Below are 121,896 nucleotides of genomic sequence, written 5' to 3'. Positions count from 1 at the left end.
TTGGCATTGTCGCTGCATTGGCATTGCTGCTGCATTGGCATTGCTGCTGCATTGACATTGCTGCTGCATTGACATTGCTGCTGCATTGACATTGCTGCTGCATTGGCATTGCTGCTGCATTGGCATTGCTGCTGCATTGGCATTGTCGCTGCATTGGCATTGCTGCTGCATTGGTATTGTCGCTACATTGGCATTGCTGCTGCATTGGCATTGTTGCTGCATTGGCATTGTTGCTGCATTGGCATTGCTGCCTGCATTGGCATTGCTGCTGCATTGGCATTGTTGCTGCATTGGCATTGTCGCTGCATTGGCATTACTGCTGCATTGGCATTGCTGCTGCATTGACATTGTCGCTGCATTGGTATTGTCGCTACATTGGCATTGCTGCTGCATTGGCATTGCTGCTGCATTGGTATTGTCGCTACATTGGCATTGCTGCTGCATTGGCATTGCTGCTGCATTGACATTGTCGCTGCATTGGTATTGTCGCTACATTGGCATTGCTGCTGCATTGGCATTGCTGCTGCATTGACATTGCTGCTGCATTGGCATTGCTGCTGCATTGGCATTGTCGCTGCATTGGCATTGCTGCCCGCCCATGCTGCTGGTTCTGCTGATGCACTTGGGCTACGCCCATCTCCTAAACCTTTACAGTATAAACCTTTTTGCCTTTAGAGGCTGACTCCTTTGCCTGATGACGACCACTTGTGTTGCGATCGAAACGTCGTGATATTTTTATTTAGATTTAAAGCTTTTGCGACTGCAATGATTCACATTCTTGGTTCTTTCGGTAAAGTCACGTAGAAGGGAAATAATGAAAACATAAAACAAGAAAAATTATCACGACGTTTCGACTGCAACACAAGCAATCGTCATCAGGTGTGAAATCCACAGCAAGACAATTTGAAGTATGAACATTGTTTTAACGGGCGTGGCTTCAGAGCGGGGCGGAGTCAAAGGTGGGCGGAGTCACGGGTCGCCGCTGACGACGTCATCGATTTCACGACAAGGTCGTGAAGTCGTTGGGGTAAAAAAGGGGGGGCGGTGCAAAACCGCATCCCCCGCCCACCCCGAAGCGGATACCCAGGCCCCGCCCCCCGTCATCGCTTTACGGCAGCCTGGTTACGGCCATTTGTGCGACATCAGGAAGCGGACGCTGAGGGGAGCGAGCGAGCGAGCGGGCGAAGTTTTTTTTTGTTAACGGCGTAAAACTAAAAAACACACCACCACCAACACCACACACACACACAGAGCGCCGACACAGGGAGAAGGTTGGGCGGGGGTAGTCGATCACTTGCCCAAAAGTCGTCGCCATGGGGAACCGCGGCATGGAGGACCTCATCCCGCTCGTCAACAAGCTACAAGACGCCTTCTCCGCCATCGGCCAGAACTGCAGCCTCGACCTGCCGCAGATCGCCGTGGTGGGAGGGCAGAGCGCGGGCAAGAGCTCGGTGCTCGAGAACTTCGTGGGGCGGTGAGCGAGCTCGATCTTGTGTGGTTTTTTATGTAATAATTCTCTTGCCCTCCTCACCCTCCATCGGCTGTGTGACGGATGGAGAGAGACGCGAGGGGGGTGGGGGGGGACACGGGCGCGAACGATTTCAGATTCCCTAGTCCGCATCGGAGCTGAGCTCGCGTCTGATTGGCGGGCGTGCGTTTGAAGGCCCGAGCCGGGAGCCAATCGGAAGCGTCGATGGTGGATTTTGCGGGCGACGCCCTCGACCAATCGGGAGCCCGCGCGATGCTTATCTGCTCTACGGAATGTGAAGGCGGTGGTGGTGGTGGAATGGCAGCGGCCTGCATGGGGGGGACCCCCCCACGATGGGAGCCACCGCCACCACCGTGGAGATGGAGCCGCGATTCAATTAAGATCGGGTGTAGGTGGATGGTAGTGGCGCTGGGCTGTTGAGGAGGGGTGGGTGGAGGGTAGTGATGGGCATTGAGAAGCTTTCGTCGGTGGATGAGACAATGGATGATGATGATGCAGCTGTCTCGGCCACCCACAACCACCACCCCCGTGTTGTTGTTGAGCGGGAATCGATTATAATCGAAGCGTGCGTGTTACAAGGGGATATTTCCCAATACCTGTCAACCTCATCCGATTTCCACGTATTCTTGTGCAGGGAAATTGAGTGTTCAAGCCCATACGGCGTACAGCCGTTTTAATACGGGCAAGACATTTTTGTCTATTTGTTTGTGTTTCTCCCTTGTGAATGGACTTTGTAGGATAAACGTTGAGATTTATAAGGGCACGGGGTGACTAATAAGGTGTGAATTGGCCTGTAATAAGGTAGGCACTGATAAGGGGTTGACAGCTACGATTTCCTCATAAAAAATGTAGACCTCTTTAGCTCCACGGGACGCTACATTTTTAGATACGTACGGTACGGACGACGTAGACAGTACCGAAGATACATCAAAGGAGTCCTTTATCTCCAGACAACACTTTCAGTATAGATATTACAGACAAGACAGACGAGACACGACAGAATAGGTCGACATTGCAGTACAAGCGAGATAAACTTCGTAGGCGGACTAGGCAAGACGCAGTACAGAAGAGCCTGGCCTCGGACAATGCAGTACAGACGAAACAGTACAGTAGCTTTAGACCAGACACTGCATGCCGGTTTGATGGAGTCGTGTAGCCCAGACAGCACTGAGAAAACAGAATCAACACTGTGCAAACGAGAACAAACGCGACAGAGACTGGAAGGGGGTAATGCGGATGGAAAGGTTATACGTGAGACGGCACAAACGAAACGGACCAAAACGAGAGGCAAACACCAGCCAGAACACAGTGCAAACAAGACAGGACGTAGTGCACACGGTACACGTAAACTCTCCACAAATGAGACTAAGAAAATCGATTACTCAATTGAATCCGGATGGGTTACGGAATCAGAGAGGCAAAGCTGTCAATTGTTACACGTATACACCTGAGAAGTGACCCACTTACACACGAAGCTATATATATATAAAAACTTGCTGAGCATGTACACTTCTTGAAAGCGGATCCACCCAACATGCACATGAAAGACATTCTCCAGCACGGTCAACGCCACGTACAGTCCCACGTTTTCGCGACAAATGCGTGTCATAAAAAAACACGCACACTTTTAATTGGAGGATGGTGTTGATGATGATGGGTTACAACTCAAGAGTTGTGTCAAGATTGTATCTGGTAAGGGTTATTCTTTCGCGCCCTCGTCTCCTTCTTCCGTGAAACTTGTCAACGCACGTAGTCCGGAAGCCCCGTGCTGTTTTCAGTGTTGACTTCCTGCCCCTATTCAAGTTCAGATTCACGACCTTCCCTTTCTTGCCCACTGTATGGCTGGCTGGCTTGGCTCCCTTTCACAACAAAGGGACATACCACTGTCTTTACAGTGTCTTGATATGCAGTTGCATTTAGATCCCAAATATCATTAATTGTAATTCGTAAAATAATGTAGCTTCATTGGGAACTTCAGCTTTTCTTGATGCGTGCCCAGATCCACCATTCACACACCCAGTATAGTCCAAACAAAAACCCAAATTGTCACACTTGGCCCATACCTAGAACTCAAATTAAAACATAGTTTAAACTGACACATGCTTGGTTTGCTTACTTTTGAATTGCCTTATGGGTATTCTAAATTAATACATCAACAATATACCCTCGTGTACAGTATTTTCGTCAATCCACTGCTGGATGAGGGCGTCTGCACACCGTGTGGGTCTTATTTAACCATACTTCACCATGCTGGTCCGTGCGATTCTGTGAGGGCAGGGAATGTAGGGGTCGGCATAGAAGTTCAGTATAACAACACAATTTAATGCACTGCCCTCTGACATCCACCACGGTAACCATGTAGCTGATAGCAACCTGTCATGCACGGTGTTGGCCCATCCAAGCACTGTTCAGACTCACCCCTGCTTAGCTTCTGATATTTGATGAGATCGGGTGTCTTTTGGGTGATTTGGCCAGAGTTTTATCCTTATAAAAGGTTAAAAATTGCATCGTTATAATGTCATGTATCTCAAGATGAGGTGGATCATTTGGTGTATGCACTTTTCACTTGTAATTTACAAGCACGATACATCCAGCTGTGTGGTACAGGCGTTTGCGCAATATTTAATCGAAGTCTACTAATCAGTGTGCACTTTCCAATCTTGCGGTGTGACGATAAAACATTTTTCCTGTGATAGTCGCCAACAAAAAAGAAAAAAAAAACCTAGGGTACAGTGTTAGGTGGTTTTTCCAGTTTCCTCCAGTAGCTTGCTTGCAGTTCATATTAATAAGATAGGGGCGAGGTTATTTTTGACGTAAGTGAGTCATGTGGCTGGCTCAGGACAGAGGCCAAAGCATAAACAGCAGATGTTTACAGTTAAGAGCTATCTTCAGGTATATTGAACGAAGTCCACTGAATACAAATGCCACGTGAAATGTTCACATTTGTGCGTGCCATTTAATCAGAATGCACACTCACCAGTGGCTTTGAGTTCTCAAGTTTGAAATGTAATGCCATCTTGGTGCTGTGCAACAGACTGAGCGTCATTTGAACTCCCTTTCTTTTGGTGGGCATCATACGCTTGTTTGGAAACCTGTTTGTAGTATTTGAAGATTTCACAACTTTGTTTTATAAGAAAGGTACTATTGTGTAGCGTTTACACACTGGCTTTACCACCTGTTAGGAAGTTAAGGTCTAACCAAAAGCCAAACAGTCTTTGTAAACCAGCAGCTTGAAAGTTGATGGAGGTATGTTGCATAAGCGTCAACACATAACAATAGTGTGAAAAAGAATATTTACAATGGTCTTGTGGCATGAAGGTATCATGGCAGGAAAAAACATTGTGACCATGAGGTACAAACAAATTGCATAGAGTTTTTAAGGCATACAGTACTCTTAGATTTCTATACTCACCATAAAACATAGATTATGAGTCTAACTTTTAATGCCTAAAACATATTTACATTCCTCCAAAGAATCTAATATCCTTCATCAGGCAAAATGTAAAAATAGCTTCACAAGCTAGTGTTATGTTGTTTGTAATCACATTGAAATTGTAACACTTCATTGAAAGATAGCAGTGCCCATTACTTGTATACATGGGTGGTTCTTTTCGTGAATTCTTGACACATCTGTCATGTGTCGGCTTATATCAGACATGTCTGTGGTGGCATGTTATTAGCTAATACACAAAAAGTATTCACAATGGCATTGTTTACAATTTGCTTACTTGTAAATATCCCCCCTCACCTGTTGACCTCTGCACTTGCATGCTCTCAAACATGTGTTCTGGTCTGACAGCTGCTCCCCAACACACACACCACCCGCCAGCTACTATATTATAATATCAGTGCTTTCTATACACCAGTGCTTGGTATTGTGATGGGGATTCCGTTTTGTTGAGTGGGTTACCACAACTGGGCTCCCATGCCTCATTCACTCAGCCATCTGTGCCACTGCAAAGCAGCATGGGCAACGTTAAATAATAGGTTTTGCAGACACAGCCATTGTCCTCATGTGAAAGAACTGTGGCCCAGTGCCCTGCAATTGTGCAATTTCCCCTGGGACATTTCCTTTTCAAGACATGCCTACTGATCCGCTCAGGACCTGCATTTTTAAACAATGGTTATGCACACAAGTGCAGATCTCGATGTATGTATGCAGTGTTGGGGCCTTTTTTGTTGCTAACATCCTCTTCAGTCTATAAAAGAGTATTTTAGCCCGCTTTCTTGATCTTTGCCATAAAATCATTAGACCTAATCTTATCAAAGCCTCTTATTGTCGTTTGATATCTATTTTTTCTTGTAAATTTCGACAAGCGCAATTGTTTAGTTCCCAAAAACATTGAGTCAGGCTGGTTGGAGCTTTTATATTTTCACTAATTAAGCTCTGACTTTGCCATATATCACCTAGTCCGTGCAAGACCTCGGAAGCTAAGCAAAGTTGAGCTTGAACAGCGCATGTATGTGCGACGACCATCCACAACAGATGTTATAGGCTGTGGCCTATGTTCTCGGCCACAAAATACAGTGAAGAAAATCCATTGTTGTTACAGTACTGTGTTCCAACAATTGTTCCACGCCTTCATAAAACCTACACTGACCACTATGGTAAAGTATGGTCAGATAATTCCATAACCAGGATAATAATACGAGAAAAAACCTAAGAATATGAATCCTTGCAGTCACGAAAGCTTAAAATCTAGAAATAATAATACGAATTGCATTTTATATAGCCTCATTCATGCATTTGCATCCCACAACACCGCACATGAATGATCAAAAATAAAAACCCACTACTTAGCAAAATAAATGAATACACTAATAACGAGAGAAAAATGCACGTGAGAAAATAATTTAAAATTAATAAATCCGTTCGGTCACAATCCCAACATTTTGACAGATTTTGGAGAACCTTCACTGGAGAGGTGTGGGGATGCCTTCACCCAGCAGCGAATTTACAAAAGGCTGTCGTACATTTACACATTTACATGCCAATACCAATACCAACACCCACCATTCACCACTAAGTGACGGTGGCGTCACCACATCGCCTGTGGCGTCACCACGTTGCCTTTGGCAGGCCAGGTGCCCTTTGAGGCCACGTGAAGTGTCGAAAACTCGCTGACAGGAGGTCCACAGCACCAGACCCAGGTGCCATGGGTTCGCTGACTGAGATGACCGGTAGATGCACCAGTTGTACTCCCTTAATGCACAATTCCACTCGCACACATGTATTGTTCTGATTTAAGCTCACCCTTGGTTTAAAAATTGCCCTAGTGTGGGTTTTTCTTATCCAGCTTTCTTATCCATAACCATGACTTTTGTAATGCACTTTGTTAACTCTATGAACCAATCTTGCCTAAAGCAAACTGGAAAACTAGACTTGACCCTATTTGAATTAATCAAAGTAAAATTCAGTATGAACTCCAGATACTAACAATGCTGTATTATTTATAATCATTTAGCAGTATGTCATAGATATTGGTCGTTATTTTTTCTTAAACTTGATCTGTGGGTTGCCTATTTATTAAATACTGCAGTGAAATTTCGATACTATCATGAGTGTTTAAACAGTTGTTGGTTACAAGCAAAGCTGATGTCCTTAACAACACAAGGGTCATATTTAAGTGGCCTGCATTGTTAACCTCCCAGTGTGTGGTTAAAAACAAGACTTGTGACCAGCTACCCTATGATTTTAATTGATACATCCATCAATACAGACACTTGTGTCAATTTCAGCACTGTCTTCCATTCCTAAATCTTATTTGATTGTATTTACATTTAAACAACATACAAAAAAGCACATAGCGCTCACCATTTTGACGACCAGCACAAACAGGATAATAGCAATAATAATTGTCTCGGGCTTGATCTGGAAACTACAGAAAAAGGAAATGGAGAGAAAGGGAAGAACAGGAAGAGACAACTTTATATATTATTTATTACCACATCATTCTGTAGGGGTGTCATGATTCATTATTTTTTTATCGTGGCCATTGTGAGATAGGGGACCTACTCTACCATACTGGTCGGTTGCAGGTGAGTGAAGATACCTGACAAGCAGCATGAGATTGGGCATGGTTGGTGGTGATGATGATGCAGTGAATGCTGTGGCTGCTGCTGCTTGCCTGGGTCATAGGAGATCATTATAATAGTGATGTACAGCCCTTTGTCAGTGCACTGATGGATGAAGGACCCTCCCCACGCCGATGTATGACTTGTGTATAGAAAGATATATTGAATCGTACATTGCACACATGAGCTCGGAAATCAATGTATATTGACAAATCAAGGCACCATTACACATCTATTATACTGCGAGTCAACGTTAATGAAGGTGATGTCAACATGTGCGATGGTTTAAAGAGTCCTCTGTCCGTGAATCGCATTTTACCTTTTGCGTGAGATTTGCACATGTTTGGTGTCCTTGACTATTTTGCCAGCGGGGAATGTTGAAACGGTTGTGGCACACACACACACACACCCTGATCTTTGAGAAAAACCCGACGCGAAGCGTTTGCGTACAGTGTTTGCCGGAGGCGTCAGTAACGCACCACGCATTCGTTCTCTTTGAACGCCATCGTCGTTCTCTTGACAGTTTTAGGTTTGGCTTTGAATACTCTTATGAATGCAGTTTTAAACAAAAATATATTACAAATAGTATGTAAAAATATCCTTAGTGTATATAATCATTATTTTTTTCACGTGACGCTTATTCTCTTGGCATTGTTAGTTTTTTGGCTTTGAATGCTCTCATAAATGCAAATTTTTTTTTACAAATTAAATGTAAAAATACCCTTAGAATATATAATCTTGCTTTTTTTCATGTGACACTTGCACACTTTGGAACAAAAGCCCTGTTGACCTTGTTCGTTACTGAGGACACGCATGCTGCTGGAATTTGATAAGTGCGTACCATTTAACGTGTACATCCTTATATTGATTTTTATTCTTCACTGCCAGCAGCTGAACACGTTGCCTGGCACTGAAGCAATGACCTTTGAAATTGTCCGTCAGCTTGTGGCTTTCAAGCATTGTTGCGTCCTAACTAGTGTGCCTGCCACATGGGCTACAGCTTTGGGTGGAAGAGGGGAATTGAAGACTGTTGCTGATAATTGTAGTGATCTATATTTAATTAATTTCCACGCCGAGTAACGGAGAAGTCGTCTGTAGTGCGATGCCTGTCGTGTGTTTTTGTTGTCACACAAAGGAGAAATTGTACGTTTTTAAGGCGTTATATAACAAATCATTATATACATTATATATTCTAGATAAAAACGGTACCTGTTGGGATATTACTCTGTTTATAAATAACGTAATTAAATCACAATTTTAATTTGTGCCTGTGATCAAATCACCTGAAATGGGCCCAGTCTCGTCATATCAGCACCTCCAATTAACACGGTTGGGATACATACGGTGCAAAAGAAGTTCTACGTACATACATCAGACTCAGTTTGGACAGTGGTTGGATCGGTGACCACCGTGCATTAAAGGCGTCACAGGCTGTGGGCAGGACGAACATTGTGAGCAGTAGAGGACAGTGCAATAACATCCATTGTTTCACTTCTCTGCTCCCCCCCCCACCCTTCACCAACCGCGCTGGACCACCGAGGCGAAACGTTGCCATATACCCTTTACGGCAGTGATGGTCCAACCCATGTGAGACTAGGCTCTAAGGAAAGCTGTCTCGGGTGTGGACCAATCAACTTCAAGGACAGTGCACATTATCAGAGTTATGTTTTTTGTTTGTATTATGACTGCAGGTATTGCGGTCTATGCAAACATGACTCCTTGTAAAAAGGTGTCAGTTTTGTTGCCAGATAGAAGGGTAAAAAACCAATTATCAACCCTACACTAGTTCGTAGGCGACATGCGCGGCCCTCCTTTACCTCGGTGGGCTGCAAGCTTGAAATCATGCGTGTGCATTCATTGTAACCCCACGCATCGCCTTAGACAAACTTAGACCAGGCCACCACGAGTGGTTCCAACACGACGCATGCGGCCCGTGAGCCCGCAGGATGCCCACCACTGCTCTACCTACGGTATATGGAGGCTCTCATCCAGCAGTGGATTGAAAATGGGCTGAACATGAACATATCAGTGCTATTCACAAACATATATTTATGTCCTTGCCTCATTTAAAAAGTATATCTTTTGTTCATTTCAGCATGAAGATCTTTTATTTTTTTCATATTTTGCAGGGACTTCCTTCCCCGTGGGTCTGGAATTGTCACCCGCAGACCTCTCATCCTGCAGCTGATGTTCTGTAAAGCAGGTAAAGGGAGAACTGTCAGATGCATACTGACATCACAGTTTACTTGCATTCCTGTTGAATATTGTTTCATTTTACCTTTAGACTAAGTTACATATTGACAGCTCATTTGTTATACGTATTATCGCTTGAGTACATTTTAACTAACCTTTAAATTATAATACCTGATGACTTTTTACCTTTGTCAATATTCATGTTTTTGCTGTATTCTTCAGCAAAAAATCTGCAGAGGAATAGCACCACAAGGACTTTTGATCAGATTGCATGTACAAATCTTTATTCATGGTCTACTAACTGCTGGCAAGAATTCCTCTCCACTTATCTTTCCATCCCTCATCGTCTGGCAATACCACAATCCATCTCACTCATGCATATGAACTGATCTGATTTTCTGTCTCTTTGAAGATCACACTACCAGGCATGTTTTCCTTTGACAGCCATTCCTTTCAAACTGTATATGCACTTATTTTTATTTTCATATTTTTTGGGGGCTTTTCACATGTCTGGCACTTACAGAAAACGTTGTGGTCGGAGGATATGGGGGGACAGAACAGTTTGTGTTTCACTAAAACTAAACTATAAACAATTTTTTATTATATCAGGTAAGGCCCACTATATAACTCTTTTTCAGAAATGACCTGGCCACAAATGATGACTCGGTGAAGTGGCTTATGTGGAAATGCATAGCAGCCAAATACTCGAAACGCATGTTTCTTAATCTGGACGTAAAAACTGGAGGACCCAGAGAAAGATCCATGCTGTCACTGGGAGAACATGCAAACTCCAAATATACAGGTGTCAGGGTCGGGAATGAACCCACAATCGCCTGTATACCAGGCGAGGTAGTTAACATCTTGCCACTGTGGCACCCTCGCCACTGTGGGTTGGGTCCTCTGGGCTACAAATTCCCCCAGGAGTGGTATGTCCATGTGTGGGAGGCCCACTTGTGTATGAACTTATTAAATGGAAAGCAATTATACTATTTTGACAATATTCCCTCTATGTCAGTCTTACTTTAAATTAAAACTTGGTTAATATTTTTGGGTCTTCCGGTAAAGCCACGTAGATAGAACAAATAATGTTTTTCTCTGTGGCTTTACCAAAAGACCCAAATAATATGAATTCCTGCAGTCACGAAAGCTTTAAGTCAAGATTTAAAACTTACTTGTTTGTCAGTCCACTGATGGATGAAGGCCTTATCACTCTGTGACAGTCATGGGGGTAGTTTTACTATACTTCACCACGCTGGTCAGTTTAGGATGATGAAGGGAGGGTGCAGAACTTCTTCACTCCCTGCTGATGTTGTCTGTGGCCGGTAATCAAACTCAAGTCATGTGATGCATAGTACAGTGGACACTAATCAAGGTACTAACACTCCGTCCCATTTCTCTACATGATTTAAAATATAAACCAATGGTGTCCTGTGAATTTCGCAATGTGAATGACGGTGACATAGACAGTGACATCAAAGTGGCGACGGAGCACGAATTCGCTCTTGCAAATTGCTGATAGCTTTGATTATAGACCGCTGGCAGTGCTTTTGAGCAATCGGTAACAGTGCTCTGACGTGTGATTCCAGAATATGCCGAGTTCCTGCACTGCAAGGGGAAGAAGTTCACGGACTTTGAGGAGGTTCGAGCGGAGATCGAGGCGGAGACGGATCGACTGACAGGCAGCAACAAGGGGATCTCACCGATTCCCATCAACCTGCGCGTCTACTCCCCGCACGGTAAGGCACAGCACCCTCGTACAGAAAGAACCGCACTAGGTTATCTCGATTATTTAACAGTTCTTTATCAATCCACTGCTTGACAAAGGCCTGGCCATGCCATGCTGAGCATGGCGGGTGGGGGGAGGTGTTTCACCATACTTTACGACACTTGTGATTGCGAGTTGTGAGGGGGTGTCCAGCACTAGTTCAGATATTACAGGGTACTGATGTTGCCCCTTCGCCAGGAATTGGGCAAAGGTCACCAGGTTAGGAGCACAGTGTGGCAACAACTGTGCTGCCGCTCCACTTTTCCAGATTAAGCATGTGAAATACTCAAGTGTTATTTTGACCGTTGCAATGCATTATGGGTTCATATAACATCTGCATCTGAAGTCACTCTGTGAATAGTAGGACATGCATCCTGAGACTGTAAAGGAGGCATGTGTGTACTGTGTGTGTATTTATATACAGTATTTATAAATATAAAATAAACTTGATTTGAAGCTTTCGTGACTGCAGGAATTACTCTTTGGTTCTTTTGGTAAAGTCGCGTAGAAAGAAAATAAATGTAATGATAGAATACGACGTTTCCATTGCAACATAAGCAATCGTCATCAGGTAGAAAACGAACCTCGTGAACTTAGAAATACATTGCAATCCAACACAGAGTTGGCTAAAACAACAGTTAGCACCTTACCTGGTTGAATTACATTCTTCCAAAGATTGCTAAATTTGAGAGAGAGACAAAACACAGACACACACACAGACACACAAGCAGAGAGACAACACAGAGACACAGAGAGAGAGACACACAACATAGACACAGTTTTGTGTCTATGTTGTATATCTCTCTCTGTGTTGTCTCTCTCTGCTTGTGTGTCTGTCTGTTTAGTTTCTCTCTCAAATTTAGCAATCTTTGGAAGAATGTAATCAATCAGGTAAGGTGCTGACTGTTGTGTTAGCCGACTGTGTGTTGTATTGCAATGTATTTCTAAGTTCACGAGGTTTGTTTTCTACCCGATGACGATTGCTTGTGTTGCAATCGAAACGTCGTATTCTATTATTTAATTTATTTTCTTCCTACGTGACTTTACCGAAAGAATCAAAGAGAAATATAAAATAGTCACAGGCAGAGGGGAAGAGGAAGGACTTGAGTCTGGATTATAATGGGGCCAGGGTAGTCGGCAGTATTGATGACCAGGTGGGGGAAGGTTGTTTCAGACATTTGACAGCAGAAAAGGAGGAATAATGACCTCCCGCTGATTGAAGGTTGACAAAGCCTTGGGGTGATGAGAGGAGAGAGGTAGGCAGCGACGGACGGTTCCAAGGAGGATCCTGAAGATGGTGTGTTGTTCAATCATTGAAATTGATCGTAGATTGTATTGGGAGACAGTGGGTGCAATATGGATCGCATCAGAAGCTTGAGTAAACAAGGTGCAGGTGCAGGAGATGTTGCACAGATGCAGTTAGGAGGTCCCATAGTGTTGATATCTGAAAAGAGAATGTTATTTCTGTATCCAATGACGATTTCAAGTTTAAACGCACTGTTAGCCAGTGCAATGTCAGCAGTTACAGTCCCATTGCAATATCTGGGAGCGCCAGCGCGTTAAATTCACATTGCATCCCGTGTTGGTTGGCAGTGGGGAGGGAGAGGCAGGCGGTGGTTAACACGTCGAACTGTAGACGCGTGTGAGAACAGCATGTGTTTTTGCGTGCGAATAGTCTTGTTCACATGCAAAATTTAGTCCGTTGGGTTTTTTTTACAAGGAAGGAGATGGCCGTGAACGTGTGCGTGGTAAAATGTGAGATGCTTGTGTGGGCGAGTAAAATCGTCTACTTGTAACCAGACAATAGCCCATTGGCCCTGCGAGTCTTGTTCAAGTACATGTACAGCCCTTTTATCAATCCACTGCGAGGGAGTTATTTGAGTACCTGATCACACTCGTCCGTATGGATTGGTGAATATGCATTGGAGAATGATGGATTTGGCTGCAGTTCCATCCTGAGAATGTAGCTCTTCAGCAACAACTTTCATTCATGATGGTCGTTCTTTCAAACACTGTTCAGGCTCATCCCTGCTTATCTTCCGAGATATGATGATTTCAGGGGTGAGTTTAGTATGATATTGGCATAGGCTAAACGGTTCGTGTTTATGTTTAAGTATGAAATGCTCACCTGTTTACAAATTCCCCTGGTGATCCTGGCTTTTCCCATGTGTGATTCAGTGCTGAACCTGACGCTGATCGACTTGCCGGGCATGACCAAGGTGCCTGTTGGAGATCAGCCGGTAGACATCGAGTACCAGATCCGCGAAATGCTCATGCAGTTTGTGACCAAGGAGAACTGCCTCATTTTGGCTGTGTCGCCCGCCAACACTGACTTGGCCAACTCGGACGCTCTGAAGATCGCCAAGGAAGTCGACCCTCAAGGTGGCTGGCTGTTTTTAATAATTGCTACTCACTGTTGCTGAAACCGTAGTGAGACTGTGCAAGTTTACGATGTACTCTGAATGTGCCCTTGTTGCGTTTTATTTTGTCATAGGTCTTCGTACTATTGGCGTCATCACAAAGCTGGATCTAATGGATGATGGCACAGATGCACGAGATATTCTGGAGAACAAACTCCTGCCACTTCGTCGGGGTAAGTGCAACTTTGGCTGTTGTTTTGCTGCTCTTAGTGCATTCATGGGTGACACCACTCATCTGGCCGCACTGGCAATGTTCCTTCCAATGAGACACCGTATACAGGTTTAATTATTTACATCGAACAACTACCAGGAATATCATTGCCAAATTACGCAATCCCTAAATGGTCGAGTGACTCGGAGGGTAGAGTACTTAGCTGGCACCGTTGAGACCCTGGGTTTGAACCGGGCCAACTGTCAATGATTATACTGGGTTCTCAAAGTGTTGTGCATTAATGGTCTCAGTCTCTTCACCAATGACTGTACAAAACCCCCAGGATCAATAAGTGGTCACTTGAGATGTGAAATCTGCTCTAACGGACCCTTTTAACTAAGGGGAAGCACCGCTCCAAGAGTTCCAAATGGATGCATTCTTCATCGCAAGACATGCTGCCAGTAGCACAATTGGGATAAGTTAAGGAAAACATTTTTTTAAATGAGCCAAGGTAAAAAATTACACATTCTGTAAAGTGTATGTCATAGAACCATTGACATCAGTAGCAAGGGAAGGTTATTGCCGGATGGAGTTATCACACAGTGACTCATTTTTGTTATAAAATAATCCCCTTTTGGCACTCGCTGTCCTGCAATATATAAACACAGCCAGATGGAATGATAGATGTTCTTTGTTTCAGGCCAGATAAGAATTTATTGAGATCGGTAGGTTTTGTCCGCTTGTTTACAGAGATCTGTGAATAAAAGAAGCTGAACAACGTTGTGCCTAGATAATGCTTGGATAGCGTGCATGCCAGGTTGCCATAGGTATCTGTGAGGCTCCGTGGCGGGTAGCAAAGGGAAGTGCAAAGTATTACACCGTACTGCAATGCTCCCACGGCTGCTTTCCGCCTTCACCAACCCGCATTGACCAGCGTGGTTAAATATGGTTAAAAAAAAACTCCCTACAACCCACATAGTGTGGGGAGAGAGGCCCTCTTATAGCAGGGGATTGACAAAAGGGTTGTACATGCACTTCAGCAGCCTTGATCAATCCAGTCCTGGGTTGGCAGTACATCGATAATATTTAAGTAAATTATTCTTAAAGCTAGGCTACTCTGCAAAACAGCCCTCCTAGTCTGTGTTGTCTAACCATGATTGTGAAATGTTTTAGAATTATTGTAACAAGGAAATTGCTCTTTATAATAGTTTTTTTGGGTTAGATTGCGTAAATATATAAATGTGTTGTTAAACACGCCACCATCCGACACAGCCAACTAGTAAGGTTTGTCACCTAAACAGAACATGCCAATTCGTCACTAGTACAGCACACTGGTGTGTTGGCTGTGTCGGGTGGTGGCGGGTTTAACGACACATATATTTACACGATCTAACCGAAAAAAAACCTCTCATGGATGATATTGGTCACGAAAGCCTACGTGTTAAACTTATATACGTGTCTCAAACTTTGGTTTGGCAATTGTCACACGTTTCTTACATTTGCAGGGTACATTGGAGTTGTGAACCGCAGCCAGAAGGATATCGATGGCCGAAAAGACATCAATGCAGCAATGGCTGCCGAGAGGAAATTCTTTCTATCCCATCCTTCTTACCGGCACATGGCTGATCGCATGGGAACACCCTACTTGCAGAAAACCCTCAACCAGGTAAGATGGCTCGTTTCCTCTTTCAGCGATGACATTATCATCGGCTTTCTTCTTTCTACTGTTGGATGAAGGCCTCCCTACGTTATTTACACAACCCACACCCCCACCCGACTGCCAATGGCCCAGCATGTTCACAATACAACTCCCACCTGCAATGCGCTAACACCATTGCTCGCTCCATCTCCGTGTTGGTTGTACTTTCAGGCCTGTTGCCTTGCCCGATTGGTCGATCTGTCATTAAACTTGTCCATCAGCCATCAAACCTTCTTGCAATGTATCCTACCGAAGCTCGCTTTCTTTTCCTTAGACACTACAATGTCTCAAATTTGCATATGTTCCCTGATCAATGCGTCCCATCTTATCTCGGTAAACGAGGGACTTTGAGCTCTGGGTCCAAGCCTCCCGAGTTCTCATTCATGCAATGCTTTTGATTCGTGAAATAGACGCACGTTATAAATCGTGGTTATTATTCTTGTTCAAGTGCCACTAAAAATTCAAGTTTTTTTTTCAACGTCACACCTGGTTACATTCAATTGCCTGTTAAACTGAATCACTGCAAGTTTAAATACAATCCCTAAGTATTTTCCGGTTGCATCAATGGAGTTGAAAAATGCACTTAAGTCAATCCAGAGTTATTTATACTCTATCCCACCTGAGGATGATCGCTTGTGTGGCGATCGAAACGTCGTGATCTATTATTTTTCTACGTGACTTTACCGAAAGAACCAAAGAGTATGGATTCCTGCAGTTAAGAAAGCTTCAAATCAACATAAAGAGTTATATTATAAGTGTGTATACAGAGAACAAGATGATTCTCAGCAACCTGTAAATTTCAACATTAGAATGAGATTCTCAGCCGTTGACTTTGTAATTAAATGTGTAATGAGTTCCGGAGACACTTGTAGAGGTAACTTCTTTATTACTCTGTAACAGCACTCCAACAGTCCAACACTCCAACAGTCCAACAGTTCTGATACTCTGTAACAACTCCTAGGTACACAGCCTAGATACACAGCCTAGATACTCTACTCTGGCTACGCTCTGGAACTCGCCCTCACAAGGTCGTAGAGTCGGGAGTTCCAGAGTCCCACCACTGGCTCTCACAGCGTCCCACCACTGGCTCTCACAGCGTCCCAGGGTCCTCAGGTCTTGGGTCTTGGGTCTTGAGCTACGACTGGCCCTGATCGTCCAGGGAGCTCCCCTTTTATGCCTAGTCCCCAACGAGGGGTGGGGCCGTGTGCACCCCCAGATATCCCACAGCACACACAACCCCCCCCGTTGGTGGCGCCAAGCGGCTTAAGCGCCTGGGCCACCTGGGAACCCAACGCCTGGCGCCAAGAGGCTTAAGCGTCTGACCCACCTGGGAACCCAGCGCCTGGCGCCAAGAGGCTTAAGGGCCTGGCCCGCCCAGGGTCCCAGAGCCCCCAGCAGCCCCTCCCTTCTTATGTCACTACATATGTATCAAATTGAGAGTGCGATCACAGAAAACATAAGCTTCACTTGCCCACACGCATTCGGAGTTGCACCCTAATATGTTGAACTTCTATCGCACCATACGTAGCCAACTGTGCTAATCCGAGTTGTGGAACAAAAAAAACATTCTCTTCAATAAGCAAGGAAAAGTAAACATTTGATATTGGTAGTTAACCTTCAAATACGATTTTTAATGTTATGAAAACTACAAATAGTGGTACACAGAATTTACCGCATTGCTTTAACTGCGTTGAGAGGCTTTTTAATGACTATTACAAACCTCGTTTAATGCTTGAACTTTAGTTGTTGCAGTACTGCTTTGTAGCACAACAAAGTCTGGTCAACTTTGAGTCCTTATGATCAAGATAACCTTGGGGGGTATATAGATTGACCGTAACATAATGAATCTGTGACATGCTAATCGGGCCCTATTTTTGCCGATTAGTTGCTCATGAATGTTTTTTTCTTGACAGCAACTCACCAACCACATTCGTGACACACTGCCTGCGCTAAGGAACAAGCTGCAGGGCCAGATGCTGAGCATGGAGAAGGAGGTGGAGGAATACAAGAACTTTCGTCCTGACGACCCCACTCGCAAGACCAAAGCTCTCCTCCAGTAAGCGTGTGGTTGACCCTTTAAAAACATATCCCTGTTATTTCCGAAGCCTTCCTTTGATAAACTTCTGCTTTTGTATGTACTTTTTGTTTGTTTGTTTTAAAAGTTATGGGTTTTTTGCGGTTGTCTTTGGTGGCTTAAGAGATCCAAATGCTTAGCCGGTTACCGCTAAGAAATCCTCGTTTCGAGTATGGGTGACCACCCTTGGGTTTAACCATGTTCTCAAGGCTAGTTGAGTTGATGATCTCAGCCTACTTGCCAATGGCTGCATAAAAAAAAAACTCATCCCAGTAAGTTTTTTTGCTCGTTTGTTTGGTGAAATTGCAGCTCTTAAAAGAAAATATTAGTTTGATTGCTATGTGGTGAACGTTGGTCTGGAGGTCGTGCTTCCATGAACACTTCTTTAACACGGGTGACCCACTGCAAGATTATAATTGATTCTTAACCCCGAAACAACATGACAATCACACAATTCCAATACATTTTTGGGAAAAAAAAATACTCAAGTTGAACAAAATACTCGTACAAGGTTTGTTTTTCTGTGCACAATATGCTTTGTACCTCAAAGGCACAGAAATTGATTGAAAATAATAAATAAAACAAGTCTGTGCTTGTACAGAAAAAAACCCATTCTGTTCCCCCTCAGCAATAAAATAATGTCATTTAATATACAGTGATTTTCAGATACAGGGAGTTTCAATTATATTTGAGATGTTCAAGTGTTTCAGGTTAACCCTGTATATATGTTGGCAACTGTGTGAGCTTTAAATTTCGATTTAAAGCTTTCATGACTGCAGGGATTCATCTTCTTGGTTCTTTTGGTAAAGTCACGTAGAAGGGAAATAGTAAAATAATAAAAATAAAACATTATAAAATAATTCTCACGACGTTTCGGAAAGACAGCGTCATTCAGACGCTGTCTTTCCGACAGACCTGTTCTTCACCTGAGGATGGCTGCTTGCGTTGTGGCCGAAACGTCGTGAGAATTATTTTATTATGTTTAATTTTTATTATTTTATTATTTCCCTTCTACGTGATGACTTTACCGAAAGAACCAGCGAGAATTATATAATATTATTTTATTATGTTTTATTTTTATTATTTTATGATTTCCCTTCTACGTGATGACTTTACCGAAAGAACCAAGAAGATGTGTGAGCTTTGTTGTTGTTGTTTTTTTGTTATGTCGTGTGGCTTTGCAGGATGGTGCAGCAGTTTGCCTTTGATTTTGAGAAGAGGATCGAGGGTTCCGGAGACCAGATCGACACCGTGGAGCTGTCGGGTGGCGCTCGCATCAATCGCATCTTTCACGAGCGCTTTCCCTTTGAGCTCGTCAAGGTGACTCAACCTGAACACAAACAACGGTGCCGGCCAATCTGAATTCTGTCGACGGTGCCATCTATCTGAGTGCTTTTTTAAAAATAGATTAAATGCTCAGTTTGACCTTTGGCTTGTTTACAATGTTGGTACGCATTTGTGAAACCTGTGAAACCCGTGAAACCCATCGTGGCCGTAGATTAAATGCATAACGTTTGTATCTTCGCCCATCCACTGCTAGATGAAGGCTTCCTCAGTCCATGTCTGTCGTGGATTTTTTGTTCTCCATACTTGAACACACTGGTCCGTGTGAGTTGGCGAAGAAGGGCTACCGAGGAATGATTCAGTTTCCACTTACCACCTGACGTTAGCCATGGCTATGAATTATTGAACGTAGGTTTACTGGGTTCAAAGTGCAGTGTGCTAACGGCTTAATAATCTGTTGCATTTGAATAACATCTGTGTTCCAGTGTACAGCTTCATTTCTAGTAATTTGATTTGAAAATGTTACAAACTGTTTTATTGTAAGCTATTAAAACAAATTCAAAATACCTGTTTATACATTTTACAGAGTTAAGAAGCTTTTGGCTCCAAGATAATTCCATGGCTTGAAGTGAACTGCGGTTAAATTCATTCCTCAGGCTACCCAAGTAAAACAAATATTGCAAATTCATATGTAGGCATTCTAACCCAGTTTAACAAGTAGGCTTTCGTGACCAATATCATCCATAATAGAGGTTTTTTTTGGGTTAAATGTCGTTAAAACCTGCCACCACCTGACACAGCCAACTAGTACGGGTTGTCATGTTAACAGAACCAAACGTGCCAATTGATCACTAGTACAGCACACCTGATGAAGCGAGTTATAATTACTGGCGAAATGTCATACTCAGATTGTAAATGTTATGGCTTGGCTCTTCAACACGGGCGTGCTGTACTAGTGACTAATTGGCATGTTCTGTTTACGTGACAACCTTCACTCGTTGGCTATGTCGGGTGGTGGCAGGTTTTTAGAACACATTTATATATTTACGCGATCTAACCCAAAAAAATACTTATGGATTCTAACCCAGTGTTTTCAATATTCTCACTCACTGAGAAACACATGATTTGTCATCGGTAAGTTTTGGTTTTCTACGAGATTACAAAACAGGCATCTATTGACGAATTAAACGTTTATCTGACATGTCTGTCGAGTGTCCTCGTTAAAACTGTAATTTTGCATTTTTTTGTTCATGATGACAGAACAGAAGGTGCATTTATATTATTTCACCGGTGTCAGTATATATAGACTTAAGATGCATAGATGCAGTATACATAATAAATGTACGTAATATTAATTTATATCCTAAACAGTGTACATTATAGCTACATCATGGGACCTTTTTGCCAATATAAAAGTATGAAAAATAAGAATAGCTTTTACCCTTTTAGGCAATAAAACAGGTGTTAAGATGTTCAAACACCAAATAGAAACCTTTTTAGCAAGGATTCAAGTCTGCATTAACCACACGTGCTTGTGGTGAACATGCAAACAAACATGCTGCGATTCAGTTTCAGTTTAATTTATTAGGATTCACCCTGTGAGCCATTCGGCTCTTGATTTGGGTTCAACCGCAACAAACAATACAATTACAAGATACAACTAAACAATTCATTGTACACAAATCTGAACATCACATACGTAAACAATAACATCCTACAGAAAAAGCACAACGCGTCCATGCTGCATACAGAAAGTGCAAAAAAATATGCATTGTCACCCCGAGCTCTCAAATGCTCTGATACGTGTGGCATTGTATTTGTACTGGTCATCCTTTGCCGTTCTCTGGTCTGACACTGGTGAGACTAGGCCATCAAGAAGGCTGTCTCTGGTGTAGCCCAATCAGTTTCAAAGACGATGCAAATATTATTCGAGCATGGTAATCAAAAGTAGGTGTGGTTAATGCAGACTTGACTCCTTGTAAAAGGTTTCTGTTCGGTGTTGAACATCTTTATAGCTGTTTTATTGCAAGAAAATAATAAAAACCTATAATTTTTCATGCATTATAGCTGCTTTTATTGGCCTTCTTACAAAGCGATGACTGTATCATAAGTTCCACTAAAATGACAATCTGGCTGCTTATAAAAACATGTTTACATTGATCATTGTTTTTATTTTTCCAGATGGAGTTTGATGAAAAGGAGTTGCGCCGAGAGATCAGCTATGCTATCCGTAACATAAACGGCATCAGGCAAGTGACGATGTTATTCAGAGCAATGTTATTTCATCTTGCATCCTGTGTGGGGTGTCTCATCGTGTGCATTTAAAAAATATATATTTGCGCGCGTCATTTTATTAACTGGACCAAGCAAGCAACCCGGAAGAGATCTCTTTATTTTTGGTATAGCGAGCACATTTCCGTTAAGATAGTTATATATTTTTTAAAATTTCCTCTCTGTTGGAGGTGACCATTGTTCTGTGTTCATGAGGCAAACGGGGGGGGCATACCACGTTTTTCATGGTGACGTTTTGGGAGCAGATCGCTCCAGCTTAGGGTGTGGAAGCTTCTCACTGAAGTAATTTGGTAACAGTTGATGGAATGGTATAAATAATTGGATTTCAGTTGCTTAGCATATAGTACAGGCCAGTAATATCTACCTCTCCTAAAAAACGTAGTGAATGATACCACGTGCTTCATGTTGATAGAGATACGCCGCAGCAGTCGATTATTTCTGCTTGATAATGCAGAATATATACTATTCAATAAAATCTACAAATATTAGAACAAAGTAAGTTTTCATTGAAATGCTATTTTGTTAGGCTTCTTAAATACAAGAGCCGTTTACTTTTCTTGATTGTTTTCGCTCAAGAGTTGCAGTGATCGGTGAGGAGATATCAGCTCAGTACGATAACAATACCAGACACTTGGGTGTATTAAAACAACCCTAAATAAGACAATAACAGTACAATTTGGATTTATGTAGCGTCTAAATACAACCGCATATCCAGACGCTGTATACATACGGCATGCATTTTTGACATATAGTTGTGGGTCAGGCTTTTGTCCAAGCCTTCATGCCTGGTTGGTACTGCAGTTGCTATGAGAAAACCCAGTTGGGACCCCCCATCACATTGGTTTGTGTGGCATTGAGTTCTTCTGCCCTCTTCCTGCTGTGTTTTGTGTTTTGTCTTGTAGAACGGGCATCTTCACGCCCGACCTGGCATTCGAAACCATTGTAAAAAAGCTCATCATCAAGCTGAAAGAGCCGTGCCTGAAATGTGTCGACATGGTTATTGGCCAGTTGATAGTGACTGTTAGACAATGTTCCGAAAAGGTATTTAGTACCGGCAATTGATCTCGTACCTCTTAGCGATGTTGTAATCCTGAGATGTCCTGGCTTTCAGTACAGAGTACAGTGCAAGCTGTGCCACCGTTTGCGTTAAAGCAACATTGGGGCTCATGCTGTGAAATCGCCTTTTGTAATCTTGAGAAGTAAAACAAAAAACCCAACAAAATTATATTTTTTTCGAGTCGCAGTACATGCAATGTACATAATGCTGTGAGCCAGCTCTAGACTGAAAGCATGAGGAGTAGCCAGCGTATAATAGTGTATCTCTGTGCATGAGTTGGCATGTTTCTGCAGGTGCATCGTGGAAAAGGAGAATGTATGCTGTGCATTGTGTACTAACGTGCCTCTCGGGACATGTGGCCGTAAAGAACACTCAGTGGTGATGGCATGTAAATGTGCTGTACGAATTGACATTCTTTCATCTAGCTAAGCAATGCACTGTATCCAACTGTGGAGGTTTTCGGTGCATTTTTGGGTTGTGTTAGCATGTTGTTCGGCGCGATGTCTGACGTTTCACTCCCACGCGCTGGCAACTTGTTCGTCGAGAAAGCAATTGCACGTGGAGTCAAAAATCCGCACACGCCAAACAATATGCGGCTGCAACCTGAAAACTCGCCGGAGACCAAATGCACTGCGCCGTCATTGACATTTATTTATGGCCGGCAAAAGCCACCGGCCGCCTGTCAATGGTGTCGAATAACATGCCAGTGTTCTTCAAAAGTCATATTGCTGAGTTAGCACTTTGAATGTACCTTAACCAATTGAATGGAGCATTGCTCGTTTGAACAAAAATAAGTGTTGACTAACACCTGGTATCGATCTCTCCCCACTTCCCAATCCCACCCCTGCCCTGTAACCTCAAATTATTTTAAGCTATCTTTCAACTCTTTTTTTGCCTTTACCATTGCAATGCTTCTTTTTAACCCCCCCCTCCCAACCTTGTCTCTTATTTTTCTTTTCTTCATACAATCAAAATCTGTCACCTATTTAACATGTCATGCCTTCAACGCACAAATATTTCTCTACCTTGCATCCTTTTGCTCCACCACTGCTGCCCCCTCACATTTCCTTACCCCCACCGCTACCTTGCATCTCTTTTCGAATTTCTGCCTGAACATTACCTCCCCCCCCCCCCCAAACCCATGCTGTGCTATAGAACGGGACTTTTCACCCCTGACCTTGCCTTTGAAGCCATAGTGAAAAAGCAGATCCAAAAGCTGAAGGAACCCTGCCTGAAATGTGTAGACTTGGTGGTGGGTGAACTCACCACTGTGATCAGAAAGTGCAGCGAAAAGGTAACTCGCAGTGCCCATTGGGAGCTACTGTGGTTTGACCGTGAAACACAACCCCCCACTCTCTCTTTAATCTGACACTTGAAGTCCACCTCTCTCTTGCTCTCATAAGTGTTCAATTGAAGCTGTTTAGCTCACGGTTATGTTTTTTTGTTTAGAGTCTTTTTGTTTTTTGTTCTTCCAATTGGTTTTGGAACGTTTGCATAATTATTCATCGAAACACTTGTTTTCCGCCTCCAAGATATGTTAACGGAGGGCAATAGTCATCTAAATTAGTCTTCGAAAACTTTTAACGGACTTTTTAATTTAATAAAAAATCATATTTGTTAAATTTTTTCGGCGGTGCTGATGTGTAAAATATGGTATATTCTTTAGAGTGATCTTCTGTTGAGTTTCTTCACGATTGCTTTGTCCTCTGCTCTTTGTTTCTCATTGCCGAGTGACTAATTTATTCAGATCTCATGCATGGAACTAAAACTGCTTGTGTTTGCCTGATTTTTTTGATAACACATGCATGGGAAATGGCACAAACGCTACCTGATGGCATGGTTGGTTGGCATAAGGCTTCAAACAGTAATGTATTATATAATCTGAATCTTTTGGTAATGTAAAATGGCTAAAATATTTTGTGTAGGCATGTAAAAATTCACTATTCACCATACATCCATGCACAATTGATTATATACAATTCATACAAACGCTATGCTGGTGTTTCATTTATGCTCGGGAGCGGGGGTGTGGGTTACAACACTTACAAATTAAACAGGACACAAAAAAACCCCGCAAAATTAAGGTGGCAAATTTACACAAACTGATCTTTAAATTTGAATCGCTATGTTTGATTGTGACAGTTCATTCAACTGCTTTGGCTGTGCAGTTGAGTCATTACATGCCTACTTAATATTCTGGTGCCACTTTAGAGAAGTTGTGAACAGACACTTTTTAATATTCGAAACATACTGCAGATTTGCACTGCTCTACCTGGTACTGCAGTGTCTCCCCCCCCTTTCTGTGTTGCCCGCGTAGTTGGGCAGCTACCCCAGGCTGCGTGACGACACAGACCGGATAGTGACAACGTACATCCGCGAGCGGGAGGGGCGTACCAAGGACCAGGTAACTCTAGTACAGGCCCTGTACTGCTTGTTATAACGTTGAAGACGTGGGCTAAAATTAATCCACTATTATTTGTAAACCGCATGCACTCGTGTACTTGACTTTTTGCTCGAATGAGCATGGGAGAGTGATCATTGTTTTAGAAAGCTTGTGCACTTATTGCTGTAGAATTGAAATCGCAGAAAAATGGAACATGATAATTGTAAGTAGAAGGTTTTTGTTTTCTATTTGGACCAACGAAGTAGCATTGTTTCAAGTTAAATTGTTAGAAAGCCAAGCAATTTTGACTTTATTGTAGAAATTGTCATGTCTCGCATCGCTGACTTTATTCAACATTGGGGTCTCGTAGATGCCTTCATTCTCATTCCATGTCAAAATGGAAAGAAAGTTACGTACACTATATTACACCATGACACGCAATGTTGTGGGCTCGTGGTTATTCTATCTTCTTGATCGCAGTAGCAGTTATTTATTTTACACTGTGAGATATGGGGTGCCTAAGTGTGCCTAAAATATTCTCGGGCACAAGGATGGGTGCTTTTATAATTAACGTTGGAATGTGAGCATTGTATGACTCGCCAGCCACCGACAATCATCTTTAACAAGCGACTTGTACCATAATAGCTTTGATGTTAAGGCCTGTGTCCTGTTATAAAATAACATGCGAATTATACTAGAAAAAAAGTTTCATACAGCCCTTTTGTCAATCCACTGATGTATTTCTCGCAGCGACTTTTGCCGAGCTATCGAACAAAGATGGTAACTGCATCGCACGCCTTCAGATGCGTTTCTGCGGCCGTCTGGAATGCTCTTCCTATCGATATTAGGAAGCCACTGGAGCAATGCACTTTTAAATATAGATTGAAAACTAATTTCTTCACAACTGCTGTTAGTGTATAGTTTGTTGTACTTCCCCACCTCACCTCCGATTAGCATGGTTGGCTACGTATAGTGCAAAATAAATTCAACATGCATACAAATTATGATATTTATTTTTCCCCAACCAGGTGTTGCTTCTAATTGACATCCAGCTGGCGTACATGAACACCAACCATGAGGATTTCATTGGATTTTCCAAGTGAGTGAGAACATCCTTTCAGTGTCCTTGGTCACTGTCTCAGTCACCAGACTCATTGCGTTCATCTCCAAGAGTTATATGTGTGAGGAGAAGGTGGCCGGGTGGTAATCGTCTTTCACCGCTGAGGTCCTGGGCTCGAATGCAGGTGATTAAAGTATGTTCTCAAGTGTAGCGAGTCGGTCTCAGCCAATGACTGTACAAAATAACTCGTCACTTCGTCTGGCGAAATTCCAGCCCCAAGAGAAAAAAAACATCTATATTATCACCGTGTACTGATAATTTATTTGTAGCAGGCCATGTGAGAGAGTGCCTCAGTATGTGGATCAACCGGATACTTTCAGAGACCTCAAGTCGTTCAGAGTCGTTTTCTGCCGAAAGTTGCACTCGAATATGGGGTTATGTACGGCTCGGCGAGAGTTCACAATGATTGCTTGGTCTCATGATAAGAGATACCTATGCCACAACTGGGACAAACATGAAAACACATTTTTTTTAATATTGCTTTTGTGTATGACTTAAGTCGGTGCAACATGACAGTGAAGATGCAATGGACGCCTACATTTTTCCATTTAACCGGTGACACATTTTATCGCAGCTGACCTCTTAACTGTTGCTTGTTATTATTGTAAATCATGGACAATTTGTCCAAAATTTTAAATGGATGGACTAAACTACAGTTAGAGCTGCAGCTGCGTTGAGGTATTATTCTGTTACATACTCTTTGGTTCTTTCGGTAAAGTCGCGTAGGTATGAAATAAGATTCTGTTGCATGTTTTGTGTGATATATTTTCTTGTCTGATGGTGCCATTTTTATGCTCCAGTGCCCAGCAGCGAACCAGCCAGCCCGTTGCTAAGAAGAAGGCACCTGGCAATCAGGTAATTGACTGGTGTACAGCAGGTAAAATAAAAAAAAACCAATAAGCAACTTGTGAGGCTTTACCAGATGCCACACTGCCACACTGTGGCCAAAACGAGTATAACATGTTTTTTGTACAGGGTGCTCAATTGTTTAACACGCGGGCATTTCTTCAAAGTGACACGTGGTGTTCCCAGCCACTTTACAAAGGCTCACTTCACCTCTGGTAACTGGGGTTGAGAAAATCCCCAAGAAGATCATCGCATTGCTGATTAAGGAACCCTTAACTGCATGATTTTGCCGTGTTTGCCAAACTATTTCCTGTGGTCAAAATCTTTTTGTTAATTTGCTCATCTTATTTTTTGTTGTTTGCAATGGTTGCTATCAACCTACATTCTTGCTGTGTGCATGGTGCTGTCAGGATGAACTAATGGTGAGTACTTAACGCTAAAAGGCATGCTTCTCTGTAGGTCCTTTCATTTCAAGGTGACAGTGCTCCCATTGCCAACACTGATCTTAAGTTCAACATTAATGCATGTACATTAGCCTCAGCTGATGTTGGAAGTGGCTAGGTTGGACGTGTGACGAATGCACACCATAAAAAATGAACATTCAATCTACCTGGCCACATTTTATTGTTGGTGTTCTAACAAAACAAAACCTGGCTTGCTCGTGATTGGTCAGTCAGACCGATCTGGGCCCCACTTATAAAAGTCATTGTCTCCGCCATAATTTCATTGCCATAGCATTGTAATCATTATTTCGGCTTATGATAATTGTTGCTATTTTTTATTTTATATTTAAATGGATCATTCAACAGGGTAGTTGTTTTATTTAATACATTTTCAATAAGTATATTAATAGAATACATTAAGTAAAACATGAAAACGTTTGACTTTTTGATCAGTGTTACATTGTCATAAGCCATAAGGCAATGGAGCATGTGTACATTGTTAGACGCCTTATTTGGCCAAATATACAAATGCATAAGCACCGTCCAAACAGTATAGAAATATAATTTGTATTTGCTTTTTTCAGTTGCCAAAATTGTAGAATAGATGATGTTTTCATGTATTCTACGCACACAACTTTTTTTAAAATTTAGGTTTTGCTTTTTCAGTAGTTGTAGATGCAGTCTACATACATAAAATACAGATATATGTATTCATGTGCGTACGTCAACAGCGTCTACGTGTTCAATTTGTTGTAGTAAGAACTATGTTGCCTGCCGTTTTTTTTCTTTGGTTATATCTTTCTTGTGACTGCATGTAATTTGAAACAGCTAAATTTGACTGCTCTAATCAGGCAAATCCTTCAAAAAAATGAACTGACTTAAGCCTTTTGTGTGCTCTCCCCCCTTACGCCCTACATAATCCTTTGCAATGAGGTCACTTGGGCTCAATGGGCATGATCAGTTTTCGTGTTGTACTTTTTCCAGCTGCAGGGTGCCCGCCCCTCTCTTCCAGAGCAAATTGTATGAGCTAAGTAAAGCTTGTAAATGTCTGCCCCCTCGCTATTAATTTGCGTTTAGCCCGAGTCTATGCGCAGCGGCTCCCGTCTTTGCTACAGCTGATTCCAGGATGATTGAGCATTGATCGATGAAGCCACGTTTATAGAAAGTGTATAAAGAGGACCAATTTAGGCTCAGAGGCGACCGAATTGCAGTTCTCTCCCCCCCCCTGCATACCACAGCTGTATCAAAGCCCTGTGGCTGTCTCCCTGCCCTCTAACAACCAGCGCAAGCCCACAATTGTTCTAATATTTTGACGTACAAATGGCTATACTGGCTCATGCCTACTTCATGCCTTAAAATGTCTTATTGCGTATTAATGAGAAACTAACCAGCCTCCATCTAAAAAGTGGCTTTTCGTTAACCAACTAACCAAAAGGCTTTGAGTTTATTAAAGTTCATTTTGCATGCCCTTACAAGACTAACCATAAAAAACGTTAGCCCTGCTTCATCACAAATTGTAGACAATACATCAATGTCTTGTCCAAAGGTATATATTTTTTACTAAACCAAATGAAGACTTGGGGTTATTATCATTATCTAATAGGCATTCTTCATTGAGTAAATTAACGTTTAAAATATATATTTTATTTTCATCCACCACCCTTCCACCACCTCCAATCAAAGGTCCTTGGAGATGGGGTGTGTATGAACTACATATGTGATTACAGGTCAACTCGACATCACCACTTGTGGCTCGTTTACACGGACTGCCTGTTTGTACTGTGGATAAATATGAGACAGGATTGGGCAGTGATTTCATCCATGCCTCGGCAGCAGGGCACAGTGGTCACGCTTATGGAGAGTGTTGTTTTGTCGAACGTTTAACATCTGCAAGTAAGCAGACATGCTTAACCAAGTCCCCAGCTAACACTGGACACATGACCTGAAGGGGCAAGTGGTAAGATTGGTCAAGTTTTTTTTATTTTGTTTTTGGAATGGAAAATTCCAAACACTGCCCCAATCCCCCCCTCCCCCTCACCAATTCCCCTGCCATTTCTCACACCCTGACAAGTTAAACGGTCAAACAATCTTGGCATCACAAACTCTGAAAGTGAAAGCAAATGAATGAATAAATAAATGACGATTGAAATGGGGTACACGTAGGAGAGTGTATAGATGTCACGTTTTGAGTTCACCTTTGGTTGAGCCGCATTCTTTTTTTGGACATTGTGTGTGTGTGTGTGTTATGTTTTCAGCATTGTGTGTTGTAGAAAGGCTTCCACATGTGTGTGTTCAGTCTTCAGTTAACATAGTTTCATGATATTAAAATCTACGTGGATCATTGTCAGATGTAGCACAGTGGCATTTGCTTATGTTGCCGACATTACTGTGTTTTTAATATGTGCATTCCGTGATTGTAGTGTTCTCTGTTAGGTAGTGCATAGGAAGTGGCCATTATTAAATGTAAATGTTTGGTAATTTGAGAAAAGAACAGGACTTGGTAAATTATCCAAAGCAACTTATTGAAGCAATTGCCCTTTATTGCACTAGCAGATGCTAATGTTTACTAGACATTTATACCACTGCATTTTACATCAATTCATAACAATCAGACATTGTTGCCAAGTTCTACGTGTTTTTCTAAGTGAATTATCACTTATTTTTTTGCATTGAAACGTGGCTGTTAAAATAATGTTTTGTTTTACTAAAAGAAGGTATTTCATGAGTGACATGCCCCATCGCTGTACAATTCAAATACAGCTGTCACTCGGAGGACCTGTAGTCAGGGCCGCCCAGATTGGTGACAGGGTGGTGGTGGGGGTGGCCGGGAATTTGCTCTCACAAAATAGGGCCCCGCAACAACAACAATGTTTTTTTGTTGCTCATAAACAATTGCGCCCTTCGTGGAATTCTGTCCAGGGCCTCCATGCCCACCCTGGGCCTTCAGGAACTTCTTGAGCAGCCCTGCCTGCAGACATCGCCATGATTTGTGTATGCCGCTGATGATCGTTTTGGAACTCATCGCCACCGTTGTGCCATGCTTTCCGTTGTACCTTCCTTGCCCACGGTCCTTATCCCTTACCTGCGAACCTTTGTAGGTGATCAGAAAGGGCTGGCTCACAATTAACAACATTGGCATCATGAAAGGTGGCTCGAAGGAGTACTGGTTTGTGCTGTCCGCCGAAAGTCTCTCCTGGTACAAGGACGAGGAGGTACGTTCTCCTCCGCACCTACTCGTGTGTGTCGTGCTTGTGCGCGTGCGTGCGTGCACATGCCCAACCCTCTATATATGTTAGTCTTGGTTGCATTCACACGTGTTTGTATATCCCCACAGCATGCTGGCTGTGCGCATCATAAAGGTTTCTCAAGTACCCTCATGGGGTGGAGAAAATACAAGCGTTTGCTGTGTGGGCTGTGCTAAAATGCAAACATTTAACGTGTGTACAGATGGTGGAATTGTTGATTCATTTTAATGTTGGTGCTGCTGCTGCTGCAATGTGTTCAATTGTGTCTGGAGTATGTGTCACAGATCTGTTACCATTACCGTTTTAGAGCATTTTGAGACAGGAAGTTTGTATAGCCAGAATACCTGGAACCAATGCAGAGAATTAACAACAGTGTATATATTACAGCTTATCACAATACGTTACTTTGGCCACATTTCAGGGTTTTTTTCCCCAAGCTGTACAGTCTTCCATCCATGACTCCTTTGTGAAAGTTTTGTAACCATAATTGATCTCTAATTATGGTTATCTCATGATTCACGCAGGCTGAAGATGCTCGCTTGCTTTGATTTGTCACCATTTCACAAATGATGTGGTTGGACTGCACCACAAAGGTCATTTAAATTTGGCCATTGCGGAGGTGTTCCTTTGTCCCCGTGCCTTTCAAATCATGCACCCTGGGGTACAATGACAATTTCCTGAGTGCGCGCTTACCGTTTATCAGTGCACGGCCAGGCGTGATGTGTGGTGAAATCACTTGCTCTAGTTCGTCCTCGTCAGGTGAGAGGCGGCGTGGTGGCTCCTGGATTATTGGATGACTAAAATTTACAGTGTTCATAATGTATGCCGCTATAGCAAGGATATATTTAGGCTATCTCAAGAATTATGTTGTGTGAATTGAATTCAAATGATTACAGTGTGCTGTAATTCTTTTGTTTTATAGTACTGTATCTCTCCTTACCTGTTGTCGCAATGATTACTAACCTCACCCTTGTGGTTTGATATCACAAGTCTGCACGTTCAGATACATCTCAGCTGCTTTGTTTTAATCTTTTTAAAATTCTCTCCGATAAAACCCGATATTTTTAAAATTTTAAACCCTTTCATTTAAACCAGTTTGTCGTTTGGGATTGGAAAAGCACAAATAAGAAAAAAAACCTCCCATCACCTTTGGTGGGTCACCAGCAGTTGTTAACCAGACAATGATTTTTCCATCGCGAAGACTCTGCACAGTTTATTTTGGCGACTGTGCGCTTTAAATTGTGATCTTTCCACTGAAAGTCACACAAATTGTGCTTTGTTACATGGTGAGAAGAAAGGAATGTATAAACGGCACAATATTTGTGGTGAGGTTCAGCCCAAGTGCACCCCGCACGGAGGCCTCACGAGGAACCAGCCAGAGAGGCAGAGAGGAAAGGGAGAGGGGGAGGAAAGACAGGAAATTGTTCAGCAGAAAGAAAAGCAAACTGCTCACTCTTCTGAGAATGGCTCATTTTATTCCCCCCTCCTCCTCCTTCCATGATTTAGGTTGATTTTTTTACAGTGAGCTGCAGCGATTGAGAGATTCCATATTTATAGCCATTGTTGAGACTATGCCTCTTATTTACATTTTGTCTTGAGAATCTGTCAAAGTTAATCCACAAAACCCATAGATAACTATGGCAGTAAAGGATGGCTGCAGAAGTTAAACATCTGCTCCCTCCTCCTTCAAACATGCAGTCCAAGCTATCTAATGTCATTTTCCTTTGTTCTTCTTAAGTTACGTAGCTTTATCATGACATTTTTTCCCCCACAAATGAATACACTTAAAACTTTCCCTTTTTTGCGTTACTTTATAACATCAGAAAATGTGCGTGTACACCGAGTAGTATATCTCGAAAAATGAATACTGCGAAAACAAGTAAAAAGAAAATCACATATTTCATGAGGCATTTTCAAAATATATTTTTTATTTTGTCACAACTCATAATAAAAAGCACGACTCTAGTGGACGCATTCAATTGTTTTAGCGACTCGTAAAGCATTCCCGAGTGCGGTTAAGTAACTAGCCGTTTTGAAAATGGAGCTATCTCATGAATAGCATATGTGGTCTCGTAATTGCCTTGTGCACCCACTGGGGAGCTACATTGTTGATGAGCTGTGGAGGAGAACACTGCAGGCGTTGGGTTTGGAGGTCTTCGTTGGGGATGCCCATGGGGGTCAGGGTTCGGCTGGGAGTGTGCGTTTCCTTAACCCCCACCACAGCCTCTCTCAGAAAAAGCAACTTGAGAGAGAAAAAAAATCAACGTCTCCCTTTGTGGTTTTTGCGTTGTTGTTGTTGTGATAAAAAAAAATACCTTCTAGATTTTAAATACCCTTTGCCCATTCTTCTTTGCGTCATTGGAGCAAAGTTTAATTTTGCAAACTTTAAAAAGTTCTGTTTGGTTATCAACTAGACAAAATCACTTGTAATTTTTCAGCAGTTATGTAAAATCACACCTCATTACCTTTTAGTTGTAAAAAAACAAACCATAAACTTTTCAGACTTGAGTTATTAACTCGGTTTTATTTTGCCGATTTCACAACATGAACACAGAATCCAAAATATTTTGACATTTACTAACAACGAAACTGCAAAAAGACTGAAATTATTGCGACGTTGCTATATCTACTGAAAACGAGCAATGGAATCGTACAACAACAAAACTGATCCGTGAAGTGATTTTCCTTACAACAGAGTCATAGTTTTTGAGATGAATGGCCGTGCTCAGTCTAACCAATGTGCAGACTACTGTACAACATTAACCTCCTGAACAGGTAGTCTGAACACTGGGGAGACGGAACGGCAATTCTTCATCTTGTCTTCATCGCTGGTGCCCTCTTCAATTCGTTATAGTTTTTCCACCGCCACCAAGCAGAATGTCATTGCGTCTGCTGTAAGAAGACGAGAAAATAACCCGCAAGAAAAAACAAAATTGAACAAAACGCAAAGGCTAGAATTCATTCGGAGCTCCGTAAATTGTGCGGCATATTTAGCGCTCAAATACCCGTACCATGCAGAGTTCGCTAAACCCGTCCTCGCGTCTACCGCAAGCTGAAAAGCAGACGTCGTGAATCTCTTTTAAAGTGCAGCGCCAACGACCGAAATCCGCGCGAGCGCAACAAAAGAGAAGCAGAGGCGAAAATGCGAGCTGCCTTCGTCGCAACCAACCTGGGGGAAGAGCGCGCAAAAGGAGCACTCGCTGCTGCCCGAGCGCGAGGCACCCGGGCTCCCGACCGGGCCGCGCAAACGGGGGCAGCGTGCGCTCCCGTCTCCTCCTCGCGAGCCACCCGGGGTTGCTGGTGGTCCGTCTTAAGATGGAGTGAGGGAAAGTCTCATGGCCGACGACTCTCCGAGTGAAGTCGCAGATGTGCAGCGACGACGTGGCACGGCCCAGCTGATTGGTTCATGCTGCTTTGTGGTTAACCCCTTATTTCCCCCCCCTCCCCTCCCCTGCGCTTTTCCATTATTTCCATATGTTAGCAGGACGTACTCGAGTTTCCTAAAATTCCTTTTAAAAAGGTATATTACCCCGGAATGCTCGTCCTGCATACAGTGCAGGAAGCCAGGACTCTGAGTCAATTATTTGATTTCGTATTTACGCCTATTTTTATTTCAGACAAATTTTATTAAGAAATTTACAGATTAACTTTGTGGCTCCGCACCTCGCAGAATCGCACACATTTGCTTGTGAGCCACCATATGTTACACACGCGCCCGCAAAATCATGCCTATGGAATCCTGACCCTTAAAAAATAAAATGTTTAGCTCGGCACGCGGAGACAAACGTTAATCTCGTCGACCGCTTTCAAACTTTTTCCTTCCATTTTGCATGCGTGTCCTTTTCCCTCTCGGTAAATCCACAGCATCTACAAAAATGGGTTAAACTGCTCACAGTTTACAGGAAATGTGTCAGCGCCGGTATGACCAATAGTAAGACGCACAGGCTCCAAATGATCCCCCACCCCAATTCAAGCATCTCTGGGGACAAGGGAAGTAAACTGAAGGCCTCCAGCACCCCCTCACCCCCCCCCTCACCAAACCCCCCAACTCGCAAGCCCAAGCCACCGCTGAGCTTGGCAGGAGGTTTTCAAGTAATGGTTTCCAGATGTCCCGAGTTTCTTGTCTTGAACTCTGGATTCTTGCGGAGGCTTTTCTTGTGGCCTGCTGCTTAGCGGTAAGATATAGTACAAAATAAGTGGCCCACTATATATATTTTTGTTAATTTTGACAGTGCCTTATATGTAAAGTAAAGATTTCAATCTGAGGGTAACGCCCACATGGAAAGATGGAATTCTGTAATGTCTCCACATCCTTTAGAACTGCCGTGGGCAAACACTCTAAAAATAAATGTGGAAAATGTGTCAGAAAAAGTAAAGCTTTGGAGAGTTATGCCGTACGTAAATGTATCCTATGCTCAGCTGGTGCTTATGAGCATGCCTGTTGGCACAAGAGAACATTAACGGGCGCTTTCGAAACCTACGCCTTCCCCCATCCCACCCCCACTTTATTAGGTTATTAAATGTGTCGCCGGTATATTTATTTGATGTGATTATATATATATATTCCCCATATTTAGCGCTTTCATAAGACGCAAGACTGTGTTGCAGCCCAACAGCAGTAGTTGGAATGAGCAGAGATATGTTGGTAAAGAATTAGGGGGAAAAGTCGGCCCCATTATTTGAGTGATTGTGCTGCAGCTTTTTATCAGTACGAGTTGCTCAAACTTTGAGCGGGTTGTGTTTATAATATAACCTAATTGAGCCAGAGGATTTTTTTTTACTTCAAGTTTACGTTTCCTATAGGTTTCCTTCTTGGAGGACAGGCAGGGGCACAGAACTGCCTGCTCCCCGCCGTAGGCTGAGAAATTATTCATTCAACGTTACGAGTCGAACTTAAAACAAATTTTGACCCATTACTGGCGCTCGGAAAGGTTTGAGAATGGCAATATAATGCTCGGGATTCATTATTACTACTACTTTAATCAACCTCGATCTATTCACTACTGGATGAAGGCCCCTTCGCAAGCCGTTGCCATCTCTTACGTTCTTGCAAGGCAACGATTCATCCGGCTCTTGCATGAGATCGTTTCATCGCTCCATCTCCACAGTGGACGTCCTCTTGGTCGTATTTTCTCATTGGGCTGCCACTCTGTCATTAGTCTCAACCATCTGCTTTTATCTACTCCTACTACTATGCACATAACACAAAAAAAATCTTGCAATGAATTTGCTTCGAGTACAAAAAATTGGGGCGATGTTTTTTAGATCACGTTTACCAGTACTGGTGCGCTCTGTTCATGTGCACATTTGTAGGGGTATCACGGGCACTGCGATCAGTGTAGGGATGTACTGGTGCATTGATTCTTAAGCTTACACGATACACGTGCCGAAATTGCGTGATTTATTTTTGGTTTTGTACGTCGCGTGGGTGGAGCGGTGGCGCTGTGGTTAGCACGCACCATGAACCCTGTGACCCGACTTAGCTTAGCGGCCACGGCTAACGTCACTGGTGAGCGATGTCCGAACCCGTCCTGGGTGCCCCTTCGCACACCAGCACAGCCCAGCTCGGTGAAGAAGGGTCAGACATCCCCCACGGTGAGACGTGGATTGTGGGGGGTCTTCAGTTGTGATTTTTTTTTATATATACGTTGTATGTAATGGGTTCCCATGACCCCTGCAGCTGCTGGAGGCTGCTACGGTAAACCAGTGTTAAAACAAAAAAAGTTATTGATTCTAGAATCGAATCGTGACATTTCATGGAATCGCCAGGGAGGTTTGAATGATTAACACCCTCGGTTACCAGAACTGCAGTTACGTGATCCACACATCACATTGCTACAATTTATAATGGCACAGCATGCGATATTTTTTTAAATAGTGTTTTAGAGTATCAATGTGTAAATAAAGCTGCGCCTACGTGGCGTGTGCTGCCACCTTCAGTGTGCAGTTGGTCTGAAAGCTACTTTAGGTGCATTTTATAAACAATCTAACTAACACTGCAGTGAAATGATTCAATAAGATGCATCAAATGGCAATTGTATATTTTGTGTGATTCTAACTGAGAAAAGGGGCTTAATAATACTGGAGTTCTTATGAGACGAATGTTTTTCTAACGGCTCTTGTGAGTGTCGAGTTACGGTCGTGGCGCGTCTCGGATATGAAAAAGTTTGCGTTTCAGCGCTAGCATTGTAGTTTGGGACTTTTAATGCCATTACCTTGGCTTTTGTTATAATTTTTGAGCATTGCTCTCGCAGGCTGTCTAAAATATCTTTTAATTTGGCCCCCTGGTTTGTGTATGCGTCCCATTTGAAGTCACATGTGCAGAAAGAGCCAGACTGAGAGAAAAACAGACTCACAGGAAGTGATACATAACTTGTTGGCTTCTTGCCCCCGTCACATGAGAGGAAAGGGGGAAAGCGATCGTTGCAGAAACTGCAGAAGTCCACTCCGTGCAGGTTCCGTGTGGGGGAAACGCGCAGTGTGGAGGAATGCGTTTCATTAACGTTGTTTGTGTCCATAAGCTTAGTTGATGACATGCTGCCATTGGTGTAACGTTTGGCACACTTGGCTTGCAATCCAGAGGTCACGGGTTCAATTCGATCTCCTGGCGCGGCAGCTGGACTAACTGGCAAGTTTTTAGCAAATCCTAGTCCGCCCCCCCCCCCCCCCCCCCGTCTCTGTCCACACAGCGGTATAAATGGCTGTACCGTATTGAGTCGGTCGGCGGGTTCGCCCGCGTGTGGTGTGCAGCCACCCCCACCACTTCCAAGAGTGTCTGGCTGGCGCGGAAGAGTAGGCCAAAATATACTTCAGAAGGATTGTCTTACGCTTCTCGTGAGAGTCCTTTCTGCCAGCAGCGGTGCGAACAAGTAATTCCAGGGCTGCATCTTGACCATTACTTAGTTTGTCCCTCATCAGTCACAGCTGCAGCAGCCAAACTGGAATTGATAACACTGTGAGAGCAATCATGACATTTTGTTTATTGCCTGCACTTGGATAATTCAATTGTTGTCGTGTTCGAATACATTTTCAACTTCATACCCTCACATTTTTTTCGGCTAATATATTTCTTTGTCTTCATTAAATGTAAATGTCACGTATCTACTTATTTTTTCATAGTTTATGTATAAATGGGGGTTGTAGCAGTGGAGCAGTTGTTAATGCACTGCCCTATGAACTTGGCAACCTGAATTTGATTCCCGGCCACAACTGATGCTAGTGGGGAGTGATTAACGAACTAGTTGTGTGTTCCCCCTTAACCAACTTGCACTGACCAGAGGGGGTGAAGTATGTTGAAAACGTATCCCCATGACCAACAGTGTTAGGCAGGCTTTCATCTCATAGTGGATTAACAAACGGCCACCCGTACATTCGTAGGTGACGAAAAATGTATTTGTGAATAACGCTTCCATCTAGACTCGCCATCGTTGAGTAAAAAAATTGTCGAGGATAGTCTGAGGGTGGTGGAGATAAACAGGAAATGTGGGCAAGGATTCTTGGCTTTTGGCCACCGGAAGAGGGCCAGACCAGGAGGAATTCCAGGCAGATATGGAAAAAAGTGTCAGATACTAAATGTGCATAAGAAGAGAGAGAAAAAAGAGGGTACGACATGCTGGCATCGTCAAGGCCAAGTGTCTCTCTACTTTTTTTTTGGTTTGAAACGAGCGCATGCGCTCTTGCTGCCCACCCCAGAGTGCCACGGGTAGCACGTACTTTTTTTGAGGCTCTAGTTCTTGAGCTTTTTAAAACCCATGGCAAATCTTAGATTCTCTAAGTGTCTCTCTGTCCTCTTAGGAGAAATGTTCTTTTGAGTTATAAATGTGTAATGTGGTTTAAAAAAAATATCAAAGGTGTCTTTTAAGAGTTAAGCTTTGGCTGCTCGCAACTTAATTCTCAGATAAAAAAAAATGGAAATTTCCACCATTGCCCAAAAAATAGCTGACAGTTACAGGCGTGGTTTATGGAGACCTGATCACCTTGTTTTTAAAGTCTGTTGAACGTTCCATCGTGCTTTTTCTGGCCAAGCGAAGACGATATATTTTAATAGGTTTGTGTTAATCATCGCAATTTAACAAAGGGTTTAAACAGTTCCAATTAATGCAGGAATTGTGCTGGGGTCTCGCAGGAGAGCCTGCAAGCGGGAGGGGGGGGGGGTGAAAAATGAAACTAGCAACCGGTGAATTTCATTACCTATATGCATACTGTACAGAAAGACTGAGTAAAAAGACAGACTTTCAGACGTAGACCGGAAAGCGTAGGCTGCTGGCAGGCGACCCAACGGCGAGTCAGAACCAGATGGAAAATGTTGCCGTTACAAACTGTTTGGATAATGCAGCTCTACGGCAGCCTGGGACCCATAGCCGCTTGCTTGGATTTGTTGTCCGCTGGTGGTTCACTCTTTGTTGTTTATTAAACAATAACCATCCACTCTTGTCTCAGACACGGCGAAGGCATTTCTTTCCCTCCGGGAATATATATTTTTTTACACGAGAATCTACATTTCAAACGGCTGACGAATTTTTTTTTTAAGAGTTCCCGGCCTTTTCCTCCTCACCAAAAAAAATCTACTAATTGCGTCTTGACTTTTAGAATCGTGGTAATTGTAGCTGGGTTTTTCTTTGTCTCCCTATGGTAAAACTTAACAGCCACCACACACTGTGTACCTCTGTGTTCGTGCATAACGGTTATTTTCTGACCATTACATATTTTTACGCTGTGCATTTGAAAAAAAAAAAGTTTCACTGTACTCCACGTCTGTTTTCATGTTATAATTATTGTTGAGCACTTCACGATACATCCTTACGTTGTGGTTCCCTCACTGCCCCCCCCCCCAACTCTCCCCTGCCCTGCCCTTTGTTAATGAGACCTGTCATTACCCCAACGCCGTTTGAGCACAAAGAGACCCCAGTTTCTGGTAAGAATAACATTAGGTCATGTGTGTGCTTTGATTAACGCTGTTTGTGGCATGCGCTGTACGTTTCGCAGGAGAAAGAAAAGAAGTACATGCTTCCGCTGGACAACCTGCAGCTGAGGGACATGGAGAAGGGCGGGTTCATGTCCAGCAAGCACATATTTGCCATCTTCAACACGGAGCAGAGGTTAGACGATGATTTTGTCCGAAGAGACAACTCCCATTTTCAAAGCATTTTGTACGCAAGATACGCGATACAGTTCAACATGGCAGCTTCCGGCTCACCGGAGACGCGGATATGTGGCTATCTCTGTCAAATGACGTTTTATACACCATGCGCAAATAGGTTACTGGTAAAAAAAATATGTGCAAATGCTCAAAATGTGGCGAAAAATGCATCGCTCTGCTTGCGGAAGTGCAAATGCAGACGAGGTTAAGAACACGTTGCTGAATGCGAAAAGGGTCGGATTTGTGAATGTCAACAGAGGTTACAGTTACAACGAGCAGCAATGGGTGCGGGCGGAGACGCCAGCACGGGTATGTGATGTTATACTGTATTATACAAACAAAGGTGGATTTTGCGGTCCTGGATGTCAATTGAAGATGCCATGTGTCCCATCTGAGTTCTTTTTTTACCGCGAAGACCTGCAAATCCATGCCTTGTTGGGGAAAACGAATTTGTTAAAAATAGCGTGTGCCGTATAGTAACTTTCCTTTACCTCGGAACCATTCATCACGATTAACCAGCGGTCGCTCGTCTTCATCCGTGAGAACGTCTTGTCGAAACGAGTACAAGTTAGCATCGAATTCGACTCTTGCCAGCTATACACTATTGCAGCAGCAGTGTGGGTCCCCACAGCCAGAGTTTGAACCCAACCCGGGAGGCACCTTCGCAGCGGCCTCCTGCTGCCTGCCCCAAAATGTGTGCGCACCGTTGGGAATTGTGGCTTGGTATCCCCCTGCCTCAAGTGTTGCCGTCGTGTATATTTTAATACTTTTATTTATGCTTGGCCTTCTGCTGTGCAGTGTCAGGGGAGCTCATGTGAGACAAATGGCGGCTGAGCAATTGGCCCATTATAGTTACAATAATGACAACAGACTCTTTCCTCCTCGCACGTGTGTTTGTTTGCAAATGCGTTTTTGTGTGTGGTGTGCGCGACAACGCTCGGCAGAACTGAATTTGCAGAGCACTCCGCCGGTGCGCATCATCCGCTCTCTCAGCTCTCTCGTGCGTGCGTGCGCGTGACTCCGTTTTGTGTCGCGCTTAGGAATGTGTACAAGGATTATCGGCAGCTGGAGCTGGCTTGCGAAGGCCAAGAGGAGGTGGACAGCTGGAAGGCCTCTTTCCTCCGTGCCGGAGTCTACCCCGAGCGCAGAACAGTAAGCGACCATAGATGACATACGCCTTTGCATGCTTACGCACACACGCGTCCCACGGAGGCACGTTAAAATCTGAAGGGAGAACGCTGGAAATGAACACGCGCGTTATTTTGAAACTCCTTTTTATGGCCCCTGTTTCCGTCCGCCTTCCCCCTCTTTTCCCCCCCCCCTCTCCTCTTTTTTTCAACAGCCACGTCAAGTTACCCAAATTGTGTTTCCATGTAGTTTGGTGACGATTCAACAGTGCATTTTTAAATTATTATTTTCGATTCCCACAAACATTTGCCTGTTTAATGTTGCGTTGTTGGCCACGCATGGCCAACTCTTGTTTTTAATGTTTTGTTATCAAATTTATGCCAAAGACATTGTTATCTGTACAGATTGTGGATTAGCTCTTGACTCATGAGGAGCGGTGGCTTTTCTCATGCGGCGTGCCGTACATGAGCCTATACCAATATTATTTACATCCTTCCGAGCCAATTTAGAACGTTATTTATGAGTGGACAATAACTCTTCATATCAACTTCATTTGGATTGCGGAGATGTTAAAGGGGCCTGTGTCCAAACCACTTGATGTGCCCGATCTCATCAGATCTCGGAAACTTAGCAGGTTTGAGGCAGGGTAGTGCTTGGATGGGTGACCACATGCATAGAACAGATGTTGTAGGCTGCTGCTGGCCTACTTTGTCAGCAGAGAGAGTGCAGAAAATTATAATATCGTACTCTATAGTGTGTCAACTTTTATGCCCGCTGGCCTTCACCAACCAGCGTGGTGAAGTACGGTCAAAAACTAACTTTTGCCCACTGTCGTTCGTGATTCGGAGATGGCGGCGGTATTTAAAACCCGCCTCAACATGTGTTTATTCTCTTTTGTGATTCTCTCAATTCGTTTTTATTTGTCTTCATTTTCCACCCCTTGCCCTATGCTATTTTGTCTGCGACGCACAGCGCCTTGAATACCGAGTAGAAAGGCGCTTTATACATGTAATTTGTTATAATTATTATTATGAACTGCAGTGTGTTAAAGAGTCCCTCATCCAGCAGTGGATTGATATCTTCACAATAGTGCAAATGGCAAGGGTTATCTTTGAATCTTGGGAGCGGTAATGGCTCCTATCTAAAGCAGGAGCAGTCTCGTTGCGTGTTAAGCTAGGGTTTTTCCTCGGCAATTTGAGCCTTTTTCATTTAGCATGGAAAAATAAACTAGCTGGGAATATATATACTTTTAAAAATGTGAATATAGATCGAATCTGTATCATCTTAACCTAATGGTAGTTGTAATCCCACCCTCTGTTCTGAAAGTATTTGCCGACCACCAACTGAATTTGAGAGTTGTAGTAATGTGAGGAGGCTTTTGTTACTGGATGACGGCCAACCTTCCTATGAGGGGGGTCTCCCTCATAGGCAGGTTGTGTTCTGTCTGCCGCCGAGCTGTAATGCGTCACGAGGGAGAGGGACTGATTCACGGACGTATTTACAGTCAGCCGCGGATGACAAACAAGACTCAAAATTGAAGAAATGAACATGTTCTCCTTGCACTTTATTTATGTGCATCGCGCATAGATGGCCGCACAAAATCGGTTTTAAACGTGACGAGCCGTGGACACGATCAGCAACTTAATATCTTAAACTTGTGCACGCAAATCGGGACGTCTGTAGGAAAGCGGCACGTCCTTCACACAAAGATAGGAAACACGGCCCTCGTTTATTCTCCTTGCAAATACGTTGAAGTGCATTATCAACTAGCAAGTACATTACGGTCTACCAAGCCTGGTTTTTTTGAGTGTGTGTTGACCACCATAAAAATGTGTGCTTGCGGTATTGGGGGAGTGTGGGTGGGGGGAAACGTTTTTAATGAGCTCATGTTGTTCCCCGCTCGTGGGAAATTTGTGTGGTTCGTGAGCGCCTTGGTGACTGATTGAGGCATTTTGGTGGGATTTGCGGCCTTTATAATGTGGCTTGCAAGTGCTCGGCATTCTTTTGGGAGCATGAAGCCACCGCTCGTCACAAGAGCTCTGCTCGCCCGCTGCCAGCAACTTGTATAAACATCCAGGCCAGATGTCTGCTGAACGTGCCGACCAACACAAACAATGGCTAAAAGGCACAATTATCATAGCTTGAATGAGCTCTTGACTTCCATTCCTGTGCAGTATTCCAACAGAACTTTCAATTAAACATTCTCGTCAGTTTTGTTTTTTTTTCTCTCGGTTCGATTGCCCAATAACCCTCATTCATTCTTAATAATTGTATTGTGAAATATCTGTGGACCATATCTAAGATGACACGAGAGAACAATGTGGAGACTCGAGTTGAGAGCGCTTCACATTTAAACCCTGAAATGGTACGTGGAAAGTTTTAAATCATCGTTCTCAAAAAACAAAAAGCAGGTTTTCTTTTTCAAGAGAAACCAAACATTGGCCCAGTTTTTAGCTTGAAATGAATTAAATTAAGAGTAAAATGAAAACACCTGCTTTTTTTCAAACATTCAAGAACAAAATAGCCACATTAACAGTCCAACAAGTAGTTGTGCGTACACTTTTCCGTTCGCACGTCTACACAGTGGTTGGTAGCTTTGTAAGCCTGATGGCAAACTATTGCTTTCCTGTTGCCATACCTTTCTATTAAAAGATCCACATTTTCTGCGCTTGCTGTTATTTTTTTCCCCCATTGGATCTGTATCTCTTTTTGCACAAGAGTGCGTTAGTGGACATTTCCATCGCATCACCTCTGCAGTTTCATTGGTATGATGTGTGCCTAACACACACAAACACACATGATGCAAATGTTTAATTGAAAGAAATGCATAATAAAGTTTTTTTGTATACCATGCACTGATAGATAATATCTGTGTTTACATTACATAAATGTCCCTCATTAGTAGAATTTTCAACAATTAATAGTGTAATTATGGGCAGTGCAGTAGTTCAATTGCACTTGCCAGTGTTATCAGAATCTTTTTACCAGAATCTTTACTTGGACTGGAGGAATCCATTGGCTGTTGTTTGCAGCCAAAGCAAAACCTGCACAGGCTCTTTGCCATATGCTTATGTGTCGTGTACGTTTGTTGACGGACAGTTAGCCTCGTCGTTTGTGCAAGATATATTGCTGTACTGTTACCGTGTGTGTTTCCGTTTGTATTCTGTCAGTGAAAAAGGTACTGCCTATATCCACTTCCAGCCCTTTGTAAATCCACTGAATGGATGAAGCCCCCCTCCCCTGCCCATGTCGGGGCTGTTTGACCATACTTCACCACGCATATATCCATGCGGCGTTGGTGAAGCGTGGTTAGTCATATCTGAAGTGGTCTGTGGCCTTCACTCCCTATATTTATGTGCCTTGAACATATAAATAGGGGAAGCCATGTCTACATATGGGAAAACAACCCTGTGACCTACAGCGATGCATGGGTGGCCTTCATCCAGCAGTGGATCAACAAATGGTTGTAACATTTTTAATAGGCCTTCATCCTGCAATGGATTTGACACATGGTAAAAAAAAAAATGTAATTGACACATCATACTATCAGATTAGGATTTACTGTGAGCCAAGTATATTTCTACATTTGCTGATGCATATGAGTAGTTCCACGGCAAAAAAAATGACTTGTCAAGGGTAGTGCTGTGAGAAAGCATGTTTATCAAAACATCGGCATTCAAAGTGATTTTGTTTGAGTTGGTACACTAACATTATTGTTATGGTGTCTTATTTATCCAAAATGGAAAACATAAATACTATTGGCAAATGTTTCAAAGAAAGTCATTATCCAAATTCTGAAATGTCATAAAATGTGAAGTTATTTAATTTGTATTGAAAACTTGTGAAAGAAAATGTGGAACTTACATTTTTTTGACTTTTATATAACACACTTTATAGTCTATTGTTTATGGGTTTTTATAAATTAAATAGGTTTTTTCTCCATGCGACTGCTTACAAACTAGATGCAGTTTTTGGTCTTATTTCCACGTCAAGCATTGTCTTGCACCGTTAGTGTGCAATTGGATATGAACTCGTTCACATTGCACATTTTCTAATCAAATGGCATAAAAAAATTCTGCTTTCGCACTTTCATTCAGGTTAATGTCTGTCGCTTTCAGCCTGCAGTCGCATACTTTGCTGCGACATTGAAAATGCTTTTCTATTTTTTTCTTTGTCACAAAGTGTCATGGGGCTGTAAAGACTTATCGGCCATATCTGGCGCTCTGGGGAATTTCATCTGTTTTGTCTAAAGACGTCTTGTAAACACTGCGCATGGCCCTATTTTTTGCATCAAAAACGCTAAACTCTGTGTTAAACAGCTTTCATGGAGCAAGGACCAAGTAAGTTTGGTTGCATGCCAGGTTGCAGCAAGCTTGCTACATTCTTTCCATTGCCATTTAATAGATTATGATTTTGACAGTGCCAAAAAATATTAAATTTAAAAGTTTTTTTTCTATTTAATTTCCCCGCTGAAGTAATTCTTTCAGCATATTTTTTCATGCATCCTTTATTCTTTGTTTTGTTTATGAAGTTTCTTGGAATGTTCAATGGTTGAAAAAATAACCCATCGTGTTGTTTTTTAACTCTTCCCCGTATTTGTGAGAGTCCGTTACATGGTCACAAAAGTAAAAATGTAATTAAGACGTGAGGATCATTTATTATCTGTGGATATTTTGCCAAAGCGAGGCGATTTATAAATGGAGTTGAGAGTTTAACAAAGAGTTTTTGTATTGCTGTGTGTGCACAACCTGGAAGTGGAACAAATGGATGCTGGCCCCTCTTTGCTGTTTTCCTTTCCAATCAGTCTCCTGTGCCCTGTTTCATACAGCAGAGTGAGAGTGAGGAGTCTACCGGAGACAACTTTGGGAATTCCATGGACCCCCAGCTGGAGCGCCAGGTGGAGACCATCCGAAACCTGGTTGACTCTTACATGAGCATCGTCAGCAAGAACATCCGAGACCTCATGCCCAAGACCATCATGCACCTCATGATAAACAACGTGAGTGAACGAGGAAGCGCCTGATGAATACAATTTAAATATGAGTAGGTTTCATGATTTTGGGACGTACGTGGCAGTCACTTTTGTTAAACACGTGGGTTCATCGTTAGTATATCTCCATATATATGAAAGGCAAAGTTGTGAATATGTGTCTGTTCAAAATGTTTCGCGTACTTCCCGACATGCAACAAACTGCTAATTTGCCATGTGGGTACTTTCCAGACTGTACACCATGCAAACATTATAAAAATACACTTTTTGGGGGGGGGGGGCGGAGCTCAATAATGCATATATTTTTTTGTACGGCAAGTGAGCTGTGACGTCAAAGCTGTCACGTCACCCACGCGTGTGGAAGCGTAACGCATTGTCGTGTAGCAGTTAGCGCACTGCGCTACGAACCCGGCGACCCGAGTTCGATTCCCGCTCACGGCCACCACCAGTGACGATTATTTGAACCGGTCCTGGGCCTCCCCTAGGTCGACTCAGGCTCAAACGAGTCCCTGTTGTGTGAACATCACCACTGGGGAGACAAAGGCGGCCGGGTGTGGTGAATCCAAGTTCCGGGCGAAGCCGGGTAGTACAGCGAGTATATATTTCGAATTAGGACTAATTCAAACATAAATAATGTGTCCACCTTTGAAGTTATTTGACGGGGGGAGGACAAAATGTCTTTTTCATCCACACTGGGATGACGACACATTCATTATCGTGTGTCCGCACCACTGACATATTCCATATATAACTCTTAATTTCTAAAACTAGATAATTACCTTCAAACTTACACCCAATGTCTAGAGTTATGATTTTGCTTCTGAAATGTTAACTTTTTGGCTGCCTAATTTGTTGCACTGCCCAAATATATATATTATTGGTTCTTTCGGTAAAGTCACGTAGAAGGGAAATAATAAAATAAATTAAAAAAATATAAAGCAATAAAATTCTCACAACGTTTCGACTGCAACACAAGCAATCATCAGGTGTGAAATCCACAGCAAGAAAATGTTCTTGCTGTGGATTGTGGATTTCACACCTGATGATGATTGCTTGTGTTGTAGTCGAAACGTCATGAGAATTTTATTGTTTTATATTTTTATTATTTTCTTTCTCCGTGACTTTACTGAAAGAACCAAGAATATGAATCCCTGCAGTCGCGAAAGCTTTAAATCAAAATTGGCCCAGATATAGTTGAGGGAGATTTGTGTTTTTAGAATACACGGTGAATTGCTGTTAATTTGTTCAGTAGTACATTGTTATCTTGCCTATTTTTTTAAAACGTGACTTTACCCTCCTGGAAATGAGTCACAAGTGTCTGGTGTTGGTTTCCTAGGTTAAGAAGCAGAATAATATTAATAATATTACAATCGTCGGTGCAATGATATTGTTACCATCCTAAAGTGGAATGGACAACATATGGATTGTAATTATGAACGTTCAATGTGTTGGAAAGCTGGTCCAGTTAAATACTTTGTCTAAAATGTCACTTAGTTTAATGCGGGAAGAATTTCCTCCAAAGAGAAATCCATATTCACAAAATGCATTCCATTGGCAAAAATAAATTTATAAAACAGTATTTTTCATGGGGAAGTATGGTCAAACAACCCACATGATCGACACAACATTGGAGGATTCCTTCATCTAGCAGTGGAGTCATAGGGCTGTAAAGTGCCAAGTATGAACACACTGAAGATTCACTATTACGCATGTTTATAACCTTTTTCTCCCTCCCTTCCTAAATATTTTAAACAGAAAGCACTTACTCATAAACATAATTATTTCACACACTGATCATTATCGGTTGTAAAGAAATCTACAGCACCGTGCGCAAAAGCTGCCTTGGTATTGCCGAGCCCGATGTAGCTCACGTCTCGGAAGTGATTTCTCTGCTGGTGTGCTGGTGAATATTTTTATCGTAATAGATTCGCCCACCAATTGATCTTAACATCAAACCATGGGGAGAACGGGCCTCCGATTTTTGACCAGTGACCACGGTACGACACAACCGGGGCTGGAGGAAGAAAAATTACTTAATTGCAGCTAACGGATCATTCGGACGAGACCTGATTTGCGGACGATGGCGCCGGCGTGCATTCTTGCAGACGAAGGATTTCATCCACTCGGAGCTGCTGGCCCACCTGTACTCGTCCAGCGACCAGACCTCGCTGATGGAGGAGTCGGCGGAGCAGGCTCAGAGGCGCGACGAGGTGCTGCGCATGTACCACACCCTGAAGGATGCGCTCAGCATCATCGGCGACATCAGCATGTCCACCGCAACCACTCCGCTGCCGCCGCCCGTAGACGACACGTGGATGCAGAACAACGCGGCGCCCAGGTAAAGCCCCGGTTCGCACCCTTTTTAGTTCAACCTCAACGTTCGTTGCCAATCGCGCGTGTACCCGAGAAGGGAAGTTGCTCCGCTTCTGAGCGGAGCAAAGTTTAAATGGAAAAAAAGATGCACTTTGTTATGGCCATTTAAAGCGTTTGCCACCATGTTTAGGCTCGGTGTTAACCCAGTGTGTACAGGACGTGCCTTGAGGAATTGTGTGCAAGTTACTCCCATCAACTTTGCTCTGCATCCGCGTGTTTGAGGCGACTCGGTGGGGGATCATTTTGTGTCCTTTTAATAAAATCAAGTTGGCATTAAGGACTTGGATAATACGACACCCCTTGTGGTTTACATCAAATCTTTTCTTAGATGCGCTTCTGAATGTGCTTTATCTTTCAGCTGCCGTTCGCTTGGCTTTTTGTCACTGGTCCTCGCATTAGTTGCACACTTCCTTGCTACGCTTTGCTTTGCAGCTGAATTCTGCCAATCTTTTGATGCCTCTCGCCCACCTGATCTGCTTGGCTTTTTTTCGGCACCCGTCCTCCCTCCCTCTCTTTTTTTTCTCCGCTTCTGCCCACTTTCCCCCCCCGCCGCCGCCTCGGTTAACATATTCAGGCCTCCCCCCAGCCCGACTCCCATCCGGCGACCGCCCAACTTCCCGCAAGCGCGTCCAGCCGGCCGTGGCGCCGGGCCCCCTCCGCCCATGGCGGCAGCGTCGGCGATGGGCGGACCACCCATCCCCAACCGCCCGGGCACCCTCAACCCTCCTGCTGGCAGCGACCCCTTCGTCGCACCCCCGCAGATTCCGAATCGCCCGAACCGCGCCCCGCCCAGCGTGCCCAGGTACGTCACCCGTTTCTCCTTTTCTACGGTTGTCAAATCGCCACCGAGGTTTTTTTTTTGTCGCCAGGTGCACCTGCGTACAGCTCTCTGATGTGTTTTTCTTTTTGGGGTCGTTGACGCCGTTTTGCGCTCGACGTGATGCTCGTCCGTTTTGCCTCTCCCCCGTGCTGGGGGGGGGGGGGGGGGTGAGCAGCTTGAGGAACTAAAAACACATCGAAGAGCATTCGTTTGACTTGCCTCGCGCTTATACGGAGACGCAACCCTCGAAAGGAATTGGCTCGATTGTTGCAGATGCGTACCTAGGTTTGCTTGTCCAGTCCTGTCCAACAGCGGTTATTAAAGCTTTTTTGAAGAGGCAATATCTTAGGTTGTGTTTTACAGTGTCAGAATGCCGCGCTAATTGGCGTATTAACTTGTAGTGGTGTAGTGTACATTTGCCGACAAGTGAGATCGATGCGCGCCGGTCATTTTGATAATGCTTGAGATTTGGTGTAACATTGTCTTCATTAACACAGTGCGTCATCGACAAAAATATTTTAAACTACTTTGGCCTCCTTGTTGACAAAGTTATGCTTATAGAAGAGATTGTGTGTGTGCCGTACTTGGCTTCCTTGTTTACTTTATTCTGTAGTTTGTACTTTCCGTTTGTGTTTTTTGTGCTGTCAATGTGTGTGTACTAATATTGTCAGCAAATTAGTTTAGCATACCATTTTTAACTTGACCTTATTGTTGGTAGTGGTTTGTATCAGTAGAAATCCAGGATACTTCGCTATACAATTACTCGCTTTTAACAAACTAAATAACAAATTCATCATCCATCTTGAGAAGCCCTTTCCTTTGGACAAAAAAAAATCACAACTTTTTCTGCTTGAGCTTACTGCCTCTAACCCTTGAGCCCTAACGTTCCACTTTGTGCGTGTGTTTTTCGGTGTTTGTGAATGTGTACATTAATCCTGCAACACAAATCGTCTAGCGTGCTTTGTAGCGTAGGCTTTGACATTCACTGGGAAGCCACGCATAAAAAACAATGTTATCCATGCTAATCCAGCACAATAAATAACACTTAAGCCACTTTTATTAATTAAACCTTTTAACGTTGCAACTCATTCACAAGGTTAACTGAAAACCATTCAAGGGCAAACTGAATCTCACTTTCCCAACCCCGTTGTTTGCCTCGCCACAGCTCCGTTGTCACTAACCAGTTGAAGAGTAAACAAGAAATATTTCTATTTTTTAAATATTCTGTGAGCCGTCTCTGGTATTATTCACAATTTTTCCTGAACTTTCATTGTAAAGTTCAAGATTTGACATATTCAAAAGGAGCAAACTGTAAAACTGAAGTAAAGAATTCAACATTTCTTCCAGGTGCACCTCGGGGTTGTGCCAAACAAAAGTATCCTATTGGTAGATGTCATCGGAATAAGTTCTGCATATTAATATCATTGTTTCGTCAGTTGATTGTAACTCCAGTCTGTAACTGTTTGAAACTCGATGTGTGCCTCATTCCTTAGTGACTTCTTTCACAAGTCATTGTGGTTGCTGGTCGTCATGGTTGTTTTTGAGGTTTGAATTTTTTGGGGGTTTATTGAGCTCTTTACCCATCTTCCATTTTTTTGCATGCGCATGTCCTTACGTATGTACGTACGTGCGTGCGTATGTGTGTGGTGCGCGTGTTTTTTTTTTCTTCCCCCCCCCCCGGCTGTTTTTAGTTCCTCCTTCCCTCCCTCTGCAAGCTCTGGTCCGAATCAGAGCCAACCCACCATCATCCGCCCTCCCCCGAACGTGCCCCCTCCTGGCACCACCCGCCCTCCCCCTGCCGTGCCCCGCCGTCCGCCATACCTGCCCCCCAGCGGGCAAAACCTCATCGATTTCTAGACTCGCGCGATCGCCGCTCGCAACCAAGAACGCACCACCGCCGCCCCCCCCTCTCATCGCTCCCTTCGCAAGTGGCACCCGTTACCGATTTCCATCGGCGTAAATCCCGCAAAGCGCACGTCGCCGTCGAGGCCGCGTTGGTGACAGTCACCCGGGGGGCGCCTGGGCACCACATTGTGCCCATTTTTATTTGATGCGCAGCCAAGTTGCGTTGCCTTTCTTGGATTAGCACTGCCTTATAGCTTACCGATTGATTTGTTCCATAAGTGGGCAGTTGGTGTAGCTAATCGCACACACGCACGCGCGCACAGGTGCACCGTAAATGTGTGTTTTTTAAAACAATTCCTCTGTGATGTACCATTAAACGTTGCAGGCAGACGAGTTCAGTGCAGCAAGTTCCATTGTTGTCCTGTGCTGTACTCTCACGGCTAAGCTCACCCCGACTTCACCAACCCGCACTGACCAGCGTGGTCAAGTATGGTTAAGTAACCGCCATGAAATGCACTGAGTGGAAAAGGCATTCTGCCGGCAGTGGATTGACTATGAAGGGCTGTACATGTACTGTAAAACAAAGGTGAGCCGGTAGGCCCTCCACTACAGCTTGTTCATATAATTTATTAAAATACATCTGAGTAAACTGTGCCTATGTGCAATGAGCTACTTCCAACGTAGAGTCCAGTTAATGACCCCCGAGTGGCTGGAGTGTGCAGGGTATTTTCTGAATGCACGCTCGCTTGCGGTGGAGCAGGTCTAGCGCTCGTCAAGGTTACTGATGGCATTAGTACCACCACTCCTGGAGTGTTTTGAAAAGCAAATATGTTTGCACTTACCATCCTTTCATCAGTGGCTTCTGGAAGCTGGACTTTCTGTCAAAAAATATATATATTAGAGTGGGAAAAATATCATTAAGTTCGCTACGATACTTTTCTGCAACTAAAAATCCACTATAATTATTAATTCTATATTATCTTGCAAGTTACTATAGTTGAGCTTTTTTTTATGTTTGCGCTTAAGATCGTCGGTACGTTTAGATTTACAGCTATTGGCACATTGGCAATTAACGGCTGTGATTGTATATCTAGTGTGTGAGAACCACTTTAAGCAAGTGCTGCTTCGGTGTTGCCTTATTGGATAGGGTTAATCGGGAGTTTATACTCAATTCTGGTTAACTTTCAGCTGCATGTTTATGTGCAAGTTGGCGTTCAAGGGAAGTGAGCTCATGTGGATGGGCTCACGTGCCTAGGATTTATTCCAAAGTTTAATTGGTTGGCTACCCCAGCGCAACTTGAAAATGTGTGAATTATACATATGTGTATACAGTATATATATTTAAAATATGTGATTTGTGCAGCTTTATAGTTAAGCCATGAACAAACAAAAACAATAAGGGCCAGGAGTTGTTGGACATTTTATAATTGCCACAAGATAATATAGACATTTTGTTTAATTAAATCAAGTAAAATAAGACATGGGTGTTCTAGTAAAGGAGGACATAGCTTAGTCAATTTCAAAATGACAAAAACAAGTTTTTGCTTGCTGTGTATAAAGCTTAATAAGGTAAGTATGCATTTTATGATTTGGCTTGGTTTAGTACATTCCACGATCATATAAGAATATTTCTCGTTTCTGTTTATCTCGGTGTTTGGCTTTAATTGGTGAAATTTAAATCGACCCATGGCTGCCCGTCTGGTCGTGGATGTATATTTGTTGAGCGCCAACCCATGTTGTTTTTTTTCTTCCAGTTTTGTAAGCGCTGTGTACAGTAATCGCACCCGGTGTTAAGGCATGACATGGCTATCTTCTGTTTCCTCCTCGTACTCTGCGTTGCCTATTGTACACCCACACCATTTGTAACACTACAAGCTTTATTCCATAAAGTGGCAATAAACTCATATTTGGATTGCAGACACCCCAAAGAGAATGGTTGATGTAATTTGTGAGGCTGCGTCTCATGTTTGCTCCCCAACGGAATGTTTTAGCTGTCCAAGTAGCCCCGCCACCTTCCATCTGTCGCATGCAGCCGCGGGTTGCTTGCACTGTCACATTCTGCTTCAAACTAACCTCGCGCTTGGAGTGGTTTAGGAAGGATTTATTCTCCGTCCGCTTTATTATTATGACCTAAAAATGCCAGCGTGTGGCTGCTTGTCGACTGAATTTTCAGCAGCCAGCTGATTTCCCAGCATTTTAATCATAATGCGTTTCAGCTAACAAAATATATCATAACAGTCTGCAGTGTGTGTGTGTGTGTGAATAAAATGCCCTCTGTTTAAACAAATACCAGCAAAGGCTTCGGTTTCCTCGCTATTTTTGCGACACGTTTGATCTCATCCCTGAGTCCTGTGCTAACCACCTCGTCTTTTTGTTTTCTCTTTCAACCCTTCGCTTCTGGCTCCCTTATTTCTCCCCCATCATCGTCTCTCGCTCACGCACACATCCCTTCCTCCCTTCCCCCCCTTGTGTGAATGTGCCGCGCTGGCCACTTGGTCGAGCAGCAGACGCCCTCCGCCCTCTCCCACTCGCCCGACCATGATTCGCCCAGATTCCAGTCTTCTCGACTGAGCTCTGCCTCTCGTCGCCACCATCACCGCTGCTGTGTGGTCTTGCGTACAAAACAGCCTTCAGCTCGCGGCTCCCTTCGTGAAGTAGATTATGCCCTCGGCAAAAGCGTGTGTCGGAGTGTTTGTGTGGGGTGTGTGTATGTGCACGCGTGTACCCTTCCAAGTCTAACGTAGCCCCCCTGCGAGCTTTTGGTGGCGCGTGCGTGTGTGTGCGCCTGCGCGTGCCGCTCGTAACACGTTTCCAATTTTCCTATAGCACATTCCCGTTGCCTAAGTAACTGCAAAATATTAGTTATTGGTAAGCAACCTTTGCCATTTTTGAAAGAGCCCACACAGTACTAATAATAAGGCATATTTCTGGAACTCCTCACCACCACCACTACAATTGTCAACCATTTCAAGCTTTGAAAAGTAACGTAGGTGGCTGGGATTTTAAGTTAAGTAGAAAATAAAACTATTTCCACTTGCACAATGTTTAAAATGTGCAGCTGGAGGCAACAGGAATTCGCAGCAGCTAACCGTTATTGGGATAAATATATATTCCTTAATGGTGTGTGTGCTTTGAGCACAATGACAAGATTATCCTCACCGATAGTTGTGACTTCATCAAAGCGGGTTAACTTTGCATACCGCAAGTACGCGTGCATGCGTAGTGAACACAGATGTTTGCAAAGCTTTGATGCATCAAGGCCGTTATGTGGAGCACAAATGTAAAGACACAAAGGCTGCTTCAAGTAGGTTAGTACAATGCCCTGGCCTACAGCTGAGAGCGTTTCAATGTCACGCAGTGCTTGCTTACCGGCTCGCTAATGGTAAACTAAGTTTAACTCGCACGCTAAACGTACGCATGGAGCTTTCGGTGAAACGGCTCTGTCAAAGTTGATGGCAATTGTATGGAGACTTAGCCATTCGAATTATAATAAATACCCCTGTATAACATTCTCATTTGATTCATTTTATTTTAGCTTAATTGGTTATGATTAATACTTTTTTAGTGGGCTCTCTTCCTGTAGTTTTGCAGGCACGAAACTGTAGGTCCTGTGTTACTGAAATCTAAACTCCAGCACTCTTAATGTTCTTTGTTCGTGTTAAATTGGCTTGAAAAGATAACATGAGAAGTCATGCTAGCGTCTTGCTCGTTTGACTTGTCTGGTGAGCTGACTGGCATCCGTTTTGCTTCCAAATTAACACAACTCGCAATGAATGTACGTACGTACGTGTGCTTTTGTGTCTTATTGCAACCTCCTTCAGTGCTGTGCGGTAACGCTTTGCGTTTGTTCTATCGGCCTACACAATGTATGCAATAGACATTGTGTACGCCAAGATTTAAGTGCTTTGTGGTGAAATTGTTATAGCTGTGGTAAGTGAGTGTATCCTGTCTGTGTGCATGCATGGTACCGTCGCATGTTGGAAGTGTGGTTTGAGTCCTGTTTGTCTTGATGTCAACATTCCTTATTGCAAACTGCAATATAGTAAAGTTCTGATATAAATTGACCCAGAGCAAACCATTCATAGTTTGAGTGTAACACGGCCTACCATTCCCATATTGTGAGCGTAATTGAAGTTCATGCCGCAATGTTTTTTTTTTTACTATAATAAGCAACACAATTATGTAAGTTATTTGGGTCTTTTGGTAAATAAAAATAATAAATATAAAATAAACAAAAAAACTACGAAGTTTTGATCACAACACAAGCGATCGCTTCTTTCCTTCTGATGACGATCGCTTGTGTTGTGATCGAAACGTCGTAGTTTTTTTGTTTATTTTATATAATTTTTTTAATCAATTTTATTAATTGGTACCTGTCTATGTGACTTTACCAAAAGACCCAAAGAATATTAAATTCTGCAGTCACAAAAGCTTTAAGTCACGATTATATATATGCATTATTAAACGTACAGGTTTAATATCTACCCATGCCAAAACAATTCAGTAATTTGAACACGTGATAAGCAAGTCCTTTCATCCTTGTTCCCATGTCAAATTTTAAAAGAAATTCGCTTGAAATCCCCCTACGAATATGCCCAATCTCATCAGATCTCCGAAGCTTAGGGTTTGAGCCCTGCTTATTTGTGTATAGATGGTTGACCGCCCCATAGTTGGCCAAGCGTTGTGGGGGGGGGGGGTGAGATGTGGCCAGGAGATGGCGATGCTGAGTGTCGTCCCCACCCCCCCCCCGTTTGTGTGGTAGGTTTCCTTCAGGTTCTCCAGTTTCTTCCCACATGAAGCCAAACGCTCATTAATGGATTTGGCCAAACGTCCCAGTGCAGAATACCTTCCTGTAAGAGAATCGTAAGACTCAGTAGGCTTTTATGGGTAAATAGACGGAATTAAATATTGCTCTTATTATGAATTCAGTAGTTTTTGAATGTCTACATTGAAGAAGGTAAGGTATTAGTTAACTGTTGCTCATAATACAGCTATTAACAAAATGACAAATATAAGCAAATGTTATGCAAAGGTGAGTGAATAAAATGTACTTAATTGTTTTCTTATTTCATTTTGATTTCAATTATACTTTCAACGTCCATTATTCGAATTGACATTCAATCACTGGCAAAAAATGTAGAAAATCTATCCATGATTACGGTCGTTATGTTTTAAGGGAATGTACACAGACTTGTAGTTGTTTCAGTGTCACGTCTCATATTTTATCCTGACGATTTTAAATGGCTAATCATGACCGGTAATAAAAGGTGAAATTATCAGTTGCAAAATATGATTACCATTGCCTTGTGATTCATATTGTCAGCTGGTGAAACTCGTAACCTGCCTGTCCCACTGTTATGCAACTTCGTGGGGGGGCTGTGTGCAGTGGTTCGTTTATAAGAATATAAAAATGTCCCGACCTAAAGTTTGTGTTGTGTTGACGAACCCGTTGAGAGACTTGTGTTCTACGAATGTAAACTCTTGTAATGACCTTGGTCATGCTAACTCCCTCTGACATTTCAGTGCAAAGTTTAGTTTTGTGTGCAATGTAATTGGCACTGTAAATCGATCACGCAATGTTTAAGTAGGCCGATGTAAGCATAAGAGTCGTATGTGAGTACTGTATCGCTAGCTTATAGTCTGTAGCCCGTTGTCCTGCTCCAAATTGTTGCAATAACTTGCTGTAATAAAGTGCTGTTTGTCCCCTATTCAGCGTGTGCTTGCTTGCTTTTTTCTGGAGTATCATAGGTTAAAGGCTAGCGTCATTTCCCCTAAGCCAACAATTTCCTGTCTCGCTGCGTCGCAGTGCATGTCAGTTTTTTTTTATGTGGAACGTACCGCTCGAAATGCATGCGTACAGTCTATTCGTTCCATTTGGGAGTTAAACGGTCAAGCTATAATTGTGTGCGCGTTTAAAATTAAAATGGTGCAGTGGGTTAGCAACAAACTTGTGAGATCAATACTTGGATCTTTGTTTATGTAGCCTTTGTTGTGGTGTGCGTGTGACATTCACGTAGTAATTCTTTCCTTTGTATCATCCAGGAGGCCTCCATCTGTACCTGCAAGACCTTACTCATTCCACCAGTAAAAAAAACTGCAATCATCATGTGCGACCTGTAAGTTATACATAGCAGTAAGTTGAACTTTGACAGTAATTCCTTCTTTGGGTGCGGGTCCAAAGGGGGGTTTGTGCAAAATCCGGTATCAATGCCTCCATGTTGGACAATGTACTCGCAAAGTTGATGCATCCGTGCACACACACCCTTGTTATTTTGAACAGTTGAGCACTCATTCTTAAATGCTGTAATATAACCGTTATTCTGCCCGTTGTGATTTAATACCTGCACCGCATGCATGCTTCTATCGTACAAAACCCCACCCCCCCGTCTTGCTGGTATGGAATAACATGCAAGGCTCCATTTTGAGATGGCGCCACCCCCGCTTTGTGCGGGGCGGCATGCTCAGTGACGACGGGAGATCCTCGTTTCATTTATACATACGCTTGGCTTGTTCGCTAATATGGATTTCCTTAACGAATACATGCTCGGAGGCCTTGTTACCGGAGAAACTTTTGAAACCAAGATTGACCTTGATAGGATAAATCAGAAGACTGGCAAACCACATGGGGCATGCAATCTCCCGTTTGCGTTTTCAAAGTGCCGCGCGCGCGTTGAATCTCATCGGAGATACGTTGCGGTTCTATGCAGGTCATTGATTATTTTGAGTTTTACATCCACGACAAGCTCTTAAATTACCTTGGCGGCAACTTGAGATGCTGTTGCACTTAGACGCGATATAAATCCAAAGCATATATATGTAGTACCATTAGCGTGCGTTGGAATAACGTTGGTTTAAACAGGAGTCAATAGAGGTTGTCTTGACTGAAATCTTGGTTTTAAATGTTTTTGTAGATAACAACTGGAACTAAATATAAGCTCAGTGGCTTCAAACTCTTTCGCAAAACTCCAGCAAAACAGTTACAGGCCACATTTGTTTTCAAATGACTGAAATAATTATCAGTTGGGCTCAACATGATTATCGTCGGTTGTTTTTAATATTATTTAGCATTTGATTCGAAATATATGCAAATAAGCACGTGAAATGAATAGCTGAATTTTGAGTGGTTTTCTTGCACAGAATCCGTGGAGACATTGAAGCTCTGTAGCAGCACATCGTGTCTTACCGGATCGGGTAGGAACGCAAGTCTCCTGCGCCGAACCCTCCTTTCCCGGAACTAAGTTTCAAGACGTACCGTGGCTCAGTCAGCAGGTCCCCCCACTCCACCCCCCGTAACTTTTATATTTTTTGTAATTTGGCAGCGTTAAACCCCCCCTCCCCCGCTTTTTAAGTGAGTGAGCCGCTCAAATTAAAAGTCTTAGCCACGAGCCTCGTTGACTGTTGTTAGCTCTCCGAAGTCCACCGTGAAGGAGCGACCATTTGTTGCACTCCGCCTTGCTGGCACCGTGATGCTTTGCAACTTCTCCCGTCTGCCTCGTGCACGTTGTAACCAAAAAAAAAACCTTTATCAGCGGCGCTAACACTACATTCGGCTTTTGACCAAAAGTGGGTCAATTGATCAAAATCTCTGCTGTACATAGGACTCGGCACAGCGGAGGCCATCATTCCAACGACATTCTCACACGTGGGGAAGTGAGATCATGTGAAATGATTTGCAATTTCCACCCTCTTAAAGTTGACAGGGGACCCTCTCTCCCATGCTCGAGCACTTGTCTGTGTCGGATGACCCGATTGATTCCACTGGTGCGATCAACTTAATCGATGCTACTTATTAATTACAACACCACTTAAGTCATTCTTAATCAAGGCTTCATTTTAAATATAGATGTAGTCTCACCTACACCTAATGAAGTGCAGTAGACCTATGTAAGTTTCGCCAGGCATGTAACTTAATATCTCTGTTTATTCGATGGATTGTCATGAATCGTGGTCATGATTCGATGAAAAAATCAATTTGTGTTTTGTTTTTACCGTACCATGTATATTGTTTGTCTCGAAGTGTGCTCAATCATTCTCCCTCTGTTAGCCTCAAGGCACACAGACCTGTAATGTGCACTTAGCCTCAGGGTTCAATGCATGTATCTTGAGTATTAGAATATATTTTAACGGATTAATGTTTACATGCCCATGCATCACGATAAAAAAAACAGTCAAAGGTTACTGACAGATTTGGCTAAACTGGAGTGGTAAAACCTATATCGATTTCCATGCCTATGGACCAACCCTAATGCAATTGAGACCCATCTCAGGGGGTGTGGGGGAGAGTCAATCTGGTTCGTGTGCCTCTACCTCAAGTTATATCCGGTCATCGCGCTAAAATAAGCGCGTAATGATGATTCATCTGTGGCGGATGCTCGTTGATGCTGTTCTTGTCCGTTTACCGATGTGGTTACACGTTATTAAGGACCTCATGGAGCAACGTATCGCATTAAAGAGTAATGTGTACATCTCAATCGGGAAACTGATATGGCACCAGGTAAGCGCACGATGATTATGCTGGTGAAGGTTTGTGTTATTTAAACTTTGTACTTTTTGAGGCGTGTGACCGTGCTGATGTCAGTATGGGCAAACCAAAGTGACAGGCGCAGGGGCTTACGTCTGCAAAACCTCGAATTGAACGTTGGCACGTCGATTTGTAAATAGCGAGTGTATTATAGTAGTTCTTTATGGATCAGTTTTTTTCAACTCAAATCCAAAACGTGCAAATTTGATTAACAAAAAAACCGTAAGACGTTTACCATTGCAAATCAGTGTGATTTAACAGAAAAAAATAACAAAAAAACACGATTCAACTTTAATCGATGGAGTATACAAACGCGACTACAACCCTAACACTGTGTTTAAATATTGAAATCCATGGAAGATGCACTCCGAATTTCACACTCTGCTTCACGGGAAACGTTGCCACAATGCACTCGTTGGCGAGCCGCGTGTCATTGGATTGTCTCTGTTCACCTCGACGCTTTTGTCCGCACCCCATTGTGCTACAGCGAGCCCCTCGGTCCGTTCCACACAAAAAAACTAAAACATTCCGTATTGTAAGTGACGCATTATAATGGATCCCTTATGTGTGTGTGCCGCAGCTTTTGGGGTGGGCTTGCCGTTCATGTACCGTGGCTGTTCAGTAAATCTCCTCTGCTGTGGCGTTTCTGCGCCATCTGGTGGTTGGAGCGCTTGGTGGTATAAGCCTATTTTACAGTGGCCGAACACCGGACATTTGCCGTAAAAAATCAATAACGTTGCTTTCATCAAAGTGTCGTTTGCTGCCGTGGCGTGTTAAGTGCGCTTTGAATCGTTGACCCTCCTCGCGACAATATTTGTTTGAGCCAGCTTGATTGTAGCCCTGTTGTTTTGAACTTTTTATTGTTGATCCGGTGCAAATCTGTAAAAGCAGATGATGCCGTTGACGCATTTTTAAGTGTTTAGTACCCACTGTGGACACGAGGTGGTGATTTTTTTCTCGCTTTAGTACTTCACAACGTATGGCTTGATACACTGCAAAAAAATAATTAAATTGTGTTCAAGAAAAATAACCTGTGTGGATTCTCTTTTTTATATACATAAGTTCTCTTGCTTATAACTGGTTAACATGGTTTATATATACGTATCAAAAAAGTTATTGTTTATTATGACTGTTTAGGTATTTGCAGCGCATGAGCACACAGTCAAAGGACAGCCTTGATGGGTGTTTATTTTTACTGGAAGCGATCCATGTCCGTGACCACGAGGCCTCCCCCCCCCCCCGGCATGCAGACAGAATGGACCACAAACACCGATTCATGCTGCCCCAGTGACTTGCAGTCCGTGCCTATAATGATGAATGAATGAATTAGCTGCACATAATTTTAACAAAAAATTGCCTATTTTTCAGTTGTGAATTTTCATGGGTTTTGGTCGTGGATCAATCATGTATTTGTTTAAGTTTTTTTTTTTTTAAATCACATTTTTGATCTACCCATGTCCATTTCATCTTGTTAAATATTTTTCATATGGCCAATGTTTTTTTTAAACCATAAATTGTGAAAAATGTATTTTCAAGATGTTTTGTAAAAATGTTGACAGCTGCCTTTATTAAATGCTGTACTGGAATTTGAAACTGCTGTTTAGTATACGATTTCATAGCTTCTCCAAGTCCAGCTGTTCATTTAGAAAATATATTGGGCATAATTTCATATCTCGTTACACAATTAAGGCAGATAAAGATGTGTTTTATCAATTTTATGCAAAAGAAAATGTACAAACCGGCTCTGTATTTCTGTGCAGTAGGCTTCCTTGGCCAATAACCAGGACGTATAAAGTGAAGGAATTTTATTTATATTCCATATTAAATGTTTGATGGTTATTACTCTCCTGAGTTTTGATGTTTTCGTCACAAAACCAGTTGGTTCCAGCAATTTGCACTGCATATTGCTGTGCAAATTACAAAATGGCTCAATACCCGGAACTGTTTGAACTCCAGTCCATTAGCAAGAGTGTTTTAATTTAAATTTATAACTTGGGACACTGAGGGAATTTATATTAACGTGGAATGCGTGAATACTTGGCACAAGGAGGATAAGTTATGGTACACGATATATGTATTATGAACTCACAAAGGACATTTTCGTGAATATTTGAAGAATACACTGATTTATACATACATATTTTACATAGTTGGTTATGTGGACATTTTTTTCTATTTTATAGGCTCCGTCATGTTGAAAGTCCTCGGTGTTTTCCTTTCTTTAATAAATGTATATTCAATTTGGTTTCTTGATAATTAAATGCAAATGCCCATGCTCCTTAAAGAGTCCTGCCTCCAATGGAAGTGAAAATGTATAGCTGGGAGCAGTGATGCACCGTCTGTGATCCACCGATTCCTCGGCCAGGTTTGGTGAATCATGCTGGCCAGGAGATGGCAGTACAGCAAGTTCATTGCTAAACTCACTGCGTGGAGTTTTCAACAACATACTCTGCAGGACAAACATACTGGAGATCTGTGAGAACGAGCTTTATAGCTCATCGGATTCATCTAGTATCAAATATTCTTTGATTTATTTGTGGAAATGAGCACGCATCCCAATCCAGGACCTTCCTAAAGGTATTGAGACTCGGCAAAGCTTTCCCCTATACATTAAGGATGCTATTCGTCTATATTTTTTTCTGCCTTGACATACGACACTCATTTCTCTTAGATATCACTTTGACAAAAAACTAAAATGTAATTAATGGTAAACAGAGGAGTTTCTTCATCGTGGAGGTAAAATTTTTTTTTATTTTGGACCGACGGTCGGTTCACATTTGGTTTTTTTTTTAGCTCTATTCCCCATGCGAGCACGGCTCGATGTTGGCGTCTGGGACTGGCAAAAGCGCCTCGCAAAATATGCGCCCGTTGGCTTTCAAAGCGCGCGGCCACGCCAGTAGACATTTCCACAGATGTGTGGCAGCTGCGGCAAAAATCTGCCGCAGGAGCAGATTTTTTTGCAGCGGTTAGCGGGCCTGTTGCACAAGACACGTTTTTTTTATCTTTAAACCACGGTCGCTGGAGCACTGACCCCCGAAGGCCCCCAAACATCGCCACGCGGTCATCGACAATCGGGGCCCTCTTCAAGGGCGTCATTGATAAGCGGGCGACTCCCAAACGGAAAGCTGAGGGCTCAAATCCTGATTGGGGGTTGACACAGCCCTTCATCCCCTTTGGAGGGGCAGGGGGTGGGGGTAATTAAGGAGTCCACTATTGTGGGGAACTAGGCAGTGGTTGTTCCATTTCGAGGCTCGCCTCTGCCATAGGAATGTGGAATTTCCAACACTGGCTCGGGGCTGTAAGCACGAGATGAGTACCGATGCCTCAACGCTCGTGTGAAGCAGGAAATCTCTTCCGACTTTTTGTTCGTTGTAAAAACAGATGAGAATTAAAATGTGTTTCTGCAATTATGCAAAGGTTGTTAACTTTGGAAAACAGACAATGGAAGGCAATTCCAAAGACGAGCAGCGTGGTGGTGGTGGGGGGTGAAGCAGAAGAGGATGAAGTCTTGTGTTCCTTCAGTGTGGATGGATCGAATCAGTCGCCGAAGGATTTGAGTCTTCAACGCGGGTGAAGGAATCATTGCTGTTGGTCACAATTGGGCTGCTGTGTGTGCTTGTCGACTCGTTTAGTGTATTTGTTTGTACGTGGCTTAATGTTTTTTTTCTAAAGCAGCAGTTGGAATTCCACGTAGCCCACCATTCACACATGCAGGAATGCAGGACACAACACAGACTGCAGGCATGTTGTGTTCAAAACGGCATATTTACATTCACAACCCTCTGCATTGCAGCCGGCCTATTTAAAGTAATTTTCGGTCAGCTGGTGAACCCTGTGAATTATGAAAAATAAGATTAGGTTTTTATCCTTTCTTTGCAATAAAACTGTTGGTAAGATGTTCAAACACTAAATATATACCTTTTTGAATAGACAATTATCAGAGCATGTGTATTTGCATGTTCACCATAAGAATACATGTGGTTAATGTAAACTTGATTCCTTGCAAAAGTGATAATTATTGCCAGAAAGGGTAAAACCTATTCTATTTTCATACATATAAATGACTGTTCACACGCAGAAAACTCATTATACTTCAATCAGACGTTATAAATATTAACTCCCGGAATGCATTTCAAAATGTTCAGTCGCGTATTCGTTGCATCCCAGGAATTCCCATCATCTGATATCACTCGCCACCAACCCTCAACCACCAAGACTATTTCAGTCCCTGGAAATATAGGAAATTCCCCCACAGAAGGCCAGTCATCCAAAAACGTTGAGGTCTTCCTTCCCTTGCAGTGACAAGTGAGAAATCCCGTTACGTCCGAAGTGACTAAGTGGTAGCGTTGGTCCATCGCGTCGATATTTGTGAAACTCCAAAACCATCCTGTCTACGAGTTAGCCAGAAGATGGCGGTACAGCCAATGGGTTCGTGAACCCGTCTGGTGTGGAATGTATTTTCCCCACTCTCTTAAAAAAGAAATTGGCAAAACATCCCGATGCAGGGCCCTCCGACCAAACAGTTTTATCACTCGGTGATATTTTCGTGAATAAATAAATCACGTGCTGTGCATCGTCATAATCAACAACCATCATCTATCCACTGCTGGATGAAGGCCACCCCAGCCAATTGGAAATCCCCTCGCTGTCTTGCGTTGCCATCATCGCCACTCGCTGCTGCACATGAACGGGTCTCGCCGCTCCATCGATGCGGTGGTGATCCGCTCGGGTGAGTTCTCTCCCTCGGCTGCCATTCCGTCAGCATTCGTGTCCATTGGTTCACCGTCTGTCCTCACGCAGTGCGCCCACTTTTCTCATCGCTCGATGCGATGTCTCCAGGTTGTAGTTCTTCTCTGGCTCACAGCGAAGTCTTCCTTCTGCCCGTGTAATTCCAAGCATGCATCTCTCTCTCGCTCCTTTCTTCTTTGCACACTTTTCAACTTTATTTCATTGACGGTGCCAGCGTCCCCCCTTGTTTCTGATCCACAGGAACGTTGGTCTCTCGCTTTTCATTTATCAAATCAATATTTTGCCCGAAAGCACTCCCATCCCTTTTGCGTGGGTTTTCTGCTCATTGAGGAGGTTCCCAGCACGTGGAGCGAAACGTCAGACATCGTGCCAAACAATATTCGGTGCAACCTGAAGTAACGCCCTCAGCAATTGCCCGAGGTACCGTACAGCATACGGTAAGTCCTCGCTTAACGTGCGGCGTTCACACAACGCGTTTTTCGCGATGATGTCGTTCTTCCATCGGGGAACGCTTTTCGCGAAATGCGGAACGCGGCACCGTTATAATGCAGGAACGCCCTACGTCGTGCGGAACGCGGCACCGTTATAATGCTGTGTCTGAGCGGCCGACTGGCGGACTACTTTCTTGAGCTTTGCAGCTGAGCGGCAGAGTGATGCAGTACGCGGAATGATACAGGAACGTGGCGGTGTACCGTCAGTTCTTTGTCCCGCCGTCTCACTGTGTGGTGCGCATAGTGGTTGTGCAAAGTACCTCGCCGAACGTTATCGTTACGTTATTTGTTTTCGCTTAACGCATTTTACGCTTAATGCGGCACTTTCAGGAACTCATCAAACGCATTAAACGAAAACTTACTGCATACATATGATCATGTGGCTTTCAGTTGTGCCCCTCCAATCAGTTCGTTGTTCAGCAAACGTATTATATGTGACTTGTTTTTCCCACGTTTACCCAACTTTGCAGCCTTTTTTTTATACGTTATGTAATAAAAATATTTGTTTTCATAGATAATCTTTAATATCCAAATATCCCGGATCGCAGTCCATAAAAACTATGCTCACAATAATAGTAAAATCGTAATCCAGTTAAAGCTGATGAAAATAGTGACAACTATTCTCTCAATATAGATACAACAACAAAAAACTAACTGCCAAAAGGCAATACAAATTGCACTCGTAGGTAAAATTCAGTACATTTAAACAATTACATTTGAAATGCAGTTTTTTATGTCTGGAATCCGTTTTATCAGTCCCTAATTACATTATAAAAAAAAAAAACATAGCTCTAATCTCTGTTCTGGTATTGCAAGGTATTTTTCTTCACATGATACGTCCAAATAATTATTTGTTGTATCTTAGAAGTCAACAACCCTTGTCGTGGCTTCCCGGGATTACGAACCCAGGATCTCAGCCGTGCTCGCAGCATTCTGGATCAGAGACAGCACCTAGCCACCTCTTGAAGGAAGGGCGCGTCTTTATAAGAAATCCGTTTTCTGTTAATCACAAGGTGTGGCTTTAAATAATAATGAAAAAAGACGCGAATGTGGGTTTTTTTCCCTCTCTCAACAATGATTTATGAGGGTGTAGCTGCCACTGTTTTACTTTCAACTGACAGACATAAACATGCCCCCCCACCCTCCCCCCCCAGGGTTGTTAGCGAGCCAGACAAATTTTGCTGCGACCATCAAAAGCTGCAGGTCACTGGGTCATCCTCGCAACAGCAGTGGCTTTGGGCTAAGCCTTCGAACAAAGGCGGCGGTCACCGCATCGCTCGCCCTTTCAGATGCGCTTCTGCGGCCGTCTGGAACGCTCTTCGCTTCCAATATTAGGAAGCCACTGGAGTTCTGCACTTTAAAGTTATTCAGATTGAAACGTAATTTCTTGAGGACCGCTTTTTGTGTTTAGTTTTGTAGTTCATCCCACGCACCTCCGATTAGCGTGCTTGGCGATGTACGGTACGAAAGAAGTTCAACATACATACAGTACTTTGTCCAGAATGAGTGTGTGCAAGGAGGACTGTTCTGCGGAGCTTGATCATTAAGCTCTCTGCTCGTCCGATACTGCACTTTGCAGAGAGACGTTATCGTATTGACAACAGGGTCCGGGCGCGGCAGCACACGGATGTGCGGCAGCACACGGATGTGCTCCAGCACTTTGAAGGCAGCGGTTTGTGAAACTTTCAAGTTCCCTCTAGGCTGCACAGTGGCCATGAGATTTAACAATTTTGATTTTACCAGGTCAGGCCCCACTAAGCTATGTAGTTACATATTTTTTGAAAGAAACGACATGGCTATCACAAATGATAGCTCAACAAAGTGTTAAGCTATGGACATCCTCGCAGCTAAATTTGCTTAAAACGCGTGTTTCTAAATCTGGAGGGGGAAAACCCGGAGGACGTGGAGAAAATCCACGCGACCACGAGGAGAGACACACGCAAACTCCCAAATAGACAGCAGGCTTCAGGGTCGGGATTGAACCCACGACCTCCTGCATACCAGGCGAGGTGGTTAACGTCTCGCCACCGTAATCAGGCAAGTGCATCGAAGTCATCGGTGCGGAGCCTTGACAGTGTTATCTCGTCACGTGGGAAATCTGGTCTCGTCTCAATCGCCAAAGGGGCCGTCCATAAATGACGTCACGTACCTAGGGGGGGGGGGTCAGACATTTATGACGAGGAGGGGGGGGGGTTGAGAAATGTGACGTCACATGAAAATGCGCAACTTTAAATGAACATAGACAACACTTTCTACTTAATTAAATAAACTTTTTAATAAATGTTTTCTCCTACAACATCAGAGTGCAGCGCCACATTAAACACGCACTACAATGACAATAGTTTAAAGCGATTTGAAGCATGTTTTCTTTTTTTCGGGGGGGGGGGGGGCAGAGCTTTGTGACGTCATATTTAAGGGGGGGGGGTCTGACTTTTTGTGACGTCGTGTGACGTCATTTATGGACGGCCCCAAAGCTCAATTGATGAAATTCAACAAAACATCTGAATGCAGCCGAGCAAAGGCCTCGAGTCTCAGTGAGGCTTTCCCGGACACACAGAGTCTTCACCGCTGAAGCTCGCTGAAGAGAACCTCCAATCTCCTCGCCGAAGGACGCTGCCCGACTCGCGTGGCAGACTTTGCCGACGACTCACTTCACGGTGCACGGCACACATTATCTCCCCATATAGCAACTTTCCTCGGCGTTATCCGTGAAACAGCTGCGCAATGTGGTTTTTCGTTAATCTCGAAGGCCAGTGTGCCACGAGACTCAAACAAACCATTTTTTGGAGATACAGAAGAGCATACTCTTAGTTCTTTCGGTAAAGTCAAGTAGGTAAAAAATGAAATTACAATTATATACTAGTATATAAGGTCGTACCTCTTGGGATTTCTCTTCACTTGATGCAGATATATTGCTGTGACAGTTTCACCTGAAGACGGAAGCTTGTGTTGCCTCCGAAACGTCGTGATTTTTTTTATTTTTTATTAATTTTAATTTCATTTTTTACCTACGTGACTTTACCGAAAGAACTAAGAGTATGAATCCTTGCAGTCACGAAAGCTTCAAATCTAGAATTAATACAGAAGAGCTTCGACTTATTTAATTTTTCCACATTGGTCCAAAGTATATATATAATGAATGCGCCTATGGTCTCCAAGTCCCAGTGACCAGCATGGTGAAGTATGGTCAAACAACCACCATGTCCCAACATCGTGTAAGGGAGAGGCATTCATCCGGAAGGGGATTAACAAAGAGGCTGTATAAGTTATTATTTAAACACAACATTATATATACTGATTTAGCATAATTATTTAACACTGGGTACATTAAAAAAACATATATTTAGAGTTGGGAAAGGCCTGATAAATGTGTAATGTTATTGTGCGATTGGTCGTGCTGATTAATTGTAAAAATTAGTATTCTCCAAGCCTGGTGTTGAACACTGATGTAATTGTTATTTCATTATAAAAAAAACATTGCTGCATTTTAAACTCAGACCGAGTACTCTTTCTCAGACACACAACAACATAATTAAATACTTTCTTTATTTACACAGCACTACGAACACAATCGAGGTCAAACAGTCACAGCGGTACGGGCTTATTATAAACAATTTACTTATCATATCACTAAACCATCTAAAAGTAGTCTTTAAGAGTAATTGTTTCACGCGATCGATAAAACTAAAACGCATTTTTTAAAATATAGATTTTTCCATAGTGTCGACTTTTTCTTGAAAATGTGACCTGAACCCACCCTAGAACTCCATGTCATAGTTGGGCCTTGCCATACCATGTTAATAGCAAAAACTATGTACACTGCTGACCGCGACAGTACTGCTGGGTAGGTGCAGGGCCTGCTCCGGTCATGGCCCGTTTGCTGACTGAACTGTTGGGAAGGATATCAATTACCAGCAAGGACTGAATCCCAACACAGTGTGCGTATTGTCAATATTTCCCACCACTGCCCGTGGTCAGCGCCTCCACAGCAGATGTGCGTATCGGTGACTCCGCGTTTGATCTCAAGAGCCCCTGGGATTGTAGGCGTCCAGTCGCTCACCTTCACCACGGACTTTCGCGAGCGTTTTCACGCACACGCGCTGAAGCCTCGCGTTTATCGTTCACCCAGCGCCTGAGAAATCTGGGGAATCGCCCAAAGTCCTGTACAGGAACAATTTTCGTCTTGCTTTAGAGCGGCGGTGTAGTCGCATCGGTGTAAATGCCTCTCCGCACGTGTGGCAAATTAAAACTCCGCCGAAAAAAATTCTGCTGAGCGGATATCAAAACGTGCTCCACGCTGCCACGGATTGGTCCCGTGGAAATCTTTTAGAACAGCTGATGTAAAAATAGGCGATAGCGTCAAGCTTACCGTAATCACAGAACTCATATATTTACTACATCGTTAAAATATAATTACGTTATAACATTGCTTTTCACTAATGGAAATAATAAGTATTGATGCTTTATAGAAAGAAGCTAAGGTTGAAAAAAAACACATAAAAAAAAACAGCGATATTTTCTCCAGCTTTTCTCCCCGTTAGATTTAACGCATTTCCTGTGCGCTCGAAGGGGACTGCTAACAACATTATTCACCGCTTGTTGGCGGAGGAAATGTTTTTCCGCCGTTGAAAACAATCGCGGCCACGTGTTGTGTGGTGCGTTGCAATGGGGCACAGAAAACCCGATGAGCGTAACGGGTGACTGCAGAGACAAATATTACGGGGCGTGCCAGCGTCGGCTGCTCGCACGCTTAAAGTCTCCCCGCTGATAGGCATCACCTTCACCCCTCTATTTAAGACCTCGAAACAGGAAGACTTATTCGCAATTCTGGCAAATCGCCCGATGAAGCTGGTTGTGATAACCCACCAGCGAAACGTCGTACTCAAACTTTAACTGTTGTGAGTGCTTACACGCCCGCTGTGCCGAAGTGGTAACTAACCGGCACGCTTTGTCGACGTGACAAATCTCACCAATTGGCCGTGTGTCGGCTTGGTGGCGGGTTAACGACACATTTTATATTTCCCCGATCTAACCCCCCCCCCCCAAACCACCCCCAGAAGAGCGATCTCAGAGCGCATCCATGGTGGGCTCTAGGGCAGGCTTGCCAAGTCTCGCTTCGGAGGAGGACCGCTCGGCTTGGAATTTTCACCGCATCCCTTCCCCTCGAACAGCATGATCCTGCAAACGGGCACGCACCAGAGACGTTAGTGCGCTCGCTGCACGTGTGGTGCTGGGGAGCGGTGGTGCAGCGGTTAGCGCGACGCTGCGCTACGAACCCAACGACCCGGGTTCGATTCCCGTTCACGGCCAACACCGGTGACGATTATCTGAACCGGTCCTGGGCCTCCCCCTTGGTCGACTCAGCCTGAAATGAGTACCTGGTGCGGTGTGTAAACATCGCCACTGGAGAGACAAAGGCGGTCGGGCGTGGTGCGGGCCACCCACCCCCTCGTGTACCGTTCCGACCTTCATAGGCGCTCGCTAACAGCACTTGCCCCTACAGTCTGTTAAGGCCATAGGGGGATCTTTGTCTTTGTAGTACTGGCCACCCACCTCCTTCATGTGCCGTGCCGGCCTTCACAGGTGCTCGCGAACGGCACCTTGCCCCAACAGCCTGTTAAGGCTATACGGGGGGGGGATCTTTGTCTTTGTATCTTTGAAACCTGATCGTGTTTTGTTGGTACACCTCATGGTTTAAAGAGCCACGTTTTTTTTTTGCGAAACTGACGAGCGGAGGCGTACGATTAAAGTTCACGCTCGAAGGGACCCTTGCGCCAAGCGTTCGGTCTTGGCTCCCGCGTCACCCCTCGGCCCAAAAAAAAACAAGGGAAACAACCCGTTCTCCTGCGGTGGGACAATTCCGACGACTGTTGCAGGCTTGGCTTTCTTGGCTACCGCGGCGGCCCAAGGGAAGGGAAGAGCGGGGAAACGTCGGAGCGGGTTGCCTGCCAGCGTGAGTGTCGCACACTCGAATGACCTTTGTGTTGGGTCAGGCGGTTTTCAGGGAGGGGGTAACACGGGCTGGCACGCGCCACGACGCGCTGAGACCCGGTCAAGCCGGCGCCAACTAACCACGTCCTTGAACGGCTCCGAAATAAACCAGCCCAAATTCGTTTACCAAACATTCACGTCGACCCGTCCGTGGTGCAATGGCAATGCCTCTTTGTAGATAGGCGATGTGGACGGCGGGAAAGGGGAATGAAGGTCGCTCGGTTGGCTGGATTGAAGGTCGCGCCGCTGTAGCAGTCGACTCAGCGTTTGTTGCAATGTGCACGTGCATATTGTACATTTTAATGGTGTAGTAGTGGTGCGGCGGTGAGCGCGCTGCCATCAGAACAGCGATCCGAGTTAGATTCCTGGCCACGGCTAACATCGGCGGTGGATGACTTCAAATGTGGCCCTGTAGCCTCAATTCCCCCTGCTCCCCCTGTTATTTTAATGTTATCTTTATTATTGTTAGAATTTTTTTTTAAAGAGCACCATGCCAAAGAGACAGACGCCGTTAAGCCACGCTGCACATTTTTCGCATTTTTTAAACGAAAGGGGCCACATTTATTATTCCCGTTCTTTGGGTCTTTCGGTAAAGCCACGTAGATAGAAAATTCCAAAAAATATAAAAATATCACGACGTTTCGATCGCAACACAAGCGATCGTCATCAGGTGAAAAAAAATATAGCAAGAGAGCTGCTAAGGCAGGAAAAAATATACCGAAAGACCCAAAGAATATGAATTCCTGCAGTCGCGAAAGCTTTAAGTCAATTATTATTCCCGTTTAGCTCTTCAGTTAATTTAGTTTTTAAACCTTTCAAGCACGCGATAAGACATTTCAGCGCTTCGCGTTCGCTCACAAGGAGGTGGCCTCAGCGCTTTTTTTCTTGCCGGACTTATCGCGCGGCGGCAGCCTGCCGAGTTCACGGGGGCCAACCGGCACGGAGGCGACGTTTCCCATCGAGGCAACGCTTTCAGAAGGGGGGGGCGGGGGGGCGGTGGGGAAGCTTCTGCGATGAATCCCAATTACGCCGCTCGACCGCCGTTATCCCCACAACTCACGGTGGCACTCGTGGCCACGTAAACGTTAAGGGGGCATATTCTTAGGTTTTTTCGGTAAAGTCACGTAGGTAAAAACAATTAAATTAATAAAAGTAAAATAAAATAAAAATCACGACGTTTCGGAGGCAACACAAGCTCTCGTCTTCAGGTGGAACCGTCACCGCCACGACATACTGTGACGGTTCCACCTGAAGACGGAAGCTTGTGTTGCCTCCGAAACGTCGTGAATTTTTATTTTATTTTACTTTTATTAATTTTAATGTTTTTACCTACGTGACTTTACCGAAAAAACCTAAGAATATGAATCCTTGCAGTCACGAAAGCTTCAAATCTAGAAGTAAAGGGGGCAGCCCTGCAGCAATAGTTCGGCCCCCCGCCCCCCACGCCACTGCGGGCAGAGAGGGCCCGCAGAACGAGAGGCGCCGCTAGCAAGATCCCTCCCCCCTGCCCCCCACTCTCTCTCTACGCACACCTGCCAGAGCCCACGTGGATGGATTTTTTTTAGTGGTTCTTCATTTGATTGGAATTTCGAGAGTAGTTATTGACATTGGTGTTGCTATTTTCAGCTTCCTATTTTGCTTACATTTGATCTTTATTTGTGAGCCCAGTTTTATTTTTATGTACGTCGCTTTGAAATACCTCGGCGCTTTATAAAATAGAGGTGGTTATTATCATTGGGTCGGCTCCACGGTAATAGGGTATTCTATGGTTCTTTCGGTGAAGTCACGTAGATAGAAAAAATAAAAAAATAAAAAGAAAAAGTAAATAAATGAAATTAAACTAACAAAAATATAGAAAAAAAATCACGACGTTTCGATCGCAACAAAAGCGGTCGTTGCGATCGAAACGTCGTGATATTCTTATTATTTTTTATTCACTCTATTTTCATTTTTATTATTTTATTGTCATTATTTTTGTTCGATCTACGCGACGTTACCGAAAGAACCATAGAATATGACTTCCTGCGGTCACTAAAGTTCTAAGGTAATAGGGTCATTTTTTGGCCTTCTCTTCCACTCTGGCACAGACAGAAGCACCCAGACTTTGCCCACCGCACGCGACCTGCCCATCGACGAACTGCCGGGCCGTTGAGTGCCCACGCGCACTGGACAGACATTTCACCACGGCAGCATCCCCGTGTGACGGTGTTAGTTCGGTTGAACGTGCAAGTGGCTTGGCTTGTGTACGTGCTTGTGAGTGACGGTCAATGCGGGGGGGGGGGGGGGGTGGATCAATGCGTCAATCTTTACCGCTCCAAGCTGTTTGTCGACACCCACGCCAGAACGTCGGTGGCTACGTCACCTTTGCCGATGACCCAATCATCTCCCGTCTCAACAGACCTCAGAAGCTAAGCAGGTGTTCAGCCTGGGCGGTGTTCGGATGGGTGACCACCACCGCATCGATAGGGTGCTATAGGCTTCTGTGCGGCTATGCGTTGGGCAGTGCGGCAACATTATTTTGTCGCACTGCACTCCCGCGCGTTTAGGTCTATGCTCCCCACTTCCAACCTGCACCGATCAAAGCGGGGAAGTATGGTGAAGTGAAATTTCGATTTAAAGCTTTCGTGACTGCAGTGATTCATCTTCTTGGTTCTTTCGGTAAAGTCACGTAGAAGGTGAAGACCAGGTCTGTCGGGGAGACAGACCTGGTCTTCACCTGAGGACGGTTTTTTGCGTTGTGGCCGAAACGTCGTGATAATTATTTTATTATGTTTTATTTTTTATTATTTTATTACTTCCCTTCTATGGTCAAGTGACCCGCGCGGTATAGGGGAGGCTTTCATCCAGCAGTGGAATGCGCTTGCCACCGCCCACATCCCGCACGCAACTAAAGTGTGGCATGAAACGACTAAAGTGAATCATTGAAGGCAGACTCATGATATACATCTGTGCTCGCGCGAAGCTAATTCAATAGGCGAAACCATGTCGAGCCGAGCGACTAGCACAGCCAGGCACACACAGGAAATCATAAATCAGCCAAGCGTATACCCGCAGGCACGCACACACACCACGCGTGCGCACACACACACACGCACACACGCGTGTGGCAAGGGGCCGCGTGGGTGCGCACCATCTGACCAGAGCCACGGCATTATCATCATCACCATCAGCGGCAGCGATGCGTGGCGGTGCAGGCTCTGCCCGTGTGTGAAACAAATGTCGCCCCAAGTTTGAGAAAGGCGGCGTGCCGAGTGCTCCGACATCTGCGAGCTACATTAAGAAGGCTCTCTGCAGAAAAACGTTGCCGCGTGCGTCTGGACGTGATTCGGAGAGGGGGATGTTTCACAAACGCGTCGCAAAATGCGGTGAAAACATTCGCCCCGTGCCCACCACCCACGCACCCACCCCCGCAGGAACAGTGAATCTGTGTTCCCCTGGGAGAATCGACCTGAGGGACGTCGATTTGACGACCCTCGATTGTTCGATGATTCAGATGGCGGTGGTTGTTGGGATTGTATGTGATGCATCGATTCGAGGATTCGAATTGATAGCCGTACGCTCACGACACGCGTGTCAGATTTACACGAGGATTGATGTTTACGCATCATGTGGAGTGGAAATATTTGCAAAACAACTTGCTGTTTTTTTCACGTTTTCAGGCTAATTGAGCAAACAGAACTACACGCGGAATGGGGAAAAAATGAGAAATGTATTATAGCAGATTTTTTTTTAACTTCTGAAATGGAATCGTGACCTCAAATTGAGACAATTCGTGGAAATGCTGTAGGGAGTAAATCATTACACGGCTGGGGTGCAGCGGTGGCGATGAGATGTTCACTCCCTCGCCTGGTATGCAGGAGGCGGTGGGTTCGATCCCGACCCTGATCCTGCTGTATATTTTCAGTTTGCATGTTTTCACAATTTGATCATTTACGGGTCATTTTCAAATCTGTCAAAATTCGGACCCTGACTTTGGCACACGATGGCCTAATTTTGCGAACGACTTCAGATGATCTTTAACATATTTCGGTCAATACACTCGCAGTAATAACCAGGGCGGCCGCTGAGTTCAAACCGCGAACCTCTGCAACAACAAGTGACGAACGCGCTGCCGCCCAAGATGATCGATGATGATGGAAATAAAAGTGATGATTATGGTGAAGACGACATTGATGTCAGAGATGACGATGGCACTACAATCGGCGGTATTGATAGTCTGGCGAAGACGACGGCGATCTTGAAGATGATGTCGAAGACGATGGTGATGACAACGATGATGATGACATAACGACGACATTCAAAACAGCCTCCGCCGCCGCTGCTTGGCACGCTTACAGTTTGAGAACGGTCGACCGCTTGCCCAGCATCAGCGCCAGGAAGTCGCGGTAGCCGATGCAGTCGCTGTTGCCCGTCGTCACCTCGGCGATGATCTTCTTCAGCTCGAGGTGCGTGCGCGGCGTGCCCACGCGCTCCAGCATCTTCTTCAGCGCCATCAGGTCTGCGCTCGGGAGCACGGGAGAGAACGTCGGGGGCCACCAACAACACCACCGCGTCAGCCTGCGGCCTCGCGTGGCATGTGCCGGGGTCAATCGATGGAGCCACGCGCGTCGCCAGTTTAGCCGCGTCGCGGGCGAATGTTGCTGGAGGCTCCCGCGGGGCTCCGCTTGTGCGCGGGAATCTTGATCTCGGACGTCGAATGGTGTCTGCCAACTCGATTTTTTAAATCATTCACTCGTCCATCTCGCGGTCGCCTCCTACTGTTTTTGTTGTAATCTTATTAGAGATGTCTGCTGGATACACAGAGGACGATGAGTTGAAATGTTGGCAGGGAGTGACGTGAAAGGACATACGCGTGAAGCAAAAGACAAAGATTTCTCCATCACCCCCCCCACCCCAGGTATTGCCTTTAACAGACTGTTGGGTCAAGTGCGGTTAGCGAGCACTTATAAAGGGCGGCACGGCACAGGAGGGGGTGGCCTTTGTCTCCCCCAGTGGCGATGTTTTACACACCGTACCAGGTTCGCGATAACCACTACGCGATAACCACTACGCAACCGCTCCCCACGATTTATATTACATAAGCGTATATGCCGGAGTTAATCATTCCACCCCTACGCCCGTGTTTACTGTTTAAGCAGTGGCACGGTACAAAGCGTTCCATTGATAGCGCGACTGTGCTGAGATCCACTGGGCAGATGAGAGTCAATGGCTGCATGGCGACTGCGTGGCGAGCTATCCAATAGAGGGGTGGTGGTGGTGGTGGCGGGGGGATATCAATTTCCCCGGAGCGTGGGAGGGTGGGATGTGTGTCGTCACAGCTCTGGCATTAATGTTGTGGGGGTAGTTGTAGTTATATGTACACACGCCAGGAATGCAACATCAACACGAGTGAGTCACAGAGTTCAAGTAATTGAAATGCCAAGCTTCTCACCAATTTCTTCTTCGTCGTTCAAGTCGAAGTCGAGAAATTTTTCTGATATTTAGAGAAAGAGAGAGAGAGAGAAAAACAAAAGCATGGGCATCAGAATATGGTTATCCCCGCCGAGGAGACGCGACGTGTGTAAGCGAACGGTGACTTGACAACAAACATCTTGACACACACCTTTGTAGGACTCCAGCTTTTCGGCGAGGTCGTCCACATCTTGGTAAAATTCATCTTCCAGGAATTCCTAAGTGGAGGCACGCACACGCACACGCCAAAATAGACGGGGCCACCTTTACATAATCTGCAGCGTATGGCAACCGATTAAAGCGTTTAAGTAATAGGCCTACAGTAGATGATCCGCATTAGCATCCCCAACGAATGCATTGCCTATGCAAAGTTGAACATCTTCTTGGTTCTTTCGGTAAAGTCACGTAGAATGAAAATAATAAAATAATAAAAATAAAACATAATAAAATAATTCTCACGGCGTTTCGGCCACAATGCAAGCAGCCGTCCTCAGGTGAAGACCAGGTCTGTCGGGGAGACAGCGTCAGAACTGAGGACGGCTGCTTGCGTTGTGGCTGAAACGCCGTGAGAATTATTTTATAATGTTTATTTTTATTATTTTATTATTTCCATTCTACGTGACTTTACCGAAAGAACCAAGAAGATGAATCCCTGCAGTCACGAAAGCTTTAAATCGAAAGTTGAACATGTTGTGTTGTTTTTTAATCATGTGAGTGAGGTTCTTCACGTGCCGGGCCTTTCACAGTCACTTCAACAACGATCAGCGACTCGCACTTGGCACGATTAGGACGCGCGTGTGAAACCCAACTCTGCCGCACCGCTACCGACCGCCGTGTAATCATTAAAGGCACTCTAATTGAAACCTGTTGCACAACCGCTCTGGCGAGATCAACGGAGGGCATGGGAAGGATTTTCTTTTCGTAAATTAAGTTTTGGTGGCAAGGAGCCACGGGGGGCCCACGTTGAGTCGCCAAAGGGAAGCCCGCGAGGCGTGTTTTGAGGGCCCAACAGGGGGCACGGGAGATGTGGCCTGTCTAAAGTTCTAAGGTGACAGTGAGGCCCGGACTATGGCCATAGGGCAGCAGTCGCCGGGGCAAATGTAAATATTTGATTACCTCTGCGTACGCTTCATTGATTGCGTACGCTCTCAATATTCGGGCAGCCCCAAAAGATTATTCCTCCTAACCAGCCACCCGTTTAGTTTTTTTTATGGACACAGCCCCAAATGCGGTCGATGAGATCGCACACGGCAATTTGGGTATCCCGGTGTGTTTGCTTACAAACACCTGGGCCAACTTCAAGTCCCAGTCCCCCACTGGTGACAGTGAACAGCCAATTGTCGCTTCTGCCCGCTGTGTTTACAAATCGGTGGAAGACAAACTCATTTACTTTCACACAAAGACAAAGATCCCCCGTATAGCCTGAACAGACTGTTGGGGTAAGTGCTGTTAGCGAGCACCTATGAAGGCCAGAACGGTTCACGAGGGGGTGGGTCGCCAGCACCCACACAAACACGCGCATGCACACACACACACAAGGGCAACCCTCCTGTTATATACGGATGGGCCGCAATGAAAAGGAACCCGAGTGTTAAGTTATGCAAACAGCTACATCATGTTGTACTGGTAGAAACCTCCTGGTTACACCAGCCCACATGGGATTATTGTGTCCGTCCGTCCGTCGTGAAGGGAGGGGCTAGGTGGGGAGGGAGGGGCTGGGTGGGGAGGTGAGGGTGGGGAGGGGCTGGGTGGGGAGGGTGGGGAGGGTGGGGCTGAGTGGGAGCTGGGAGGGGTGGGTTTGGGTGGGTAGGGGCTGGTCACCCCGTGGTGCTCTTATAAAACTCAACGTTTAACCTGCTCACGCCGGCTTGTGCCCGCCCTCAGAGTCGGGCATTTTTGCGGAATACACCACGTCGCCTTTGACCCTGGCCATTGACCGAGCAACCCAACGTTCCTACCAGCTCCCTCCGCAGGAATGTTTTTATGCTGCGTCAATCTTATTCAGATATCTGTAGACGCTGTGGAGTGATGACATGGCAGTGCACAAAGGCGATGAGCTCAGGCTTAATTACTTTAAGTACTGAATTAGAACAACTAATGCAAATTAGTGGCACCGCGGGAGCGAGATGTTAACCACCTCGCCTGGTATACAGGAGGTCGTGGGTTCAATTCCAATTCAGACGCCTGCTGTTGCATATTTGGAGTTTGCGTGTCTCTCTCTCTCATCATCACCATTATCACGGTGGCTAAGAGATGTTACTACCTCGCCTGGTATGCAGGAGGTCGTGGGTTCGATCCAGATTCAGGCGTCTGTGCATTTGGAGTTTGCACGTCTCTCTCTCCGTGGTCGCGTGGATTTTTCTCCAGGTCCTCTGATTATTTTCCCTCCACATTTAGAATTCACAGGCGATTCGAGTATTTGCCTGATAAAAATGTACACGTGATAAGCCGCTTCCTTGGGCTATCATTTGAACAAGAGCTGTATAGCTCAGTGGGCCTTACCTGGTAAACTACAAAAAGTAGTTTAGTTTATATGTATGATATGGAGCGGTGGCGCAGTGGTTGGCAACACTGCAGCTATGATCTTGGGCACCTGCGTTCGATTCCCGGCCACGGCTAATCGTAGTAGCGGGTGATATCTCAATCGGTTGTGAAACACAGCCCCCTTCAGTAACCCACGCTGGCCAGCTTGGTGAAGTATAGTCAAACTTCCACGGCCGATATGGCGTGGTGGGGGGGGAGGGATTCATCCAGCAGTGTATTGACAAATGTCTGTAAGTTATCATTATATATGAGATAGATGCCGTGCGCTGGCTTAAAACACGTCTAGACGTAATTATTTGCAGGATTCGGTGGCAGTAGCGATTAGTGACAGCGAGCGAACCTGTCAAGACAATTCCCAGACCGTATGAGCAGCATCGGAAGGTGGTGATCTCCCTATTCATTGGTAAGCCAAGGGAATTCATAAGGGAGAAAGGACAATGGTGTCCACTGGAGTGGAAGGCAGTTTGCATGGCGGGGGGTGGAGGGCGGCTGGGTGGAAACAGTGGTCAAATGGTAATGAGCCATTGATTAATTCCTGGAAATGCCCATAATCACGTTGTACCGCTCAACTGGTGGTGAGTCCAATGGCGTTCGCACACCTTCCCACGCGTGTCGCTGTCTCACGAGTGGTTTGCGTGGATGAGTAGGTCAAATACCCGACTGGGGAGGGAGGCGGGGGGGGGGCCCTGCCAAGCAAAGAGGTGCCACAGCTCGAAATGACACAGCGCGTCGGATGCTGTTGCGCAGCCGGTGCGTGGGGATTGTGGTGCTGGCGTTGCGCGTCGCGGAGCGGCGGTGGGATGGTTAGCTGTGCTTTTTGGTGTCGCCATGAAGGCTTGAATATTGAAAAATTCCAGGGCAATTTGCCGCTGGTGAATAAACATATATAAAAGTCTCTCTCGAGAGAGCCGACTCGAAGCGGAGGTCCCCTTTCGCAGGGTCCTGCGCCTATTACCTTACAACGCGGTTAGATCATCGGCAGAACTACGTTGCGTCGTCATCACAGACGTCCGAGCAGAAGCGCAATGACCTTGTTGATGACCTCCAGTCGGTCGTCCTGTGCCGCCTTCAACTTCCCGAAAGCTTTTCCGCCTAGAAAGAGACCGGTGGCGAAACAAAACAAATGACGATCTTCATTTGAATCCATACTCGTTGGTTCTTTCGGTAAAGTCACGTAGGTAGAAAAAATAATAGATCACACGACGTTTCGATCGCAACACAAGCAATCGTCATCAGGTGGGACAGCTGATGACCACAGCAAAACTTGCTGTGGTTGTCCCACCTGATGACACAGCCGAAAGAACCAAAGAGTATGAAACAAAGGTAACTTACGGCGAAAGATGGCAGAGAACCAGGAGACGCCACCACCACACAAGGCAGCTGCATCATAGAGGGCAATTTCGTTGATATCGGATCCTTACGAGAGTTATCGTGACCCCCCCCTCCCACACCGACGGACATACATAAGCAAATAACTAAGCAGACGAAACGTCTGCTTCAAATTGTGTTCGGCCGAACTCCTTTGTAACAGCAAAGGCGACGTTTTGGGCAATGGCTCTCCTTCATAGCGCACTACTTTGTAGCAGTCACGTTCCGTGGTCGTGGCAGGGAGTTGTTACTTTATCGTCACGGTCTCGGCTTGACGAGGGTGGTGTACAGGGCATTTTACAGGGCACGCGACGCGTCGCATCGGTGGCGGCAGTCAGCAGCGTGTAACACGGGAAAGAAAGACCGGATTAGCGTGCGTGGTAGCACGGGCTTGTAACTTTGAATTATAATAATAAGAATTTATTACGACTTAATTATTACAACCGCCACACTTAAACAATCTGCGGCAGAGAGCACAGCAATAAAGCAACAGCAGCAACTAGCGCCACAACCGCAAAGAGCACAATCATCAGCATTTGAAATCATCATCATCATCATCAATCATGACAATCAAACTGACAAGGCGCGGCTTCTTCGCAAGGTGCCGTGACGCAACAGATTTGAAAGCGCAGAGGGAAATCTCACGAACCGCCTTTGCTGCCAATTCACGACGACGACGACGATGATGGGAGGCTGTCTCATCACTCACCTTGGTAGTCGTGCTTCGATTTCTCGGCCGCCGTCCCTGGAGCCATTGCTGGCTGCTGCTGCTGTTAATGATGATGATGATCTGCTCGCTCGCTCGCTCTCCCTCTCGAAGTCGGCGGTACGGACCGAGGAGGAGCGCAGCACGCGAAGATTACGGGGACTTAGACTCCGGCGGTGGGGGCTGGGGGGAAGGGGGTGTGATCGGGGAGGGAGGTGTGGTGGCGCTTTGCTTCACTTCGCTTCTGCCGTGGCCAAATCGAGCGAAGTGGCCCCGTCGCAACTTCCGTCGCCTGACGTCGAGAGCAAGCGGAGTGGCGAGGCCGCTATAAAAGCGCGCATTGTAGCGCGCCCGAGTCTTTGTGCGCTCGACGCTGGAGCGCTAACTCAACAATGAGCGCATTCTCTCTCTCTCTCCCCCCCGCCCTTCTAACAACCACCACCATCGCCATCATCACCACCATCACCACCACCACGACCCCTCCCTCTCGCTCTCCGCAGCGCTCCCTGTTGCACGGGACACGCGCGCGTGCCGAGGGGAGTGCGCAAATTTGCGACCTCTCTCTCTCTCTCTCGGGTCCCGCCTTGGCAACTTTGCCATTACGAGCAGCCAAATCGGCGTCGTTATCAGCAGCACCGGTAGCATCGTATCAGCAGTCGTGGTCAATCCACTGCTGGATGAAGCCCACCCCCAACACCCACCTCCACCGCCGCACCAACAAAGCCGGCTCTTATTCTTAGGTTTTTTTCGGTAAAGTCACGTAGGTAAAAAATTAAAATTAAAATTAATAAAAGTTAAATACAAATAAAATAAAAATCACGACGTTTCGGAGGCAACACAAGCGTCCGTCTTCAGGTGGAACCGTCACAGCACGATAGCTGATCCTGAACTTTAACTCACGAGCGGAGCGTGCACCCTCTCGGGTCCTGCACACGCCTTGACCTCGCATCGCCTCGCCTCGTGACCCCGGAGGGTGTTCTCCTCTCGGAAGCGTCACTGCCGTCACGCGCCTCGAGAACTCCGGCCCATCAACCCTTCTGGCCTCGACGCGTCCTTCCTCCCCCAAGCCCCAGCTTGACTCAACAGTTTGAACGATATTCTTGGTTGCTTCGGTGAAGTCACGTAGAAGGGAAATAATAGAATAATACAAATTAAACAATCAAATTCTCACGACGTTTCGATTGCAACACAAGCAATCGTCATCAGGTGTGAAAACCACGGCAAGAAAATGTGTGGTTTTCACACATGATGATGATTGCTTGTGTTGCAGTCGAAACGTCGTGATAATGTAATTGTTTTCTTTTTATTATTTTATTATTTCCCTTCTACGTGACTTTGCCGAAAGACACCAAGAATATGAATCCCTGCAGTCACGAAAGCTTTAAATCGAACAGTTTGAATGATATCTTAAAACCTGCGTGTGTTCTCTCATCGGCGCGTTCACTCTGCCCGGCTTTCAACGTCATGCCAAGAAAATCGCCTCTCAGTGTTTCCTTTTTTTAAATTTCTATACTCTGTGGTTCTTTCGGTAAAGTCACGCAGATAGAAAATTAACAGATCACGACGTTTCGATCGCAACACAAGCAACCTTCATCAGGTGAAACAAACAGTAGGAGCACTGATAATTGTTTTTTTTACCCTTTTCTCTGGCAACAAAACCGACACCTTTTTTTTACAAGGAGTAATGTTTGCATTGACCACAATACCTGCGGTCGGAATGCAAACAAAAAACACAACTCTGATAGCAGGAGCACTGCTTATTTCTCTCTACGCACTTCGCAGGAGCCGAATGGGACATTCGACTTCGGGGTGGGGGTGGGAGGGTGCAGCAATTAACAAACGCGCGCACACACGCGCGATTCACTCACTCCTGTCACTCCTGTCGGTGACAGAAGCGACTGAGGGGCGCTCTATTTTTAGAAACGCAGCGCTGCTGCCACTCTAGTACCCGATTAGCGCGGCTAAGACGCTTGGGCAGTGACGCAGAGACATCGCTCGGGGTGGGAGGTTTCTAGGCCTCGCGTGACTGCGGCTCCGTCTTAAACGAAGTCGCGGGCCGTACTGCCCCCCCACCCTCTCTCACCTCTACGGACCTGAGTTCCGTTCCTGATAACGGCTCACATCAGTGGCGAGGAAACCGGTCCGAGCCGCCTTGCGACTCACGCGTTCACCAACTCGCGCTGACCAGCGTGGCGAAGTGTGCATCAAACAACTCCCATTACCGACACGGCTGATCGGATTCCATGGTCAAGACGCTACATTAATTAAAACAAGATGAGCAGTCGGTTGCCAATATGCTGTGAGTTTAGGTATAACGCTGTAACGCAACGGGTTCACGTTTCCCATGTAGGCGCTAAATGATCTACCGATATTAGGAAGCCACTGGAGCGATGCACTCTTAAATCTAAATTGACAACTAATTTATTGAGAAATGCGTTTGGTGTTTCGTTTGTTTGCCCTTCCCCCGCGCCTCCGATTAGCACCGTTGGCTACGTACGGCGTGGAAGAAGTTCAACATACTTACATACAATGCAATATCGTCTGGTGGGTGGGAAGCGCTACCCCATTAGTAACTGGTTGCATTGAACGTCAGTCGTTCAACAGAGTCTCAAGACCGCTTCATGGAGGGTCCTGCCATATTGGGATGTTGTGGGCCGATTTTCCATCTTTCGTTGAACCCAGAGAAGACTTACCGCGCGTCACACGAGGGGGTTTCAACATTGAAGGTGATCTGCTAAGCCAAGTGGTGAGAACTCGTGATACCAGGATGAGTCTCATTTGCAAGTGTTGTGACATGGGTCTCTAAAACGATGACAAAAGCCCACCCCCCCACACAAAAAAAGAAAGTACAGCAACGAATCAAACAGAATTCGGCCCACAACCATCGGTGTCACTCAAACACTGCCATCTTCTGTCCGTAAATCGCAACACCTGGTCAACCCGCGGAGGTGGTGCTGTTGGGGAACCCCAATCCAAGTGCCGAGCAGGCGAAACGGTGGCTTAGCTTCTGGGAGCCTTCGAGATCGGAGGGCGAGTTGGTCGTATGGTGAAGGTGTTTTTGTTTCTGCGAAGAGACACAGCAGCTGCGGGGACAAGACGGTGACAGCCGCGATCCTGCTACAGCTGTGATTCGTGACCAGCAGACCCAGTGAATGAGAGAAGTGTGTGTCCAAGCTATTTTTAAAATATATCGCCGCACATAATCGTGCCGGCACGCCTGCGTTCCAGCAACATTGATCAGTCATCACCAGCACCACCAGCAGCACCATAACCGCAACCAGAACCGGCACGCCTGAAATCCAGAAACATTGATCAGTCATCACCAGCACCACCACCACAACCACCACTAGAACCGGCACGCCTGATTCCAGAAACATTGATCAATCATCACCAGCACCACCACCACAACGACCACCAGAACCGGCACGCCTGATTCCAGAAACATTGATCAATCATCACCAGCACCACCACCACAACGACCACCAGAACCGGCACGCCTGATTCCAGAAACATTGATCAATCATCACCAGCACCACCAGCAGCACCACCACAACCACCACCAGAACCGGCACGCCTGATTCCAGAAACATTGATCAATCATCACCAGCACCACCACCACAACGACCACCAGAACCGGCACGCCTGATTCCAGAAACATTGATCAATCATCACCAGCACCACCACCACAACCACCACCAGAACCGGCACGCCTGATTCCAGAAACATTGATCAATCACCACCAGCAGCACCACCACAACCACCACCAGAACCGGCACGCCTGATTCCAGAAACATTGATCAATCATCACCAGCACCAGCAGCACCATCACAACCACCACCAGAACCGGCACGCCTGAGTTCCAGCAACATTGATCAATCATCACCAGCACCACCAGCACCACCACAACCACCACCAGAACCGGCACGCCTGAGTTCCAGAAACATTGATCGATCATCACCAGCACCACTGATTACAAATGTGTTATGGAGAACATCAGGTAGATTCTTCTTGAATGCAGCTGTGCGGAGTTTTGCTTTCAGTGTTGTTCACTCGCTTGCGTGTTGGGTTTGCCAAAGACACTGCGGCTTCAGATCCACACGAAGCCAAATTTTCGCATGTTTAAAGCAATTGGCCAAACACCTCAATGTAACAAGGACTCTCCAGAAAAACCTCAGCCTCCTGAGACTCAGTGAGGCTTTTCCGAATACAGGTCATCATTGTCTTAGAATTGTAAAGATGTAACGATTCGGCGAGTCAACCGAATAGTAGGCGATTCGAATAAAGAATCGATTACAACGCGATGTAACACAATTTTTGTTCCTGGGTAGTAAGTGTTATTTCGTAATTGCTTATGCCTAAAAATTTAATAAAATGGCTATTATTATTTGGTTCTTTCGGTAAAGTCACGTAGATAGAAATAATAAAAATAAAGTGATTATAAATACCTCGACGTTTCGATCGCAACACAAGCGGTCGTCATCAGGCAAAAGAGTCAGCCTCTAAAGGCAAACAGTTTATAAAGTTTGGAGATGGGCGTAGCCCAAGTGTATCAGCAGCACCAGCAGCATGGGCGGTGCAGCAATGCCAATGCAGCAGCAATGCCAATGCAGCAGCAATGCCAATGCAGCAACAATGCCAATGCAGCAGCAATGCCAATGCAGCGGCAATGCCAATGCAGCAGCAATGCCAATGCAGCAGCAATGCCAATGCAGCAGCAATGCCAATGCAGCAGCAATGCCAATGCAGCAGCAATGCCAATGCAGCAGCAATGCCAATGCAGCAACAATACCAATGCAGCAACAATGCCAATGCAGCAGCAATGCCAATGCAGCGACAATGCCAATGCAGCAACAATGCCAATGCAGCAACAATGCCAATGCAGCAACAATGCCAATGCAGCAGCAATGCCAATGCAGCAACAATGCCAAAGCAGCAGCAATGCCAATGCAGCAGCAATGCCAATGCAGCAGCAATGCCAATGCAGCGGCAATGCCAAAGCAGCAGCATTGCCAATGCAGCAGCAATGCCAATGCAGCAGCAATGTCAATGCAGCAGCAATGCCAATGCAGCAGCAATGTCAATGCAGCAACAATGTCAATGCAGCAGCAATGCCAATGCAGCAGCAATGCCAAAGCAGCAGCAATGCCAATGCAGCAGCAATGTCAATGCAGCAGCAATGCCAATGCAGCAGCAATGTCAATGCAGCAACAATGTCAATGCAGCAGCAATGCCAATGCAGCAGCAATGCCAAAGCAGCAGCAATGCCAATGCAGCGGCAATGCCAATGCTGCAACAATGCCAAAGCAGCAGCAATGCCAATGCAGCAGCAATGTCAATGCAGCAACAATGTCAATGCAGCAGCAATGTCAATGCAGCAGCAATGCCAATGCAGCAGCAATGTCAATGCAGCAACAATGTCAATGCAGCAACAATGTCAATGCAGCAGCAATGCCAATGCAGCAGCAATGCCAATGCAGCAGCAATGCCAATGCAGCAGCAATGCCAATGCTGCAACAATGCCAAAGCAGCAGCAATGCCAATGCAGCAGCAATGCCAATGCAGCAGCAATGTCAATGCAGCGGCAATGCCAAAGCAGCAGCAATGCCAATGCAGCAGCAATGCCAATGCAGCAACAATGTCAATGCAGCAGCAATGCCAATGCAGCAGCAATGCCAATGCAGCAGCAATGCCAATGCAGCAGCAATGCCAATGCAGCAGCAATGCCAATGCAGCAACAATGCCAATGCAGCAGCAATGCCAATGCAGCAGCAATGCCAATGCAGCAGCAATGCCAATGCAGCAGCAATGCCAATGCAGCAGCAATGCCAATGCAGCAGCAATGCCAATGCAGCAGCAATGCCAATGCAGCAGCAAGGCCAATGCAGCAGCAATGCCAATGCAGCAGCAAGGCCAATGCAGCAGCAATGCCAATGCAGCAGCAATGCCAATGCAGCAGCAAGGCCAATGCAGCAGCAATGCCAATGCAGCAGCAATGTCAATGCAGCAGCAATGTCAATGCAGCAGCAATGCCAATGCAGCAGCAATGTCAATGCAGCAGCAATGCCAATGCAGCAGCAAGGCCAATGCAGCAGCAATGCCAATGCAGCAGCAAGGCCAATGCAGCAGCAATGCCAATGCAGCAGCAATGCCAATGCAGCAGCAAGGCCAATGCAGCAGCAATGCCAATGCAGCAGCAATGCCAATGCAGCAGCAATGCCAATGCAGCAGCAAGGCCAATGCAGCAGCAATGCCAATGCAGCAGCAATGCCAATGCAGCAGCAAGGCCAATGCAGCAGCAATGCCAATGTAGCAGCAATGTCAATGCAGCAGCAATGCCAATGCAGCAGCAATGCCAATGCAGCAGCAGCAATGTCAATGCAGCAGCAATGCCAATGCAGCAACAATGCCAATGTAGCAGCAATGCCAATGCACCAGCAATGCCAATGCAGCAGCAATGCCAATGCAGCAGCAATGCCAATGCAGCAGCAATGCCAATGCAGCAGCAATGCCAATGCTGCAGCACTGCCAATGCAGCAGCAATGCCAATGCAGCAGCAATGCCAATGCAGCAACAATACCAATGCAGCAACAATGCCAATGCAGCAGCAATGCCAATGCAGCAGCAATGCCAATGCAGCAACAATGCCAATGCACCAGCACTGCCAATGCAGCAACAATGCCAATGCAGCAGCAATGCCAATGCAGCAACAATACCAATGCAGCAACAATGCCAATGCACCAGCAATGCCAATGCACCAGCAATGCCAATGCAGCAACAATGCCAATGCAGCAGCAATGCCAATGCAGCAACAATGCCAATGCAGCAACAATGCCAATGCAGTAGCAATGCCAATGCAGCAACAATGCCAATGCAGTAGCAATGCCAATGCAGCAACAATGCCAATGTAGCAGCAATGCCAATGCACCAGCAATACCAATGCAGCAGCAATGCCAAAGCAGCAGCAATGCCAATGCAGCAGCAATGCCAATGCAGCAGCAATGCCAATGCAGCAGCAATGCCAATGCAGCAGCAATGCCAATGCAGCAGCAATGCCAATGCAGCAGCAATGCCAATGCAGCAGCAATGCCAATGCAGCAGCAAGGCCAATGCAGCAGCAATGCCAATGCAGCAGCAAGGCCAATGCAGCAGCAATGCCAATGCAGCAGCAATGCCAATGCAGCAGCAAGGCCAATGCAGCAGCAATGCCAATGCAGCAGCAATGTCAATGCAGCAGCAATGTCAATGCAGCAGCAATGCCAATGCAGCAGCAATGTCAATGCAGCAGCAATGCCAATGCAGCAGCAAGGCCAATGCAGCAGCAATGCCAATGCAGCAGCAAGGCCAATGCAGCAGCAATGCCAATGCAGCAGCAATGCCAATGCAGCAGCAAGGCCAATGCAGCAGCAATGCCAATGCAGCAGCAATGCCAATGCAGCAGCAATGCCAATGCAGCAGCAAGGCCAATGCAGCAGCAATGCCAATGCAGCAGCAATGCCAATGCAGCAGCAAGGCCAATGCAGCAGCAATGCCAATGTAGCAGCAATGTCAATGCAGCAGCAATGCCAATGCAGCAGCAATGCCAATGCAGCAGCAGCAATGTCAATGCAGCAGCAATGCCAATGCAGCAACAATGCCAATGTAGCAGCAATGCCAATGCACCAGCAATGCCAATGCAGCAGCAATGCCAATGCAGCAGCAATGCCAATGCAGCAGCAATGCCAATGCAGCAGCAATGCCAATGCTGCAGCACTGCCAATGCAGCAGCAATGCCAATGCAGCAGCAATGCCAATGCAGCAACAATACCAATGCAGCAACAATGCCAATGCAGCAGCAATGCCAATGCAGCAGCAATGCCAATGCAGCAACAATGCCAATGCACCAGCACTGCCAATGCAGCAACAATGCCAATGCAGCAGCAATGCCAATGCAGCAACAATACCAATGCAGCAACAATGCCAATGCACCAGCAATGCCAATGCACCAGCAATGCCAATGCAGCAACAATGCCAATGCAGCAGCAATGCCAATGCAGCAACAATGCCAATGCAGCAACAATGCCAATGCAGTAGCAATGCCAATGCAGCAACAATGCCAATGCAGTAGCAATGCCAATGCAGCAACAATGCCAATGTAGCAGCAATGCCAATGCACCAGCAATACCAATGCAGCAGCAATGCCAAAGCAGCAGCAATGCCAATGCAGCGGCAATGCCAATGCAGCAGCAATGCCAATGCAGCAGCAATGCCAATGCAGCAGCAATGCCAATGCAGCAGCAATGCCAATGCAGCAGCAATGCCAATGCAGCAGCAATGCCAATGCAGCGGCAATGCCAATGCAGCAGCAATGCCAATGCAACAGCAATGCCAATGCAGCGGCAATGCCAATGCAGCAGCAATGCCAAAGCAGCAGCAATGCCAATGCAGCGGCAATGCCAATGCAGCAGCAATGCCAATGCAGCAGCAATGCCAATGCAGCAACAATGCCAATGCAGCAGCAATGCCAATGCAGCAGCAATGCCAATGCTGCAGCAATGCCAATGCAGCGACAATGCCAATGTAGCAGCAATGCCAATGCAGCAGCAATGCCAATGCAGCAGCAATGCCAATGCAGCAACAATGCCAATGCAGCAGCAATGCCAATGCAGCGGCAATGCCAATGCAGCAGCAATGCCAATGTAGCAGCAATGCCAATGCAGCAATGCCAATGTAGCAGCAATGCCAATGCAGCAGCAATGGCAATGCAGCAATGCCAATGCAGCAGCAATGCCAATGCAGCAGCAATGCCAATGCAGCAAAGGGCCGCCAGGAAATTCCTGCACCCCGCTCCACACACCACACTGCTGACGGTGGAGGTTGATTGACAAGAAAACACAAGTCAAGTCATGACCCTAAGTGGTTGATGACATCTTTCCAATGGTTGCTGAGTCTATAACCATCCTCTCGGTTGAAATTGTGTCTGTGTCTGTATATATTTTCACGTGTATTCCACGTGCTGAATGTAGCGCCCTCTGGTGGCCGCAGGCGTCACCTCATCACGCTACGTGCAGAATGGTGGCAAACAAACGTACCCCGAGCTCTGCGGTTCTTGCGTGGTTCAGCCCCCTTCTTCTTACGTGGCACTGCAGCCAGTGCAGCACTCACGTTCGAATGCACGAACGCAGTCATTCTGTCAATTCCACTGCTGGATGAGGGCCCGGATTCTGGGGGAGGGGGGGGGGTGTTATTTGACCATACTTCACCACGCCGGTCCGTGCCGGTTGGTGATGTCGGATGAACACTGCGACACTGCCCTCTGCTGCCCGCTACGTTGGCTCGAAGCCTATAGCACCTGTTACGCACGGCGGCCGCCCATCCAAGCGGGTATTTTACACATCACCGCCCACCTCCTACGCATTTTCCATATGCTAAATTCCTCTTGATATGCAAATTATTTGTCGAGGCGCTCTTCTTCCCACCTCCCCCCCTCCAACCCAGCTTAAATATACGCTCCAATCTTGGTGGTGTTTCATTCTTCACCTGAGGACGGCTGCTTGTGTTGTGGCCGAAACGTCGTGAGAATTATTTTATTATGTTTTATTTTTATTTTTTTATTACTTCCCTTCTACGTGACTTTACCGAAAGAACGAAGATCAATAAAGTACTTCATTGATAACACTGGTCAACAGAGTTTTTCTGGCATAAGGTATTCCAACGGTTTTAAGGTAATTTTGGGGTGCTGATTCCAAATATGGCATCAGTTTTTGTCTATCACATCAGGTTTTAGAGATATCAAATATTGCATTTTAAAAAAAAACTGCAGAAGAAAAATATTAAATAAATGTGGATATCTACATAAAATGGTATTATAAACACACTATCCTAAAAATACAGCACCATATTTTAACACTAAAGCAGTCACTGACTCGCAACAACTTGCAATCATAAGTGACAGAGTTAATTTCGGGTAAAATCAATGAAAATGGGGTATGCCGATAGCATAAAAATGAGATGTGATAGAGCAAATCTGAGATCAGATTTGGAATCAGCACCCCGAAATTAGTCTAAAACAGCTGCAAAAGTCCAGGCCAGAAATACATGTTTTTTTGTTGACCAGTGTAATCAGATATGTGGCAATAACGCAGCTCTGCTGCAGTCATTGGTTGGTTTAAACACGTGTGGGCGTGGAGCGGTGGACATTTATCAACACGCGCTCAGAGTGTTTGGCTGCGAGACATTTCCACGTGATGAGCCACTTCGTTGAGCTATAATTTGGGGCCAGGTCGCTTCTGACAAAGAGCTGCGTAGTTGAGTGGTCCTTACCTGGTCAAATAAAGTTCAGTGGAGTGACAGCGGTTATAGCCTGTCGCGCGAGAAGGGGCCGTCTATAAATGACGTCACGCACCTGGGGGGGGGGGGGGGGTCAGACATTTGTGACGATGTGTGACGAGCGGGGGGGGTGAGAAATGTGACGTCACATCAAAATGCGCAACTTTAAATAAATATAGAATTATTATAACAACACTAATTGTTAAAACAACACTCCTACAACATCAGAGTGCAGCGCCACATTAAATACGCACTACAATGACAACAGTTTAAAGCGATTTGAAGCATGTTTTATTTTCAAAATGGAAATATTGTTTTGGGGGGGCGGTGGTCAGAGCTTTTTAACGTCATATTCGAGGGGGGGTCTTATTTTTTGTGACGCCGTGTGACAAGGGGGGGGGGGGGGGGGTAAAAATCGTCCAAAATCGCGTGACGTCATTTATGGACGGCCCCTAAACCCAGCGGACCCGAGTTGGATGCTCGGCCACGGCCAACATCGAGTGGCGGGGCGAAATCAAAACGGAACCTGCCCTCACCCCCTTCACGAGCCCGCACTGACCAAAGTGGGGGAGACTGGCCTGAAAGAAAAACAATCATCCTGTGAGCGACACTGGCGTGGGGGAGGCCTTCAGTCATTGCAGCATTGAGAACGGGTGGCGCTTCGTCGACTTATGAACAACATATACACCACTTTTGCTCTTTCGGTAAGGTCACGTAGAAAGAAAATAATTTTAATAATGCATTAAATAGTACGACGTTTCGACTGCAAAACAAGCAGTCGTCATCAGGTAGAACTAAATTTGAGAGAGACACAAAACACAGACACGGAGACACACAGACAGACACACAAGCACAGAGAGAGACAACACAGAGACACACAGAGAGAGACACACAACATAGACACACAGAGACCCAATGCCTCTGTGTCGTGGCCTTAAATAGAGAGAGGGGGGGGGGGGGGTGCAGAGAGAGAGAGAGGTGTGGGTCTGCTAGAGCAGAGAAATTAGCATGTCAATGAGAGAGCTGTGTGGAAGAAAGACCCAGCAAGTCTGGCATTGAGAAAACAAACTTAGCAATTTTTTGGAAATGTTATGCAATGCAACGCAGAGAGTCGGCTAACACACAGTTAACGTACATATACACCATTGAAGTTGGCCGCCTGTGTTTGCAAATAAATTTAAATTGCAGGATTTTAAGGGCAGCACGCTGGCCAAGCCTGTCCGTTAAGGGAGCCTCGATTGGGTTTGGCTCGCGTTGTTAATCGCGTGCGCTAATCGCGCTGGAACGCCGCAGCACGATGCCAATTCCGCACCACAAAATCACTTTAACGCCGCGCACGTGTGTGAATAATGGTGAGCTGTGTGGGCAGTTGTTTTCATCAGTAATTGAATTAGTTTTTTTTATATGTTAACATACAGTATATACAAATAATACAAATACAAGTGTGTTGCCCTTAAAGGGAAAACAATATAATTGGCGACGTTTCGAGCGATGCCCCTCCTTCATAGTAGACACACGGAGGCCAGAGAGATGGAGTAGATACGAGTTGACGACCTGCTAAGAATTCAATTTAAGAAACGTCGCTTGTGCCTTTGCAGCACTGCCAACGCAGAATCACCAAATGCAGCGCTTTCAAATATGAACATGAAATATTTCCCGGACGCAATGACGCTTCTGTAGCTCCATCTCAATCCAGTGCCGGGTGAGCACCTCCGCACGGCGAGCTGGTCGTTGATGCCACCGGACCATACTTCACCACGCTGGTCAACATGGGTTGGTGAAGGCGTGCGAGCATATGCGAGGGTATCGCAGAAGTACCGTACAAGACATGGAATTTGCCGCACTGCTTTCCGAAGACCACCACGTAATGCCATAACCGTTCTATTATAGCGACCCGGAATGCTTGGTCAGTGGTCCAATTCCAGCACTATCCAGGCTCATCTCGGCTTTGTTTTTGGAGATTTGTCGAGGTTGGGCGCATTTCGGGTGATTTGGTCATAGGCGTCGCGGTGTCGAAATGTTAACTACCTCGCCTGGTGTACAGGAGGGCGTTGGTTCGATGTCGATCCCTGACGCCTGCTGCTGTATATTTGGAGTTTGCGGTGTCTCTCTCCCCGTGGTCGCGTGGATTTTTCTACGGTTCCTCCGCCCCCCCCCCCCACACACATTTATAAATTTGCGTTTAAGAGTAGTTGGCTGCTATATATTTCCACGTGATAAGCCACTTCGTTGAATTATCATTTGTGGTCAGGTCGCTTGTGAAAAAGAGATATACAGCTCAGTGGACCTTATCCGGTAAAATAAAACAAATAGTTGAGTAGAATTGGAAAACAAAATGTTTATGGTTCGGATGCTTTGAACTTCAACATAAAAAAACACGAAGTTGTAGGTGGACGATAGCACATTACGGGAGATGAGGATCAGTTACAGAAACAATTCCTGTTGAGTTCGGCCGATCACAGGCAACAACATCACATTACATGTTTTCACGTTGACGTATTATCTATTCAGTATGTACTAAGTTTTTGCTTCACACTCAGCCCACCAGAGTTCGATTCCAGGCCCCTGTTGGCATACATTGTTGAGTGACATCTGGGACTGGTAAATAATGCCCCCCCCATCCATGGCTTTCACCAACGCGGACTAACCAGCTTGGTGAAGTATGGTCAACCACTCCCCACCCCCCCCCCCCCCATGATTGACACGGCGTCGGGAGGCCAGGCCTTCATTCAACAATAGATTGACAGAGGACTGTGAATAATGATCATTGCAAATATTATTCTAGTCCCTGTAGGTTTCAGAAGGAAATGAATGCATGGAAAATCTCTGGACCCTGAAGTTTCCATTCACAGTAAAAGAAAAAATAAATAACCCCCCCCCCCCCCAAATAAGATGGGCAAACACCCGAAGCAACGAACGACGCTTGTGTGGAACATACTTTTGAGTGAGACACGGAGACCCCGCGATTGAACCGGGGATCTGGCGTGCAAGGGAGCTGATGGTCTCAGTCCGGGTATAATCAATAACTGAAAAATACTGCTAAACAAAAATCCACCCATATAATAACATGACATGTGTGTTTTCTGGACCTTAACTCCTCCTCTCTCGCTTTGCCTGGGACCAAGTGACCTGAAACATGCCCGATCTCGGATTGAGATCTCAGATTGAGATCTTGGATTGAACTGCGCTCTGCTTGGATGGGCGACCACCATGCATACCAGGTGTTATAGGCTATAGACTGCAGAGCTGCGTAGTGAACAGCAATGGGCCGTTTAGTAAATTCTATTGTTGTACTGTACTGCACTTCCACACTTCCACGTCCAATGCTCTCTGTCTTCACCAACTAAGTATGGTGAAGTATGGTCAAATAACCCCTACGACCCGCACACAGTGTGTGTGTGTGGGGGGGGGGGGGGCGTATCCCATTATTGGATTAATTTAACGGGATATGCATGATGCCCCTCGCAGCACACCATGTGACCTGTAACGATCTCTTCCCCACACATGTCTTAACACAGCACGGCTAAGAAATCGCTTGAATTTCAGGATTAAGAGACCTCGGAATTGGTTCAGTCATATCACCTTCCGCGGGCCGTTCTCTAGCACGACCACCCCCCACCCCCCGATGGTAACAGGGACGGCGGGCTACACGTGTGCACAAATCAAGGGGGGGGGGGAGATGATGAAAAATCACGCTAACCTCACGGATGAAACGCGACACTTCCCATTCGTTCTGCACTCGTCTTTTGGAAGTGTCTAATTCGCACCGCTGTGAAGGCCGCCGGCTGGCGGTCGGGGCAAGACCGCAAGTCGTCCTACGCGCTCTCGGGTCTTTTTTGGGGGATCTCCTGAATATTTTGCTCAACACCTTTTGATCCATTTCGCCGGGGGTTTCAGCACCCCCCCCCCCGCCACCCCTTTTCTCACAGTGGATCGACTCCAAAGATCAATAAAAGCGTGAGGCTGGAGCAGAGGTCGCAAACGGGTTTTGATTCCTTACCCGTACCCGGCCACACCAGGGTCGCAATCGGGTACCCGTACCATACCCGGCTAACCATACCCGGCCGGGTATCGGGTAGGGTACGGGCACGAATACCCGATTGCGACCTCTGGGATGAAGCCATGTTGCAGGCGCGGGTGGGTTGATTCTAGGATCTTGAATTGTGAGAAGAGACAAGACGTTGGGAAATGAGTGACAAACGGTTACTCACCAGTGACTTACGGCCTATCCGTACCTGTACCCGGCTGCACCAGGGTCGCTAACGGGTACCGGGTAGGTACGGGTAGCCGGATATCGGGTAGGGTACGGGTATCGGGTACCCGGTTGCGACCTCTGGGCTGGAGTGGCTGACGGACGGCGCTAACGCGTGAACGGAGAACGCTGTCTCGCAGGGGTCCGCACACGTGTGGAGGTGAGATGGAATTTGCTTCTCGCTTCTGATAGAAGGGTGGTGGTGGGGTGGGTTTCTGTGGAAGGCTGAGACGAGTTAAAAGTAATTCTGACTGAAAACTTTCGTGACTGCAGGAATTCATAGTCTTTGGTTCTTTCGGTAAAGTCACGTAGATAAAAAAATAAAGTGAATAAAAATAAAAAATAATAAAAATAAAATAAAAACCACGATGTTTCGATCGCAACACAAGCGTTCGTCATGACGACGACTGTTTGCGTTGCGATCGAAACGTCGTGGGTTTTATTTTATTTTTTATAATTTTTTATTTGTATTCACTTTGTAATTATTATTTTTCTTATATCTACGTGACTTTCCCGAAAGAACCAAAGAATATGAGTTCAAGTAATATTATCCGTAAAGTAATATTGGGTTTGGGGTGTGGGGGGGGGGAACAAACCCCTCCCTCCGCCCCCCACCTTTCATGACCCATCTAGCAGTGGAGATGCCCCCATCACACTCGAGGGCAACGATCCGCATATGCAGAAGAGAGAGAGAGAGAGAAAAAAACCCCGATTCAATAAACAAGTGAAGCAAACCCGCTGCCAGACTTTGTGCCAACATTTGAAACATTCGAAGCCTCTTCTTCTTTGGCTTCGTCTCCATTTCATTATTTATTTCATTATTTATTGCTATCCAATGCCTGGGGGGGGAAATTCGAAATAAAAAGTGTACTTCATCGTCCGTCGCCAGAGCAGCTCTTTAAATATGGAGAGGGGGAGGGTGGGGGATGGGGGGGGGGAGACTCTAAGAAGCGATGCAGATCATCAACCTCATCCGCACCAGCAGGAGCACAGACCACATCTGCTCAAGTTACGCACTCACACAAGACACACAAACACACACAGCTCACGTGGACGCACGTACACACACACACGCATCGCATACTGAAGCTCATGACATTTGACCGGAACCACGCTTGAACCGAGCAAGCAGTGATGGGTATCCCCCGCCACCACCAACACCACCACGACCCGCTGCACTTTGCGGTGTTTCTCATCGTGACGATCGTCGCCACTGTGCCGGCCCCTTGCTGCTGCCAAACAGAGGGACGAGCCGCCGCCACCGCCGCCACGCCGTCCGCGAACTCGCCCGACGCGGAACGACGCTGCGTCTACTCGTTCGCGGTGGCCAGCGCCCCGAACGTGCGCTGCGTCGCGGCTCCCGACTCGACGGAGCTCGCGGGCATCCTCAGGCGCCTCTCCCGCTTGGAGGCGGCGGTGATCGGCCGTGTCCGTCCCGACGACCACGATGGGAGCCACGGGGAGAGGGACGGGGAGAGAGACAGGGAGAGGGAGGACGGTGAGAGAGACAGGGAGAGAGACAGGGAGGACAGGGAGAGAGACAGGCATAGGGACGCCAGGGGAGAACGGCGAGAGTTCCAGAGGGAAAGTTTGCAGAACGACAGGGACAGGATGCAGAGGGACAGGGATGTGATGCAGAGCCAGATGGAACGAATTCAGAGGGACAGTGAGAGCTTGCAGAAGGACAGGGACCGGCTGCATGCGGACAAGCTGCAGCTGGCGAGGGAGAACGCCGAGCTGGAGAAGAGGGTGGTGGTGCTGACTGCAGAAGCGGCGCTGCTGAGAGCCAAGCCCGATCTCAGACGCGGCCCTGACACCCACGTGACTCCAGGTGAGGGGCTCCACGCTCCCTCGCGGCTCCTCCACCCTCACGCGCCTCCAGGTGAGGGACTCCACGCTCCCTCGCTATGAACCTGGCTGACCCGGGTTCGATTCCCGCTCACGGCCAACACCGGTGACGATTATCTGAACCGGTCCTGGGCCTCCCCTAGGTCGACTCAGCCTGAAATTAGTACCTGGTGCGGTGTGGAAACATCGCCGCTGGGGAGACAAAGGCGATCGGGCGTGGTGCTGGCCACCCACCCCCTCGTGTACCGTTCCGGCCTTCATAGGTGCTCGCTAACAGCACTTGCCCCGACAGTCTGTTAAGGCTATACGGGGGATCTTTGTCTTTGCCTTTTGTGTGTGAGTGTTCTGCATTCGACTTGTAGACCTCGATCTCGGGATGGCGCTGCGCCACCAATCAACCTCCGAGGCCTCGTTCATGTTTTCGGATTGTTGATATTTGTGCCAAATGTCAGATCACTTGGCTCTTCCAAAGCATTATTAGAATGTATGAGTACAGCACTTTATAGCCCTTCTAGAACTGAATTTGAATTTGCAGCGCGAGTATGATGTACTCGAATTGTAAATGTTGTGGGGTTTACTCTCCAACACACCGGTGGGCTGAACTAGTAACGAATTGCCACGTTTTGTTTACGTAACATCCCTTGCTAATTGGCTGCGTCGAGTGGTGGCGGGTTTAATGACACATTCATATGTACGCGATCTAATCCAAGAAAAAAGAAAGTCATTATGGATAATACGCGACTCACTTTAAAAAAAAAAGCAAATTGACTTGGGATAGAGAACATCGCTTGACGTGATGATGGCAGGTGGAAGAGATCGATTGTGGAATTTCAGCCAAAGTCAGAAAGTTACAGCAACAAACAGTGCAAAAAAAAACCCGATATGAGTGCAGAGGATAGGAAAGGTAAGTAAATCACTAAAAATAAATAAACAAAAATTAAACATTTTTGTTTTTGTTTTGCAGGTAAAGCCCATCGACCTATTAGTTGTTTTCCAGAAGCGACCTGGTCATCAATACTAGCTAAACGACGTGGATAATTATCACGTGGGAGTGTATCGCAGCAAAATCATCTAAACGCGTGATTGAACACGGAGACTTTCGCGACCAAACAATACGATTCATGACCGAGTTTTGGGATCGGATCGCCGTGTGGATAAAACGTTGCGTCGTACAACCCTCCTCCACCCGGCACAGACAGTTCATAAAGTTGCCACATGGTGAACGAACGTGTCAATGTCTCATCGTCCTGCTTCAGCACCACCGGTGTGCTGGAGAGCAATGTAAACAATCGTTAAATGTTGTGACCGATGGCTGATGATGATTATTTTCTACTAGCCTAAAGCCCGTCCAAGGACGAGTCTATTGCAGTAAATCTGAAACTTGCAAGCGGAAAGCAGACGGCGAAGTGATATTCATTGCATCCATTCGTGTGCAATTTGTAAGGCCGCGGTGACACAGACCTATTTCATTTTAAGGTTATAATCCCTTGTTCATCATGACGTCCTTTTTACTTTGATGTCTCAACAGCGCTACGGAGATCACGTGACGTGAGGGTTCTGCCTTTGTAGTGAGGGCTGTAAGTTGACGCCGAGGAGGGGGGAGGAGGCCCCCCCCCCCCCATGTGGAGTGACGTCACCTGCTCATGATTATTAATGAGGGGGGCTGCTCAACGTGGAGTGACGTCACGCGCGGGACACACACACATTCTTGGCTCATTATATTAGTAATATATACTTGAAACTTCTCGTGAAAGAAGAGACTCCAAGTCTCAGCGCATTTTCACCTGGTCAACAGATGTCACAACTGGTCCATTGTGACGTCTCTCCGTACGTACGGTGAGTTGGAGAGTCACGGTAATTTGGGGCGCCACGGTGGCTATGAGACGTCATATTTGTTACTGGTAAATGAGGTTCCAATGGTGTAAATGCTTACCCCGAGCTCTCATACTCTGATGGTGCATTGTCTTTGAGTTGTGCGCCTTTTGGCGTCATCTGGTCCAACCCATGTGAGACTTGGCTCTAAGGACAGCTGTCTCGGGTGTGGACCAATCAACTTCAAGGACAGTGCATACATTATCAGAGTTATGTGTTTTGTTTGAATTATGACTGCAGATATTGTGGTCTATGCAAACATGACTCCTTGTAAAAAAAAAAGTGTCAGTTTTGTTTCCAGATAGAAGGGTAAAAAAGACAATTATCATATTTTTTACTGGCAAATGAGGTTCCAATGGTATGAGACGTTAACTACATCGCCTGGTCTGCAGGAGATCGTGGCCTCGATCCTGACCCTGACGCCTGCTGTATACTTGGAGTTTGCGTGTCTCTCAGCCCCGTGGTCGCGTGGATTTTTGCCCGGGTCCTCCGGGTTCTCTCTCCACATTTCGAATCAACATCACGCGTTTAGAGTATTTGGCTGCCATAAATGTCCACGTGATAAGCCACTTCGTTGAGTTTTCATTTTTGGCCAGATCGCTTCTGAAAAATAACTATACAGCTCAGTGGGGCTTACCTGGTAAAAAAAAATAAGTTTTTAGTTTAATTTTAATCTAATTAACTTCGGCTGCTCGCGTCATCATCGACTTTGTGCAGCTTTTGGCCACGCGTCCTCTTATGCCTCGGAAATAATAATGATAATAAAATAATAATAATAATGATAATAAAATAATAATGATAATAAAAAACAATTATAAGGCACACGTGTGTGCTTTACTGCTGCTGCTGCTGCTAAAGATAATGATTCTGCTGCTGTTGATGATTCTGCTGATGAAAGATACTGCTACTTCTGCTGATACCATTGCCATTAACCGCCAGGGATGATGATGCTGATGATGATGATGCTGATGATGATGGCGCCGCGGTTTATGCGTCTGTCGCCGCTGCCCTTGAGGCTGCTGATGATGCTGATGATGTCGATGATGCTGATGATGTTGATGATGTCAATGATGTTGATGATGTCAATGATGTTGATGATGTTGATGATGTCAATGATGTTGATGATGCTGATGATGTTGATGATATTGATGATGATGCTGATGATGTTGATGCTGATGATGCTGATGATGTCAATGATGTTGATGTTGATGATGTCGATGATGCTGATGATGTTGATGATGTCAATGATGTTGATGATGTCAATGATGTTGATGATGCTGATGATGTTGATGATGCTGATGATGCTGATGATATTGATGATGTTGATGATGCTGATGATGTTGATGATGCTGATGATGTTGATGATGCTGATGATGTCAATGATGTTGATGATGCTGATGATGTTGATGATGCTGATGATGTTGATGATGCTGATGATGATTGCTGATGTGTCAATGATGCTTGATGATGCTGTGAATGTTGATGATTGTCAATGATGTTGATGATGTTGATGATGTCAATGCTGTTGATGATGCTGATGATGTCAATGATTGCTTGATTGATGCTGATGTATTGTGAGTGGATGCTGATGATGTTGATGATGCTGATGATGGCTGATGCTGTCAATGATGCTTGTGCGATGATTGATGTTGATTATGCTGATGCTGTTGATGATGTGATGATGATTGATGAGATGATTGATGTCATGCTGATGATGCTGGCTGATGTTGATGATTGCTGATGATGCTGAGCTGATGTCATTGATGATGTTGCTGATGCTGATGATGTTGATGATGCTGATAATGCTGCTGATGTTCATGATGCTTGATGATGTTTGATGATGTTGCTGTATGCTTGATGATGTTGATGATGTCGATGATGCTGATTGATGCTGTCAATGGGGGGGGAAGCTGATGATGTCAATGATGCCAACACCGACTGCAACTGTTGCTGTCGTTGCTCAGATTGATTTCGCTGCCTCTGCTGCTGTTGATGACGATGACAATGCTACTTTTACTGCTGCTCATGCTGCTGCTGCTGCTGCAAAAACACTTGGCAGGATCCTTCTGAAAAAAAAAGAATCAGGAGACTGAGTGAGGCTTTCTTGGGTAAACAAGCGAGGTAATATCGATGATGGAGTCAGGGCCGCCAAATGGAGGAGCGGGTCCCGGGGCAAAATCCACTGTGTGTGCTTGCCGACGCCTTCAAACTAAAGCGGACAGTATTACCTCCGACACGTGACATCCCACCTCCCCCTCCCCAAAAGCGCGGGGCCCCGGGCGATCGCCCCGATTCGCTGTACCCTCGGGACGCCTCTGGATGCAGACGCAATTGAATCGCTCGGAAGGCTAAACAATCCTAACACCCCGATCATCCCATCTCTGCCCACCCGTGTAGTGCTGCAGAGGATGGGTTACGAGGAGGCGCGCGCGGGCCACTTGAAGGTGCAGCCGTTTGCAGCCCATGCCACTGGAGCCAGCGAGCCCTGGGTCTGGGCTGTGGAGCCCACGGCGGTGCCCGATTTCATTCAGCAGGGCGCCCAGGACCGGCAGAGCGGCCAGATGGAGAACTCGGGTTAGCGACGCTCGTTTACATTTGCAAAAAAACGTAGTAACACTGAGTGTATGCCCTCCAGTCGTCTGGGTGATAAGTGGGCTAAATGTGGCCCAATTCCTGGCCGGGTGGCTCAAAAAACGTATAGTATGAAATGAAATCAACCTAAGCCCATATTGTATCAGTCACTCCCTACTGCGAACCTCTTCCTGAGTTAAAACACGTTTATTAAAACTAACTTCACGACTACCAAAGTTTGTATTTACGTAACATATTAATCGATCATTCGGATAACGCGAGAATGGTTGAAAAACCTCACCTCTGTTACCACGTGTGCCGCTGGGCTATGGGTGAGGCTTAGTGACGTCATAGGCATACTCGGGCGTGGCTTTTAGGGGGTTTCCCGCCTTCGGAAGGCACAGTCTTGGGGCCGCTCCAATATTTTCAAGGGGCCAAAATAAAGAAGCAGACAAAACTCCTCTTTCGCATATCTCTTGTCCATCCGCATAAAAAGGCGTAGTTTTCACACATCCCATCAGACACAAAAGCCTCTCTGGCAATGTCTAATTTCAGCAGCTGCACAATTATTTTTGAGTGTGATATTACACGCGGCTGGAGTACAATCGACGGACGGCAGCGAGTGTACTCGATCACAGTGAGTAATTGGGTTGATCTTCTGAACAATTGCAGCTCGAATTATAAGGCGAGAAGCAGTCAATAATAATGATTGCACCCAGAGTGCAACACGGTTTTTTTCCCAACCTTCATTCCCCGTGACCCACCACCAAGTGATGATCTACCTCCGTTCAAATCCTAAAGCTTTCGTGACTGCAGGCATTCATATTCTTTGGGTCTTTCAGTGAAGTCACGTAGATAGAAAAAATAATAACAATAAAATGAAAAGTGAATAAAAAATAATAATAATATCACGACTTTTCGATCGCAACACTGGCAATCGTCATCAGGAGAAAAAATACGATTGCTTGTGTTGCAATCGAAACGTCGTGATATTTGTATTATTTTTATTAACTTTCTTTTTTAATTATTTTGTTTTTTTCAATCTACGTGACTTTTCTGAAAGACCCAAAGAATATACATCCGTTCAACATTGCAAACTCCAAATTGAGTCATTATGCGCTGCACGCGAACGATGATGACTGATCGAAGCATTAGCCCCAAACAGGGCTGCCACCTTCTCGACTGGAGGACCACTTGATATATTGGTTGCCAAGCCCTGGCCTCGGTCTATCACAACCCTGCGGCCCATTGTTGCAGGGTGGTCCAGATGTTAAGTGACCGCCCCCCCCCCCCAATTAAAACTTTATATTTTCAAGTGAGGTTTATTCAAAGCAGAAATAAATCGTCAGAAAACAAAACAAAAATCTCAGGGGGTCACAAGACATCTGGATCACCCTGGACACGACACTGCGACATCAATGCCAATTGCGTTGAACGTTATTCAATCTGTGACTTGTGTGCGTGTGTGTGCGCGCCACCGCCAACACACTCCCTTAACTCTGGATTGTTTAACGGCGATGCGATGCTCCTTCCAATTTGGATGAGCAGCCCGTCGGTTGCTCGTCTGATTGCTCGTTCCAGCACTGCTCTTCCACGGCGCACTCTCTCCATCACTCTCATCGCTCGACGCGCCTCGTCGTGAGCTGATATAATAACACACGCGCGAGAGGCCGAATTCGTCGCAGGTGCAGCTGTGCTCGTGCATTCACGCGGCGATATCGTGATCGCGTGGCTACCCCGCCTCGAATGGTGAATACAAGGTGGGGAGAGAGGGGGTTGTTGGCAGGAAATAACGTTATATAAAGTAACGTAGAAGGGAAATAATAAAATAATAAAAATAAAACACACTATTTTTATTATTTTATTAGAAGGGAAATAATAAAATAATAAAAATATAACATGATATTTTTATTATTGTATTACTTCCATTCTACGTGACTTTACCGAAAGAACCAAGAATATGAATCCCTGCAGTCACGAAAGCTTTAAAAATACATTTAACTTTGTATAGTTTGCGTATATTTAAAATAAAAAAAATCAACTCTGATACTAGCCATGTGATTATCGAACGCAGGTGATAGAGTTCATGCCGGTCAACCCCTCATCAGTGCCTACCTTATTACAGACCAATTCAGACCTTAGTGGTCACCCCGTGCCCTTATAAATCTCAACGTCCACCCTACAAAGTCCCATCACAAGGGAGAAACATGAACATAGAGACAACACATTGACGTTTGCCCGCATTGAAACGGCTGTATGCCGTATGGACCTGCAAACGCAATTTCCCTGGACAAGAATACGGAGTAAACCGTACGGGTTCATGGGCGTGAGAGTTGTTTGAGGGGCGCGCTAAACCACTCCGCCAAATAAATGAATCGGTAAATGCACCGCACCAAACCTACCGTCGTCGGCACGGTTAGCGCGCGGTGGAGTCGCATGGAATGGAACAAAATCCACACGACCACTGGGAGAGGGAGACATGTAAACTCCAAATATACAGCAGCAGGCGTCAGGGTCGGAATCAATCCCACGGCCTCCTGCATACCTGGCGATGTAGTTAACATCTCCTAGCCACCGTGATGATAGAGAGACACGCAAACTCCAAATATACAGCAAGCGTCAGGGTAGGGGTCAAATCCACGACCTCCTGCATACCTGGCGAGGTAGTTAACATCTTCTAGTCACCGTGATGATGATAGAGAGACACGCAAACTCCATATATAAAGCAAGCGTCAGGGTCGGGGTCAAACCCACGGCCTACTGCATACCTGGCGAGGTAGTCAACATCTCCTAGCCACTGTGATGATAGAGAGACACGCAAACTCCATATATAAAGCAAGCGTCAGGGTCGGGAACAAACCCAAGGGCTCCTGCATATCTGGCGAGGTAGTTAACATCTCCTAGTCACCGTGATGATGAGAGAGACACCACAAATTCCATATACAGCAGGCGTCAGGGTCGGGGTCAAACCCACGGCCTCCTGCATACCTAGCGAGGTAGTTAACATCTCCTAGCCACCGTGAAGGGCATCCTCAACCCCGTGGGCAGCGGGGTCCTTCACGAAGCAGTGGATTGATTGACCTTGTCTGTCTGCCGATGCCCCACGCTGAGCGGCAGGGTGCGGCGTGGTGGTCGGGGTGAGCGAGCCGGAGACGCGGCGCACCGCGGAGGGCCTCGACGGCAAGTACGGGGTGTGGATGCGCGACCCGAGGCCCGTGGAGCCGTTCAGGCCGGGGCTCGTGTGGGCCCTCTTCACGGTGGGCTCCAACGTGCGTCAGCTGTTCGAGTACGAGGACGACGAGGGCTTCCGCAAAGGTGAGTCCCCCGGCAGGGGTCAAACAAGGGTAGGTCGAAGAGAGTGATTTCTCGGGAACCGTGGGGTGAAAACACTTTGTGGGAAGCGTCGTGGACATTCCACGTTACTTCTTTGGGAGGGGGGGGGGGTCTCTCCATAGGGAAACCACCGTTGACTTCCGCGACAAAGTTGTACCTATTGTATCGACCCTGGAGGGATGATGGGCTGAGTCACCCCCCACACACACACAACGCGGTCTGAATTCGCAACATTCCGAGTGAGGAGCCGCTACCTCTACCGCTGAGCCAAGCCATCAGGCGCGTGGGGTGGCACTGTGAATTTAATGTCGCATGCGTTTTCGTCGCATTCGCCGATGTGTGAATTGCAACACTCGAAAGGCTTTAAAAAAAAACCTGTTGCGCACCAGGTAAGCGGAATAGAGTCAAGGATCTTACTACTGGTAATGTACAAGCAAATTCAAATGAAAGGGAACCTTTTTCTGAAAGGATGCCCAGACGGGAGTCCCCAAGATGGACATAGGAGACGCGGCTCTAGATGAGCAGCAGCAGCAGGGAAGATCGCCGGGCAGCAAGGGCAGCAGGGAGAGAAGGAATGACCTGATAGAGGCAGTAAAGACACACACGGGGGTGGGGTGGCCAGCACCACGCACCACCGCCTTTGTCTCCCCAGTGCTGATGTTTACACAGCGCACTCAGCACTCATTTCAGTCCGTGTCGAACTAGGGGAGGCCCTGTATCGTTCTTAAAATGTTCGCCGCTGCTGTTGTTGCCGTTGTTGGTCACGTGAGCGGGTGGCCGGGTTGGTAGTGCGGTGCGCTCGCCGCTATACCACCGTTGCCCCGTGTCGAGGATGAGCGCACGTGTTTCACTCTCTCGAGGGTTCAGGGTGATTGATGAGTGCATTCACAGCAGTCGCCAGCTGTACGCATGCACAGGTTGCCCTTGGTGCCGGTAGAATGAAGCTTGCTGGGTGGCCACGGCCGTCTTTGTTTCACCACCCCTTTTGTGGATAATTGCCGGCTAACAAAACTTAACGCGGCCCGTAAACAATTGTGTTAACCCGGCCTGAATTTGGCCACATCTGTTGTTGTTGTTGTTGGGCATTTCATGGTTGCTGAGTACGACTCGGTCCAAAGGCGTAAAAACGCCAAGCGGCCAGCAACGGGCAGCACGATTGAGGGTGTAAGAGACGAGCGGATGCAGCTCTTGGAATGAATGAAAGAGGTGGTTGTTGTTGTTGTTGCTTTATTAACTTGGGGGAAAAGTAGACGCTGGGAGGGAATTCCAAAGTGAGGGCAGAAGCAGCAAATAAGAGTTAGTGTGACCTGCAGTGTGGTGAGTGAGTGAGTTGGTGTGACCTGCAGTGTGGTGAGTGAGTGAGTTGGTGTGACCTGCAGTGTGGTGAGTGAGTTGGTGTGTCCTGCAGTGTGGTGAGTGAGTGAGTTGGTGTGACCTGCAGAGTAGTGAGTGAGTGAGTTGGTGTGACCTGCAGTGTGGTGAGTGAGTTGGTGTGACCTGCAGTGTGGTGAGTGAGTGAGTGAGTTGGTGTGACCTGCAGTGTGGTGAGTGAGTGAGTTGGTGTAACCTGCAGTGTGGTGAGTGAGTGAGTTGGTGTAACCTGCAGTGTGGTGAGTGAGTGAGTTGATGTGACCTGTAGAGTGGTGAGTGAGTTGGTGTGACCTGCAGTGTGGTGAGTGAGTGAGTTGGTGTGACCTGCAGTGTGGTGAGTGAGTGAGTTGGTGTGACCTGCAGTGTGGTGAGTGAGTTGGTGTGACCTGCAGAGTAGTGAGTGAGTGAGTTGGTGTGACCTGCAGTGTGAGTGAGTGAGTGAGTTGGTGTGACCTGCAGAGTAGTGAGTGAGTGAGTTGGTGTGACCTGCAGTGTGGTGAGTGAGTGAGTGAGTTGGTGTGACCTGCAGTGTAGTGAGTGAGTGAGTTGGTGTGACGTGCAGTGTGGCGAGTGAGTTGGTGTGACCTGCAGTGTGGTGAGTGAGTGAGTGAGTTGGTGTGACCTACAGTGTGGTGAGTGAGTGAGTGAGTTGGTGTGACCTGCAGTGTGGTGAGTGAGTGAGTTGGTGTGACCTGCAGTGTGGTGAGTGAGTTGGTGTGACCTGCAGTGTGGTGAATGAGTGAGTGAGTTGGTGTGACCTGCAGTGTGGTGAGTGAGTTGGTGTGACCTGCAGTGTAGTGAGTGAGTGAGTTGGTGTGACCTGCAGTGTGGTAAGTGAGTGAGTTGGTGTGACCTGCAGTGTGGTGAGTGAGTTGGTGTGACCTGCAGTGTGGTGAGTGAGTGAGTTGGTGTGACCTGCAGTGTGGTGAGTGAGTGAGTGAGTTGTGTGACCTGCATTGTGGTGAGTGAGTGAGTTGGTGTGACCTGCAGTGTGGTGAGTGAGTGAGTGAGTTGTGTGACCTACAGTGTGGTGAGTGAGTGAGTTGGTGTGACCTGCAGTGTGGTGAGTGAGTGAGTTGGTGTGACCTACAGTGTGGTGAGTGAGTTGGTGTGACCTGCAGTGTGGTGAGTGAGTGAGTTGGTGTGACCTGCAGTGTGGTGAGTGAGTTGGTGTGACCTGCAGTGTGGTGAGTGAGTGAGTTGGTGTGACCTGCAGTGTGGTGAGTGAGTGAGTTGGTGTGACCTGTAGTGTGGTGAGTGAGTGAGTTGGTGTGACCTGCAGTGTGGTGAGTGAGTGAGTTGGTGTGACCTACAGTGTGGTGAGTGAGTGAGTTGGTGTGACCTGCAGTGTGGTGAGTGAGTGAGTTGGTGTGACCTGCAGTGTGGTGAGTGAGTGAGTTGGTGTGACTTGCAGTGTGGTGAGTGAGTGAGTTGGTGTGACCTGCAGTGTGGTGAATGAGTGAGTTGGTGTGACCTGCAGTGTGGTGAGTGAGTGAGTTGGTGTGACCTGCAGTGTGGTGAGTGAGTGAGTTGGTGTGACCTGCAGTGTGGTGAGTGAGTGAGTTGGTGTGACCTGCAGTGTGGTGAGTGAGTTGGTGTGACCTGCAGTGTGGTGAGTGAGTGAGTTGGTGTGACCTGTAGTGTGGTGAGTGAGTGAGTTGGTGTGACCTGCAGTGTGGTGAGTGAGTGAGTGAGTTGGTGTGACCTACAGTGTGGTGAGTGAGTGAGTGAGTTGGTGTGACCTGCAGTGTGGTGAGTGAGTGAGTTGGTGTGACCTGCAGTGTGGTTAGTGAGTGAGTTGGTGTGACCTGCAGTGTGGTTAGTGAGTGAGTTGGTGTGACCTGCAGTGTGGTGAGTGAGTTGGTGTGGCCTGCAGTGTGGTGAGTGAGTGAGTTGTTGTGACCTGCAGTGTGGCGAGTGAGTGAGTTGGTGTGACCTGCAGTGTGGTGAGTGAGTGAGTTGGTGTGACCTGCAGTGTGGCGAGTGAGTGAGTTGGTGTGACCTGCAGTGTGGCGAGTGAGTGAGTTGGTGTGAACTGCAGTGTGGTGAGTGAGTGAGTTGGTGTGACCTGCAGTGTGGTGAGTGAGTGAGTTGGTGTGACCTGCAGTGTGGTGAGTGAGTGAGTTGGTGTGACCTGCAGTGTGGCGAGTGAGTGAGTTGGTGTGAACTGCAGTGTGGTGAGGGAGTGAGTTGGTGTGACCTGCAGTGTGGTGAGTGAGTTGGTGTGACCTGCAGTGTGATGAGTGAGTGAGTTGGTGTGACCTGCAGTGTGGTGAGTGAGTGAGTTGGTGTGACCTGCAGTGTGGTGAGTGAGTTGTTGTGACCTGCAGTGTGGTGGTTAAACGCCGTGTGGACGACACGACACAGTTGTGATTTAAGTAATGCGCTAACCGGGCGTTTACTTTCTGCCCAGGTGTGTCTTGGTCGAGTGTTCGACCCTTGAACAGAATCATTTTCACCCGGCTTACCCAGAGCCCTTTAAACCCGCAGGCTCATAAGGCCTTGGGGCTCCTCATCTTCTGTAGGCCCTCCGTTCCGTGTTGAAGTAACAGCCGAGAGAGGGCGGTAGAACGTCATTGGTTTTTTTTTGTCTTTTGTATGACGATGAAATCACTCGTGACTTACCCACAGTAAGCTAAATCTACGAAAACAAACTGTTTTGTTTGTTTGAAGAAATGAGTGTAGTGAGTGATATTTAGATTTTCAATATTTGGAAATGTCCCACTTGCCATTCACAGGGTTATTTTTGCCTCCGATTTCTTTTTACTCCATTGCTGAAACGTCATAGCATTCACTTCGCTTTCATCACTTTGGTGACCCAGTGCAGTAACTATTACAAATGAGGTTACTGTATATCCCCCGGTCTCTTGGGTTCCCAACCTGGTTAAACAAAACTAATTTGAGCTTGTCCCAGAAGACTAAACTAAAGCTGAACTTAAAAAAAACAATTGTACCAGGTAATGCCCACTGACCTATACAGCTCTTTTTCAGAAGCGACCTGCCCACAAATGATATCTCAAAGAAGTGGCCTTATCACGTGGCCAATGTATAACAGCCAAATACTCTAAGCGCATGTTTCTAAACAGTGGAGGGAAAACCCGGAGGAAGAAATCAACGCGACCACGGGAAGACACGCAAACTCTAAAATACAGCAGGCGTCACGGTCGGGCTCGAACCAACGACCTTCCTGTATACCAGGCGAGGGAGTTAACATCTCGCATCCTCCTCCTCCCACTCCCGTGCAGGTTACCCGCGCAAGGTGTACGCTCTGCCATACGCCGTAGCGAGCACGGGCGCCGTGGTGCTATCCAACTGCCTCTACTACCAGCGGAGGAACTCGCGCCGCCTGCTGCGCTACGACATGACCGCCGAGACGGTGCTGGCCGAACGCGACCTGGAAGGCGCCGGCTACCACGGCCACTACCCCTACTCGTGGGGCGGCTACACGGACATTGACCTCGCCGTGGACGAGGAGGGCCTCTGGGCTATCTACAGCACGGCGGCGGACCGCGGCGAGATCGTGCTGGCGAGCCTCGACCCGCAGTCGCTCAAGGTGACGAGGCGCTTCGAGGTGCGCGGCGTACGCAAGAGCTTCCGTGGCCAACGCGTTCGTGGCGTGCGGCCGCCTCTACACGCTGAGCAGCTACGCGCAGCGGCGCTCGGCGCTCAACCACGTGTTCGACACGCGCACGCAGGTCGCTCGCCTCCATCGCCGTGCCGTTCACCAACCGCTACCAGTACCTGGCCATGCTGGCGTACAACCCGAGCGAGCGCCGCCTCTACGCCTGGGACAACTACAACATGGTCACGTACAACGTGACGTTCGCCTGACGTTCGCCCGTTGTCGTCGTGTTTTTTGCGGGCGCGTGCTAGGGTTGCCCGCGATATGTATAGATGCAAAATAAAAAAATAAAAAATAATGCCATGATGTACGACACACGTTCCAAAGGCCGTCCTCGTTGTCGTGGAAGAGTAGGCCAAATACCACTCTGGCGAGGGAAGAGGTCTCGAGTTGCCTCGAGTGGAGGCGCTACTGCTGGCAAGCAACTGGCAGCGCTGCGCCTGTGACGATGCCCTAATCAATGTTGACGACGCGATGATTATTATCGCGATATCATCAGTGGGTCTTCTGTTGCTCGGTGTCACCAGCAGCAGAAGAGCCGTGACGCTCATAGCGGACGCACAACGTTTTTGATTCGTTCGGTCGCGACGTAGATCGATAATTGAATTAACGACGACGGTTATGACGTCATGTAATTGCCATTCCGTTAAGGATCGCGAAGAAACAAAAAGTAATTTTGCAAAGCACCAAATTAATAGCTCAATATTAATTCACAACATGAATTACTGCGTTCGACGGTTCAGAGATAGTCGCGCAAAAGAAATCAAATCATCACGATAATCACGATTTAGCCAACGTCATCCTTCAAAACGGACCGGCACGATTTTCGCGGACCTTGCATCGTACGGACACGTCGTAGAATCGCCATATCGCAGACTACCCTGGCCGACCCGCACGTAGACGTGGCTCTTTGGGACAAATTCGCGTTTGTCGGCTACGTGGACGAGGCCTACGAGGCTCGCAAGGAATCGCGGGGTTCCTCGAGCCAGGTTGCCTCCTTGGGCGAGCTGCCAAACGGCTTTCATTTCGTAAACAGCTCTCTGTCATCTCAGCTCCGTCGGCAATGTCTTCTGTTCCGCTTTCTTTGCATTGTTACGCGCGTATGCACGTTGAATTGATTTCGCACCGCACGCAGCCGAACGTGCCAATCGGAGGTGCGGGGGAAAGAAACCAAACTAGACACAAAAATCAGTTCTAAGGAAATGAGTTTTCAATCGAGATGATTTAAAAGTGCACAGCTCCGAGTGGCTTCTTGATATCGGAAGGAAGAGCGTTCCAGACGGCCGCAGAATCGCATCCGAAAGCGCGCGATGCAAGTGACCACATTCTTTGTTAGGTGGCTAGCCAAAAGCCGTTGCTGTGAGGATGACCTTTAGTTCACGTGATGCTTTATGCTACTCGACGAGACCCAGTAGCATCCACCTCATCAGATATTCTCGGATTGTATACGGTTGGCTAGGTACGGTGTGAAAGAAGTTCTACGTACAATCTCCACCAAAAAAAACCCCATTGTTTTTGCTCTGAAAGGTGTCTGGCCGGCGTGCAAGAGTAGGCCAAATACACCCGAAGGATTTTGCGAGAGGCCCTATGAGTGGATAGACCCTTCCCGCTAGCAGTGAGGGTCAACGAGGCATTTCAGGGCTACACCATGAATCTTTACAAGGCCCATTTAAGTCACAAGAAAGAGAAGGCGACCACAAAAAAACCCCTCCTAAAAATCCTCAAACCCAATTTTGTCACGAAACCCAATTTTAGCCACGAAAATTGAGTTTGGCTCACCTGGCAGAAATCCAGCAGGGTTAACGGGAAATGGACTGCGCCGCCGAGATGTGAATCTAGTTTCGTGGCCGCTTTGATGATCATCTACGTTTTCGGTGGCACCGGCAGTGGAAGTTGTCCAGTTCACGAGACTCACATCGAGCACCAACGTTGTTGGACACCAAGGCCAACATTTCTGCTCGCTCAGCTAAGTACAACTGCAGCCCTCGCCAATTCATCAATGGTCGTCGGTTTATTCAATTTGTTGTGTTTCCCCAGACGATTCGAGCACCGTACAAAGATATTTAATGTTAAGTGAATTTTCATGCATTTCAGATGGGGTTTTTTTTTAGGTCAGGAGTTGCATTTAATGTTAATCTTCTTCTCAGAGACCCTTTCCCCAGATCGCTCTAACACTATTGCCACCGCTGCGCAATATATCACACAGCAATACCGCATTCTCTCGATTATAAGGGCCATCAGAGCAAACATCTTCGGTATGATTTTACATATCCGGTAAATGTGTGTACCTGTGTCTGGCCGACAAACAACGGCAAAATTAGTGGCTAGCGCACTGCGCTACGAACCCGGCGAGCCCGAGTTCGATTCCCGCTCACGGCCAACACCAGTGAACCGGTCCTGGGCCTCCTCTAGGTCGACTCGGCCTCAAATGAGTACCTGGTACGATGTGTAAAAAAACAATAAAAAAACATTGCCACCAAGGAGACAAAGGCGGCCGGGCATGGCGCTGAACGCTCATAGGTGCTCGCAAACAGCACTTGCCCCAACAGTCTTCCAAAAGGCTATACGGGGGGAGTCTTTGTCTGACCGAGCACATATTCGGGGTGCGTCTGACTGTGTGGAACGCCTTATAATCAGGAGAATGCGGTCATACGCTCCAAGTGTGATGTCGACATTTGCGTTATGCACGGTCGTGACTCAGCGGCGGTGCTAATTTAGTCAGACTGTGCTGTTTAAAAAAAAATTCTAGTCACGGCAACCTGACGTGGGATTTTAGTTGAGCCTTCAGTCGCTGGATTTCCATAACAGGTTTTTGGGTGAGATCGCGTAAATATATAAATGTGTCGTTAAACCCGCCACCACCCGACACAGCCAACTAGTAAGGGTTGTCGCGTAAGCGGAACGTGGCCAATTCGTCACCAGTACAGCACTAGTGTGTAGTGTATAGTGGAGTGTAGTGTAGTGTATAGTGTAGTGTATAGTAGTGTAGTGTATAGTGTAGTGTGTAGTAGTGTAGTGTATAGTGTAGAATATAGTGTAGTGTATAGTGTAGTGTGTAGTAGTGTAGTGTATAGTGTAGTGTATAGTAGTGTAGTGTATAGTGTAGTATATAGTGTAGTGTATAGTAGTGTATAGTGTAGTGTATAGTGTAGTGTGTAGTGTAGTGTATAGTGTAGTGTGTAGTAGTGTAGTGTATAGTGTAGTGTATAGTAGTGTATAGTGTAGTGTATAGTAGTGTATAGTGTAGTGTATAGTAGTGTATAGTGTAGTCTACTAGTACAGCACACCGGTGTGTTGGAGAGCCAAGCCGCAACATTTACAATATGAGTACGACGTTTCGCCAGTAATTACAACTAGCTTCATCAGGCGACAGCCAGATTTGTGGAGAAGTCCACCTGTTTCATTCCTTATATAGAGGCGTTGATGTGTTGACCACGCAGATACGCTCTTGCACAATGTGGGGGGAGGGGATATTAACGAGATCTCACACAAGAACCTCTATTATGGATGATATTGGTCGCGAAAGCCTCCGTGTTAAACTCGCTGGATTTCGTTTAGTCATGTACCTTGGCATCGTTGACTAAAACAGTCAAATAGGTGGGCCCACTGTTAGTTCTGTAATGTTGTTGTGAGGGGCGTGGAATAGTGAACCCGGTAAAAGTTACTACTATAATCAGCCAAGAATGTCGGTGTGTGTGTAATGCGCGTGACGTCACTCCTAATGCCGCACCTCCCCCTACCCCCGTCATTAATATTCATGAGCGGGTGGATTTTTACGCTCACGCAGAAGATCGAGCGTAAATATATTTTTTCGCAAGTTCGCTTTAAGTTTGATGTTTCTTTATTAAAAGTGAATCTAATAAATAATTCTACGCAGCAACAAAGTGTATTTGGTGTCTTTATTGATTTCTTCAGCACTTGAGACAAAAGGCAAGTCTAATTTTTAGTTCTATATCATGGTAAAATAGACATTTCTCGGTGATTTTCCAGATATTGGTATCGACCGAAAGCAGAAGAGAATAAAGTATCAGAGCAGTGAATTTGAACAAATTGAGGCTCAGTTATATACAGTGCTACAGTGACATGAAGTGAGGTGTTTTATAGCGTAGTTTTGTGCCAGGTTCAATGCTATTAATACAGTACTACAGCGACATGCGGTGAAGTGTTTGATGACATACTTTCGTGCAAGATTCCCTGCCACTAAACTTACACAAGATACAATTATACTCTGGACAATTTTTTTCGAAAATATTACAACTTCCGTCCTAGGACGGACAAACAAGCTAGTATATATTTTTATTTTTAAATACACGGTTACGCATCTCGCCGTGCCTTCTAAAAATGTGACCACATTGCCTTGGTCTGCATACTTCATTCTCGACGAGTTCGTTTCGTCTCGTCGCAGTCGGACGTACTTGAGTCTCACGTGGGTTTCCCCAGTGAACATTGACGCCGTTTGGAACGACGTTGGTCCAGTTGGATGGAGCAGCGCATGGAGGTTGGAGCAGCGTCGGGTGTGTGTTGCCTTGCCAGTGGCAGGCCTCCTCGTGATTTGGTGATTTTCATTCCGCCATAGTCCTCGTCCGCGGATTCACAAACGGACAATCGCCACTACTACCCTCACCACGACACTCACCATTACATAGCTGTCAACCCCTTATCAGTGCCCTACCTTATTACAGACCAATTCAGACCGTATTGGTCACCCCGTGACCCTTATAAACCTCAACGTTTATCCTACAAAGTCCCATCGCAAGGGAGAAACACAAAGAGACAAAAATACATGTTCTTGCTCGTATTGAAACGGCGATACGCCGTATGGAACCTGGAAACTCAATTATGGACCTGAACACACAATTTCCCTACACAAGAATACGGGGTAAACCGTGTATGGGTTGACAGGTATGTATTTTTTTTTTGTCCAGAACGCGGCGTAAGGCATTGCCAGTAGGGTATTCGAGGTACATCAATCCACAATAATCGTATGATACTCACGAGACGGATGTGGGTGGGTGCCAAGACTATCCCTGCTGAAATGAGCCGCTAAAGCCATCATTAAAATAAAATAAATAAAATCACGAACACTGACAATTGATCACATTACACGCCTCCTGCGTGTACTCTGTTCATGATAATTACAGTTATCATTATTATCATTAGTACCCTTAGTTTTAATAGGTTTTTACCCTTTCAACTGGTACAAAAACTGACACCTTTATCCAAGGGATCATGTTTGCAATAACCACAACACAAGCAGTCAAAATGCAAATAAAAAAACAACTCTGATAATACCATTGGAACCTCATTTGCCAGTAAAAAAATATGATAATTGTTTTTTTACCCTTCTATTTGGCAACAAAACTGACACCTTATTTACAAGGAGTCATGTTTGCATAGACCACAATACCTGCAGTCATAATGCAAACAAAAAACATAACTCTGATAATGTATGCACTGTCCTTGAAGTTGATTGGTCCACACCCGAGACAGCTTTTCTTAGAGCCTCGTCTCCATTGGTGTTGGACCAGATGACGCCTATTACTATATTTTGCTACTGGTAAAGGAGGTCTCATAGTGTAATATACCCTTAGTTGCTTGCAGCCTGCTCGCACTCTCCTTCGAGTGTATTTCTCCCGATGTACAGAGGGTGTTGGAATGTTGAGAGTTGTCATTGTGGCACGTGGGGACTTCTCCCCGGAATAACCCACAACCGCCATCGGAGAGAGACGCACGCTTCTTGCGAGCGTGAACCCACAGTTGCGTGCCCCCGTGTCTGTGTGGAACGCGGATCGGTTATAGGGGGGCTACACGGGCGCGCCACGGGCTAGAGAAGAGATGGACTGACGTGGTGCAGGATGGTGTGTAGCCGATTGAACTTGCCGATGAGCGGTACCATCGGTGTCAAGATCGGCCTCTGCGGAGGAGGCTCGTGAAGGGCGCTGCTGGTCCAGTTGGAGGCAGTCCGCCCTCCATCCACAACTGGAGGGTAAGAAGAGGGACGCTCACAAGCAACGATCGGAGCGCGGGGCGGATAAAACGTCGAGTGTTTGGCATCGCGGGGAGCGCAGTCGGTGCGTCTGCCGGTCATCTCAAGCCAGTCAACCCATGACACCTGGGTCTGTTCCACGGCCTTCGGCACTTCGAGTTGCCTCAAAGTGCACCTAGCCTGGTACAAGCTCCGTGGTGAACGGCGGTCTGCTGCTGCTGCTGTTGTTGTGGAAGACGGAGAACGCGTGAAACAGCAGCTTCTCGCGAGTGTGCCTGTCCGTGCGCTCTGTGTGCAGGCTGGTGGGACACATGCCTTGTGACCCCCAATTAAATGACCCATGACATTTTTTTACCCTTTGCATATTCATGTCTGTTTTAAAAACCAATGTTTTAGATAATTAAATTGGGGGGGGGGGCGGGGGGGTGACAAGACATTGGGACCACGCTGTCGAGAATAATCTCTTTGTACGCAATTTTTTTTAAACGTGTAAACGGTTTACATTAAAATTGCCCTGCTTTGATTGTGTTGCGTACTGTAAGGTTTTTATTTTCGCTGTTTGTTGTTGTTTGCCTTTTCGTTTCGCGACAACAACAAAAAACCCGCAACGCAACTTAGATCTGCCATACGCCGAGCCGAGCAAACACACGAACAAAAAACTTGCAACACTTTCATCAATAACACCGTGGGCTTTAAACATAATAATTTAAAGCTCAGCAAGGGTCGAGACTGGCAACTTCTTGGACGTACCGTGGGGGGCTGCGGGGTCACGCGGTGGACATCGATGATTGTCACACAACACTTGCGCCTTACTACGCGGCCGTGTCTACTGTGTCGGTGCCACACACCGCGCTTGTCAAGCGTGGTGAAGCATCGTGGAAAATAACGCCCCAACCACCACCACCACACCCGCACGGCATAGCATGGGCGATCATCCAGCAGTGGATCGACTAACGGTGCTGTCCGTAGCTGTCACGTGTGCAAAGCGGCGATGCAGTGTTGAAAGTAGAAACTCTGCCGCAGTCAATGGAGGAGTTCATTAGGAACACTTCAAATCGAGATTTTCCCAAGTCATCTTCTCTTGCCGGTTGGGTTGCTGCCTATTGGAGCCCGAGAGAGAGAGAGAACATTTGTCACAATTTGACCGTCAACGAACAATGCTGCACGTGCCCCCTTGTGGGCAGAGTTTGAAGTTCGCTCGCGTGGCATTGGCGTCTGGGTGTGCGTGTTGGTCAGCGCGCTGCGCTACGAACCCGGCGACACCGAGTTCGATTCACGCTCACGGCGAACACCGGTGACGATTAAATTGAACCGGTCCTGGGCCTCCCCTAGGTCGACTCGGCCTCAAATGAGTACCTGGCGCGGTGTGTAGACATCGCCACCGGGGAGACAAAGGCGGTCGGGCGTGGTGCTGGCCACCCCACCCTCTCGTTTTGCCGTGGCGGCCTTTAATAGGCGATCGCTAACAGCACTTGCCCCAACAGTCTGTTAAGGCTACACGGGGGATCTTTTTCCGTGTTGGTTACCAAAAGCAGGGGGAAGATTATGATGATAAGATGATTATGATTCGTTATTGCAGGGGGCATGTTGGACACGTCCCGATACTCGGCACGGCTGTGCGTGTTTCGCAGTTACAGCGATCAGCAAGAAGAGAAACGCGTGGGTCAGAGCAGCGTTATTCACTCGTTTTCAGAGCGGGGACACTTTTTCGCCGATAAGACATCATCGGTGTGAGGGCGGCCACACGTTTGAAACCATTGGGGGTGTTTGACCGCATCACGATGATGATGGGGGGTGTTGTCACTATTTGCGAATTAAATCTTGACTTAAAGCTTTTGTAACTGCCGGAATTCAACTTCTTCATATTCAACACAAGCGGTGTTGCGATCGAAAAGTCGAAGTTTTTTTGTTTGTTATTTTCTTTGAACCTAACTACGTGACTTTAACGAAAGACCCAAAGAATACTCTTTGGTTCTTTCGGTAAAGTCACGTAGGTATATAATAAAATAAATTACGACGTTTCGGGCGTAACACAAGCGTCCATCATCAGGTGGGAAAGCATGGTCTGCTGCCTCAGCATACGTGACTTTACCGAAAGAACTAAAGAGTATGGATTCCTGCAGTCACGAACGCTTCAAATCAAGATTGACCCCATAAATATGCTAAATTCCTCTTGATATGCAAATTATTTTGTCAAGGCGCTCTTCGCCCCTCCTTCCCAGCTTAAATAGTCTCTCCAAGCCTGGGGTGTGTCATTCAGACTCTGTCTACTCGACAGACCTGTTCTCCACCTGAGGACGGCTGCTTGCGTTGTGGCCGAAACGTCGTGAGAATTATTGATTATGTTTTATTTTTATTATTCTATTATTTACATTCTACGTGACTTTACCGAAAGAACCAAGAAGATGAATCCTTGCAGTCACGAAAGCTTTAAATCGATTTGTGTATTGTCGGGGGCCGCACGTCAAGGGGCTGCACTAAAGGCGACCAGGGGCCGCCTTTAGTGCAGGAGACCACTGGGTTAGATGGGCACGCGCGTGATAACATATGTCGTGATTGTGACAAGCCAGAAAAGTCAGTGGGCTTGGGCAAGACATGGTTGTGTTGTTGTTGCTGGAAAGGATTCGATGGGTCCAGTCGTCGAGACTGAGGCTAATCAAGGAATGGCAGCCAAGGGGTGACGTCGACCGTGGAAACGGAGAGAGATTTTACATCGATAGCTTGTTTACAGTTCTACAATCGCATCTCGTGGCTGTTACACGGAGGCTTAGGAAGCCCACGCGCGCCCAGCTATATAATACTTTATGCCTCGGTAAAAAAATAACAAAACCCCGTGGTGAATTCTCCAGTGGATTTGTCCAATTATTTAAATTGTCCGCTACTACGAAGCTGTTTGCTCGCTCGCTCAAGCAGAAAGGCGATTTGCTGCCGGGAGAAGGACCGGCCTGCAGACCGTGTCTGTGGTTCCGAGTTTTTGTTCAACTTCTTTGTAAATGTTGATGGCCCAACCGTTTTTTTTTGCTGTTGTTTGACCTTCACACATAAATGGCCATTTTTTAAAAAAATTTTAAATAAAAATAATAATTCGCTTGCGTGACGAGTGCCTCAATAAAAGAACATATGCACAAGCATTGATACAGTCCTTTGTGATTCCACTGCTGAGTGAAGGTCACCCCTACCCACCACGTCGGTCATGTGGGTTGCTTGACCATATTTCACCACGCCGCCCAGCGCAGGTAGGCGAGAGGGAGGACCAAGCACCGATTCAGATATCGCTCGCTACTCAAGTTCGCCATAGCCAGAGAATCTAACTCAGGTCCCCGCAGTTTCAGCGCTCCACCCCCCACGTTAATACGAGAACGCAACTCGCGTAATCGGAAAGTGCTAACAACAGAGTCTGCGTGCACCTTGAATGACCGCGGACGCAAACGTTGGCTCGGTGCCGGCGAACCATGCACCCGATTTGCACGGTTGGCTACGTGCGGTGCGAAAGAAGTTCAACACGCGCACGCATAACCTCGTTGTGCAAATGTCACGGTGCCCCCCATACGATGACCTTCATCGTTCCTTCAACACGCTTTCCTGTGCAGTCCCTTCCACTTGACGACGCGTGCGGTTTCTGATGACGCTGAAGCAAAATCCTGGTGGGGGGGGGGGGTTAAATAAATTCCACGCCTTTTTTCACAACGAGTTTTCATAAGTGGCACATCATTGCAGTCCGCACCGGCAGCGTAATATAATTAGACAGTGCCTGTCGAAAAAGATGCCCTCCTCCAGACTAAATGAATGAAAACCAAACCGCATGTGGACATGTTGATTGCCTAGCCCCCCCCCCCCCCCCCGCGTGTCGTGTTCACAAATCATATTGAATTTTTTTCATTTTGTTTGTTACCCTCAATCGTTGCCGTGCATGGCAGGTTGCTACAGCTGCTGTGGGGTCTAGGGTGGTGAGCAACAGAGGGCAGTGCAACACAATCGAACTGTCATTCATGACCCAACCCCACCCTGAACAGCGCGGTGAAGTATGGTCAAATAGCCACGGTGGACCCCGCATGGCGTAGGGGGGGGGGGGGCTCATCCAGCAGTGGAATGGCAAAAGAGCTCCACGTGTGCACGCACAGTCACTGACGTCCCGCAACATTAATCTGTCGAAATATGTGCATGCGATGGTTAATGACGCTGTCTTTTTTTTTTGTCCATTATCATTTCGCTTTGTGAATGTGTCGTTATTCGCCCGTACATCCCCATGACCTGTGGTGAAGGTGGGGAGACATAGATGTACGGTACAACAATTTACGATCAGAGTGCGATTCTAATCCCGCACCTCCGATTAGTGCGCTTGGCTACGTACGGTGTGAAAGAAGTTCGACATACAGGGGCTCTTCTACGAGTTAGGTTCCAAAGGTCTGTTGGTCACTCGATTTGTTCGTAAGTCAAACTTTACTCCTGCCGATTCCAAACATGTTGTACGCATGTACGCTAAACACGGAGAATGGCTTTAAAAATTGTATATTCTCATGTAGATGTAGATGCCATCTATTACGCGGTAGTTGAACTTATGGCTCTCGATCCAAACAGGCAACTGGACATACGGACAGGTTTGTTCGTATCTTTGAAAGTTCGTAAGTCGAATGCTCGTAAGTAGAGGAGTACCTGTACATACAAACATCAACAACAACGAATTTTTCGATTTAAAGCTTTCGTGACTGCAGGGATTCATCTTCTTGGTTCTTTCGGTAAAGTCACGTAGAAGGGAAATAATAAAATAATAAAAATAAAACATAATAAAATACAATTCTCACGACGTTTCTGTCTTCACCTGAGGACGGCTGCTTGCGTTGTGGCCGAAACGTCATGATAATTATTTTATTATGTTTATTTGTATTATTTTATTATTTCCCTTCTATGTGACTTTACCGAAAGAACCAAGAAGAACAACAACGAATGCTTGCTGTACAGCCCTCCTCTGACAACATAGCCCCTGGCAGTGGCCTACAACAGCTGTTGTGTACACGGTGGCGGCCCATCCGACGAGGCCACAATCCAGGCCCCAAAATCTCTGCTTAGCTGCTGAGATCGGACACCAACCCGGTGGATTTCTGTGCTATAGGCTACAAAGAACGGAGCGGTGCCCGTTCTCTTCTGCGACCTCGAGATGGAATCCACCACCGCGATCAATTTTTGTTGTTGTTTGTATTCAGCAGTAATGTCACCACGCAACAAGCCGTTATCGTCCGTGAAAATGCACCGACGCAGAGGCACACAAACAAAATTGATTCTGAATTGCAGGTCTGCCTTTGTGGAGCCTACACACGAGAGGTCAAGAGTCCAGCTTGCCACCCGATTGCGATAGTTTATCAAAGAAAGCGCATCACGTGGGGGGGGGGGGGGGGGCTTTTCCCTAGGAGGTGCGCGTGAAGAATTTCAACCGATGTGGCTGTAGTGATGATCCATTGCGCTGCACTACCATTCCAATAATTATCTTTCCCGTGCTCGAGGCCAATAATTATAATCATATAATTTTGCTATCATCTTCACCCAGTCAGGTTTGGGTGACAACAGCTATTACAACTTTTGGCATGGCTGCATCCTCATTTAATTGCAAGTGTCTTTTTGTATGTATTTATTTTTAACGGCAGTTCGCGCGCTCCGCTACGAACGAGGTGATCCGAATTCACAACCCGGTGTTCTGAGTTCGATTCCTGGCCACGGCTGACATCCGTGCCAAGTGAATACCAGAACCACCATGCCCCCTTCTCCTCCAATCTGCACTGACCAGCAGGGTGAAGTATGACAAAAACAACGCCCACAATGACGCAGCGTGGGGATGCCATCGTCCATTGGCGGATTGTCTGGAATTTATTTGTAATTTTTATATATACATTTCTTCAAATTCCCATCTTGTAGGATGTTTCCCGGGCATGTACAAATCAATGTTTGTTTCCTTCCCGCCGCTTGTCTGCCTGCCTACCTGCCCCATAATGATGCGTGTCCTCGCCGGATGGCACGTGACCTAGCCGAATGGTGCGTGACCTAGCCGAATGGCACGTGACCTAGCCGAATGATACGTGTCCTAGCCGAGTG

General features: G+C 46.0%; 3 protein-coding genes across 27 annotated transcripts; 2 read left to right on the top strand and 1 right to left on the bottom strand.

Annotated features, from left to right (window-relative positions):
• Nucleotides 1-1,127: 1,127 nt before the first annotated feature.
• LOC133341773 (dynamin-1-like) lies at nt 1,128-60,372 on the top strand. Of its 25 annotated transcripts, none has more exons than XM_061550475.1 (23): nt 1,128-1,474; nt 9,694-9,767; nt 11,344-11,493; nt 13,701-13,904; nt 14,017-14,115; nt 15,599-15,759; nt 17,706-17,848; nt 19,051-19,186; nt 21,332-21,399; nt 23,655-23,793; nt 24,817-24,903; nt 25,911-25,981; nt 26,803-26,857; nt 27,259-27,270; nt 30,390-30,503; nt 39,522-39,634; nt 40,716-40,827; nt 45,123-45,143; nt 45,632-45,802; nt 47,899-48,131; nt 48,741-48,968; nt 55,594-55,683; nt 56,874-60,372. In XM_061550475.1, the coding sequence occupies exons 1-22, from the start codon at nt 1,314-1,316 to the stop codon at nt 55,643-55,645; spliced, it is 2,604 nt and encodes an 867-aa protein (XP_061406459.1). In that variant the 5' UTR covers nt 1,128-1,313; the 3' UTR covers nt 55,646-55,683; nt 56,874-60,372. The 25 variants fall into 25 exon arrangements, with proteins under 25 accessions (XP_061406459.1, XP_061406462.1, XP_061406465.1 ...); XM_061550478.1 differs by lacking the exon at nt 55,594-55,683 and having other exon boundaries at nt 56,874-56,947; nt 57,969-60,371; XM_061550481.1 differs by lacking the exons at nt 55,594-55,683; nt 56,874-60,372 and adding exons at nt 28,276-28,311; nt 50,678-53,086.
• A 7,748-nt stretch (nt 60,373-68,120) lies between these two features.
• LOC133341772 (allograft inflammatory factor 1-like) lies at nt 68,121-81,081 on the bottom strand. Its single transcript, XM_061550457.1, has 6 exons — nt 80,656-81,081; nt 79,609-79,670; nt 76,186-76,252; nt 76,015-76,056; nt 74,919-75,081; nt 68,121-69,770 (listed from the first exon to the last, which is right to left on the bottom strand). The coding sequence occupies exons 1-6, from the start codon at nt 80,699-80,701 to the stop codon at nt 69,683-69,685; spliced, it is 468 nt and encodes a 155-aa protein (XP_061406441.1). The 5' UTR covers nt 80,702-81,081; the 3' UTR covers nt 68,121-69,682.
• Nucleotides 81,082-96,205: 15,124 nt separating this feature from the next.
• On the top strand, nt 96,206-113,679 carry MYOC (myocilin). Its single transcript, XM_061550456.1, is given in 6 exon segments — nt 96,206-97,040; nt 101,327-101,503; nt 104,618-104,815; nt 109,450-109,796; nt 109,798-109,908; nt 109,910-113,679. Coding segments are annotated over 6 exon segments (1,656 nt in total). The 5' UTR covers nt 96,206-96,343; the 3' UTR covers nt 110,036-113,679.
• The last annotated feature ends 8,217 nt before the right edge of the window (nt 113,680-121,896 follow it).

The sequence above is a fragment of the Lethenteron reissneri genome, chromosome 12, assembly GCF_015708825.2.
Source record: "Lethenteron reissneri isolate LAM-NWPU_2019-01 chromosome 12, ASM1570882v1, whole genome shotgun sequence".
In the NCBI taxonomy this organism is placed as follows: domain Eukaryota; kingdom Metazoa; phylum Chordata; class Hyperoartia; order Petromyzontiformes; family Petromyzontidae; genus Lethenteron; species Lethenteron reissneri.
The sequence above is the reverse complement of the archived record's forward strand: the minus strand, read 5'-3'. Positions and strand labels throughout refer to the sequence as shown.

Bases quoted from the DNA above. Each gene is read 5' to 3' on its own strand.
- LOC133341773 (XM_061550481.1), top strand. From the start codon at position 1,314: ATGGGGAACCGCGGCATGGAGGACCTCATCCCGCTCGTCAACAAGCTA. The intron at 21,400-23,654 runs GCAAGTGACGAT...GCTGTGCTATAG, and splicing joins CGTAACATAAACGGCATCAG to AACGGGACTTTTCACCCCTG. The intron at 48,132-48,740 runs GTAAAGCCCCGG...TAACATATTCAG, and splicing joins CAGAACAACGCGGCGCCCAG to GCCTCCCCCCAGCCCGACTC.
- LOC133341772 (XM_061550457.1), bottom strand. From the start codon at position 80,701: ATGGCTCCAGGGACGGCGGCCGAGAAATCGAAGCACGACTACCAAG. The intron at 79,671-80,655 runs GTGAGTGATGAG...GTCTCTTTCTAG, and splicing joins ATCGAAGCACGACTACCAAG to GCGGAAAAGCTTTCGGGAAG. The intron at 76,253-79,608 runs GTCATTGCGCTT...GCCTCCACTTAG, and splicing joins GACTGGAGGTCATCAACAAG to GAATTCCTGGAAGATGAATT.